Source organism: Oncorhynchus mykiss, chromosome 13, assembly GCF_057628025.1.
Source record: "Oncorhynchus mykiss isolate SJ-2025 chromosome 13, ASM5762802v1, whole genome shotgun sequence".
Lineage (NCBI taxonomy): Eukaryota > Metazoa > Chordata > Actinopteri > Salmoniformes > Salmonidae > Oncorhynchus > Oncorhynchus mykiss.
This window is the reverse complement of record NC_143034.1, coordinates 40893389-41037567: the sequence shown is the minus strand read 5'-3', so window position 1 is coordinate 41037567 and position 144179 is coordinate 40893389. Positions and strand designations below refer to the sequence as shown.

At 42.3% G+C, this 144179-nt stretch overlaps 4 protein-coding genes across 7 annotated transcripts in view; 3 read left to right on the top strand and 1 right to left on the bottom strand.

Annotated features, from left to right (window-relative positions):
* The first annotated feature begins 26815 nt into the window (after window positions 1-26815).
* LOC110485143 (integrin alpha-8-like) lies at window positions 26816-29453 on the top strand. The gene is made up of 6 exons (XM_090196202.1): window positions 26816-27310; window positions 27498-27596; window positions 27859-27975; window positions 28192-28272; window positions 28461-28583; window positions 28860-29453. Exons 1-6 carry the CDS (start codon window positions 27179-27181, stop codon window positions 28980-28982), a joined length of 675 nt encoding a protein of 224 aa, XP_090052328.1. The 5' UTR covers window positions 26816-27178; the 3' UTR covers window positions 28983-29453.
* Window positions 29454-30201: 748 nt separating this feature from the next.
* Window positions 30202-108149, top strand: LOC110486133 (protein FAM171A2). Its single transcript, XM_021557505.3, has 8 exons — window positions 30202-30505; window positions 48342-48569; window positions 63241-63333; window positions 89324-89482; window positions 90020-90199; window positions 96013-96126; window positions 103030-103156; window positions 103518-108149. The coding sequence occupies exons 1-8, from the start codon at window positions 30340-30342 to the stop codon at window positions 105175-105177; spliced, it is 2727 nt and encodes a 908-aa protein (XP_021413180.3). The 5' UTR covers window positions 30202-30339; the 3' UTR covers window positions 105178-108149.
* A 377-nt stretch (window positions 108150-108526) lies between these two features.
* LOC110486132 (synaptogyrin-1) lies at window positions 108527-126612 on the top strand. Of its 3 annotated transcripts, none has more exons than XM_021557503.3 (4): window positions 108527-109275; window positions 122559-122796; window positions 123860-124005; window positions 126070-126612. In XM_021557503.3, exons 1-4 carry the CDS (start codon window positions 109162-109164, stop codon window positions 126277-126279), a joined length of 708 nt encoding a protein of 235 aa, XP_021413178.1. In that variant the 5' UTR covers window positions 108527-109161; the 3' UTR covers window positions 126280-126612. The 3 variants fall into 3 exon arrangements, with proteins under 3 accessions (XP_021413178.1, XP_021413179.1, XP_090052327.1); XM_021557504.3 differs by having other exon boundaries at window positions 124614-126612; XM_090196201.1 differs by lacking the exon at window positions 108527-109275 and adding an exon at window positions 121413-121542.
* Window positions 126613-140185: 13573 nt separating this feature from the next.
* il2rb2 (interleukin-2 receptor beta chain-2) overlaps window positions 140186-144179 on the bottom strand; it is an 8098-nt gene continuing 4104 nt past the window's right edge. The window contains 4 exon segments of one of the 2 annotated variants that reach the window (NM_001278936.1): window positions 140186-141370; window positions 141996-142068; window positions 142290-142392; window positions 142635-142812. In NM_001278936.1, coding sequence (NP_001265865.1) covers window positions 140654-141370; window positions 141996-142068; window positions 142290-142392; window positions 142635-142812 — 1071 coding nt within the window. In that variant the 3' untranslated portion in view covers window positions 140186-140653. 2 annotated transcript variants of the gene reach the window in all.

Sequence of the window (144179 nt, the reverse complement as noted above, 5' to 3'; positions counted from 1 at the left end):
AGGAGATGATCGTGACCTTCAGGAAACAGCAGAGGGAGCAGCCCCCTATCCACATCGACGGGACAGTAGTGGAGAAGGTGGAAAGTTTTAAGTTCCTCGGCGTCAGCAAACTTAATAAAGTCTATCACAGTGCCATCCGTTTTGTTATCAAAGCCCCTTATACCACCCACCACTGTGACCTGTATGCTCTAGTCGGCTGCCAGACCCACTGGCTCCAGGTCATAAGTCTATGCTAGGTAAAGCCCCGCCTTATCTCATCTCACTGGTCACGATAACAACACCCACCCATAGCACGCCCCCAGCAGGTACCTGTATATCTCACTGGTCAACCCTAAAGCCAACACCTCCTTTGGTCGCCTTCCCTAACAGTTCTCTGCTGCCAGTGACTGGAACTAATTGCAAAAATCGCTGAAGCTGGAGACTTATATTTCCCTCACTAACTTTAAACATCATCTATCTGAGCAGCTAACCGATCACTGCAGCTGTACAAGGTCCATCTGTAAATAGCCCACCCAATCTACCTACCTCTTCCTAATATTGTTTTTATTTACTTTTCTGCTCTTTTGCACACCAGTATCACTACTTGCACATCATCATCTGCTCCTCTATCACTCCAGTGTTAATCTGCTAAATTATAATTACTTCACTCTATGGCCTATTAATTGCCTTACCTCCTCACGCCATTTGCACATAATGTATATAGACTTTTTTTTCTATTGTGTTGTTGATTGTACGCCTGTTTATTCCATGTGTTACTCTGTGTTGTTGTTTGTATCGCACTACTTAGCTTTATCTTGGCCAGTTGTAAATGAGTTGTCACAGTTGTAAATGAGAACTTGTTCTCAACTAGCTTACCTGGTTAAATAAAGGTTAAATAAAAATAAATATTTTTAAAAATGTACACATCACGGACAAACTGAAATGGTCCACCCACACAGACAGCATGGTGAAGAAGGTGCAGCAGCGCCTCTTCAACCTCAGGAGGCTGAAGAAATTTCGCTCGTCACCAAAAACACTCAACATTTTACAGATGCACAATCGAGAGCATCCTGTCGGGCTGTATCACCACCTGGTACGGCAACTGCTCCGTCCACAACCGTAAGTCTCTCCAGAGGGTAGTGAGGTCTGCACAACTCATCACCGGGTGCAAACTACCTGCCCTCCAGGACACCTACACCTCCCGATATCACAGGAAGGGCTAAAAGATCATCAAGGACAACAACCACCCGAGCCACTGCCTGTTCACCCCGCTATCATCCAGAAGGCGAGGTCAGTACAGGTGCATCAAAGCTGGGACCGAGAGACTGAGAAACAACTTCTATCTCAATGCCATCAGACTGTTAAACAGCCTTCACTAACATTGAGTGGCTGCTGCCAACATACTGACTCATCTCTAGCCAAATTAATAAATAACAATTGAATGTAATAAATGTATCACTAGCCACTGCATTACTCATCTCATATGTATATACTGTACTCTATACCATCTACTGCATCTTGCCTATGCCATTCAGCCATTGCTCATCCATATATTTTTATGTACATATTCTTTCTTATTCATTCCTTTACACTTGTGTGTATAAGGTAGTTGTGAAATTGTTAGATTACTTGTTATATATTACTGCATGGTCAGAACTAGAAGCACAAGCATTTCGCTACACTCGCATTAACATCTGCTAACCATGTGTATGTGACAAATAACATTTGATTTGGATTTACAGACAATTCCTTCAACCTCATGCCTTGGTTTGGCTCTGACATGCCTTACATAGACACGTTTGTGCCTTTCCAAATCTTGTCCAATCAATTGAATTTACCACAGCTGAACTCCAATCAAGTTGCAGAAATATCTTAAGGATGATCAATGGAAACAGGATGCACCTGAGCTCAATTTCGAGTCTCATAGCAAAGGGTCTGAATACTAATTTGCTTTGTTATTTGGAGGGTTATACAAAAACACAAAGCCACAGGGCCTATGTGTCACGCCCTGACAATAGTAAGCTGTTTATTCTCTGTGTTGGTTGGGGCGTGATAGTGACTTGGGTGGGTCATCTAGGTGATATTGTATTTCTATGGTGGCCTGATATGGTTCCCAATCAGAGGCAGCTGTTTATTGTTGTCTCTGATTGGGGATCATATTTAGGTAGCCATTTCCTGATTTGTGTTTGTGGGATCTTGTCTACGGATAGTTGCCTGTGTGCACAAGTAGCGTCATGTTTTGTTTCTGCTTGTTTGTTTGTTTTGTTTTGCTGAGTTTCGGTTTATTAAAAATGTGGAACTCTACGCACGCTGCGCCTTGGTCTACTCATTACGAGGATCGTGACACTATGACTACGTAATCCGGCCCTGATTCCGAGTAATAATTTAGGACTACAAAAATCTATTGGACAAGATGTGTAAATCTAATACAGTCAAGGCAGGACCCACTAATTCCATTCATATTGACAAATAAGAAATGTCTCATTATCTCTGTCAATAGTTGGAGTAGGATGATTGCAGAGCAGCCTACCTCAGACTGTCAGGATGTTCATTTAGCTTAACTGCATTCCTTTGTTGTGATGATTTATTTGATTTATTCTTGTCTCACATGATTCCAGAGATCAACCAAGAGCTATTCACCAAGCAAGGGCTGATTCATTCATATGTGAGGAGAACCATCCTACTGCAGTTTGAACTAGCCCTGCTGTCACTATTTAAACATTGGGACCACATATGCATTTGCCTGTTTTAATTTCCGGATTTTGTCTTACAGTCTAGTGCATCTTAGAGTTGAACACCCACTACAGACGCACATACTTGTTTGAGCATCATTATTCATGATTGTCTCACTTTTCTCTCCCATGATCTATTCACCAAGTCCTTCAGTTTGAACTAGCCCTGTCGTCACTATTAAGACATTGAGACCACATTTGGCAGTTAGTAGCGTTGGGCCTAGTAACTGAATGGTTGCTGGTTTGAATCCCTGAGCCGACTTGGTGAAAGAAATCTGTTGATATGCCCTTGTGGAAAACACTTAGTTCCAGCTGCAAGTCGCTCTGGATAAGAGTGTCTGCTAAATGACAAATGTCATGTAAATGTCTCTACGTCAATCAGCTACATTGGTGACAAGGGTGGGATCCTTTCGATATGCCAATGGAGCTGGGCACACAAATGTCCCCAGAGAGAAGCATGTGTTGACGACAGTCCTACAGTCTCCATCAGCGGCTTAGGCTTTTGGCATAGATGGTAAAGCTGTCATTTCTGGACTGCAACATTATAGGATTGTGCTTTCCACAGCACTTGATATACATTGATTGGTAGGTTACACTACTGAAAAAAAATATAAACGTGACATGCAAAGTGTTGTTCCCATGTTTCATGAGCTGAAATAAATTACATTTTTCCATATGCACAAAAAGCTTATTCGTCTCCAATTTTGTGCACAAATTTATTGACGTCCTTGTTTGTGAGCATTTCTCCTTTGCCAAGATAATCCATCCACCTGACAGGTGTGGCATATCTAGAACCTTGTGCTGCGGACAATAAAGGGCCACTCTAAAATGTGCAGTTTTGTTACAAAACGCAATGACATAGATATCTTAAGATGAGGGAGTGTGCAAATTGCATGTTGACTGCAAGAATGTCAACCAGAGATTTTGCTAGAGAATTGAATGTAAATTGTTCTACCATAAGCTGCCTCCAACATAATTTTATACAATTTGGCAGTACGTGCAAAAAGGCCTCACAACCGCAAACCACGTGCAACCATGCCAGCTCAGGACCTCCACATCCTGCTTTTTCACCTGCGGGATCGTCTGAGATCAGCCACCCGGGCAGCTGATGAAACTGAGGAGTATTTCCGTCTGTAATAAAGCCCTTTGTGAGGAAGAACTCCTTCTGACTGGCTGGACCTGGCCCCCCAGTGGGTGGGTCTATGCCATCCCAGGCCCACCCCTGGTGGTGCCCCTGCCCAGTCATATGAAGTCCATATAATAGGGCCTAATGATTTTCAATTGACTGATTTCTTTATGTGAACTGTAACTCCATTAAAATTGTTAAAATTGTTACATGTTGCATTTATATATTTTTTCAGTATAGATACTTCAAATACTGCCTGAGACACCTTAGCTATTTACTTCGGTACTCAATACATAAAACACTATTTGTGATGGTGTTCTTTGTATATGCATGAAATGTACATTATGGAAAACATCTGTCACAGTAGAATAATGAGTGGATTGGCAAGATTTTGGCAGTGTTCACTTTTAGTTAGAAAGTTATTAATTTAAACCACCTAAATATACTCACATTCACTGAACATGTAGTATTTGAAACTCAAACATTCATTTCCCAACTGCGTTTTACATCATCTTAAAGGCTCTTGATCATTCTCCATACGTTATATTCCAATGCATCCAACATTATGCATGCCCACCATGGTATTAGGAACTGTTATGGTTTATTATCTGGATTAGAAATCTAACTCTGGTTATCTTATTGTATAACTGTATAACTGTTATAAGAGAAGATTGTATTGCAAGGTATGCTATGTATTACAGGTTTCAGTTTTTCCATGTATGTTTTGAGGTTGGACTTTTAGCAGGTACAGCACGTAAACAGCACCGGTGTCACCTCGTTAGTGAGGTGTTTGAGCAAAATTTTGGGTTTTATTGCTGGGGAACTTCACATGTATGGGCTAATATGCATGTGCAGCTGTCATTTTTAAACCATTCAAGCAAACACACACATGCATGTTTATCTACATGCTTTTAATTGGGTTCCTATGCAAAGTATACACTGAGTGTTTCAAAACACTAGGAACACCTGTTCTTTCTATGACAGACTGATCAGGTGAAAGCCATGGCACCTTATTGATGTCACATGTTAAATGGACTTCATTCCGTGTCGGTGAAGGGGAGGAGGCATGTTAAAGACAATTTTTTAAGCCTCGAGACAATTGAGTGTGTTTGCCATTCAGAGGGTGAATGGGCAAGACAACATATTTAAATGCCTTTGAACGGGGTATGGTAGTAGCTGCCAGGCGCATCGGTTTGTGTGTGTCAAGGACTGCGACACTGCTGAATTTTTCATGCTCAACAGTTTCCTGTGTGTATTAAGAACGATCCACCACCCAAAGGACATCCAGACAACTTGACACAACAGTGGGAAGCATTGGATTCAACCTCTGACAGCATTCCTGTGGAATGCTTTTGACACCTTGTGGAGTCCATGCCCATGAATTGAGGCTGTTCTGAGGGTAAAAGGGTGTGCAACTCAATATTAGGAAAATGCTCCTAATGTTTTGTACACTCAGTGTATGATTGAATGTTTCTTGAAGCCTGCAGTGAGTTACTTGAAATGAGACTCACTGTATAATCTTGACAAAACATGAGTCAACTGTTGAATTCACTGACAGAGATAGCTAATGAAACACAAGTATACATTTACAGTGGCTGGCTAGGCTAGTCTGTAACATTGGCTAGCTTTCAATAAATTGGACAAATGGTCAACGGAGTTCCCTCTTTATATGATTAAGACCATTTGTATTGAAATCTGCATATTTCAAGTGCACTCAAACAGATTTATCTTATTTCAGTCTGGAAGCTAGCTAGTTATATCTGTTCATCTTCATCAGACAGCAGCTTGCATTTTCACAAGAGGCTATGTTTACATTGTATTGGCTGCCTTCATCGCGAGGGGTCTGTATGGGAGTTCTGATTGGTTCCCAGTTTAGTTGTTCAGCAGGGCCGAGTGCTGAAATATACTTTGAGTAAATGTGCAAGAATTGAAGGTGCCAACAAATGTTATAGTTATAATGTTTTACTGTCATATTCAAAATAAATCTCCTCCTCACTCGAAGGGATCGATCAACTTCATGTTTAAAGGCCTCGAACCATCACCTATCTAGGCTAGTTATTTTCATAAACTGAAGTTTAATTTCATTAAGAGAACAACAAGTGACTGCCTAGCTAATACTCAGTCGCATGGATTCCTAAATCATTGCTAAGAGTATTGAAAACGATTGCAGTTTTCAGGTTGGTTACATTGGTGCTAGCGCTAGGTACCAAGCTAAAGCTAGTTTGCTACAATGCCTTCATTCATTCATTCACTGCCACCCATTTGTTTTGTCACTTGCCTACATACAATACCCCATAATGTCAGTGGAATTGTTTTTACAAATGAAATAAGTATTCAACCCCTTTGTTATGGCAAGCCTAAATAAGTTCAGGATTAAACATTTGCTTAACAAGTCACATAAGTTGCATGGACTCACTGTGTGTAATAGTATTCAAAAGGATTTTTGAATGACTAACTCATCTCTGTACCGCACACTTACCTGTAAGGTTCCTTCCCAACTCAGTTGCCGGAGAGGAAGGAAACAGCTCAGGGATTTTATCACAAGGCCAATGGTGAGAGACTTTTTAAAACAAACAGTTGGTGTTCTCCTATCACAGTCATTTAAATCTAAGGACAGATCAACAACATGGTAGTTACTCCACAATACTAACCTAATTCACATAGTGAAAAGAAAGCCAGAACAGAATTTAAAAAAAATCAAAAACTTGCCCTCTGTTTGCAAAAAGGTAATAAAGTAATACTGCAAAAGAATTGGCATAACCAATCATTTTTTTGTCCTGAATACAAAGTGTCATGTTTGGGGAAAATCCAATATCACCATGCTCCATATATTTGAGCATAGCGGTGGCTGTGTCATGTTATGGTAAGCCTGTAATCATTAACAACTGAGAAGTTTTTCAGGATAAAACATTTAAAGTAATGGTAAAATCCTAGTGGAAAACCTGTTTTATTCTGTTTTCCACCAGACAGATGAATTCACCTTTCAGCAGGACAATAACCTAAAACAAGGCCAAATCTACACTGGAGTGACCAGATTACCAGATCAAATCCATTTTTATTGGTCACATACACGTGATAAGCAGATGTTATTGTGAGTGTAGCGAAATGCTTGTACTTCTAGCATTTTGTAATATCCAATAAATTACACAACTTATACCAAATACACAAACATCTAAGTAGGAATGAATTGAGACTATGTACATATGGACGAGCGATGTCAGAGCGAAACGGACTAAGATACAGTAGAATAGTGTAGAACAGTACATAAACTCAGCAACAACAAAAAAACATCCCTTTTTCAGGACCCTGTCTTTCAAAGATAATTTGCAAAAATCCAAATAACTTCACAGATCTTCATTGTAAAGGGTTTAATAAACACTGTTTCCACTGGCCAGTGAAGAGCCCGGATTTCATTGCTCCAGAAATGTCTGGGAACTTGCAGGTGCCTTGGTGGAAGAGCAAGAACTGGCAAGTCTTGTGCAGTCCATGAGGAGGAGATGCACTGCAGTACTTAATGCAGCTGGTGGCCACACCAGATACTGACTGTTACTTTTGACCCCCCATTATGTTCAGGGACACATTATTCCATCGCTCTTAGTCACATGTCTGTGGAACTTGTTCAGTTTGTCTCAGTTGTTGAATCTTATGTCCATACAAATATATATATGTTAAGTTTGCTGAAAATAAACGCAGTTGACAGTGAGAACATTTTTTCCCCTGAGTTTACATATGAGATGAGTAAGATATGCAAAGATTATTGAGTGACTAAGATACTGTAGAATATTATAGAATTCAGTATATATACATAGTCACATTAAAGTGACATTCTTCACTACACTGTCTGTGTGGGTGGTCCATTTCAGTGGAGAAGCGTTCCACCTTCTCCACTGTGGTCCCTTCGGTGTAGATAAGGGGGGTCCACCCTCTGCTGTTCATCTCCTTTGTTTTGTTGACATTGAGTGAGGGTGTTTTCCAGGCACCACATTCCCAGTGCCTCGTCATCATTGTTAATATAGCCTACTGTTGTGTCATCTGAAAACTTGATGATTGAGTTGGAAGTGTGCTTGGCCACGCAGTCATGGGTGAACAGGGAGTACAGAAGGAGGCTGAGCACACACCCTTGTGGGGCCCCAGTGTTGAGGATCAGCAAAGTGGAGGTGGGGGCGGCCCATCAGGAAGTCCAGGAGACAGTTGCACAGGGTGGGGTTCAGACCTAGGGCCTTTAGCGTAATGATGCTTGGAGGGTACTATGGTGCTGAATGCTGAGCTGTAGTCAATAAACATCATTCTTACATAGGTATTTCTGTTGTCCAGACGGGATAGGGCAGTATGTAGAGTGACGGCGATTGCATCGTCTGTGGATCTACTTGGGTGGTAAGCAAATTGAAGTGGGTCTAAGGTGGCAGGTAAGGTAGAGGTGATATGATCCTTGACCAGTCACTTAAAGAACTTCATGATGACAGAGGTGAGTGTTACAGTGCGATAGTCATTAAGTTCAGTTACCTTTGCCTTCTTGAGTACAGGAACAATGGTGGCCATCTAGGCGCATGTGGGGACAGCAGACTGAGATAGGGAGAGATTGAATATTTCCGTAAACACACCAGCCAGCTGGTCTGTGCAGGCTCTGAGGATGCGGCTAGGGATGCTGTCTGGGCCGGCAGCCTTGCGACGTTTAAACATTTTACTCACATCGGCCACGAAGAAGGAGAGCACACAGTCCTTGTTAGCGGGCTGTGTCGTTGGCACTGGGTTATCCTCAAAGCGTGCGAAGAACGTGTTTAGCCTGTCCGGAAACAATACGTCGGTCTTGCCAACGTTGCTGGTTTTCCTTTTGATGTCCATAGTCCCTGCCACAAACGTCTTGTGTCTGAGCCAGTCGGCAGTTTTGTGCCAGTCGCCAGTTACCAGTCGCTTGCCATGGTTAAATGCGTCAATTCGCAATATACACTTCCTTATGAACTCAGTCACCATATCCGTGTATGCGTCTAGATGATTTTCATAAGCTACCCGGAACATATCCCAGTCCACATGATTAAAACAATCCTGAAGCGTGGATTCCGATTGGTCAGACCAGCGTTGAACAGTACGACGCACAGGCACTTCCTGTTTGAGTTTCTGCCTATAGGACGGGAGGAGCAAGATGGAGTCGTGGTCAGATTTTCCAAAAGGAGGGCGGGGGAGGGCCTTGTAAGCATTCAGGAAGTTTGAATGGTCGAGAGACTTGGTAGCACGAGTAGGACAGTCAATATGTTGATAGAACGTCGGCAGCCTAATCCTCAGATTGCTTTGTTAAAATCCCCAGCTACAATAAATAAAGCGTCAGGATATGTGGTTTCCATTTTGCACAAAGTCCAGTGAATTCTTAGAGGGCTGTCAAGGTTTCGGCTTGAGGTGGGATGTAAACGACCGCGGCGATGACGGAGGAGAATTCTCTTGGGAGATAATATGGTCAGCATTTAATTGTCAGCTATTCTAGGTTGGGTGAACAAAATCATTTGAGTTCCTGGATGTTCCTAGAATTACACAATGAGCCATTAATCATTTAACACCCCCTTCCGCCCTTCTGCTTCCGGAGAGATATTTATTCCTGCCTGCGCGATGTAGTGAGAATCCTGGTGGCTTTATCGACTCCCATAGAGTATCCCGAGAGAGCCATGTTTCCATGAAACAAAGTATGTTACAGGCCCGATGTCTATCTAGAAAGAAATCCTTGCTCTAAGCACATCAACTTTGTTTTTCCAAGGACTGAATATTAGGGAGTAATATACTCGGAAGCGGTAGGTGGTGTGTGAGCCTCCTAAGTCGAACCAGCAGGCTGCCTCGAGTGCCTCTCCTCCGCCGGCGATGTTTTGGGTCGGCCTGTGGAATAAGTTAAATTGATCTGAAGAGAGTGAACAAAGGATCTAATCCAGAGAAGTCGTATTCCTGGTCGTAATTGCTGGTAGTTCTGGTGAGTTACCGTCGCTCTAATATCCAAACATTGCCTGAGATGATAATGTAAAAAATAGTACATAAAAAACGAAATACTGCAAAGTTTCCTAAGAGCTAGTTGCGATGCTGCCATCTTCATCAGCGCCATCCTGTGTGTATGTTCCCGAGTGGCCGAGTTACAGTCTACTTGAAAAATAAATCTACTTGAAAATCTATGGCAAGACCTGAAAATGGTTGTGTAGCAATAATCAACAACCAATTTGACAGAGCTTGAAGAATTGTGAAAAGAATAATTGGCAAATGTTACACAATCCAAGTGTGGAAAGCTCTTAGAGACTTACCCAGAAAGACACACAGCTGGAATCGTATCCATTGTGTGGATACGTATGTTGAACAAAAATATAAACGCAACATCCAACAATTTTGAACATTTTACTGAGTTACAGTTCATATAAGGAAAATCAGTCAATTGAAATAAATTCATTTGGCCCTAATCTATGGATTTCACGACTGGGAATACAGATATGCATCTGTTGGTCACAAATACCGTTAAAAAATGGTAGGGGAGTGGATCAGAAAACCATTCAGTATCTGGTGTGACCACCATTGGCCTCACGCAGTGAGACATCTCATTTGCAGAGTTGATCAGGCTGTTGATTGTGGCCTGTGGAATGTTGTCCCACTCTTCAATTGCTGTGCGAAGTTGCTGGATATTGCCGGTAACTGGAAAATGCTGTCATACACATCAATCCATACCATCCCAAACATGCTCAATGGGTGACATGTCTGGTGAGTATGCAGATCAAGGAAGAACTGGGACATTTTTAGCTTCCAGGAATTGTGTACAGATCCTTGCGACATGGGGCAGTTCATTACCATTATGAAACATGAGGTAATGTCGGCGGAAGAATGGCATGACAATGGGCCTCAGGATCTCGTCACGGTATCTCTGTGCATTCAAATTGCAATCAATAAAATGAAATTGTGTTCGTTGTCCACCCATACCTTATGCCTGCCCATACCATAACCCCACCGCCACCATGGGGCACTCTTTTCACAACATTGACATCAGCAAGCCTCTCGCCAATACAAAGCCATATATGCCATCTGCCCAGTATCATTGAAACCGAGATTCATCCTTACATCACACTTTTCCAGCATGCTGATGGCCATCGAAAGTGTGCCTTTGCCCACTGAAGTCTGTGAGGAAGATGAGCACGCAGATGATCTTTCCTGAGATGGGACAGTTGGTGTAGAAATTCTTGTGCAAACCCTCAGTTTCATCAGCTGGTCTCAGACTATCCCGCAGTTGATGAAGCGTGTGGAGGTCCTGGGTTGGTGTGGTTACACGTGGTCTGCAGTTGAGAGGCTAGTTGGACGTACTGCCAAATTGTCTAAAACTACTGAGGTGGCTTATGGTAGAGAAACTAACATTAACATTTCTGGTGGACATTTCTGCAATCAGCATACACACTCACTCAAAACTTGAGACATCTGTGGAGTTGTGTTGTGTGACAAAACTGTGCATTTTAGAGTGGCATTTTATTGTCCAAGGTGCATCTGTGTGATGATCATGCTGTTTAATCAGCTTCTTGATATGCCACACCTGTCTGGTGGATGGCAAAGGCGAAATGCTCACTAACATTGATGTAAACAAATTGCAGAAAATTTGAGAGAAACTTTTTGTGTGTAGATGGGTGAGAAAAGAAATCATCTGAATCCATTTTGAAATCAGGCTGTACAACAAAATGTAGAATAAGCCAATGGGTATGAACACTTTTTGAAGGCACTGTAGCTACCCCAGAAGCTGCTAATAACATCTGCATAAGCAATATTTGTGAGTGACTTTGTCATACTGCAAACCGAAGTCAAAGAACTGGGGACAATGTTGGCAAAATTATTGATTGATTCATTTTCTGTACTTTGACTAGCTGGAATGATTCAGGTGCAACTGTTTGGGATGTGGCTGGCTGGCAGGCCGAAGCAGCCCGATCACCTTCTTTTCTACCCTGCCCCTGGGATGGTTGGATGTCGGGCAGAATGTTGAACTACCTAACTACATTTTTTTTTATCCTGATCTAATTTCAAATGCTCACACAGATGTTTTCCTATTCGGTCGAACAGAAAATTACTATTTACCAACATGCTATTGTTACCACATTGGTCATACGCAGGATCATATCTGCATTGTGAATTAAAATGTCATTTCATGATAAATAAACTTAATACACTTTTAAGTATGTGGCTTGGATGCATTTGTGATCTTCAGGTCAAAAAGGTCAAACTCAGTGATTAAAGAAATCTCCCATTCCCATGAGCACCCCTGTGCATAGGAAGTAAATGTACTGCTATGACCAGTCCAGTCCTGAAAGCATTTGGTCAAAAAAGGAAATGGTTCCAGGATCAAAGGGTCCCACCTCCCTGTTTTTCCACATAAACTTGGTCGGCTGAAATCTCCAGCCCTCACTTTTTGAGGTAGCCTCTCGAGAGGACATTTTGGAAATAAGCCCTGAATATCCCTTCTGATTTAATGTCATTCTGGTCATGAAGAGCCAGATGATGAAGAATGCTCTAGAAGACTGGTCTGGACTGGAGTATCCTCTGTGTCCGGTATCCAACACTAACCTATTATCCTTTACAGACAGGGTGAAGATAAGTCTCTCTCCAGTATAAACAATCTGGAGACCAGCTGAGCGGTTTATTGAGTCATGGACTCAATTTATTGAGTCAGGGACTCCATTTATTGGTTCCCCATCAGAGAAAGGTCCTCAATCTTGAAATAATAATGAAATCACATTTTAATGTGAGTGGAGTGTCATTGCATAGTATGCATGCAGGTACAGCATACTACAGGGAGAGAATCTAGCTAAATATTCCATCTTTTTAGAATGTCCGTCCAACACGATGAGACAAGGAGTATGTGTCATATACTGTATCAACAACTCTTCAGGGTGATATGAAGCTTCAGGGAGGATTCCAAGTATCACCGTAAAGTATCTCAGCGAGCACATTGTGGTTGGTTAATGGGTAATGGGATGTGTTAGGGTTAGTATTTTTGACCATAGAGAATAACGTAAAACATGTTTATTATCACTTTGTCATGTTACATGTTGTCAATTTTGACAAAGGCTACCAGAATACTTGTGCAAATGTATCTACTTTTGTCTTAATGATGAACATGACATTTTACAAATACGGACATAACGGTTCTTCTAGTGCTGAAAATGTCCATTTAAGTTGGAAATTTCAGACCGTATTTAGCTCATGCAAATTGAATGTAAGTGTTTTGAACAGTTTGAAAAAACGGTACCCTGGTTCCTCTCTAGGTTTCTTCCTAGGTTTTGGCCTTTCTAGGGAGTTTTTCCTAGCCACCGTGCTTCTGCACCTGCATTGCTTGCTGTTTGGGGTTTTAGGCTGGGTTTCTTTACAGCACTTTGACATATCAGCAGATGTAAGAAGGGCGATATAAATACATTTGATTTTATTTTATTTTGATTTGCTGTATTATTCGAGAACTATTGAGCACTCTGTTCCAAATCAGGGATTTTATAGATGGCAAAGACAAGCACAGCCCCTGTAACTAAAGCAACTGAATGGAGAGGAGTGACTGATAGAAGCCCTAATAGTCTGCCACAGTTCACTGTAAAACCTCTCTAGGGCTCCTGCTGATGATCACCGTCTACCATTTAGCCATGGGAATCACTCTTCATCAAGCAATTGACCAGCTGAACAACACCCCTTAGCGACACTACTATTTATTCAGCAATTAGGTTCCAGTGAGCACTCCTGGCTATCACTAATCATCCCAGAGCCGGACAAACGGGAGACCTTGGAGCCTGGCGCCTCGAGCCTTGATCACATGCCACTTGCCTGCCAACATAAGCTTCTCTCCCCATCAGCTCTTCTTTCAATGTCATGTCAGAATACAATAGTATGTGAGGCGCCATGAGATTGTTGGTGTTCTGCTGGACCACTGCCTTTTCTCTATTCAACAGCCTGCCTCTCTTGGATTCTTCCTGTCTCAATCTCTATTTCACGCTCTTGTATAGTAAGTAATGTGAACTAACACATTGTACAATTAATTGGCTTTTCATGTCATCTTTATAAATTGACATGTATACTTAAACAAGATCATGGATATCCTGAGTTGTTTGATTAGGCTCACTGCTTCGTGTTGGTGGGGGCGATGAAGCTGTTTTAAACGAGTGCAGACGTACAGTAGGAGAGGGATTTGTTGTCATGTTTTTAGCACTGCTTATTTGCAAAGCAAACCTGGAGCACTATATCAAAGCACTGAACAGATTAATGACCTACGTTGTATTTTGAGGGAGGACCTGATGAGTGGATGAGCATAAGCCTGCTTACTGTAGTTCCACCGGGACAAGTTTTGGTGAATACCACTACAGTACATCTGACTGAGCTGGTCTGTTTCAAAGAAACAACGTTGCCCTCTAGTGAAAATAGTCTTTAAAAGCATGCTGTTCAACGTGTCCTTTTAAGCTGGTTTACTGGCTGTCCGAAAGACATCTGGTGACATTAGACAACTAAGGGATAAGAACACATACATGTATGCACAAGTGCGTGCACACAAACACACACTTTAAGCAGTCATCCATTTCCATTCCTCGTTTCCATATTAATAATATCAAGGGTACATGACTGACGCATAGCTAATGATTTCAATGATTGTTCAGTGTACCAAACATTGCATGAAAACAAGTCAATGAAACCACATTGACATTTTACAACATTTATGATGGGCTTACTACAGCACAGAAGCCCTTTCAAAAAAAGCTTTCCAGTCGTGCAATAAAGTGTTTATGATTCCTTCATTAGATTATTTAAACTGCAATAAAAAAGCCAGAGAAGGTCAATAATAAAAGCTCCGCTTAGGTCTGACCATTTCCATCTTCAAATGGTTCTGGCAGTGTGCATCACGACTTCTGACTCTGCTGCCAAGGTCATAAAGCCATCACCAAAATACAACTTAGCTGCTACGTGATGTTGGCTGCGTCGCAAATGGCACCCTTAGCCCTTGGTCAAAAGTAGGAGTGACCAATGGGCTCTGGTCAAATGGAGTACACTATATAGGGTGTCATTTGAGACGCAAACCTGTGACTCAGTAGTCAGAGACGATCAGACCAAAAAGCGCACATTGGAACAGGGGTCATTGGGACGGATCACAATTTACAAGCCGTTTGCATTTGGCATAACCCAACCCGGGACAGACCAGGGGCCCCGAACCAGGCCTGTATCAATGAAATGATTGTGTTTTGTTTGAAGGGCCCCAAGGTGGACTCCTACACCGCTACAGTGCCTTCGGAAAGTATTCCGACCCCTTGACTTTTTCCACATTGTTAGTTTACAACCTTGTTGTAAAATGTATTAAATAGCTTTTTTTCCTCATCAATCTACACACATTCTTCTTGGGTATGACACTATACAGTGGGGCAAAAAAGTATTTAGTCAGCCACCAATTGTGCAAGTTCTCCCACTTAAAAAGATGAGAGAGGCCTGTAATTTTCATCATAGGTACACTTCAACTATGACGGACAAAATGAGAGAGAAAAAATCCAGAAAATCACATTGTAGGATTTTTTATGAATTTGTTTGCAAATTAAAGTGCAATTTCTTAAAATTAATTTATGTACTATGAGAGACATTGTTTGTAAGTTAATATAACACTATACATGTATGTGCTAATGTGTGTGAGAGCTGAGTTCTGTTCTGACAGACTCCCATATCTTCACTTCATTGTGCAAAATATTATCTGCAAAGTCCTATCTACAGGAAGCAGTTAGTTACACTCCACTCACTACAATGCAATGAGAGCCGCAAATACATTTTGCTTAGCAAGAAAAAAATCCTTCAACTCACATCAATAACTCACTACCTATGACAGCCCTTTCGACATTACTGTGTAAGTTCCCTGCCTTGCGGAAACAAACGAAGATGATAAGAATTACTCACATAGGAAGAACACATTTGGCAAGAAATTTGGATTACAGTTTCACTTGAGGGTACTTTCCTTTAGGGAAGGGAGTTGACAGAGATAGAGAAGCGTTATAGCTGATAAAGATGGAGGAACACCGCATTCATACATCAATACAAATGATGGGTCTCCTGCTATTTGCTCTCCCACATTACTCTGACACCTTAAATCTAAACCTGGTTAACTTCACTGAGTTCTCTGGTCCTGAGGGAAGCTTCTCTGCAGATTTCTATCAGTTTAGCAACAAAACGTAAGTAATGCAGTGTACTATTTGTTAAGTTTTGACTTTGCATCATTCAGTAGGCGTTGCATCGTTTTTATCTGTTAAACTTCACTGTATACATGAAAGTAAGTAAAAACATGTGGATTCGGCTATTTCAGCTACACCCGTTGCTGACAGGTGTATAAAATTGAGCACACCGCCATGCAATCTCCATAGACAAACATTAATGGTAAAATGGCCTTACTGAAGCTCTCAGTGACTTTCAATGTGGCACTGTCATAGGAGGCCACCTTTCCAACGAGTCAGTTTGTCAAACTTCCGCCCTCCTAGAGCTGCCCCGGTCAACTGTGAGTGCTGTTATTGTGAAGTGGAAAAGTCTACGAGCAACAAGTGCTAGTGCTAGGCCACACAAGCTGACAGAATGGGACTGTTGAGTGCTGAAGTGCGTAGTACGTAAAAATCATCTGTCCGCGGTTGCAACACTCACTACCGAGTTCCAAACTGCCTCTGGAAGCAACATCAGCACAATAACTGTTTGTCGGGAGCTTCATGAAATGGGTTTCCATGGCTGAGCAGCCGCACACAAGCCTAAGCTCACCATGAGGAATGCCAAGCGTCGGCTGAAGTGGTGTAAAGCTCGCCGCCGTTGGACTCTGGAGCAGTGGAAATGCGTTTTTTTTGGAGTGATGAATGACTTTTCACCATCTGGCAGTCCATCAGACGAATCTGTGTTTGGCGGATGCCAGGAGAACGCTTCCTTCCCAAATGCATTGTGCCAATTGTAAAGTTTGGTGGAGGAGGAATAATGGTCTGGGGCTGTTTTTCATGGTTCGGGTTAGGCCCCTTAGTTCCAGTGAAGGGAAATCTCAACCTCTTTGGGATTTCAGACAAGCATCTGATGAAAAGCCATTCCAGCTCCACATACCTTGCCCAATTTAATATAAGAGTAATACCAGCATATACACTACATGACCAAAAGTATGTGGACACCTGCTCGTCAAACATCTCATTCCAAAATCATGGGCATTATTATGGATTTGTTCTCCCCTGTGCTGCTATATATTTATTTTCATTTATTTTTTCTACTGTGTTATTGACTTGTTAATTGTTTACTCCATGTGTAACTCTGTGTTGTCTGTTCACACTGCTATGCTTTATCTTGGCCAGGTCGCAGTCGTAAATGAGAACTTGTTCTCAACTAGCCTACCTGGTTAAATTAAGGTGAAATATATATATATTTTTTAAATAACAGACTCCACTCTTCTGGGAAGGCTTTCCACTAGATGCTGTAACATTGTTGCAGGGACTTTCTTCCATTAATCCACAAGAACATTAGTGAGATTGGGCACTGATGTTTGGCGATTAGGCTTGGCTCGCAGTCGGCGTTCCAATTCATACCAAATGTGTTTGATGGGGTTGAGGTCAGGGCTCTGTGCAGGAGAGTTCTTCAACACCGATCTCGATAAACCATTTCTGTATGGACCTCGCTTTGTCAATGGGACATTGTCATGCTGAAACAGGAAAGGGCCTTCCACAAACTGTTGCCACAAAGTTGGAAGCACAGAATCGTCTAGAATGTTCTGTAGCGTTAATGTATTTTCTTTCCTCTTGCACTGTCATTCTCCTTCTAACATTTTGTTTCTCCCGACCACCGACCCCCCTCTCTTTTTCTACCAATGTTTGTATGCCTCTGGTCCTTCTTAATTTACTTTCTTTCTCTTGCTGTCATTCTCTACATCACTTTGATTTACCCTTCTCTTTTTCTCTATATCACTTTCCTTCTCCCCCTCTTTCTCTTTCTCTCTCTCCTCCCTTCTCTCTCTCCCTCCTTCCCCCTGCGCCAGGCCTGTGCCCCCCTGTTCCACTGGAACGTGATAGACGTGGGTGAACGTGATGAGTCCCAGAACACTCCAGTGGGGAACTGCCTAGTGTTGAACACACGGGAAACGGTCAACTTCTCCCCCTGCAGAGACATCATGACTGAGAAGGTTTTCAAAGTCCTGAAGTACAGTAAGAGATCTTAGTCATCCCATTAGTACCTGTACAGTACAGTAACAGGTTCCTCTGTTGTCCACTCAAAAGGAGGATTATTGTCCCTGCTATGCCACAGAACTACTAGGGTATTCCTTCTTAAAACAGCAGTTGACTTCATGTTCACAAGTTTGCCTGCTGTTTTTTCCCCACTCTGTGTGCTTTCATCTTTGATCCTAATATTGATTCTCAGATAACGACAGACGATACTGTGAAGTGGGATTTATCTCCGACATAGCAAAGGTGCCCGCACTCCAAACATTTCTCATCAAACTTGATCCTTTTGATTCATATAAGGTTGTATATTACACAGTAATGTAGCAGATTAGATCAGTAATGGTTAGATCCACATGGTTTATGCTACTGTCAGGTAGTAATTACGCCAACAGTGTTATGATACCATCTATAACAATGATTTGATTTGTTTCTTGCTGTACTATTCTAGGAGGGAAGGCTCCTTATTGGTGCCCCCAGAGGCTACTACTTTCAAGGTAACATGTCCCATCTGGTGTTTCAGAGTGTGTAAACAAAATGATTAGCCTGGTTAAACTAGATTGCCTACCACACAGATGTAAAACTGCTAGGGCATAAAATTGCTGGGGCATAACATTTGCTGCTGGGTCATTGGAGCTGGATGCCACACTTGCTGAGGCTGCTGGGAAATGGGGGTCGGTTGCTTCTGCTGCTGGAGCATTGACCAAAAATGGGGTGGACAAACACTAAAATACAAGAAATATAAAATGTCACCATAAATGGTTCTTAGGCTGGTGGCTTCCATAATTATGGTGGCTTCCATTACTGCTTTCATCAACACTCCTAGGATAAATGTGTACATTAACAGCCCTGTTGTTAGGATGTCTCTGGGAAGGTTGATGATGACTGAGCATGATGAATTATCAAATTACTAGTCCTGGTAAACAATGTCAAACATTGTTCATGTGGGAGGCAACCTGTCTGCTTTAGTTTACTAGTATTACCGTGGAATATTATGGAATACATATGTATAAATATGTATAAACATTACTAAAGTGTCTTCTCAAAATGCTGTTTGTGGTGCTTAAACTTTCTGTTGCAGGTCAGATCATCAGTGCAGGACTGCCTGACATTGTCAACAGTGCCAAGAGCCCGAATGCCAAACCTTATGTGGCTGGACAAACCCATTCCCCTGAGACTGGTGGATGCGATCGTTACCATGGTAAGAGAGTCCACGCAAGACTTGTGGTCTAAAGCAATGGTTTTCATGCCTCTTCTCAGAGACGCCCAGATGTTTCACAATTTTGTTGTAGCCCTGAGCTAGCAAACCAAATTCACCTAATCAAGGGTTTGATGATTGAGCTAGTAAACCAAATTCACCTAATCAAGGGTTTGATGATTGAGCTAGTAAACCAAATTCACCTAATCAAGGGTTTGATGATTAGTTGACAAGTTGAATCAGGTGTGCTACCCCGAGAAGAGGTTTGAGAACCACTGGCCTAAAATATTCGGTCCAATGATATTCAGAGACATTATCATTAGTTCAATCAACCAGAAAGGTTGATGCATTACACTGGTTCACCAACAGGTTATTCTGTGGCCGCTGGTGAGTTTACTGGAGACTCCATACCAGGTGAGAAAGAAAGTTTCCGTCAAAAGTGTTCACACAACCAGATAATTACTAACCTGGTCCCAGTTTGTACTATCATTCCAACTCATTGTCATGCCAAACATTGGTTCATTTTTGCCATGACAAGGATTGGAATGGTAGCACATTGGGCTACAGAGTGGTGCCCAGGCTATAAAATTACACTTCCTACACTTTATGTGACTGGGTGAGATAGTGACAGCTGTACAAGATAGAAAAGGTTGAAACGTTTCTCAATAATGAATGAATTAAGTCTGTTTTGTGTTTAAAATCCAGTACAAGTATGTATTTTCTGTTTCAGATTATGTGGTTGGAGTGCCTAATGACTGCAACACAGCAGGCTCAGTAGGGGCTCCCGATGGTGTTTTAATGTTAATTTATTAGAGAGTGATGTAAGCTAATGTTTTGGTTTTGTATCCAGTTCAAAATCTATAATGGAAATACAATTGACTTTTTGGGAGTGAAATACACATTCTTAGGCTCTCAGGTGAGACTATTCATATTTTATTTTTATTTACTTGTTTACAGGAGAGTGATGAAGAAGTGATCACTCTGTGACATGTCTATACAGATAGGGCTTTGTGTTGATATCTGAGTGATGAGCAATGTAAGTCCACTCAAAACCACATGCAACTTTCATCTTGCAGGTGGCCTCTTACTTTGGCCACAGCGTTGCAGTAACTGATATTTAACAATGATGTGTATGTCAGAACTCTCTTACTTTTTTTCTTTTTTTTTTGTCCATAATCATTGAAGCATTAAACATGAATCAACCATCTGATAACATCTAAGCCACTGGTCGCCGGCTTGCTGTCTCGAGGAACCATGAAAAAAAAGATTGAATGTCCAGCCATTCTTGCTCTGTCCTCTGTTTACCACAGACGAGATGACATCCTAATCGGGGCGCCCCTCTTCATGGAGCGTGTGTCGGACCAGTAGTTGCAGGAGGTGTGCCAGGTGAGTGAAAACCTGATGAGCCCTGGGTGGTCAAAATGTTGTCAAATAAATCTATAACATGTGATGACAATAACAATGTTTTTTTAAATACCCAGCACTTGCTCCGAGATAATGGATGTGTGTAACCCTTTCCCAGGTGAGTGTGTACCTGCAGAGAGGGCGCTCCACCGTCCACTCCAAGCCAGACCAGAAGCTGACAGGTTCCCAGGTGTATGGACGCATTGGCAACACCATCGCCCACCCTCAGTGACCTGGACAATGACGGTTTTAATGGTGAAGCTCTGATATACAGTCATTTGACTTATAATATATGTATCTTCCCTTCTCATATAGTAACTGCCTCGGGGGCAGCAGAATCAGTCGTATCTGCTTTTCTCTGTAACTTAAAACAAGGAATGATATTAAATGTTAAAATATCCTCTGCAAAACACTTGAATCTCCTTTCTGAAACAATCTTTGATTTCATGATTGAAATGCTCCATTTTCTAATGGTGGGGAATGCTTTTGTTATAGCAGTGCTTCAATGCACTCTGTCCATGGATTACTCATCACTATAAAGCGTTTCTGTCTCTCTCGCTCTCCCCTTCTCTCTCAGATGTTGCTGTGGGAGCCCCATCCTCAGGCATTGAAGGAAGGGTTTTAATTTCCATGGGGTCTAGCGATGGACTGTCTCCCCAGTATACCCAGGTCATTGAGAGTCCCTTCCGGTCCCCAGGCTCTCCAGCACAGTTTGGCTTCACCCTAAGAGGAGCCACTGACATTGATTTAAATGGTTACCCAGGTTAGTCTGAAAACAAACTCTTCGGAAACTGTGGGCTTGCTTACCTTGATTTAAAATAGATGTGGATTTGATTATATTTGGGTTATACATGTGTTTTGACTCGAAGTAATTCATTCTAGCCCACAATCGTGAAATAATAATCTCATCAGGATCTGAGAAGTTATGGAACAACAAACCTTACTCCGCCAACAATTCCCAACAATGTCCCTGCCTCTCTTGTCAAGCCACAGTGTCAATCCTGCCAAGACCACTTGGAGATGTCAAACTGTAAGATCACTTGGAGGTCACTCTGTTCCCTTACGACTCCAACCATCAGCCTCTGGCGCAGTTCAACGACAGCAACAGCATAGATTTCTGTTGTCCTTTTCTTTGTAGCTGACTACTACCCAAGGACATATTTCCACGACTTAACAAAGTCCTCGTTCCTTTCAGCCCCAGGAAAAACGTCCCCTGGAGGCAAAGGCAAAGTTTCTTGGACACACGAGAGAGAAACAGAAAGGTCACTCATCCAGTGGAGGGGCCGACATTTGTCCGGGGGAGAGAACCTAATGGAGATACATTTGGTGTCCCTCTGAGACTAGTTCAGCTACTCTCAACACAGCAATGCTTTTTTTGATGTGCAACACCTCTGGCTTTTAAAGACACCCCAGTGAGGCTGTTACAGTTCAACTCTTTGAGACAAACTGGTCACTGTGAAAACTATTTTTTTTTTTTTTCAGCTGACCTCTTTCCTTGAAAATAGTTTTGTTTCCTACATTGAGTTTCTTAGGAGTCACTGGGATATGAAAGCAGAGGTCCTGGCTGTTACCAAAGGGCGATCAATCCCATTGACTATTTTTTTGGTACCCTTTCATGAGAAAGTGCTATCGATAATGTACATTCCAAAGCTGTTTCATGACCCTATATTTCTTGTTTCAAGACTAGAAAAATAAGATCTTGCAACTTGTTACTATCAATCTTTGTGGCCTCACAGATCTAATTGTTGGAGCATGGGGAGTCAATAAGATTGCTGTGTACCGGTACAGTAGTGTGAGGTAAACAAACACTTTATTTGTTACTTTAAATTAACTTGAGAAATGTTATCTGTAGAAGTTTAACATTTGCATTCACAATGTACCCAGAACGTCTGTTCTCTGTCTGTGTGGGGTGGTATCAAGCCGTGGTGATGGCAAAGACCCAACTCTCCCTCTACCCTGACTTCCTGAACCCAGATGTGAAGGAGTGTGAGCGCACCACCACCAACGAGCCTGTGGCCTGGTAAAGATTATTCTCATACCAGAGTATCATACCGCTAGTGTCGGCATTAACCATAGCCTCGAGAAGTTGTTGTTGTTGTTTTTTTATTTGAGGGGTGGGGTGGTGCACTTCACGACAGACTCTATATAGGTCTGCTAATACAGCCATTTATTTTGTTTTTTCAATCAATTTTATTTTTTATTCTGATTTTTCAGGGGGTGCTGCAGCACCATCAGCACCCCTACCTCCCGTGACTATGTCATTAACCAAACTCACTGCTGCAGGAATGTTATTGTATTTTTGGCCAACTGGGAAGAACATTTCTGATGGACAAATGTTGGTGGGCACGGCAAGAATGCACATATTGGCCTAACATATTACTGAGATGTGTGACATGCCTGGACAGTTCCTGGCTGTGTGAGACTGGTCTTTCCCGTGGTGTTGTGTGAATTTGTTATTGTAAAATCAGAATAACATTATGACTGATGTGGTCTGTCTCTCTCCTTACAGCTTCACATTCATGATGTGCATTAGTGTGTCTGGCCACAGCATTCCAGAGGAGATAGGTAGGAGACGCATACTGAAGTCATTTGTTCCTGAGGAAACATACATATTCTCCTTGAGTTTGAATTTTCTGTTTGTTCAAGAACAAATCCACTCTTGTAGTTCTAGATGCGATTATACAGCCAATGGCCAGGAGGGCCCTGTTTCTGCACACAAATCTGCCCCGAGAGTATTTCCAGCTAACCATTCAGAGAGATGTGGGAGTGGTCTGCAGGAACCAAACCGCTTACCTAACGGTGGGTTGCTTGTGCCAATTTAGCCAATTTATAGGCCTGCATTTTGTATTACAATGGTCAGAGCTCAAAACCTGAAATAAAACCATCATGTTGCAGCAGTGTTCTTATCAGGCTGATGCTCCCAAGTGGCCATTCACTGACGTGACACTAGAACAGGCTCCAATCACAATATAATTAGTAATCTCACAAAAATGTTGCCATTGTCAGTGACAACAGAAAAACCTGAAAGGGGAGTAGATTGATATTGTCTTAACACTACATCATCCACTAAACTGCAGTAGATCTTTACTGAATTTAAATTGAATCAAGGGTAAATTGCATCAATGTCAGTACTGCATCCTGTCTCTCTTTCCAGCATGAGTCAGAGTTCAAGGACAAGCTGAGCCCCATCTTCATCTCCCTGAACTACAGCCTGTCCAACTCCCAGGAGACCATACTGCATAGCCAGAGAGCTGTGGTCGCACAGGTGACATCACATTCTTAATGTATTAATACATTTTAGTTTGCAAAGGAATAACATTTTATAAGTGGTAATTACATAGTTGCCACCTATGAATTAGCAAATGTGTTTGTTTCTTTGGGTATAAAAATGTGTGTATGTATCTGTGTGTTGTGCAGACCAGGATCATTCTGGACTGCGGAGAGGACAATGTCTGTGTCCCTGACCTGAGGCTGACTTCTGAAGCGTGAGTGTCAAACTCCCCTGAGTTCCACATCACTCAGTAGTGTCATCTGTTTTCTTGGTCACTCTACATTTTCAAGACATTGGCCAAGGGAGATCTCATGAGATCAGTGTGAGGGAAAATAGGGTTACATTTGACTTTTTATTTGTACTACGAACCATGCAGGTAACTGAATATCAGGGAAATGATTGTCTAGTTAGAGCATTTTATTCCTGTCTACTATACAACCCTTCACGCCTCTACCTTTGACCCATTCTCAGAGGTACCGACCGTCTTCTGATAGGGGATGATAGGGGATGGGGGATGACCACCCTCCCTGCTGGTCATCACAGCGGAGAACAGAGGAGAGGGGGCCTACGAGACCGAGCTGGAGATACGCTCACACTACCAGAGTATGGTGACTGACAGAGAGGTGACTGTGACTCTCCTGTTCATAATAAAAGGGAATTGTTAACAGAGTGACATCAACTGTTATATCCTTCAAGTTTGGCCCTGTCGGGGGTGTCCTCGGATGGGGCCACAGTGTCTCCTGACCCCTCCTGTCTCAGCCTCCAGTATTTATGCTGCAGTAGTTTATGTGTCGGGGGGCTAGGGTCAGTTTGTTATATCTGGAGTACTTCTCCTGTCCTATTCGGTGTCCTGTGTGAATCTAAGTGTGCGTTCTCTAATTCTCTCCTTCTCTCTTTCTTTCTTTCTCTCGGAGGACCTGAGCCCTAGGACCATGCCCCAGGACTACCTGACATGATGACTCCTTGCTGTCCCCAGTCCACCTCCTCTCTAGGTTTCTTCCTAGGTTTTGGCCTTTCTAGGGAGTTTTTCCTAGCCACCGTGCTTCTACACCTGCATTGCTTGCTGTTTGGGGTTTTAGGCTGGGTTTCTGTACAGCACTTTGAGATATCAGCTGATGTACGAAGGGCTATATAAATACATTTGATTTGATTTGATTTGAACTGGCCCACGCATGTGACCTGCAAGAAAAACTATGAGCCCAGAGTTTTGCTGGTCAGGTTACATGGTCAGCATTACCTACTGGCCCTATGTAAAACACACTGTCTGAATCTGAAATGGCACCCTATTCCCTATATACAGTAGTGCACTACTTTTGACAAGAGCCTCATGGGCCCTGGTCAAAAATAGTGTACTATATAATGAGTTTTCCAACTCTCCCAGGGCTTCAGCAGGTTGATCTGTGCTCAGAAGAAGGAGAATCAGACAGTGGTGGAGGTCTGTGAGCTGGGGAACCCTATGAAGCAGGGCCAGAAGGTAACCACCATGTAATTAAATGTAGTGAAAGTAAAAACCCTTGCACGTGCCTTGCATGAGCCAGAACAGCTCATTGGAGCAGGATCCTATCTCCTGTTTCTGTAGTGTGAGGCAGCTTGAAAGACAGGACACTAATCTAATCTCCTTAAAGCTATCTGAGTGCCAAGCACAGACCGATGGAGACCCATTGGCATAGAATTACACATAGAATAATAGTAATTCAATAGGATTTCTGTGGTAACCACTAACCATAGCTAGTGCAAGGGGAGAGGTGTGAATGTGTTACCCAGACATGTCACTGTGTGCTCTGGGTTCTTGTGAATGTGTGAAAGCATCAAGGAGGCTTCCGGCCGTTCTGGGTCTTTACTGTCAACGGAGGTGGATGACATGTGACTATGTGTTTGCAATAGCTCTGTTGTCAGTCTGAATGATACTGTACAGTATGTTTTTCTCTCTGTCTGTCGTAGCTCCAGGCTGGTCTGTTATTCAGCGTGGGGAACCTGGAGAAGGTGGAGAGCCACGTGTCATTCACATTACAGATCAAAAGGTTGAGAACAACACTTTCGTCCCGTCTTGTGACTTTAATGCCCTCGATGCTACCAAGGCATTGTTTTTGTGTTTGTAATACAACATTTTAATGGGGAAATCAACACAATATAAGGCATATTTAGAGTCTCTGAGATACATATAGTTGACATGCTTGTTAATCCAGTTGTCTGTATTTTAGACATTCAAGGTGTCACCTGAAGATTTGTGGCTTTTCTAATAACACAAGGGAAATGTTCAACATTCGTTCAGCTTCTTCCTTCCTTTATAATCTCTAGCAAGAACAGCCAGAATCCTGACAGTATAATGTGGCCCATCTGAGGATCGATGTCAGCACTGAGGCAGCTCTGGAGATGCGGGGGTGGGTGGGCCTTCCTTATTGTCCTCCAATTATCCTCAGAGCCATAAACTGTGCTGTTTTGTTCTACCATGGAAATGAGCACTCCTCCTGACTCCTGAGACACACTTTCTGTGTGACAATTCAGAGCTGCCTTGCCAGACAAGTAGCAGACTGAATATCTAACATCCAAAAGGGATTAGTGATGTTTGCCATTGGAAGATGTTGTCCTAATGTGAGCGTATTACGGTACAGTAACAGCATGGTTTCCTCTTGTCCTTGTAGTTATTGGCTTTCCCAGGACATGTAGTTACTAATTATCACCAGGGCTATTTAAGTATATGACTAAGAGGTGCAAATGAAGCATCCTGAAGCAGTCTGATCCCTATATCCCACTAAGATCAGTGAGAAATGAGGCAATCTATTGGATGCCGGATCTACTGTCTGCACTGCCATGCATGACAACAACCATATAAGTGTTGGCAAGACAGTACAAACCTATCTAGGACCAGGCTAATGTTCTCAGTGTTGTCCTCAGCGTTTGGTCCATCTTTGTAGCCTGTTGTTTTTTGGACAGGGGATCCTCTCCACCTGAGTGTGTCCTGCCCATTGCCAAGTGGGAACAGAAGGAGCAGCCTGCTGACCTGGAGGAGGTTGGCCCGCTAGTGGAACACGTCTATGAGGTAACCTTATATGGTTCACTCAGTGGTTCACTCAGAAAAGAAACAAAGCGTTTAAGACATTGGTCTCTCTGAGGTTGGTGCAGTTTTTGGCCAAAATGCACAACATCTATTTGAAGAGTTCAAAAGGCCGTTATAGAGTACGCTTGTGTACGTTATTTCATATTTATACAAAGACAATGAGATACAACTTAGTGAGAGAAATCTGAAAGCATGTGTTTTTGTGTTGAAACACTCCGTTGAGAAACCTGGGTCCGAGCATGGTCAACGCCAGGGTGGTAGTAGAGATCCCCACCCATCACCATGGAGACTTACTGCTCGATGTGTTCGCTAACGCCTCCGAGGATTTCCTCATCTGCCACACTGACTCCCCTGACATCGACCCATATCAGGTGAGAGAGGTAGCCATGTTGTGGCCCTGCAGTGTGCCAGACAGCAAATATTTCTGTAACGGAAAAACCAAGTAGTTTTTTCCGTTCATTATGTTTTATTTAAAGGGAAAGCAAACCATATTTTCTATTGTTCTTTTGATGATGTTTTGGTTATATGAAATTGGGGAACACTCTTTTGTTTTGGCAGTTGGTTAAGACCGGGAATGCTACTGTTGGTAGAGTGTACAAGGTTAAACAGAATGAGGTGGAACGGCCGGAGCCTCAGCGCAAAGAGACCGTTCACGTGGTAAACAAGTGTCGCTTCATGCGATTAACATAATGACATGCATCCGTGTACAATCAAACTGTTTTGTCTTTAGTTGATGCTGTACAGTAGGCTAGTTCCACTTTACTGCAATTTCAGAGACAACTTGCAATATTCTATATATGCCACAAGAGGGGGTTGTACAACAAAATATTGCATCTCTCGTGGATGGGGACATTCCATTGATGTGTCATGGAGGAAAACGTTGACACTTCGGTGTGGTCCTCTATCGATTTCTCCACAGAACTGCACCAGTGGAGATACCTGTCTGAGGTTTGTGTGTGAGGCCAAAGGTCTGGAAAGAGACTGGAGTGCTGTGGTGAAGGTGATGTCCCGACTCTGGGTACAAACCTTCCTGGAGGTGAGAAAAAGAGAGAGAGAGAGACTAATATGGGAGCTTATAGCATATCACAGTGACATATTTTCCACACAATATTTCACCATAGCTACAATCATAGGCAGAAAGGAAAAGTGCTCCAAGACAGCTCTGCATCAAATTGAGATAGCATTTTGTAGGATCTTACTTCTTTGACATTATTCCATAAGGATTATGAAACCCTCATTCTGTTTCCCCTAGAGGCCTCATGAGAATTATGTCCTCCACTCTACAGCACGCTATGCGGTTATAGATATGCCCTCTAAGATCCAGCCTGAAGAGGTAAAAAATGAACCAAAGTTCCCCATTTCCACTTCTGCTTTTGTGTAGACAACATTTACTCACTAATGACGTAAATGACTTACTTGAGGCATATACACGCAACCATATCTCACAAAGCAACCATTTCTTCAGTAGTCATTGGACAAATTGAATTGGAGCCAGTTGACCATGTGTGTATATGTGTGAAGACCCAGACCAGTGTGGTGTGGAGGGCTCCTGATGGAGAGAAGGAGGTGCCGGTGTGGTGGATCATTGTGGCTGGGGTCTCTGGCCTTTTCCTCCTCGCTCTTCTAGCTCTGATCTTCTGGAAGGTAATGTACTGACATAGTTAAAACAGCAGGTGGCGCAAGATTGGGCCCCATAACTGGGTAGCATTTAGATGGTGCTACTCAGCTATCATCTATCATCAAGTATTGATCACTCCGTCTTTTTGAATTCTATGTTTTTTCTCAAACCTGTAACTATTGGTTGGTATGGAGACAAAAAAAGGAAGGGACATAAAGGAGAATGACCTCAATGACACTCATAGGAAACCTGAATGCGAAAATAATATGTGGAAATGTAAATGTTTTGTGTTTGTGCTTCAGGTGGGGTTCTTTAATCGCAACCGTCCCCCGTGTGATGATGACGACGATGCAGAACAGCTAGCTGGGGCTGGACAGTCTGAATACGCTGAGATGCCCCCAAACACGGTGGACAAGCAAGCATAAACAACTACTGTATCACCCTGGAAACCCTGGTGTTTTATGTATTTATTTGTTTTGACACAGACGCCCACCCTTGTTATGAGTTTTAAACTGTTTCACACGGTTTGTAAATGTTGCAATGGGCTTCTTGTTCAAATCAAATCAAATCAACGTTTATTTGTCACGTGCGACGAATTCAACAGGTGTAGGTAGACCTTACAGTGAAATGCTTACTTACAGGCTCTAGCCAATAGTGCAAATAAGGTATTAGGTGAACAATAGGTAGGTAAAGAAATAAAACAACAGTAAAAAAGACTAGGCTATATACAGTAGCGAGGCTATAAAAGTAGCGAGACACTGGTTAGTCAGGATGATTGAGGTAGTACTATTCTACTCCCTATAACTGCACACTTTCTAAAGATGCATCATTTAAAAAAAGGGTATCTTGTAGCTATTCTATTTTGTATTGAAATAAACATATCATCTTTACCAACTTGATTTAGCATGTTGTGCCCTTTTGAAGCCAAACTGGCCTTCCAGTGTTCACAGAGGGGATATCCTTGTTAGTGTGATGGCAACGGCCTGCTCTTATCAGCAACCATTGTGTTAGGGAGACCATCATGACTCACTGAAGGCTAGGCCAGCTTCCTGTTATTGTAGAGGGGAGAGGGGAGACCCTAGAGTGACAATAACACTCAAATCAAATCAAATGTTATTTTTCAATTGCGCCGAATACAACCTTACCATGGAATGTCTACTTACAAGCCCTTAACCAGCAGTGCAGTTCAAGAAGAGTTAAGAAAATATTCACCAAATAAAGTAAAGTGAAAATTATAAAAAGTAACACAATAAAATAACAATAAGGAAGCTATATACAGGGGGTATCTGTATAATTTTTACATGTAGGTAGGGGTGAAGTGACTATGCATAGACCAGGCAATCCTGTGTTTATGCAGCTCATGGAAAAATAATAAATACCCAGATATGGCAAGAAGGGTACAGTACTTATACCTATTGGTGATTTTCTGTTACACCGACATGTTATAATCATTTCAAAACACATTTGAATGAATAGTGGCTATTTTGCAGACAAACCGATAGGTAGCCTACTTTTAAGTGAAATGGAACACTGTGTACTTACATTGTAATTACACTGTCCTCCTAATGGGAGTTCGAGATGGACTTATAAGGGCCCATCGACCTTCATAGGGGCCCATCTGTGCACACACTCTACTTTGGTACCGTTAGGGGGCGATCACGACCACCAACAAGGCAGAGCAAGCGTCCCCTCCCACGTAGGACAATGGAATTGTGAAGCCACTCCAGAGCGTAAGCCGAGCAAGGAGTGGACATCCGAGGCAGCGCGAAAAGGGAGCAGTCAATGCCAACCTCAAAAGCAGTATGGATGAATGGCCACCTAAGTGGAATTGATGATGTCGCAGTAAGAATGCCACCGCCGCACACATCTCGTCTTCTTTTTCTCTTTATTTTTCTCGGCAATCTTTGGGACGGACTTGCTAAATCCATTTCGGACCAGGGAGCACTTGGTGAGTTATTCGTAGAGATTCGGCAAGATCCGAGTTTTGAGGGAAAAGTCTGTGGTGGTGAATTGGCTGCTACAGCTAACGCATTGGCTGTTGTTATTATTTGTGTCCCTTGTCAGTGATGAGGATGAGTTATTATGTAACCGTCGCATTTATTCAGCTATAATAGGCTACGCACGAATGGATACAATTTAGTCGCCGCATGCTCTAGTCTTGTGGCTACTTCTTTGCATTCGAGAATGGAATAGGGCTTCAGTTTTGAAACAAAGGATCCTGAACTGTAGCCCCCTTCCCTGATGGGCCATCTCTAGGTTCAATCTGTAGGGAAATCTAACCTAACGCAAGGCTATATAGCCTATCAATAGCAGTTGCATTATTCCGTTACCATGTGCGAGCTGAGTTGTGCGATAGCAATTAAGCTATGATGAGGCGTCAGTTTTAAGTTCCAACTTCTATCCATGCCCAGCCCGTTAACTTTATGTAACTCTGGAAGATGCCAACTAGATATTTTCAATTAGCAAATGGTTAATTGTCAGACACCAATGGTTAGTATAACTATTTTTAAAAAAAAATCAAAATCAATCAAATCATTCCAATGCTAGAAAAATAGGCCAGTAAGAGTATATATAGCACGAGCTAGTGTGCATTTGTGATTGCCAGATGGACGACAAGCTTGTTTTGGCTACTGTCATCTGCACGCACCCGTTGTTGACATTGTTGTTGTTGTTGTTATGTCCCAAGAGGCCTCATGAATGGCCAAAGGACATTATAGTTTGAACAATGTTTGTTTTGGGTTCCCAGGACTTTTGATACATTTTATATATCCTATTTCAATTCAGTTTCTCTGCAGGAGTATTTTCACAATTTTATACCCATATTATTATTATTATTATTATTATTATTATTATTAAATAGGCTGCCCTGAGACAGTAGACTATGGTGCTTGACGTGGATGCTAGTGTCAATGCTTGGTGGTGCTTTAACCTGTCCCCATTACAGTTCCCTATCCTTCAACTGGGCCAAGCACGGTTTAGTTCAGATGCTTTCAATATGTTGCAATTCCTTGTAGATGCCTCTTTTTTTATAGCTAAGCAGGCTTTTAAGAAGTCGTGTCCATTATCTATATTTCATTAGCTACGTTTTTTTGCGACCAAAGAAGCCTCTCTGGAAGATGTGCTTATTTCTTAGTGCTTTGGACAAGCTTGTCAAGATGGGTAGAGCTTCTTAACCCACACATGTCAAATTCGGTGTACTTTAATCTTTTAGCTTCTCTAATATTATCTATGAATAATCATAGATTATCCATGTGAATACCACTAGTTTCACCGACTGAGCAAACTGGTTGTGGTTGGTCTAATAGTTTGTCCTTGCAGCAGTGGTGACTCGTCAATCAGGGCAGGTGGGGTTTTGAGAACCACACTTTTAGGTAAAAGACATTTAAAAAATATATAGAATTTTATTTTTTTGGGGGGGGGGGGGCTTGCCTGTTTTGCTTGTCACATCAGTTTGCAAACAATGTAAAAAAAAAAAATTGTCATTGAGTTAATAAAGCCGCATACAAACATGGTCTCTTTTTTGAGTAAGGCAGCTCAAAAATGCTGGTGTTTCAGCCTAGCTCAGTGTTTTCTGTGGTGTTGGGGCTAGCCAGCAGAAAATACAGAGCCTGATTGGCTCAGTTTTCTGTCATGATTGGCTCCGTTTTCTGTCACTCATGGTACAGTACGTCATCCCCAATTCTAAGGTTAGAGCTCAAAAGTTTTAGGTGCTTGGGTTCTGTCATAGAGTTATAATAGAAGTGCCCATCCAAGAAGGCTCAAGGTAATAGGCCACAGATAGAATGACATCAAATCCATGTTATATCTACAGTAGTTTTGATTGGACAACATGTCAACATCTTACTTTCAAAGTCTTGGGTAGCAGTCATCATCAGTTGTCATCAAGTCGACAATCTACTGGCAAATCCTTTTTAATCCTTGAAGATAAATAATATATATATTTTTTAAATTGCAAATTCAACAATGAGTCGATTGGAAGAAATCAGTGGCTAACTGCAAGTGTTGCAAAGAAACCATTAACGTTAGCCTGCTATTCAATGGAGTGGCTGTGTTTTTTTCCCCCAAGTTCCCACCATAAATCCAGGGAATGGCAGACTTTGATGACAAAGTTTGATGACAAAATTTGCCACAGAGGACGGCTGCTCCACCTTCACAAGGTGAATCCAAAAATGTCTTGTATGCTGCTGCATAAACGATGTAATATGCAAGGGAGAAATGTATACTGTAGCTAAGAAAGTAATACTAAGTGTATATTGTGTAGTAAGCTGTTGCTAGCCCATGTGCCTCACCCTAATAGTTTGGTCTATTTTCACCAACGCGGTATTGTAAACACATCGTTCGTGGCCCACTATGTGATTGTTTGGCTACTTTTTTATGCAGCTTTGACAGTGCTACTGATGGTAGTTGTGGTGCTTGGCTTGCGCGTGCAAATTCATTACACACAACATTCTGTAATATAATTATGCTTTTTGACATGTCAAATTAAAAGCTTATTTAACGCGTCAAATAATGTTATATGACGTGCATCTTTTTTGACACGAAAAGACCCAAATATGGGTCATCCTAATAATTTGGTCTATTTTCACCTCTTAATTTCGCCTACTGTTCTAACTTTGTGGTGCACAAATAGCCTATAACCTGTTTTAGAGAAATGTAATCATAGAATATTGTAAGAGCTTTCATAGTCTGTTTATATTCCCCCTTTATTTATCCTACGGTTCTGACTTGTACAAGGAGAACACTGTAAGAACGGCCCATGTTCTGAATTCTGTCGCTGTACATTTCAACAGTGCTGAACAAATAGTTATATTGACTACGTCCGTCGTCTCTTGCTCATTAATGTCTTAATCGAAGTGACGGATTGCCTCTTATCCACTTGTCGTCCCCTTATGCCATAGTTTGTACATCTCAATTGTCAGTAGAATCCACATTTTTTTAAGCAAGTCTGCATATCAACTATGTTTTTATGTGTAATGGCTTTGCTGGCATACCTCCCACTTTTTTTTTGCCCCACCAAGATTTACATGCTAAAATGGCCTCTGCCTTGCAGTTTAGCTGTATAGATGAAACTTTATTGAAACACTTTCAAATGGGAAATCACATCAAAGTCTCTAACACCTTACACCATGTGTTGATAAAAAGTATCCCAACTGGAGAGACAGGAAATGTTGATTCATTCATTTGAAGGTGCTGTCGTCAACCACAACCCCACCTTCACCTCATATTGATTTGTCAGACTGTGTTCTTCCATTACTTTATCATAGAGCTCATGACCTCAATCTCTCCTCAGAAGTAAAGGTCCCTTTGAAGTCAGAGAGCTTGGATGGTAAACTAAGTCGAGTCGCTGAAAGAATTTGCCGCTTGTGGATTGAGTTGAGGCCGAGAAGCTTGGGCTGCCTGTTAAAAAGCTTGAGTGTCTTTCTTTTTTATTGTAGTTGAAATTCCTGTCTTTTAACAGCACAGTGACTTGCAATGTTCTTTCGGCTCAGTAGCTCAGCAAGAATGGGATGAATCACCACAACCTATCAAAAGAAGTATGCTATTACCAATTAAATGCTTGGTCTAGGAAGAAAAATGAAATTATTTCAGAGATCAGTGGAGGGTGATGCTGTGGACATATTCAAATAGTGCCAGACTCTCTTCTTGTATCAGCTCAGCTCCTTTTGAAGATGCATATTTAGTTACAGGTAGATGTTGGGCAAATGGCCCAACTAATGGCACCCTATTTCCGATATGGCCTGGTTAAAAGTAGTGCACTTCATAGGGAATAGGGTGCCATTTGGGATGCAGTTTTTCGGTACACACTCTCTGCAGCATCAGTAAGCAAGGCATACATATTAATGATATGCTGTTGAAATGAATTCAGAATGGATTGAAACCAACCATGGGGATGTTATTTATTCAATGAATAACATCATTTAGTCTAATAGTGCAATATTCAATGTAAGCCTGACATCCCCAGAGAGAAGGTTTGTATGTTAGAGGAGTTAAGGGTACTTTGAAATACTATATATGAATACTATATAAGAAAACATCAGAAATCCTCATATCTGAATTATTGTCCTGAAAAGGAACTTTTGATACAAGGCCATCTTCAGTTTGATGTAAACTGATCTTGGTTATCTTAACATTATTTCATGCTGAATTCTGCAGATCGGAGTGGCTGAGTGGAAGGTGTCTTCTCTTTGTCCTCTCTCTGTCACATTATGCTATTGCCATGGTAATCTGTCCATGGTGAATCCTGCCCCTTCCCCTCTCAGTGACCTCTATGTTGCCTCCTACCCAATTGAGGCGGTTTGTCACATGTCCATTTGTGGCATTCTTTTGAAGGTCATGTTTATCTGTCTTACAAGAGCCAGGTGCTGTCTGTCATTCAAGGCTGAAAGAAACCCTAATAATGACATGTGCCATCACAACTGAGATACTCATGCGATCGTAGATCCTTCTATGGTACGTCTCCTTGAATTATCAAACATCTATGGTGTATTGCTGGCCACTTAGAGCCTGAGGTTGATTTAAAAAACTATTTTGTGAAGATGGAGGCAGTGTTGCTGTTGTTGAGATCAGAAGTTTATGTAAAAGCATCAGATGTGTATACTTGCTGACTGACTGTGCCCACTGCCCAAAGCAACAACCAAAGCATGAGAAATGTGTTATTCTTGGGCTGTTTCTGCATGAGCAACACCTGATTGTCCTAATCGTCTGATAACCTGTGCAGCCTGCCCTGGTGTGCGGACAATAGCCGGCTGAGGCCTGGCCAGGCAGGAGTCTAATGTGAGCTGACTGCCATTGCTTTGTGTTATCTGTACCCTCCCATCTTTCTCTCCACTGCCGCTGGTCAGGTGAACCATACAGTACAATCTCAAATTCATAATTGTTCAGATTCGTAATTGTTTGGCAGTACAGTCCCTTCTGTACCTTCTGTACCCTGAGATCTAGGTATTATTGTATTTTAAAATTATAAATTTTCTTGTTCGTTTTCTATTGATGTCATGGGGTAGTTGTAGTGGTCTGGGTGTAGCTGGTGCAGAGGAGTCAGGCGCAGGACAGCAGAGATGAGTAACACAAGTAACTTTACTCAAATATTCCAATAACATGTCGTAATACCCAGCCCACAATAATGGACCGAACATACATTAAACAATTACGCATAAAAACCATGGTGAAACAGGGTTAAATAATGAACATGTAATTGGGGAATTGAAACCAAAAAAAGCTTTACAGTCACCAGTAATTTAACTAAAGTTTGTTTAATTTAGGAAAACCGTTCCCATGAATAAAAAATAAAAAGACACGTGATCAAGGGATGAATTGATAGTTATTTTCAAATACAATCTACTTTTGGCCTTAGTCATATTATTTGATATTTAGCCACTACAAATATGGATTGTGGATCTTTTCAGAATCTCAAAAATGGCTGGCTATATTGTGATGTGAAAATGCTGTCTAGGGCCTCCCGGGTAGCGCAGTGGTTAAGGGCGTTGTACTGCAGCGCCAGCTGTGCCATCAGAGACTCTGGGTTCGCGCCCAGGCTCTGTCGTAACCGACCGCGACTGGGAGGTCCGTGGCCTAGCGTCGTCCGGGTTAGGGAGGGCTTGGCCGGTAGGGATGTCCTTGTCTCACCGCGCACCAGCGACTCCTGTGGCGGGCTGGGCACAGTACGCGCTAACCAAGGTTGCCAGGTGCATGGTGTTTCCTCCAACACATCACGCGCCTGGCTTCTGGGTTGGATGCGCGCTGTGTTAAGAAGCAGTGTGGCTAGGTTGGGTTGTGTATCGGAGGACGCATGACTTTCAACCTTTGTCTCTCCTGAGCCCATACGGGAGTTGTAGCGATGAGACAAGATAGCTACTAAAAAACAAAATTGGGGAGAAAAAGGGGTAAAATTTTAAAATATATATATAAAAAAATGCTGTCTCACCAAACCATCCAGGGGAAGTAGCAGGCACAGTAGATATATGGTTATGTTAAATATGGAAGCAATGTCAAGAAGAGGTCAGTCCTAATTAGCATTTCTTTTTAATTATGCATTCTACTGCTGGGAGTGGAGCTGAGGCCTGTGCAAATTAGTTGGTTTCTACTGAAGAGTGGTAGCCTGGATCCAGATCTGTTTGTGCTGTCTTGCCAAATCATAGGGTCACAATGACAAGACAGCACAAACAGATCTAGTACCAGGCTAGAAGAGCGGGTCTGTCTGACTCACAGAATTTTGCTCTGACTGGCATCCTGTATTAGGATTCAGAGCAACGTGGACCAGGACCAACCAGGGTTATTTTGCTGTAGTGGTAGCCTATTGAAGGTGGGCTGGCTGTCTGCCGAGGTATTTTTGCTCAGGCAGCTGTACAGTGGGAGGAATCCAACTGTTGACACATAATACCCTCTCTCCTCTCAGAGGATACTAGTAGAGCTGTCTAGACACAGCATAGAGGCACAGCAGAGCACCCCTTTGGAAATAAAGACAGCCTAACACACCCGCCGCAGTCCTGCTAAGACAGGGACCCGCCCTACTCATTGAGTACTCAATCTTTTATTTATTCAATAGAATGTCTTTATTGGTTGTTCTTAAGCACAACAAAAGTCATGTCCATACATGGATTACTTCACAGCAAAAGTGTTCAATGGCTTTTGTGTGCAGGGCACAGATTAATGGTGCTCCTTATTTATTAGACCATACAATACTGTATATATACAGTAGGTGGACTGTCATTCAGGTTATACACACACACATATTCCTCCTAGGCTGATGATAGCGTATTTGAACACATATAATTCGTACTGGACATTTTGTTGGCACTGGTTGCATTTCTTTTTTTAATCTTTTAAAACCATCACCTGTTTCTTGTTTCCGCACAATGGGTGGATTCCTGAACCATGGCTCTTTCCTCTAATTCTTACCGTGTGAATTTATTTTCCTCCTAATGACAAGTTATTCTGGAATGAGATTCATTCACATCAAAAGTGAGCTTGAAAAAAATCTCAACAGCCTGCCGTGTCTCTAAACAAGGACTGCCAGCAAACAATACTTAAATATATCGATTGACTTGCTATATAGTATTCAGTTCGGCTAGGATACTCACAGTTCATATACAACTTTCCTGCCCTTAGTAATGGATGAAATTCTGCTTCTTGGGAAATTGGATGTTTTGAAAGGCTTTCAGTAAGAAACTATATCAAATCCTTTGTCGACTGGCATTTAACACTCAGTCCCCTCAGTATTTTCTGTTTGTGCTGTATTATCTCACATCTGGATTATGTTTGAGAACAGTTTACTAATTTGGCATGTAAGCCTATTTGCCACACATACCCATTTTAGAAAATGTCCGAAGATACTTTTCTTGCATATTCTCAAAATACAGTTGGAGCACAACATATTTTGTAAAGAAAGAATGACACAAAAAGACTGGTACGCGAATAACCCATTTTAGTCAACGCTCTTATCCAGAGCGATTTACAGGAGCAATGAGGGAGGGTTAAGTGCCTTGTTCAAGGCTACATCTAAAGTTTTTTCACCAAGTTGACTCAGGGATTCAAAACGGCGACCTTTCTGTTACTGGGCCCAAGACTCTTACGACATTATGACATTGCAGTGAAAATACAAAACAGTGGCAGGAAATTATGGACACAATAATGTTGTATGTTTCTCAACTACCCTTTCTCGGTGTGAGGGTGGGTGAGCTACATTGTCGTATAACCATCATGATATCTTAACCTTGATTTATTATGTTGTTAGGTTAACGCATGATCAGCCATAATTAAATCCTGAGATACTGACACTGTACAATGTTGTTGTATTTACAGTTGAAGTCGGAAGTTTACATACACCTTAGCCAAATCCAGGGAAACAGCAAAGGACATTGTGAAGATGCTGGAGGCAACAGGTACAAAAGTATCTATATCCACAGTAAAACGAGTCCTATATCGACATAACCTGAAAGGTCGCTCAGCAAGGAAGAAGCCACTGCTCCAAACCGCCATAAATTAAAAAAAAGCCAGACTACGGTTTACAACTGCACATGAGGACAAAGATCGTACTTTTTGGAGAAATGTCCTCTGGTCTGATGAATCAAAAATAGAACTGTTTGGCCATAATGACCATAGTTATGTTTGGACGGAAAAGGGGGAGGCTTGCAAGCCAAAGAACACCATCCCAACCGTGAAGCACGGTGGTGCCAGCATCATGTTGTGGGGGTGCTTTGCTGCAGGAGGGACTGGTGCACTTCACAAAATAGATGGCATCATGAGGCAGGAAAATGATGTGGATATATTGAAGCAACATCTCAAGACATCAGTCAGGAAGTTGTAGCTTGGTCGCAAATGGGTGGTTGAAAAATGAGTTTTAATGACTCCAACCTAAGTGTATGTAAACTTCCGACTCCAGCTGTATGTCAGTGCCATATACTGTATGGAGACACTGTATGAAAGGCTCTGTGTATGTAATTCACCTCCACATGATAGTTTCTCTAGCTACTCCTCTTAATCCTCTCACTGACCACATACAGTACAAGCCAATGTGATGTCCCAGGCCAGCTTTAAACATCTTGGCTTGGATGCAGAGATCTAAAACATCTGGACATGATGACCAAGTTGTATTACTGCATCCCAGCAACCTGCCTGTGGCCTCACTCTGATCATAGATTAGTGTAACCAGATTAGAGGTCGACCGATTAATCGCAATGGCCGGTTAATTAGGGCCGATTTCAAGTTTTCATAACAATCGGAAATCGGTAATTTTGGATGCCGATTTTTTTTTAACACTTTTATTTAATCTTTATTTAACTAGGCAAGTCAGTTAATAAGAACACATTCTTATTTTCAATGACGGCCTAGGAACGGTGGGTTAACTGCCCTGTTAACTGCCCTGTTCAGGGGCAGAATTTTTACCTTGTCAGCTCAGGGATTCAATCTTGCAACCTTACGGTTAACTAGTCCAACGCTCTAACCACCTGCCTCATGAGGAGACTTTCTGTTACACGAATGCAGTAAGAAGCCAAGGTAAGTTGCTAGCTAGCGTTAAACTTAATCAATCATAATCACTAGTTATAACTACACATGGTTGATGATATTACTAGTTTATCTAGCATGTCCTGTGTTGCATATAATCGATGCAGTGCACATTCTCGAAAAAGGACTGTCGTTGCTCCAACGTGTACCTAACCATAAACATCAATGCCTTTCTTAAAATCAATACACAGAAGTATATATTTTTAAACCTGCATATTTAGCTAAAATAAATCCAGGTTAGCAGGCAATATTAACCAGGTGAAATTGTGTCACTTCTCTTGCGTTCATTGCACGCAGAGTCAGGGTATATGCAACAGTTTGGGCCGCCTGGCTCATTGCGAACTAATTTGCCAGAATTTTACGTAATTATGACATAACATTGAAGGTTGTGCAATGTAACAGGAATATTTAGACTGATGGATGCCACCCGTTGGATAAAATATAAAACAGTTCCGTATTTCACTGAAAGAATAAATGTTTTGTTTTCGAGATGATAGTTTCCGGATTCGACCATATTAATGACCTAAGGCTCGTATTTCTGCGTGTTATTATGTTATAATTAAGTCTATGATTTGATAGAGCAGTCTGACTGAGCGATGGTGTGCACCGGCAGGCTCATAAGCATTCATTCAAACAGCACTTTTGTGCGTTTTGCCAGCAGCTCTGCTGTTTAGGAATTCAAGCCTATCAACTCCCGAGATTAGGCTGGTGTAACGATGTGATGTGAAATGGCTAGCTAGTTAGCGGGGTGCGTGCTAATAGTGTTTCAAACATCACTCGCTCTGAGATTTGGAGTAGTTGTTCCCCTTGCTCTGCATGGGTAACGCTGCTTCGAGGGTGGCTGTTGTCGATGTGTTCCTGGTTCGAGCCCAGGTAGGAGCGAGGAGAGGGACGGAAGCTATACTGTTACACTGGCAATACTAAAGTGCCTATAAGAACATCCAATAGTCAAAGGTATATGAAATACAAATGGTATAGAGAGAAATAGTCCTATAATTCCTACAACCTAAAACTTCTTACCTGGGAATGTTGAAGACTCATGTTAAAAGGAACCACCAGCTTTCATATGTTCTCATGTTCTGAGCAAGGAACTGAAACGTTAGCTTTCTTACATGGCACATATTGCACTTTTACTTTCTTCAACACTTTGTTTTTGCATTATTTAAACCAAATTGAACATGTTTCATTTTTTATTTGAGACTAAATTGATTTATTATATTAAGTTAAAATAAGTGTTCATTCAGTATTGTTGTAATTGTCATTATTACAAATACATTTTAAAAATTGGCCGATTAATCGGTATTGGCTTTTTTTGTCCTCCAATAATCGGTATCGGTGTTGAAAAATCATAATTGGTCGACCTCTAAACCAGATCGTGCATTTGTGGTTTTTCCCTTCCAGCAGCTGTTTGATTCAGATACCACTCTTTTGCTCAGAGTGCTATGAGTGCCTGAACACCACATAGATTCAACAATCTTCTGTGACTAATGTATGTAACACAAAAACGTTTGATACCATTAATATGTACTAGCCAGTGTTTGTGTGGGTGCGGGTGCGGGTGCGGGTGAACGTGTTCTTGGATGATTGCCATGGTAACACATTTCCGCATTCAGCCTTTTGTGTTGACGTTAGGTTCTGTGGAATCGTGACTGTAAACTATGGAAATATCGGTCGTTTACACGCCACTCAGTTGTGGTGAAATCTTGTGATTTTATTCGATTGTTCACCACTTCCTTGTGCAAATGAGTAGAAACAATTGCTGTTACCCAGGAATGAAAAGTAATGACACCTTATTGATATGAATCACTGTTGATAATTACAGATCAGAATTTACTATTGGTTTCAAATGGAAAAGGATGACACCGGTAAAAAAAGAAGCAGGGACTTTGTGTTAACTCTGAGTTGATTGTAACAGTTATTTTTCTACTTTATCAATCAGAAATTGTGCCGTCTGTTTGTTGGTGTGTCTTATCCTGTTTACTCATGTCAAGTGTATGTAGTGTCCTCTCCTTTCTCCTCTGTGATAATCAAGGGGACTAGCCTCTTGTCCACTGGGATCCTGCCTCTCAAGGAGATCACAGTAGGGGGAACTGTTTGTGGACTTTGGCTTGAAACTTGGAACTGCGTTTTCCTGTTAGAACAGCCTTGATGTGTCCTGTGAGGCTGTGATTCCACGTGGAACAATGCCCTGCACCAGGGCCAACACACTCTAAATGGTGGATGGGTTTCCTCTCTGGGGACACTCAGCAGTAGTTTATAACACTTGGAAATCATCCATATTAACATATCAACCTGGGTGTACTGTACTGTCAACCTGCTGCTGAGGAAGCTGAAATCTTTTTGATTTAATCGAAACCTTTACACGTGTAATGACAAGCTAAGTAACAACAAGCTATCATCGCTTGCTAAGTTAGTCAGAAACTTCCATGCATGTTACGACAAAAGCACCAAACCATTCACTTTCTAAGCTAACAATTCATGCTGGCTATTAGTGGATAGTGGATCTGTCGTTATTCTGAAATGTCTTGGTAAAGATCCCAATGTTACACATGAAGTGCTTTCGGGGCCCTTCTTGTGTGTAACCAAAGGTAGCTTTTTTTCCCGCCTTGTAGGTGGTAGGGTTCAAGCTGAAACTCATCCAAAGCTGTAACCCAACTTTAAGGACCCCTAAAAACCTTCACACGCCATATAACTCTCCCTCTGGGCCCGAGTAGACAACAGAGGCCTGAGAGAGACCCTCTCTACTGACGTGCTCCAGCTGTGGATCCCCCTCTCTTTCCCTCTCTGCACTCTCTCTCTTTCTCTCTGTCTCTCCTCTCCCCTCTATGTGCAGCCTGAGGAAGTCCCTCATGATGACTTCCAGCTGGTCTATACGAATAGGAAGGAGGTGGAGGTGATTTGGTTAGATTTATCTCCTCTTACCTCAATCCTCGCCCTTGACGCCTCTACCTCAAACCCTTTGTGTTTCATTTGGGTTACGAGTGAGTCTCCTTAGATCAAAAATGTTTCCAAGGATGTTTGACCTTGCTCATAGGAGAAGGATAGACTGGGATTGTAACACGTCAATCTTCCATCCTATCTGCCCTCTCAGGAAACTCCCCCAAACAGCTTTACAAGGCTGTCCAGATTGAGAAAGCCCTTATGGAAAAAAACATGATTTCACATGTGGAAAATCACCAGATTTCACTTGTGAAATTTCCACATGTTTTGCACATGCAACAATTTATTGTATAATGTTATTATTATTGTCAATAATTCTAAAACCGTGTGGCTTTGGAAAACTTCACTTGTGTTGCTATTTCACATGAAGTTTCACATGTGGATTTTCACGTGATCATCACATTTTGGATTCATGGATAAAAATGTTAACATGATGCCCTACAAACAAAAACTTGTTAGGAAGTCCCAGGGAATGTCATAAAATAGCTGTAGTGTTTCGCACTTACATATGACACATTTGAACAATGTGTATGTTTATTTACACAGTAATTATTATTCAACGTCCTCACTTGGGGTTTACACTCACAACCTCTTAGCTCACAGCATTCTGAACTTCCTGCTACACCACCATGTCTGTGTCAATGACTGATTTCACCTATATTCCTACACTTTGGACTTCAAAGGAAATCTCAGCTTTGTGTAATACACTCAAAAAAGTAATTATATTTATCGTAGTGATTCAGTAGTACTGTAACATTAAAACAGAATAATATGCCCCACCAACATTGCCTAGTTAAATAAAGGTGAATATAATCAGTTAATCTGACTATTCTCTCATCAGTTGATTTTATTTACAAACATTGCTTGTATTATGATATGAAGGTTTGGCTTGGAAAGTTTTTTTTGCCTGATTTGAGACAGCGGATGTGTTGTGCACTGAAGTCCACAAGTGAAGGGCAAAGGTGAGAGAAGGAGAGTGCGTAGATGCGAGAAGCAGTTATACAGCGAACAAAAATGATCATGCTGTTTGTATGTGGCTGCTATGAAAGTGAACTGTGTTTGCGTGTGATCAAATGTGTATTCATTCCGCCGATTCTATTGAAAAACGTTTCTTAGATGGAAGCAAATGGAAGGAAACTGGGATATACATACTGGAATTTGTCCAGTAGAAATTGTCGTTTGCAACTGTTGGACTAATGATTACACCCTAGATCAGCTAGATGCAGGCAAGAGTGTGCAAGGCAGTATTGAATGTGTCACTGTCTGTCACCTTGATAACTCAAATGATTTATCTCGACAATATGTTGTACACTTTCATTCATAGGCTAAGTTAGGTTGTAGCAACCTCATGATGGTTTTAGGGAAATTTGAGTATCATGTAGTAGCCTAAACCTATCGAAGTCACATTGAGCTGGGGGAATGGAATATGAATGACAGTCATATTCTGTAATAGAAATAAGGCCATGCTCATTTTAAACGTCACCTACCGCCACTATCACTCATTCACACCCCCTAAACCTCATCATTAGTAACCCAAACGTATGCTTGAATATGTTTGTGCATCATGTCTGGGGAGGCTAAAGAAAGAATGTGTGTGAACATTGAATAACAGCTGATTTCTATTCTAATAGCCTACAGTACCTCAATTGGCAAAATCACCCATTTAAATTGAGCTATGTAGTGTGAGAGAGGTGTGAAGTGACTGGATGAGATTTGGCCCGTAGCCAGAATGAGATGGCTCAGATCAGATCGTGGTGGGTGATGTGTGTGTTAAGCAATGGAATGGAAATGAGCCTACTGTACATACAGGAAGAGCTGGCTGTGAGCAAACATGGAAATGGGACGTTATTGGAATGGAGGAATACTTATCTTCCTATTCCAAGGCCACCCTGCTGCTCAGCTTCCCTCAGCCTTTCCTGAATGCCCATCTGCAGAGGGAGGAAAGGAAGGAGGGAGAGAGAGAGGGAGCTGGGAAAAATAGAGAGTTACCAGAGAGGGAGGGATGGATGAAGGGAGAGAGAGAGAGAGGTACCAGAGAGGAAGGGCAGGGGGGAGAGAGGGGGGGCTATTCTCATTGACGGAAGTTGAAGGAGAGGCACCGCAACGAGATTTAAATTGGCATAATAGGTACATACACTTTTCAATTTATACATCACGTCTTTGCCTTACCTTTCGTTGTAGCTGGCAACATGACATTCTTGCTTCTGCTGATCCAATTTACTGTAAACATCACAGTAGCCACTAGCCAGTAACCAAGTATAATAGAGTTAAGAATGTGCCATAAACTCACTCCAGAGCTAGCTGGAAATGTCGCGGGTGGAGCCATCAAACTGTTGGTACGTTGTCAAGGGGGGCGGTGGTGTTGTGGTGTTGCGAAGCATAGGATCACTGTTTCGAGCCAAGTATGGGGCAATTGGACAGTGGAGGAAGCTAAGCAAATTGATGCCCGCAAGCAACTTTTCATCTAAAACATAACGCTATTAAACTCTTGAATAATGCAACCAAACCATATTACACTCTTGAATGTTGCAACAATTAAAGGTTTTAATTCTTGTTCGTACACACGTTAAATTAGCTTGCACAGCTGGCTTGCTAGTGCTAGCTAGTAACGTTTGCGTATCAAACATGAATGTCGACGCCTCTCGTACGAATGTAAAGGTACAGTAACTTTATCATATAGTGTCGTTCATAGTATAATAGCTACAGAGCTTGCTAGGTAGAAAACTAAACCAAATTATTTCTGCATTCTCCTCCACTACATAATAATAGCTGCATTACCTAGTTTGCTGAATGTTGACATTATCTAACATTAGCTGAATGTTGACATGATCTTTTATTAGCTGAACCATAGCTAGATAGCTCTTAGGCCTACTACTTCAGCGTGTTACATGAAAGGTTCACCCATTTTGACTGTTATATTGTTTTTGTGCATCTCTGAGTGATGTTCTATTGATTCCCTAGGTCATTTCCTGTTTTCATATGTATCTGAATTTTTTGGCGTTCAAAGCTGGCAGAAATCACACCGGTATATAATGTAGCACTGTGATGAAGTCACTGTCACTACACTGGAAGTTAGTGTTGGGTTTGAGCTAGCGCCCAATAGACTCCCATTCCCTACTCGAAGGAGAGCGCTCCTTGTCCCAGAATAGTCCAGAATGCAACTCGCAGCCCTTTGGCGTAGCGTGGGCATCGTTTCCGATCTCCTCAATAGTTTATCTGCCGTAGCGAATGTTGGACTCCACTCTGTGAAGCACATTGACCTGCAGGTTGAACATGTTGAGATTGTTGACTCTTAATTTGATAGCTGTAACAATCGCCTAAACAAATTGCACAAACTAGCTACTTTACATGCTAATATTGCTTTTGGTATTGTGTGTAGCTAATTTTACCAGCTAGCTAGACAACCTTATTATAACGCCAAAATTATATATTTTTTTGTCACCAAAAAGTTTTTTTCTCACATTAGTGTTATTTTACACTGTAAATTAAAGGAATTGGCTGGTTTTGGGTGGATTTTTCCTTTAAGTTACCTTACAAACCAGGCTGAATTTTTTTATAAATATCAAGGAAGTCATTATACGATGCAAAAAGCTAATTGCGACTGAAAACATTGATCATTCCCAGGGGAGTTGATGAGCTTCATGCTTGCATAGCTAGCTAGATAATATATTGCCTGGATGGTGGCTCAGTGCAGCCGAAGGGACGAAAACACATTGAGATTCTTATACAGTGAGAATTTCAGAATGTAACAGCCAGCTACTGCAATCTCGTGTGAAATTGCAATAAAACAAGTCTCAAATATAATGTACATCTCTAAACATTTCAGTTGTTTCATAAACATTGTTGTGCTATTGCTATTTTTACTGCACCAGTGTTGGGTTCAACGAGACAATTCTGTTTACATTGCCCTGCTTGGAGAGGGGCGAGTGTTGTGCACAACTTCAGGAGGTAGCGGTCGAGACGTGACAAGTTTGCAAGTTTACATTACAGTAATAAGTCCATTCTCAGGATTTTGTTTGATACCTCTCGAGAATCTCCTTCAACTTTCATCAATGTAAAAAGGACCAAAGTGATAGGTACCTGTAAGCCAGTTCAGTGTCAGGTTTCATATTTCATTTCATTTGCATCTCATTGTATTTCCTGCCATGATTTCAGCCTTTTAGTTCTTGACTTTGTATCCCCAAATATCAATGAGGAACTCTCAAGAACCCCAGCTTGCTGCATTGGCACAATAAGTAATATTCTGCCTCACACTATATGGTGGACCACCAACAACCTACTGAAGTCACAGAGGAAACGTTTTTGTAATGTGGGCACGTAGAATAGGATTTGAGTACCCCTATTGAGTACCAGTTCATGCAGTGTGATTTCCCTTATAGCTTCATGTGGGTTGTTGTGTTTGTTGATTCATGTTAAATGTTAATTATGGAGATGATATCATCTTCTCGGTATGGCACCATGGAATCACTGGGCCTTGTCCTTCATGCTAGATGGAGCTGCCAAGTGACCCATTTTCCCAACATTCTTTTCCGGGGACACCTCATAGTATCCATGGAAACATGCATCAATTGAGCCATTGACCCATTTAGAATCAAAGTAGTTTTCTGAAGGACTCTCTGGAGCATGTGAAAATGTGAACTGGGTTTTCTGAAGGACTCTCTCTGGAGCATGTGAAAATGTGAACTGGGTTTCTTGAAGGACTCTCTGGAGCATGTGAAAATTTGAACTGGGTTTTCTGAAGGACTCTCTGGAGCATGTGAAAATGTGAACTGGGTTTTCTGAAGGACTCTCTGGAGCATGTGAAAATTTGAACTGGGTTTTCTGAAGGACTCTCTCTGGAGCATGTGAAAATGTGAACTGGGTTTTCTGAAGGACTCTCTGGAGCATGTGAAAATTTGAAATGGGTTTTCTGAAGGACTCTCTGGAGCATGTGAAAATTTGAACTGGGTTTTCTGAAGGACTCTCTGCAGCATGTGAAAATGTGAACTGGGCCATTCAATGGTCTTTTGAATGGGCTAGCGTACGCACGCACATACACACACGATTCTGAGAAGCACATAGTGTTAGTGTTACCCCCTACATAGTCTGTATCACGGTATGTTGAGAGTCTATCACAGCCAATAAAAGCAACTGTTAATTGCAACATTTCTGTCAATAGACCTTGGACTGTGTGTGTGTGATCTTATGATCATGAGAGAGGATGTTTTCCATGGAATATATTCTTGAACTCAATAACTGGAATTGTTCTGAACAGTTTTGAGGAGTATGCCTGTATGATCCAGGTCATCACCATGGGTACTAGAAAGCACATGGTCATTGCAGTGGAATCAGCCAGCCATTCTGCCCCTCCAGACAATTTGGCTGGGGTTTGGAGGATCAATCGATTCTGATGGCAGAAGTCCCAGCATGTCCTAATAGGGTCGGGCACTAGACCACTAAACTCTATTAAATGCTTTTTGATCTCATGGTTAACAACGATGAGTCATCATGACTTGTCAGCTGAGAACTAGAACACCTGAACAGAGACGAGCTTGCCTTGTCATTTGCTTTATTTAGGGCAAGATGACACTTGAATTTGTTATTTAAGAACAACACATTTCCTATCGTTAGCTACAAGGGAACTTAGAAACTACAACCCAACTATATGTGAAAAAGCAGAACAATCTGTGTGCTCTCAGATTGAAATAAGAGTTCATTGTGGAACTTGTATGATGGCCTACAAGTTTAGCCTCCAACTTTTAATCAAAACCAAACAATACTTTTGTGCATTCATTGCAAATTATCCTGTAGGTTTCTGATTTAGTTTGAATAATTTAATAATTCTCGCTCCTGTCTCTCCACAGAGGTGCTCATCAGAGTCCAGGTGTTCGACAACAGTGACCTTTCACCTCTGGCAGAGGCTGCAGTGGATGTTTATGGGAACCAGTCTACCTTGGCATCCAGCAAGGCTGGCAAAGATGGCGTCGTCATGGTCACCTTCCTGTACCGCCCTGGCTCCTGGGTCATTGTCACGGCAACAAAACAGGGCTTTGTCACTAACTCCGCCCCCTGGCATGCCAGCCGCATCCCCTGTGAGTATTGTGTTTCATCCCTAACTATCACCTTTTCACCTCAGGAATGGAAAGAATGTAGTGTTGTTGTGGTTTACCACCATTCCATCAGTCTTATTCATACTACTTTGTGAGGTCACGTTATGAGAACTTAATCCTCACAAAGTTATATTTTAAATACTGATGGCTAAGCTATGCAAGTAATGGATGAATTACAATACTAATTACCAGAATCCTTTGGGACATTTGATGGAATCAGAGGCCAGGATGTCATCATAAAGGAATGTCCAACAAGCCGTCTCTGCCGATCTGTCCTCTGTGGGGTGTGGACAGTCCTATCCAGTTGTCAAATTCCTCACCCCATTCCCCCTCCATTGCCTCCTCCTCTCTGGGGCCACTGCCAGGGTGTTACTCCTGCGTTGGCACACCCCAGATGACTCCCACCGTCTGCAGTATATCTGTCTCCACCAGCCCACCCCATCTAACCCAGTTGTTGCTGTAGTTATATCCCACCCTCTGAGCTGCAAATTCATCCGTAAGGGAAAGAGCTGTCCTGTCGGCACTAGCGGCTGGAAGCCACTTAGCTGTTACTGCTGGTCTACTTTTAGCATTAGGGCCAAAAAGGAGTCTGGGCCTGTATGAATTGTATGTTGTCCTCCACCATCCACCTTTAAGACTTAAGTAACCCCACTGCTGCATCATGGGTCCTGGTCAAAAGTAGTACACTATGTAAGGAATAGGGTGCCATTTGGGATGCAGACCATGTCTGTGGTGTTTTTGTTTTTTTGCGTCTAATCTCTGACATGACACTGGTTCGTGAGGGTAGAATTGCATGGATGCCAATGCCATCATGCCATGGATAGGGCTGTGACAATTGTTTAATAACCGTGTAATCGACGATGCATAGCTGGAGCCCTGAAGACCGTCATGAAAAGAAAATAACCGTCATAACTGTTTTAATATAATAAAACTTTACCCAAAGGCAGCAAAGTAAAAGTAATGCTGATTTACATCTAACAGCCTATCTAAGGACAAACGAGAGGAAGACAAAGCCAGTTTTATAATTTTGTGTGGTGGAACAAACAGCGAACTAAAGACGGAATGTCCGGGCAATCAAAAAGATGACACGTTGGGCGCTATCCAGATTATCATACCGTCATACGTTTCTGTACCATACCGCTTAAACCATACTGTTTTTCTAAATATCCCGGTATACGGTATAAACTGTATATCGCTCAAGCCTACTGGGCAGTATCCAGATTTTCATACTCTTATACCGTTTCTGTACCATAACAGGGTATATGGTATTACTGAATGTGCAAACAAGGAGTGCTATAAAAACATATACTGTATATATATATATATACTATTACAAAAGAAGTTAGGCAACAGGAATCTTTACTCAGGAGAGGTTTGAATATCTCTGCTGTAACAAAGAAGCTTGATCTTGGCATCTAGCCACTTAGCTAGCAAGTTAGCAAACCAAATGCATAGCTGGTGCCCTGAGCTGGAAATTATTTATTTGACACATCTTAGATTTCTTATACTTATACCAAATTTACAGTGCCTTGCGAAAGTATTCGGCCCCCTTGAACTTTGCGACCTTTTGCCACATTTCAGGCTTCAAACATAAAGATATAAAACTGTATTTTTTTGTGAAGAATCAACAACAAGTGGGACACAATCATGAAGTGGAACGACATTTATTGGATGTTTCAAACTTTTTTAACAAATCAAAAACTGAAAAATTGGGCGTGCAAAATTATTCAGCCCCTTTACTTTCAGTGCAGCAAACTCTCTCCAGAAGTTCAGTGAGGATCTCTGAACGATCCAATGTTGACCTAAATGACTAATGATGATAAATACAATCCACCTGTGTGTAATCAAGTCTCCGTATAAATGCACCTGCACTGTGATAGTCTCAGAGGTCCGTTAAAAGCGCAGAGAGCATCATGAAGAACAAGGAACACACCAGGCAGGTCCGAGATACTGTTGTGAAGAAGTTTAAAGCCGGATTTGGATACAAAAAGATTTCCCAAGCTTTAAACATCCCAAGGAGCACTGTGCAAGCGATAATATTGAAATGGAAGGAGTATCAGACCACTGCAAATCTACCAAGACCTGGCCGTCCCTCTAAACTTTCAGCTCATACAAGGAGAAGACTGATCAGAGATGCAGCCAAGAGGCCCATGATCACTCTGGATGAACTGCAGAGATCTACAGCTGAGGTGGGAGACTCTGTCCATAGGACAACAATCAGTCGTATATTGCACAAATCTGGCCTTTATGGAAGAGTTGCAAGAAGAAAGCCATTTCTTAAAGATATCCATAAAACGTGTCGTTTAAAGTTTGCCACAAGCCACCTGGGAGACACACCAAACATGTGGAAGAAGGTGCTCTGGTCAGATGAAACCAAAATTGAACTTTTTGGCAACAATGCAAAACGTTATGTTTGGCGTAAAAGCAACACAGCTCATCACCCTGAACACACCATCCCCACTGTCAAACATGGTTGTGGCAGCATCATGGTTTAGGCCTGCTTTTCTTCAGCAGGGACAGGGAAGATGGTTAAAATTGATGGGAAGATGGATGGAGCCAAATACAGGACCATTCTGGAAGAAAACCTGATGGAGTCTGCAAAAGACCTGAGACTGGGACGGAGATTTGTCTTCCAACAAGACAATGATCCAAAACATAAAGCAAAATCTACAATGGAATGGTTCAAAAATAAACATATCCAGGTGTTAGAATGGCCAAGTCAAAGTCCAAACCTGAATCCAATCGAGAATCTGTGGAAAGAACTGAAAACTCCTGTTCACAAATGCTCTCCATCCAACCTCACTGATCTCGAGCTGTTTTGCAAGGAGGAATGGGAAAAAATGTCAGTCTCTCGATGTGCAAAACTGATAGAGACATATCCCAAGCGACTTACAGCTGTAATCGCAGCAAAGGGTGGCGCTACAAAGTATTAACTTAAGGGGGCTGAATAATTTTGCACGCCCAATTTTCAGTTTTTGATTTGTTAAAAAAGTTTGAAATATCCAATAAATGTCGTTCCACTTCATGATTGTGTCCCACTTGTTGATGATTCTTCACAAAAAAATACAGTTTTATATCTTTTTGTTTGAAGCCTGAAATGTGGCAAAAGGTCGCAAAGTTCAAGGGGGCCGAATACTTTCGCAAGGCACTGTATAGAGTGCTTAATTTGACCCGGATCCTGACGGAACAGATTTTACTTAGTTTGTTCCGGCACCTATTTGCCGAGACCTCTCGCGGCACGATTTATAACTTTTTTCACAGTTCGCACTATAAAACATTCTAATAAATGTGATCAGATTTTAGTCAAGTTGTCTCCTCGTTATTTCTTCCGACCCCAGAAAAACCATAATGTCAAAGCGCAGGGATCCTTCTGTGTAATCATCCTATCCTGCCACACTGATTACAGACCTGCTCTCATATTTCCACATGGAGGTTATGGGGAGGGCCGGTGAGGTAAGTAACTGATCTTGACACAGGTCTTGGTAGTGATGATCAGCTAGTGAAGAGGTCCCTATGTAATCTTGTCACTTAGCCTAGGCTAGTCATCTTCCTACTGAATATGAAACAAAAAAAAATATTAAAAAAAGACATCAAGTTTGATGAAATTTTAAAGTAAAAAATTCAAGAGAAAGATGGTGAATCGAACCCGAAACCACCTCGAGAACTGTCAGTGTCAGAGGAGAGAAGTGAGGGGCAAACTGCTCCTGATTGCGATGCCTTAGCTAGCAGCGCTGCTAATCCTGCCAGTTCAGCACCACCACTGGCACCTCCACTAGCTAGTAGGCCTACTAGCGAGTCAGACTCGGTGGGAGAGGGGGACGGGGAGCTGGACAGTGAATCTACTGATGAAGTGCTCAGAGGTGCAGTTTGCAGTTTGGATAGAAGCTCAGTTCAAGAGCATAACCCCTGGCTTTTCATGCAAAATTCAAAGCTGGGCTGTACAACATGCAAAAAGGTACAGTAGGGAACTTGGGTCTAGAAAAGACTGCAGGGATTAAATTAGCAAAAGATTAGGTGGAATGTACAGTAACATCCTCTGCCGCCGACGTAAAAAAAATATATGTTTTTGAACATAGCTGAACCAAGGTGCATTTGGTGGTAGCAAAAGCATTGTAGACAAGGCTAAAGAGGGTACCCAGCTTATAGTTAACATTCAAAATAGAAAAACAGACGCTACAGACAGAATCTTTCGAACAGCCTTTACAAGGAGTCTGAACATCATGGCTTTGAGCAAGAAACTAACTGTTAGGAGTTGAATGGATATGACATGGGTAGAGTCATTGTGGGAGATTTTGAAAACTAAGGTAGAAACACATTTTTCCTTCACAAACTTATTCTGTACTGTGAAGTTAATCTGAATATGCACTTCATACTTCGTGGTGATTTCATTGAGTCCTCTGACTCTTGGATGTAATCCTCCATGGCCTGGGCCTCAGCCACCGACAGAGGATAGATGTGTCTGCGTGGAGACGCTGAACCCGCAAACAGGTCAATGGCACAGTCCCAGGGGCGATGAGGAGGAAGATAGGTGTCGCGGGTCTTGAAGAATACCTCGCGCAGGTCCTGGTATACCTCCGGGATGTTGGGCTGAAGTGCAACCGCAGGACTCTCAACTGACGTGAAACCACAGGGAATGGGATTTGGGTGGCCAGTCTGTGATTCTCATCCTCGACCATGAGATTTTGGGGTTATGGTGTTGAAGCCAAGGGAGGCCGAGGATGATGAAGATGGAGTACTCACTCTTTCCCCAGGAGGTGGAAGATCACGTGACCATCCCTCTGCTCTTGTGGATCCCGGATTAGGAAGTGCCGGACATCGCTGGAGCTGGTGCCCTCCTTGACCACAACACAGACAGAGCCCCAGCTGTCTCCGTCTTCGCCGCTCCGCTGCGGGGATGCTTGTGACCCCTTCCTCCATGGGTTCAGGCTCTGATCGAGTGTTCACTAAGGGAGAGAGAGAAGCGACGAGAGTACCGACGCTCCCGAAGAAGGTTATCCAGACGGATGGCCATCGCAATGAGTGCGTCCAAGGAGAGCTAGTCATCTCAACAGGTAATTTCCGTCTGGACCTCTTCGTGCAGACCTCTTCTGAATAGCGTACGAAGCGCTGGCTCATTCCATCCGCTGGATGCTGCTACTGTCCGGAAGGTGAGCGTGTACTCGGCAGCCGTCTGGTCCCCCTGTTTTAATTGGAGTAGGGGCTCACCCCCCTCTCTGCCCTCCAGGGGATGATGGAAGGCACATTTAAACAAAGCCATGAACCCCTCATAAGAATCTAGCCCCTCCTCTCCTCTCTGCCAGACGGCCGTGGCCCATTCCAACGCCCACCCAGTCAGCGTGATGTCAGGTGACTTCGAATGCTGGAGGGGAAGAGCGGGAGGAGACGTGACACCGGTACCTCAGAGCCCCCCGGATAACGCCCTCTCTTGCACTCACTATGTGTTCCGGGACCTCCCGATCTACAAATTAAGCAGAGTACATTGTTAGTGCACCCCAACCTCTGATTCCAGGGTTGGGTACAATTACATTATAAATTGGAATATTGGAATAAAAAGTTGGCGTTGGAATATAAGTTCCCTTCCTGAATTAACTGAATTGAAAAAGAATACTCCCAAACCATGTTTGATCCCTTCACTGTTCTGGCTCCTTACCTTAGACGGTGGTGGGAATATTTCCTCTTGTTTCGTCTTAATTCATACCCCAATGCTATTTGAGTTCTGAAAGCATCTGTTGTCACTCGAACAGCCAGGCGGATTAATCCAGCACACATTTCTTGTTGATAGTCTCTCTGCGACCTCCAAGCTTTTAGAAGGCCAATAAGCTTTTAACTGCCATTCATTTGCGGGCGGAGAGCTGCTTCAGAAGGGATGGAGCGTTACTGTAGCTCTTTCCTCCATTATACCAACTGCAGCACAGCACCTTTTTGTTCCAACGCTTTTTTTTTACCAGCTCCCTCTGATACGGTAGCCTACATTCAATGACATATGGTCATAATGATTGAATGAGAAACAATGTTCATCCAAGTGGTAAACCTCTTTCTTGTATTTTTGTTTTTATTTTTTTGTTTTCTGTTTTTGTGTTTCTCCTTTTCACAAACCTTTTTAATTGCTCTTCCATTTCATGCCTGCGTTTGTCCCCAGCCGTTGTTGTCTCTGTCAACAAGTTCTCTCCACAGAGCACACACACTGTCAGTAGACTTAACATTGTAATTATGGGTATACAGAAATAGACAAACTTCAATGTTCCAAAGTTATCCCCCTGAGCCCTGCCTATTACCCCCTAATTAAGTTTCCACGGATTCTGGAATCATTCTGAAGTGAACTGGATTGATTAAATGATCTTAATTTGGAATATATTTCATAATATATTTATTCTCTATAGGTCAGAACTATAATCCCATTCTATTTAATTACAGTATATCCATATAAATTCCTGAGCCATTTTAATAAGGCACTGTATGGAAATTGGAGAGGCCTGCAGAGTGCTGACAACAGAACAGAATAATGTCTTTGATGTTTGTGATAATGAGGGTCTGTTTGCATTTCACAAACTTTATAGACACTTTTTAAGCCATTATGATATTGCAGAAATCTGAAAGGAGATGCTAGCCTGGTCCCAGATCTGTTTATATAGTCAACTCATATGATCGTTATCATAGGGTAGGATTTGGCAAGACAGATACAAATTTATCTGGGACCAAGCTGGAGATATACAGACGTTTTGTCCCTATCACAATAACTACCATATATGTGTGTAAAACACAAGTTAAACAATAACTATGTGTAAACTGTTAATGTACTATAACCATGACTCAACAATCTGAGAGAGGATGTGGGTCGGCCCTGCATCCTTTGTCCCTCATGCTTTCAAACCCAAAACGCCTTCCCCCTTTGAGAGATGTCTCCGTCAGTAGTGTTCTGTTCATCACTGACTATTCTCCTTGCATATTTTATTACCATCGGTCTAAGAGAAACAGCCCGGCTAGGTCATCCCCTCCAGCCCTTCCATAATCTGTGGTTGTCATGCAAGTCCCAGGGATGGATAACTCACCGCAATCACTGATACAGTGTCTTGCAAAAGTATTCACCTCTTTTGTGTTTTTCCTATTTTGTTGCATTACAACCTGGAATTTAAATATATTTTTATTTGGTTTTCATGTAGTGGACATACACAAAATAGTACAAATTGGTGAAGTGAAAGGAAAAAAATGACTTATTTTTTTAAATAAAAAAACGGAAAAGTGGTGCGTGCATATGTATTTACCCCCTTTGCTATGAAACCCCTAAATAAGATCCGGTGCAACCAGTTACCTTCAGAAGTCACATAATTAATTAAATAAAGTCCACCTGTGTGTAATCTAAGTGTCACATGATCTGACACGTGATCTCAGTATATATACACCTGTTCTGAAATGCCCCAGAGTCTGCAACACCACTAAGCAAGGGGCACCACCAAGCAAGCTGCACCATGAAGACCAAGGAGCTCTCCAAACAGGTCAGTTTGGAGGTACAGATCAGGGTTGGGTTATAAAAAAATATCATAAACTTTGATCATCCCACGGAGCACCATTAAATCCATTATTAAGAAATGGAAAGAATATGGCACCACAATGAGCCTGCCAAGAGAGGGCCGCTCACTAAAAATCACAGACCAAGCAAGGATGGCATTAATCAGAGAGTCAACAAAGAGACCAAAGATAACCCTGAAGGAGCTGCAAAGCTCCACAGCGGAGATTGGAGTATCTGTCCATAGGACCACTTTAAGCCATACACTCCACAGAGCTGGGTTTTACGGAAGAGTGGCCAGAAAAAAAGCCATTGCTTAAAAAAAAAATAAGCAAACATGTTTGGTGTTCGCCAAAAGGCATGTGGGAGACTCCCCAAACATATGGAAGAAGGTACTCTGACTAAAATTGAGCTTTTTGGCCATCAAGTAAAACGCGATGTCTGGCACAAACTCAACACCTCTCATCACCCGAGAACACCATCCCCACAGTGAAGCATGGTGATGGCAGCATCATGCTGTGGGGATGTTTTTCATCGGTAGGGACTGGGAAACTTTATTAAATTAAATTCTTTAAGAATTTAAGGAATTATGGATGATGCTAAATACAGAGAAATTCTTGAGGGAATCCTGTTTCAGTCTTCCAGAGATTTGAGACTGGGACGGAGGTTCACCTTCCAGCAGGACAATGGTCCTAAGCATACTGCTAAAGCAACACGCAAGTGGTTTAAGGGGAAACATTTAAATGTCTTGGAATGGCCTAGTCAAAGCCCAGACCTCAATCCAATTGAGAATGTGTGGTATGACTTAAAGATGGCAGTACACCAGCAGGAACCCATCCAATTTGAAGGAGCTGGAGAATGTTTTGCCTTGAAGAATGAGCAAAAATCCCAGTGGCTAGATGTGCCAAGCTTATAGAGGCATATCCCAAGAGACTTGCAGCTGTAATTGCTGCAAAAGGTGGCTCTACAAAGTATTGACTTTGGGGGGGTGAATAGTTGTGCACGCTCAAGTTTTCTGTTTTTGTGTCTTATTTCTTGTTTGTCTCACATTAAAACATATTTTGCATCTTCAAAGTGGTAGGCAAGTTGTGTAAATCAAGTGATACAAACCCCCAAAAAATCTATTTTAATTTCAGGTTGTAAGGCAACAAAATAGGAAAAATGCCAAGGGGGGTGAATACTTTCGCAAGGCACTGTATGTTTTATTGTGCAACGAGACGAGGTGCCTCTTGCTTGCAGCTCTGATTGACTCAGCTGAAGTCAGGGGGCCAAACCTGAACTGAACACATCCTGGAAGGATGGATGATACAACTGATGTCTCGGAGGCATTTTAGCATTGTTTTATTGTAATGTTCACTCTCTGTCCCCTAATGTGGATTCTTGCTCTCTCTCACTTTTCCATCTCCACTGTCTTTCCTCGCCATCCCCCTTTCCTCCTCCCCTGTGTCAAATGCACCCATTTTTTTTATCCCTCTGTCACAGTCTTTTCTGGCTCTGGCTCTTGTCTCTCCCCCCATCTGTGCCTCAGGCCTAATGCTGTATATGCTCTGCTCTGACAAGCAGTCACCTTTCCTTTTTTTCTGCTTCCCATGGTGGAGAATATTAAGCACTTTGGGATCTGTGTGTGTGCGTGTGTGATCTCTGAGTGTGTGTGGTGTGCGTGTGTCCATTTGCAATCTGTGTGCGTGCGTGTCTGTGTGTGCGTGAGAGAAAGAATTTCTCTCAGTTAAAGCAGCAACTGTGAACCTGGGGTGGCGTAACCTGCCAGGCTCACTCTAACAGTAGCTCCTAGCTGTTGAAAAGCATCCACCCACTCAAAGGGCATACTCATACAGCCTAATAATTCAAGCTGCAGGGAACGGTGTAAACTGCATGCTGCATCGACTTTCTTTCTAAACCACAGTGACTGCAATACAGACATCTGCACACAAAGCGTTCCCTTTATCGAATGATCAGCATTGTTATCAGCATTGAACGTACAGGACACAGTCTATATCTTTCCAAGCTGTAGACATATTGTGCATCCAATAAAATAAAATAAACAATGATCATTTGAATTATTGTATTTTTAGCTCTTGCAGAATGCATCAATCAAATGACAACTGTATACCAATTGACCAATGCAGATGAGTGTGCACTTAGTTTTACTGTGAGGATCTGTGCAATAACAAAATTCACAAAAAGCGTGAAAAATGTTTTGAGTCCTTGAGTACATGATGTCTCTGCTGCTGCCTTATGCACACAGACTTACACAGCGGGGAGAACAAGTATTTGATACACTGCCGATTTTGCAGGTTTTCCTACTTACAAAGCATGTAGAGGCCTGTAATTGTTATCATAGGTACACTTCAACTGTGAGAGACGGAATCTAAAACAAAAATCCAGAAAATCACATTGTATGATTTTTAAGTAAACAATTTGCATTTTATTGTATGACATAAGTATTTGATCACCTACCAACCAGTAAGAATTACGGCTCTCACAGACCTGTTAGTTTTTCTTTAAGAATCCCTCCTCTTCTCCACTCTGCACCTGTTTGAACTCGTTACCTGTATAAAAGACACCTGTCCACACACTCAATCAAACAGACTCCAACCTCTCCACAATAGCCAAGACCATAAAGCTGTGTAAGGACATCAGTGATAGAATTGTAGACCTGCACAAGGCTGGAATGGGCTACAGGACAATAGGCAAGCAGCTTGGTGAGAAGGCAACAACTGTTGGCGCAATTATTAGAAAATGGAAGAAGTTCAAGACGACGGTCAATCACCCTCGGTCTGGGGCTCCATGCAAGATCTCACCTCGTGGGGCATCAATGATCATGAGGAAGGTGAAGGATCAGGCCAGAACTACACGGCAGGACCTGGTCAATGACCTGAAGAGAGCTGGGACCACAGTCTCAAAGAAAACCATTAGTAACACACTACGCCGTCATGGATTAAAATCCTGCAGCGCACGCAAGGTCCCCCTGCTCAAGCCAGCGCCATGTCCAGGCCCGTCTGAAGTTTGCCAATAACCATCTGAATGATCCAGAGGAGGAATGGGAGAAGGCCATGTGGTCTGATGAGACAAAAATTTAGCTTTTTGGTCTAAAATCCACTCGCCGTGTTTGGAGGAAGAAGAAGGATGAGTACAACCCCAAGAACACCATCCCAACTGTGAAGCATGGAGGTGGAAACATCATTATTTGGGGATGCTTTTCTGCAAAGGGGACAGGACGACTGCACCGTATTGAGGGGAGGATGGATGGGGCCATGTATCGCGAGATCTTGGCCAACAACCTCCTTCCCTCAGTAAGAGCATTGAAGATGAATCGTGGCTGGGTCTTCCAGCATGACAACGACCTGAAACCCACAGCCAGGGCAACTGAGGAGTGGCTCCTTAAGAAGCATCTCAAGGTCCTGGAGTGGCCTAACCAGTCTCCAGACCTGAACTCAATAGAAAATCTTTGGAGGGAGCTGAAAGTCCGTATTGCCCAGCGACAGCCCCGAAACCTGAAGGATCTGGAGAAGGTCTGTATGGAGGAGTGGGCCAAAATCCCTGCCGCAGTGTGTGCAAACCTGGTCAAGAACTACAGGAAACGTATGATCTCTGTAATTGCAAACAAAGGTTTCTGTACCAAATATTAAGTTCTGCTTTTCTGATGTATCAAATACTTATGTCATGCAATAAAATGCAAATTAATTACTTAAAAATCATACAATGTGATTTTCTGGATTTTTGTTTTACATTCCGTCTCTCACCGTTGAAATTTACCTATGATAAAAATTACAGACCTCTACATGCTTTGTAAGTAGGAAAACCTGCAAAATGGGCAGTGTATCAAATACTTGTTCTCCCCACTGTAGCTCAGGGGGTACATCAGTAGCAGCAACACCCTGTTTCTTCTCAATAACAGATGGGCATTAACCTGATTAACCCAGACTGAACACTGTTCTTAATGGTGCATTCAGGGTTCAGTCTGGTTAAACCAGGCTAGATAGGCACTGGGCGCTGCAGCTTACTCATGAGTCCTGGAGAGTAGCAAGCACTTGCTACAGCTTCAGAGGGTCCAGACAGCCCAAGGCTATACTGGTCAGTGGGTATAGTCAGATCCCACATTCTGGAGAAAACGATGTCCAAATGCCACACAGTTGAGTTGTCATTCTTGCTGATGCTGAGCCAAGTAATGAATGCCATTCAATAACCTTACTCTACTTCAGTATTTCCCAAACTATGGGGCTCGTCGGGCACCCCAAAACTCAGTCCTGCTTTCAACTTCCTATTACAAGTTGTGATAGTACGGCTATTCCCAAACCCCCCAGAGTTACGTGCAATGCTGTCTGGGGTGCGCCAAATAGTCAATTTAGATTTTCCAACGGGGCTATACATTTGGGAGATGTTTTTTTCTCTCGCCTGAGTAGCCTCGTTTCACTGCCATGAATCAAATTAAACCATCTAGTGTTCAGTGAAATAACAACACAATGTCAAATACAGGTAACACAATCAAATAATTAACATCCAATCACATTAACCGTTACTCTCTTGCGTGAATTCCACTATCTGTCCGTATGTAGCCAAACGTAGCTGCTGCTCATTTCGTTTGTTTGAAAATTGATAAATTGGTAAAAAAAAGTAAGGCCCGCGTCCATGGAGATACATACCAGCTCTACTGGTAGTACTGATACTAGTACTGCTACTACCTGCAGTACTACACCTGCACCTGTCAATGACACAAGTTGTTCTGCTTCCACGAGCTCATCCAATGCTATCATCAGTAATTCTACTTCTGTTGCTAGCCCAGCTAGCATGGACACTGACAGTTGTGAATCTGATGCAGCCGATGAGCTGCTGCCGCCCTTAACCGGGAAAGCATCAAACAACAGACAGGGTCATTGGACCATTGAAAAGGCGCAAATATGATGAGAACTGGATTGATTTGGGGTTCACTTATATTCGGAGTAGTGCCTTTCCTCAGCCACAGTGTGTTATATGTGCAAAAGTACTATCTCACAACTCGGTGAAACCTTCACTCTTGCGCAGACATTTAGAAACGAAACATGCCAATTTCAAAAATAAGCCACGGAAGTTTTTTGAGCGAGAATTAAGATGACTTTCGAGTAGTAAGTCATGTATAAAAGCAACAGATACCATTAACAAGAAGGGGCTAGAAGCTTCTTATATGGTGAACTACTGAGTGGTTAGGACCGGCAAGCCCCATACTATTGTAGAGGACTTGATTCCTACTGCTGCCGTGGATATGGCTGGGAAAATGCTGGGGGAAAAGGACAAAAAAACTATACGGACAATTTCTTCATCAAACAACACTGTTTCACGACGCATCAGTGACATGGCAGCAGATGTTTTGAAACAAGTACTGCTTCGCATACAAGCCAGTGAATTATATGCGTTACAGCTGGACGAGTCAACAGACGTGGCGAGCCTGGCACAGCTCCGGGTATATGTCTGTTACAGCTGGACGAGTCAACAGACGTGGCGAGCCTGGCACAGCTCCGGGTATATGTCCGTTATGTTTATGGGGGGTCAATTAAGGAAGACATACTCTTCTGCAAACCACTGGAAACCAGGACAACAGGACTGGACAACTTTGTGACATGAAGTGGACTTTGGTGGTCAAAATGTGTTGGTATCTGTACTGATGGCACACAAGCCATGACAGGAAGACATAGTGGAGTGGTAACGCGCGTGCAAGCAGTTGCTCCCGACGGCACTTGGGTACACTGCAGCATCCACCGAGAGGCTCTTGCTGCCAAGGGAATGCCGGACAGCTTGAAAGATGTTTTGGACACAGTGAAAATGGTTAACTTTGTTAAAGCAAGGCCCCTGAACTCTATTGTATTTTCTGCATTATGCAATGATATGGGCAGCGACCTTGTAACGCTTTTACCACATACAGAAGTGTGCTGGTTATCAAGGGGCAAAGTAGTGACACTTTTTTAAATTGAGAGACAAGCTTAAAGTTTTCTTTACTGACCATAATTTTCACTTGTCTGACCGCTTGCATGATGACGAGTTTCTCACACGACTGGCCTATCTGTGTGATGATCTAAATCTAGGATTACAGGGACTCTCCACAACTATATTCAATGTGTGGGACAAAATTGAGGCTATGATTAAGAAGTTGGAGAGTCCCTGTAATCTTTTCTGTCTGCATTAACAAGGACAACACACAGGTCTTTCCATCAATGAATGATTTTTCTGTGTGCAAATAAACTCAAGCTTATGGACAAGGTCAAATGTGATTACAAGGATGGCAACAAACAAAAAACATTTGAGAGTGTGCTGACCCTGGTGCTAGAGGGGGTATGCAGCTGGAGGTTGAATGTTTGAAGGGGTATAAAAAGTTTGGGAACCACTGGTCTACACCCTTTCGAGATATAATCCAATACAACTCTCTTGACCAGCAAAGCATACACATGTCAGGAGTGTAAAGACGGCACACATCCTTCCACACCTCCTGAACACAGGCAAAAGGATAGAGAGGCTTGTCAATGTCAAGAGTGTTTTGAATCCATCCTGAGCGCTTTCCCTCTGGGTGGATTTCAATGCCTTGTCACAATCCTCTTTTCAAAAAGAAGCTCAGATGGTAACGAACGGAGACTGTTATTGCTCATTAACTCTAGTGGACTCGGGTTGCAAACACACACACACACAAGCACACACTCCTTACAATCTGACTGTCAGAGAGGGAACTCTCAGGTGGGATGCACCAGGATTTCCTCACCTCACTATACATAAAGAGTATACTCTGTGGACAGCTGAGGAATGAGGTGGCCTGGTTTCTTTATCTAACCCCACGCCAGGTGCATTGTTGTCTTGCTGCATAGCTGGAAACACTTTGTGAAGGGAGAAATGTAGGTCATGACTGTCGCTCTGGGTTTGATAAATTGATAAATACATTGTTTTGTTATGACTGGGGGGGGGGGTGAGGACCATAGAACAGCAGTCAACAGAGACAGGTGTCTGTCTGATTGATGACTGATCTGTCATAACTAACTCATGTTGGTTTTGTTTCTCTCTTTCTCCTCTCTCTTTCCCTTTTCCTCCTCACTTTTCCTTCCTCTCTCCTTTTTCCTCTCTCTCTCTCTTTCTTTTTCTCTCTTCTCTCTCTCTTCTCTCTCTCTCTTCTCTCTTCTCTCTCTCTCTCAGTGTATGCTTCAGTCAGCCTCTACTTGCTCCCCCAGCGGCCTGCGACCCTGATCCTGTATGATGATGTAGTCCAGATCCTGCTGGGATCCCCAGGTGAGTCTCTACATACTATACCACCCTTTACCTGCCTGGTCCTGTATGTGGTTCTGTATGGCTCAGTTGGTAGAGCATGGCACTTGCAGCACTGGGATTGTGGGTTTGTTTCACGCACCACCCCCCCCCCCCCCCCCCCCCTTTGTGAAATGTATGCACGCATGACTGTAAATCACTTTGAGTAAAAGCGTCCTCTCAATGGCATATACAAAAATTAAATAAATACCTGTCTCCACGCTATACTTACTGTCTACTTTTACATTAGCCAAGATGGCATAGCAGTTCAGACGTCTTTTGTCCTCGTCTTGTCATGTCCTGTATATATATATATTTACAACTTTTTTCACATACATTTTATTTTTTATTTTCCATCAACTCATCTTCAAAACACTCTCCTGCAACCCGCCTCACCAATTTACATTTATAAAAAAGTATTATTTACCTCAAATCTGTAATCCTCCAAGAAGCTAGCCAGAAACTCCATGAAGCTAGCCAGAAACTAGCCAGAAGCTAGCCAGGAGCTAGACAGAAGCTAATCCAGAAGCTAGTTCAGAAGCTAGTTAGCTTCTTTACTGGCAAATCGTTAGTATTCAGCTAACCACGGTTTGTGGTCATCAGCTATCCTTTAGCTCGAAAATCTATCGGCAGTTTTGTAAGGCGCAGCGCGGCTCGGAACGGAACATACCGGACCAATTTTTCTCTCCATGTCCCTGGATTTCAACTGCTCTCTGGACATTCATACCCGGATCTCACAGCTAGCTAGCTGCTATCCGTGTGACTATCGGCTTTCGTCGATTCCGGAGCAAACATCAATTATTCCGGAGCTAGCCAGCTCCGTCAATCACTCCTGAGTTCCATCAATCACTCCTGGGCTGCAGTCACCTATCCGGACCCATTTTACTGCCTACGCGGAGCCCCACCGGGCCTTCACAACTGGGCTGCCGACGTTATCTACCCGAAGGAGATCCGGCTGGCTCCTCCATCGCGACGTTACCTGAATGCCCATCTGCGGCCTGCTAACCGTTAGCTGTCTCACCGGCTGCTATCTGAATAGACAATCGGACAATTTATTTATTTTTATTATTATTATGTTTTCTTCTTGGGCCTCTATAACTATATCTATTGTTCTTATTTTTGTTGTTGTTGTGTGATTTGGATTAATCCCCTCTACCACACGGAACCCCACTAATCTACTGACGGAACGCAAGAGGTGGCTAACAACAGACCTCCATCCTATGCTAGCTTGCTACCGATGGCCTGGCTAGCTGTCTAAATCGCCGTGACGCCGTGACCCCCTCCACTCACTGGACCCTTTTGATCACTCGACTAAGCATGCCTCTCCTTAATGTCAATATGCCTTGTCCATTGCTGTTCTGGTTAGTGTTTATTGGCTTATTTCACTGTAGAGCCTCTAGTCCTGCTCACTATACCTTATCCAACCTATTAGTTCCACCACCCACACATGCAATGACATCTCCTGGTTTCAATGATGTTTCTAGAGACATTATCTCTCTCTTCATCACTCAATACCTAGGTTTACCTCCACTGTATTCACATCCTACCATACCTTTGTCTATACATTATACTTTGATGCTATTTTATCGCCCCCAGAAACCTCCTTTTACTCTCTGTTCCAGACGTTCTAGACGACCAATTCTTATTGCTTTTAGCCGCACCCTTATTCTACTCCTCCTATGTTCCTCTGGCGATGTAGAGGTGAATCCAGGCCCTGCAGTGCCTAGCTCCACTCCTATTCCCCAGGCGCTCTCTTTTGACGACTTCTGTAACCGTAATAGCCTTGGTTTCATGCATGTTAACATTAGAAGCCTCCTCCCTAAGTTTGTTCTATTCACTGCTTTAGCACACTCTGCCAACCCGGATGTTCTAGCTGTGTCTGAATCCTGGCTTAGGAAGACCACCAAAAATTCTGAAATTTTAATTCCAAACTACAACATTTTCAGACACGATAGAACTGCCAAAGGGGGCGGTGTTGCAATCTACTGCAAAGATAGCCTGCAGAGTTCTGTCCTACTATCCAGGTCTGTACCCAAACAATTTGAACTTCTACTTTTAAAAATCCACCTCTCTAAAAACAAGTCTCTCACCATTGCCGCCTGCTATAGACCACCCTCTGCCCCCAGCTGTGCTCTGGACACCATATGTGAACTGATTGCCCCCCATCTATCTTCAGAGCTCGTGCTGCTAGGCGACCTAAACTGGAACATGCTTAACACCCCAGCCATCCTACAATCTAAACTTGATGCCCTCAATCTCACACAAATTATCAATGAACCTACCAGGTACCTCCCGAAAGCCTTAAACACGGGCACCCTCATAGATATCATCCTAACCAACTTCCCCTCTAAATACACCTCTGCTGTCTTCAACCAAGATCTCAGCGATCACTGCCTCATTGCCTGCATCCGTAATGGGTCAGCGGTCAAACGACCTCCACTCATCACTGTAAAACGCTCCCTGAAACACTTCAGCGAGCAGGCCTTTCTAATCGACCTGGCCGGGGTATCCTGGAAGGATATTGATCTCATCCCGTCAGTAGAGGATGCCTGGATATATTTTTTTTAAATGCCTTCCTAACCATCTTAAATAAACATGCCCCATTCAAGAAATTTAGAACCAGGAACAGATATAGCCCTTGGTTCTCCCCAGACCTGACTGCCCTTAACCAACACAAAAACATCCTATGGCGTTCTGCATTAGCATCGAACAGCCCCCGTGATATGCAGCTGTTCAAGGAAGCTAGAAACCATTATACACAGGCAGTTAGAAAAGCCAAGGCTAGCTTTTTCAAGCAGAAATTTGCTTCCTGCAACACAAACTCAAAAAAGTTCTGGGACACTGTAAAGTCCATGGAGAATAAGAACACCTCCTCCCAGCTGCCCACTGCACTGAAGATAGGAAACACTGTCACCACTGATAAATCCACCATAATTGAGACTTTCAATAAGCATTTTTCTACGGCTGGCCATGCTTTCCACCTGGCTACTCCTACCCCGGTCAACAGCACTGCACCCCCAACAGCAACTCGCCCAAGCCTTCCCCATTTCTCCTTCTCCCAAATCCATTCAGCTGATGTTCTGAAAGAGCTGCAAAATCTGGACCCCTACAAATCAGCCGGGCTAGACAATCTGGACCCTTTCTTTCTAAAATTATCTGCCGAAATTGTTGCCACCCCTATTACTAGCCTGTTCAACCTCTCTTTCGTGTCATCTGAGATTCCCAAAGATTGGAAAGCAGCTGCGGTCATCCCCCTCTTCAAAGGGGGGGACACTCTTGACCCAAACTGCTACAGACCTATATCTATCCTACCATGCCTCTCTAAGGTCTTCGAAAGCCAAGTCAACAAACAGATTACCGACCATTTCGAATCTCACCATACCTTCTCTGCTATGCAATCTGGTTTCAGAGCTGGTCATGGGTGCACCTCAGCCACGCTCAAGGTCCTAAACGATATCTTAACCGCCATCGATAAGAAACATTACTGTGCAGCAGTATTCATTGATCTGACCAAGGCTTTCGACTCTGTCAATCACCACATCCTCATCGGCAGACTCGACAGCCTTGGTTTCTCAAATGATTGCCTCGCCTGGTTCACTAACTACTTCTCTGATAGAGTTCAGTGTGTCAAATCGGAGGGTCTGCTGTCCGGACCTCTGGCAGTCTCTATGGGGGTGCCACAGGGTTCAATTCTTGGACCGACTCTCTTCTCTGTATACATCAACGAGGTCGCTCTTGCTGCTGGTGAGTCTCTGATCCACCTCTACGCAGACGACACCATTCTGTATACTTCCGGCCCTTCTTTGGACACTGTGTTAACAACCCTCCAGGCAAGCTTCAATGCCATACAACTCTCCTTCCGTGGCCTCCAATTGCTCTTAAATACAAGTAAAACTAAATGCATGCTCTTCAACCAATCGCTACCTGCACCTACCCGCCTGTCCAACATCACTACTCTGGACGGCTCTGACTTAGAATACGTGGACAACTACAAATACTTAGATGTCTGGTTAGACTGTAAACTCTCCTTCCAGACCCATATCATAACATAACATATCAAATCTCCAATCCAAAGTTAAATCTAGAATTGGCTTCCTATTTCGCAACAAAGCATCCTTCATTCATGCTGCCAAACATACCCTTGTAAAACTGATCATCCTACCAATCCTCGACTTTGGCGATGTCATTTACAAAATAGCCTCCAATACCCTACTCAACAAATTGGATGCAGTCTATCACAGTGCAATCCGTTTTGTCACCAAAGCCCCATATACTACCCACCATTGCGACCTGTATGCTCTCGTTGGCTGGCCCTCGCTTCATACTCGTCGCCAAACCCACTGGCTCCATGTCATCTACAAGACCCTGCTAGGTAAAGTCCTCCCTTATCTCAGCTCGCTGGTCACCATAGCATCTCCCACCTGTAGCACGTGCTCCAGCAGGTATATCTCTCTAGTCACCCCCAAAACCAATTATTTCTTTGGCCGCCTCTCCTTACAGTTCTCTGCTGCCAATGACTGGAACGAACTACAAAAATCTCTGAAACTGGAAACACTTATCTCCCTCACTAGCTTTAAGCACCAACTATCAGAGCAGCTCACAGATTACTGCACCTGTACATAGCCCACCTATAATTTAGCCCAAACAACTACCTCTTTCCCAACTGTATTTTATTTATTTATTTATTTTGCTCCTTTGCACCCCATTATTTTTATTTCTACTTTGCACATTCTTCCATTGCAAAACTACCATTCCAGTGTTTTACTTGCTATATTGTATTTACTTTGCCACCATGGCCTTTTTTGCCTTTACCTCCCTTCTCACCTCATTTGCTCACATTGTATATAGACTTGTTTATACTGTATTATTGACTGTATGTTTATTTTACTCCATATGTAACTCTGTGTCGTTGTATCTGTCGAACTGCTTTGCTTTATCTTGGCCAGGTCGCAATTGTAAATGAGAACTTGTTCTCAACTTGCCTACCTGGTTAAATAAAGGTAAAATAAAAAAAATTAAAAAAAACATATCTCTCCTCTTCTTCCAAAAGAAAAAATATCCATTACAAAATAACTGGCTTGTAACTTTTCAACTCTTCTCCATATGGCCTTAGATCAGTAATCACACATTTTGAGGGCCCAAATACATTTTCACAGTGGACTGTTAGCGTAGTAGCAGTGCTTGATATAACACATAAAGCATAGCATTAAGTTCAGTGCACAGACAGGACAGATACTGTATTATGGCCCTACTATGGCCACTGGGTGTCCGGCATTGCAATCAGCCATCAACCGTTGAGGAAATGCTTCCTTTGAAATCATTGAAAGCTGCTTCACTGCCCGTGTTTCTTTCACGTTGCGTCACGTCCAATGACAGTGTTCAAGTTCAAAGATCGGCAAGGTAAAATGTTCGATGTCTGGCCTCCCGAGTGGCACAGTGGTTTAAGGCACTGCGTAGCAGTGTTGCGGCGTTGCTACAGCCCGGGGTCATTTTTTTAAATAAAAAATCTTCGTTCATTTTATCATGTGAATTGAAATAATGATGTCAGAAGATGCTACTTCTACTAGCTAGCTAGCTACATTGACTAGGTAGGTTCAGGACAACCACTAGTTTAGGACAACCACCTAGCAACAATATAAAAGTGCATTATGCAGAAATCGCTCCGCCATTTCCTGGTTGCTAAAATTCAGTTTATGTGACAAAACAGGCCCAGAGAATCATTGTACCATCTAAACTGTTGTGAAATATATTTTCAATAACTCAAAATATTGCATTTTCAGCTTTTTGAAGCTTGGCGTACAAAACCGAAAGTAAAATAGGCAAAAACAAAACTTAAGAATGGGAAGCACCGAAATAGAGCACATACTGTAGAGCAGATCTACCACTTCTTAGACTTGTTTTCAAAGAGAATGACCGATCTATAACTCTTCAGAATTTGGTCAGGTCGCCCAAAAAGTTACATATTGTAGATTTAATGAGTATCTGTGAAAAACTGGACCAAAGCTATTGTACTTATGCACAATCAACAGTAGGCAAAATAGATGTTCTCCCCCTCTGCTCCTCTCCGCTCTCGAAACAAAGCTCTGTGTAGCAGGTAAAATGCAACAGCAACACGCGTATAGTGGAGCTGAAGAGTAAGTGGCAGAACAAATGGAGCTCGCTGTCCTCTAACAACGCAAGCCTCTCTGTGTTCAAAGCCAGTTTCATCACTAGTACATCACCCGGCCGCTAAACTACAGCAAAAGAGAAACATGCTTTTATTGCCAAATCAGGTAATCGCAGCTCTTAGTCGTGTGTGTGTGTGTGTGTGTGTGTGTGTGCGTGCGTGCGTGTGTGTGTGTGTGTGTGTGTGCCTGTGTGTGTGTGTGTGTGCCTGTGTGTGTGTGTGTGCCTGTGTGGATGGTGTGTATGTGTACATGCATTCATGCTTTTGTGTGGATGGTGTGTGTGTGTTTATTACTCAAATCCAATAAAATACACTTGTAGCTTTCCACATTATTGATAGGGCCAATAAACCAGCAATACAGAAGATGAAGCACCCAAATTAAATCGACCTAGATACAACACTGTATCTGCCTCAAGGCATTTCTAGGCAAACCAAACAGGCTATAAATGTCTTCCAGAATTTACACCTGTTTAGCAATGGGCTGGGTGTAAAGTGCCTGCTTTGTTCATCTCTATGACATCAATTAAAGAAAGACCTGTAGATTCACCAGTCATATTTCCGTATGATTTTAATAATTGCTTTCACAGTGGCAGCAGTGCGTACTATTGTTGTGTTGTTATAGCCCACGTCATGGGATGTGATAGATAAGTCTCTGTTTAATGATTGCCTCTGGGGGTGAAAATCTAATTCAATCATATGTATTTTTAAAGCCCTTTTTACATCAGCAGTTGTCATCTAGTGCTTTACAGATGCCCAGCCTCAACCCAAAAAGAGCAAGCAATGCAGAGGCAGATGCACAGTGGCTAGGAAAACAATCATGGGGATGTGGGGGATGTGTTTCGGGCAATGCTGGGGAGGAACAATACCTGATAATTTAAGAAAATAATGTTCTGTCTTTACCTCTATATTCCTCTTAAATATTCAGTATGAGGTGTTAGTAATAATCACAGTGTACACCTCCCTGTCTTCTCGCCCTTCTTCCTCATTCTCTTCATCTCTGTCAGTTTCTCTGCTTACGCCGACAGTACAGTGCTGTACGTGGTGCCACAGCCAAGTTAATTAAATATACAATCATGGCGTCATCCCTCAACATCCTGTCACCTTTCCAGTCCAATGAGGGAGCCAGAATGATGTAATCCGCTCCAACCAAGGCCCATCAGGAAAGCTGTACACGTGACACGCTCACACTTTCTCTGTAGTTCATGCTCTCTCTCTATTTCTCTCTCTTCCTTTCTCTCTCGCTCTCTGCCTCAGACCCACACAACACACATTCTCTCTACTGTCTATCAACTGAATCTCCATACCTCCCCAACCTCCTCTCTCTTGCGCTCTCTCTCTCTCTTTTCCCCCCCTCTTCTCTGAACTGTCATGCCCAGGGCCCCTGACCCAGCAGTTTTCCCTTATCTCCTTAATGATCCCAGAATCTGGGACTGACTCGACTGTACAGTATGTGTGCGTGACAGGATGAGAGGCATTTATTGTGACTGCAACACATTGATTTCTGTACCAACAGCCTCAATGAGAGCCTTGTCTGTCCCCTTTAATTATGCCCCAGACAGCTTTCTCTCTTCCACTGCTCTTCCCTCTATCAAGAGGGCCTTTCATGACATAATTGACTACATATTACTCCCCCCCCCCCCCCTGTGGGGTTTTAGTAGTGTGTTGGAGATTTATGTGGCAAGGAGAGGCATCCTTTACTTGTTCAATTGATTTGGGTCTACCTGAGGTAGTTGTATCTACAACTGTTGTACAAACTTACCCCACCAGACATGCCACTGCCAAATCCAGATAAAACTCCCTTCTCATCTCATATTACTGAAATGAACAGCCAAGCTGGTTTCAAAAACCAGATAAAGAAACACCTCACGGCACAACGCCTCTCCCCTATTTCACCTAGACATTTTTGTGTACTGTATGTATTGATATGTAGGCTATGTATGCCATTTTTTATTTATTTATGTAGTTCTTGTCCTTGAGCTGTTTTTCTCTATTAATGTTCTGTATTATGTTTCATGTTTTGTGTTTTGTGTGGACCCTAGGAAGAGTAGCTGCTGCTTTCGCGAAAGCTAATGGGGATACTAATAAAATGCAAAAAAAATACCAAACCGGCTCCAATGACCAGCTACCCCTGTGTTCTTAGTTAGTTAGTCAGGTTGGAATACTACTTAATTATATCAGGGTGAGATACAGTTACACAACTCTCTTGTTAGTTACCTGTTGGAGCATCTGGCAACTTTTATAGAGGGACATGAATGGAGGATGTGGTCGTTTTGCTGACACGCTTACACGTACACACTTACACATACACTCTCTCTCACACAGGCTCTCACACTCTCCCACTCTCTCCCGCTCTCTCTCAATGCCTCCAGAGTATTCTTGCTCAGTCAGTTAAGCAGCAGTTCAGCACGTTTTCTCTGCTGTCTCTTTAAGCGGTAGAGCCGAGTAGCTCAGAAGGACGAAGCACGGTAGTGTACCACAGCGAGGGCCCTAGTAACAGGGAGAAGAAAGACAGTAGATCCCTGTGCTGATGGATTGGAAATGATGAGAGGCCATCTGAAAGTGCAGCTCTCAGTGCTAAGGCTGGTCACCATGGAGACAACCGGTGGCAAGAAACAAAAGAGTTTTGAAGAGGTGGAGGAGTGTCAATGAGGGGGGAGAGGAGCTTTTCAAGCTTCGTCAAAACCCAAAATGCTGTCTTTGGTAGAATGGGATTGTTAGTATGCAGCACGTGATTGGTGTAATTAAGCTCTGTAATCACAAGGTATGTTAGGTATTTGGTCAACATTGTAGCCTGTTTAATTGTAGCCTGTTTAATTGTTATTCCACTCTGTGTTATTGACATTATGGTTGAAACGTCATTGCACAAGTAGTAGCAGCTACTGGATATCATTCAAGGACAGCCTGCAATAAAGGCATCATTGTACAACCTTGATATGTTTACCTCTTTTCTTACATTGTTTTTAAAGATGATTCAATATACGTTAACCACATAACACATCCACCTCTACGCAGACGACACCATTCTGTATACATCTGGCCATTCTTTGGACACTGTAACAAACCTCTAAATAATGCCATACAACACTCCTTCCGTGGCCTCCAACTGCTCTTAAACGCTAGTAAAACTAAATGCATGCTCTTCAACCGATCGCTGCCCGCACCTGCCCGCCCGACTAGCATCACTACTCTGGACGGTTCTGACTTAGAATATGTGGACTACAAATACAAATACCTAGGTGTCTGGCTAGACTGTAAACTCTCCTTCCAGACTCATATTAAGATACCCTCGTAAAACTGACTATCCTACCGATCCTCGACTTCGGCGATGGCATTTACAAAATAGCCTCCAACACTCTACTCAGCAAACTGGATGCAGTCTATCACAGAGCCATCCGTTTTGTCACCAAAGCCCCATATACTACCACTGCGACCTGTATGCTCTCATCGGCTGGCCCTCGCTACATATTCGTCTTCAGACCCACTGGCTCCAGGTCAACTATAAGTCTTTGCTAGGTAATGCTCTGCCTTATCTCAGCTCACTGGTCACCATAACAACACCCACAGCAGGTATATCTCACTGGACATCCCCAAAGCCAATTCCTACTTTGGCTGCCTTTCCTTCCAGTTCTCTGCTGCTAATGACTGGAACGAATTGCAAAAATCGCTGAAGTTGGAGACCTACATCTCCCTCACTAACTTTAAGCATCAGCTATCTGCGCAGCTTACCGATCGCTGCAGTTGTACATAGCCCATCTGTAAATAGCCCATCCAACTACCTACTTCATCCCCATATTGTTTTTATTTACTTTACTTTTTTGCTCTTTTGCACACCATTATTTCTACTTGCACATCATCATCTGCACATCTATCACTCCAGTGTTAATTTGCTAAATTCTAATTACTTCACTACTATGACAAATTTACTGCCTTACCTCCTTACTCCATTTGCACACACTGTATGTAGATTTTTCGATTGTGTTATTGACTGTACCTTTGTTCATCCCATGTGTAACTCTGTGTCGTTGCTTTTTGTTGCACTGCTTTGCTTTATCTTGGCCAGGTCGCAGTTGTAAATGAGAACTTGTTCTCAACTGGCCTACCTGGTTAAATAAAGGTGAAATAAATAAAAAATAACACTCACTCTATGCGTGCCCATAAAGCTTATATTTCTCTTTCCCTCAGAATCCCCCCCATTGTCATGTGGGTTCAGAACAGAGCTACTGAAACAGGCCATGTTTAGTTGACTCTCCTATATTTTGTGTTGCATAGCGTGTGTTAAGTCTCTTGGCTCAGATGTCATACTAATACGTAACTGGGGATGAATCAGTGTTACACACAATTAATTGGAGCAACACGGGAGGCTTAGTTATCCCCCCTAGTTATCCTTTGGGGAAGGCATTTTCAGGCTCTGAAGGTACTTAGCTATGAGTGGTTGTTAGCCAGTCATAGGCCCTAGAAGTGTGTCAAAACCTTTACTCATCTGGTTGTGTGTCTTATCTGTGTGCTTCATGATAGAGACCATAGCAGGGATATCGACAAGGTTGTTTCTCAGCTATGGCATTGAGCCTGATGTGTCCACAGCTACAGAAAAACCTCCAGGGAAGTAAATTGGTTGTCTCAAAAAATGGGGAAACACATACAGTGTCAGCAGTAAGTGTCTGCAACCTAGCTAACATGAATCATGCTGTGATTCAATCACCGCATCCCAGCTGCACTTCTAACTCAAATGTCAAGCCTTTACAACACACACACACACACACGACTAAGAGCTGCGATTACCTGATTTGGCAATAAAAGCATGTTTCTCTTTTGCTGTAGTTTAGCGGCCGGGTGATGTACTAGTGATGAAACTGGCTTTGAACACAGAGAGGCTTGCGTTGTTAGAGGACAGCGAGCTCCATTTGTTCTGCCACTTACTCTTCAGCTCCACTATACGCGTGTTGCTGTTGCATTTTACACCCATAACATTATTTACAGCAGCCTCCGCCTCTGGCATATGCTGCTCTTTAGTGGGTACACTCGATGGTCACGCTCTCCCATCATGCCTCCCTCCATATGCTCTGCCCCCTCCATTGTTTCTGTTGTTGCTCTGTGATGTCGGACTGAACACCTGGGCCTTGTCCGTTGGTATGGAAATGAGGGAACAAAGGGTACAGAGCGTTCACAAAAAGCACACTTGTCCTATCTCATTCCGCTGTCTCTAAGCCAAGCCATGTCCCAGCCATCAAGCCATTTTATATGTTGATTAGTGCTGTGGCGTATAGCACAATTATTCAGCAGCACCAATTTAGTACGAAGTCCTGTCTTTGTTTCTGGATGAGGTAAGGGGCATGCATTGTTATGCGTATGGGACATTTCTGGGATCTTTTATTTCAGCTCACGAATCATCGGACCAGCACTTTACATGTTGCGTTTATATTTTTATTAGAGTCTAAAAGATTTGAGAATGACACAAATATTAATTTCCACAAAGTTTTCTGCTTCAGTGTCTTTAGATATTTTTGTCAGATGTTACTATGGAATACTGAAGTATAATTACAAGCATTTCATAAGTGTCAAGGCTTTTATTGATAATTACATGAAGTTGATGCAACGAGTCAATTTTTGCAGTGTTGACCGTTCTTTTTCAAGACCTCTGCAATCCGCCCTGGCATGCTGTCAATTAACTTCTGGGCCACATGATGGCAGCCCATTCTTGCATAATCAATGTTTGGAGTTTGTCAGAATTTGTGGGTATTTGTTTGTCCACCCGCCTCTTGAGGATTGACCACAAGTTCTCAATAGGATTAAGGTCTGGGGAGTTCTCTGCCTATGGACCCAAAATATCAATGTTTTGTTCCACGAGTCACTTAGTTATCACTTTTGCCTTATGGCAAGGTGCTCCATCATGCTGGAAAAGGCATTGTTCGTCACCAAACTGTTCCTGGATGGCTGGGAGAAGTTGCTCTCGGAGGATGTGTTGGTACCATTCTTGTTTTTCCTGGAGAAGTCGTTTCTTTGCTGCCCTTCTTGACACCAGGCCATCCTCCAAAAGTCTTTGCCTCACTGTGTGTGCAGATGTCACACCTGCCTGCTGCCATCCCGCAGCCGAATCAACTTTAGGAGATGGTCCTGGCACTTGCTGGACTTTCTTGGGCACCCTGAAGCCTTCTTCACAACATTTGAACCGCTCTCTTTTAAGTTCTTGATGATCCGATAAATGGTTGATTTAGATGCAATCTTACTGGCAGCAATATCCTTGTCTGTGAAGCCCTTTTGGTGCAAAGCAATGATGACGGCACGTGTTTTCTTGCAGGTAACCATGGTTGACAGTGGAAAAACAATGATTCCAAGCACCACCTTCCTTTTGAAGCTTCCAGTCTGTTATTCGAACTCCATCAGCATGACAGAGTGATCTCCAGCCAACACTCACACCTGTGTTAACATGAGAATCAATGACATGATGACGGCTGGTCCTTTTGTGGCAGGGCTGAAATGCAGTGAACATGTTTTGGGGGTATTCAGTTAATTTGCATGGCAAAGAGGGACTTGCAATTAATTGCAATTCATCTGATCACTCTTCATAACGTTCTGGGGTGTATGTAAATTGCCATCATACGAACTGAGGCAGCTGACTTTGTGAACATTAATATTTGTGTCTTTCTCAAAACTTTTGGCCACGACTGTACAGTTGAAGTCGGAAGTTTACATACACTTAGGTTGGAGTCATTAAAACTCGTTTTCAACCACTCCACACATTTCTTGTTAACAAACTATAGTTTTGGCAAGTCGGTTAGGACATCTACTTTGTGCATGACACAAGTAATTTTTCCAACAATTGTTTACAGACAGATTATTTCACTTATAATTCACTGCATCACTTTTCCAGTGGGTCAAAAGTTTACATACACTAAGTTGACTGTGCCTTTAAACAGCTTGACAAATTCCACAAAATTATGTCATGGCTTTAGAAGCTTCTGATAGGCTAATTGACATCATTTGAGTCAATTGGAGATGTACCTGTGAATGTATTTCAAGGCCTACCTTCAAACTCAGTGCCTCTTTGATTGACATCATGGGAAAATCAAAAGAAATCAGCCAAGACCTCAGAAAAATGGTAGACCTCCACAAGTCTGGTTCATCCTTGGGAGCAATTTCTAAACGCCTGAAGGTACCGCGTTCATCTGTACCAACAGTAGTACGCAAGTATAAACACCATGGGACCACACAGCCGTCATACCGCTCAGCAAGGAGACGCGTTCTGTCTCCTAGAGATGAACGTACCTTGGTGTGAGAAGTGCAAATCAATCCCATAACAACAGCAAAGGACCTTGTGAAGATGCTGGAGGAAACAGGTACATAAGTATCTATATCCACAGTAAAACGAGTCCTATATCGACATAACCTGAAAGGCCACTCAGCAAGGAAGAAGCCACTGTTCCAAAACTGCCATTGAAAAAGCCAGACTACGGTTTGCAACTGCACATGGGGACAAAGATTGTACTTTTTGGGAAATGTCTCTGGTCTGATGAAACAAAAATAGAACTGTTTGACCATACTGACCATCATTATGTTTGCAGGAAAAAGGGGGAAGCTTGCAAGCTGAAGAACACCATCCCAACCGTGAAGCACAGGGGTGCCAGCATAATGTTGTGGGGTTCTTTGCTGCAGGAGGGACTGGTGCACTTCACAAAATAGATGGCTTCATGAGGAAGGAACATTTTGTGGATATATTGAAGCAACATCTCAAGACATCAGCCAGGAAATTAAAGCTTGGTCACAAATTGGTCTTCCAAATGGACAATGACACCAAGCATACTTCCAAAGTTGTGGAAAAATGGCTTATTGGAGTGGCCATCACAAAACCCTGACCTCAATCCTATGAATAATTTGTGGGCAGAACTGAAAAAGGGTGTGCGAGCAAGAAGGCCTACAAATCTTGTTCAGTTACACCAGCTCTTTCAGAATGAATTGGCCAAAATTCACCCAATTTATTTTGGGAAGCTTGTGGAAGGCTATCTGAAATGTTTGATGCAAGTTAAACAATTTCAAGGCAATGCTACCAAATACTAATTGAGTGCATGTAAACTTCTGAACCACTGGGAATGTGATGAAAGAAATAATAGCTGAAATAAATAATTATTTCTACTATTATTTTGACATTTCACATTCTTAAAATAAAGTGGTGACCCTAACCTATAACAGGGAATTTTTGCAAGGATTAAATGTCAGGCATTGTGTAAAACTTAGTTTAAATGTATTTGGCTAAGGTGTATGTAAACTTCTGATTTCCTCTGTATATTCACTACTGTTGAAAAGTTAGAAATTATTAAGATGGGCAAAAGAACACAGACACTGGACAGAGGAACTCTGCATAGAAGACCAGCATCCCGGAGTCGCCTCTTCACTGTTGATGTTGAGACTGGTGTTTTGCGGGTACTATTTAATGAAGCTGACAGTTTTGGACTTGTGAGGTGTCTGTTTCTCAAACTAGACACTCTTGTTCAGTTGTGCACCGGGTCCTCCCACTCCTCTTTCTATTCTGGTTAGAGCCAGTTTGCGCTGTTCTGTGAAGGGAGTAGTACACCGCTTGTACGAGATCTTCAGTTTCTTGGCAATTTCTCGCATTGAATAGCCTTCATTTCTCAGAACAAGAATATTCTGACGATTTTCAGAAGAAAGTTCTTTGTTTCTGGCCATTTTGAGCCTGTAATCGAACCCACAAATGCTGATGCTCCAGATACTTAACCGGTCTAATGAAGGCCAGTTTTATTGCTTCTTTAATCAGAACAACAGTTTTCAGCTGTACTAACATAATTGCAAAAGGGTTTTCTAATGATCATTGATCCTTTTGAAATGATAAACTTGGATTAGCTAATAATGGTGATAATGGGCCTCTGTACGCCTATGTAGATATTCCATAAAAAATCAGCCGTTTACTGCTCAATCATCATTTACAACATTAACAATGTCGGCACTGCATTTCTGATCAATTTGATGTTAATATAATGGCCATAAAAAATCTATGTGTATGTAAACTTCCAACTTCAACTGTATACAGTACCAGTCAAAAGTTTGGACACATCTACTCATTCATTTATTTTGGCAGCAATTTCTGAAGCTGATAACCACCCCTACTTGTCACAACACAACTGATTGGCTCAAATGCATGAACCTTTGTGTAGTCTTAACATTCTATATACTCCCCTTGTCCTAAGGGTAAAAAAGGACCCACGTTCACTAAACCTCTCAAATAAAGCAGCTTAATTTAATTACAAACCCCCAATCTATTTTGCATGAAGAAAACCTGTCATTCATCACAAACTTTGTTAATATCTGGGCTTTCCCTCTTCACAATGCAGAAAGACTGCATTTAACCACTCGTTTTTATTACAACACACCTGTCATAATTGTTTTGTTTATTAAAGTAGAGGTTTATTATTATTATTATTATTATTGCTAAAGGTACTGCATAGGTGTAAACATATATTTTTTAGCTAGAGATAGCACTTGTATAGCCTAAGGAAGTAGCAGAAGTGCGCAGAAAGTTGTTTTGAATGCATTTTATTGAAGGGAAACAATAAATCTTGAACTTTTTTGGCAACATAGTGATATATACTGATATACTGTAGAATGAGGAATTCAACTACAAAATACTAGTCTTCTACCATTTTTTTTAACCATTTCCCCCACCCACAAGGTGTATAAACAACAACAATAAATAAGAATAAAATAAGATAACAGATACAAAACAAAAATGTGAAGAACATAAATCAATCAACTCTAATTAGCACATTTATGCAAGTATGTGTGGATGGACTTTTCAGGAGTATTTCTCACATGTGCAACACATAATATTTGTTTTACAGTCCTTCCTTGGGGGCAGAATTGGCATATCCTCCTCTTGCCTAACCCAGCTGCAGCCTCAGGTGGATCAGGACAACATTCAGCCCCCTGAACAGCTTTCACAAGCGATGCAGAGGCTGCTGTGCGGGGGAGGCGCGCCCTTCTTTGATGTGTGGGGTTACAAGTGCATTTTCTCTTGTTCCATATCACGAAGGCATTGTATGAGGACACATCAATGATGTTATGGAAAATGACCAGGGGCCAGCATTCCGTCATCCTCCTGCAGCTGTAAGTTCCAATCGCATTGTCCAGGTTGTCCACGCCTCCTTTGTTGTGGTTGTAGTCCAGGATGATGGCTGGCTTCCTGTCCTTTGCCGTTTGTGCAGTTTGCTCAGGAGGACCACATTCTTGTTCCTCTTTGGGAGGTAAGAAACTAGAGTGGTGGTGGGGGTGAAGGCAAACTTTAATGAGAAGGCCTCTCTCCCCCATGTTGCGAGGAGCGCAGGGGGGAGCTCAGGCTTGTTCTTTCTAACTGTGCCAACCATGGTGATCTTCCTCTTCAGGAGCTGCTGGCTGAGTTCAATCAGTTGCACACCTAATCTCAATTTATCATTGTGAATGTGTGTGTGTGTGTCTTTGTGGTTTGTGTGGTGTGTAAATTATTTTATAACTGCCGGGTCAAAAATGACCCTAAGACAATCTTTATACCCTGGTGGTGTACAGCTTTCTTGGAAATATGAACAAATACGATGTTTCACTTTTGCCAATGTTGGGGTCACTCTAGGAAAAGTCATCAAATTTCAAGTTGAAAAAATATAATTTAGGGGGTTTTCTCTGCTGTAAAAACATAGTGGCGGGTCATTTTCTACTATAAAGAGAACACAAGAGTTAAGAAGGAAATAAATTCCACAAATTAACTTTTAACCAGGCACACCTGTTAATTGAAATGCATTCCAGGTGACTACCTCATGAAGCTGGTTGAGAGAATGCCAAGAGTGTGCAAAGCTGTCATCATCAAGTCAAAGGGTGGCTTCTTTGAAGAATCTCAAATATTAAATATATTTTGATTTGTTTAACACTTTTTTGGTTACTACGTGATTCCATATGTGTTATTTTTTAGTTTTGATGTCTTCAATTCTACAATGTGGAAAATAGTAAACATAAAGAAAAACCCTTTAATGAGTAGGTGTCCCCAAACATTTGACTGGTACTTGTATATGTATATATTTATTATTTTTATTGTATTTGTTTTGTTAGGGGGTGAAAGTCTATGGGCATCACCGTAATAGTCCTGGTATTTGTCAGAATTGCTAGACTGTTAATCGTCCCATGCCATTGGAGCTTGGACACGGTGTGTCCAGCATGATAAAATACCTAGAGAGAGTGCCTCCAGACAGACACTGGGAAGCTGCCAAACCATCCCAGATCATAGGCACTTCAGCCAGCCACCGAACTCTAATCTCAATGGGGTTAGCGTCAGCATTGGCTTTACAGCATAGAACACATAGCCCAGTCCTCACTCCCGTGTGTTTTCCAGCCTAGTTGACAGATGGCACGCTTCGGCTGAACTTTCACCCACAGCCAACAACTGGCTCTGGGCAGCATTAATAAGATAAGATCACACAATGCAGGGCACCTCCATTAATTTGTCACCTCTGATGGCGGTACCCCCTCAAGGTCAAAGGCACTCGGTTGTATGCCTGCACCTTTAAGGCAGTCTTCTATCTTATTTGCATGTCCTCACTTTTGGTGAATAAATGGCCCAATGAAACTCCAACACGCTTTGTGAAATGGAGTGCAGTACTTTTAACTGATGAATGGCTGGGTGGGATGAATCAGTGTCCTATTCCCTCTGGGGGTCTCTTCTTAATCTCACTCAACCAGGCTTTCAGCACGGGGACATTTTGGTGATGGATGGCCCATGTTCTCTCTTGGGACCCCCACTGCCCCTTAGGCCCCTGCAACCACCCCACCACTCCCTCCTTGGCCCTTCCCCTTCTCTCAGAGCAGAACCCAAGGAGTGACCCAGTCTGCCTGCCTTTCAGGGCCATTGCAGTCCTTTGAGGTTTGTTTGTGCGAGTCTTCTTACTCCCCTCTCCTCAGTCATCTTCTCTCTCCATCTTTGCTTTATGCCATAGCTTCCTCCTTAGTCTGGCTGGGATCCTGCTCTGCTTAACAGACAGGCACTGTTCAGGGCTCAGAAAGTACCCAGAGAGCACCCCCTGTACCAACCAATCAGCTCTGTGTTTTCTAGAGCCATGCCCCAGATCACGTCCCTGTCCTGGGCTGGCTTCGGTGAAGGAAGGGCAGCAGCTTGGCCTCTCAGATGGAGGGGGGCTACGGAAAGGAGGGAGCAGAGAGGCAGGAAATAAATGGTGGAGAATAACAAGTTAAAGCACAGCTCTGAGGCGATATAGTCTGATACGGAGTGGTCTGGCCTCTGTGAGGAAGTCCACTAGTCACAGGACCATATAATTATACGGAACAAAAAATATAAAGAAGAAGCATGATCATTACACAGGTGCACCTTGTGCTGGGGACAATAAAAGACCACTCTAAAATGTGCAGTTTTGTCACACAACACAATGCCACAGATGTCTCAAGTTTTGAAGGAGCGTGCAATTGGCATGCTGACAGCAGGAATGTCCACCAGAGCTGTTACCAGAGAATTTAATGTTAATTTCTTTACCATAAGCGTTTTAGAACCGCAGACCACGTGTAACCACACGTACCCCCTCTACATCCGACTGATCTTCTGAGACCAGCCACCTGGACAGCTGATGAAACTGAGTATTTCTGTTTGTAATAAAGCCCTTTTATGAGGAAAAACTCATTCTGATTGGCTGGGCCTGGTTCCCACGTGCCCCTGCCCAGTCATGTGATCTCCATATTTTAGGGCGTAAAGACATTATTTCCATTAACTGATTTCCTTACATGAACAGTAACTCAGTACAATTGTTCCATGTTGCAATTATATTTTTGTTCAGTATACATATAGAATCAATTTCTGTCAAACAATCCTACTAAATCCTACTAAATTACAGAATTTAGTAGAATAAATGTTTCAAAGGACTGAATGACATTACATTTGTATTGAGTAGGGTGCTGAGTACACCTCCCACACCCTATTTAAGAAAATGCTCAAGACTTTGTTGGAGTGCCAACGTAAATGAGAGCCAATTTGGATCAGGAAAAGTGAACTAAAGAGACTTGAGCGTGTCAGGAATCTCAGAGCTGTGGAATCTTACCCCTGGTTGCCCATGACAACCTAATTGAGTCATTTGGTGTGAATTGGCAGTACCTGCATTGTCCAGTAGTATCGCTGGTTTGTTTGTCTGTTCTTCACTTGATCTGAGCTGAGTAACAGTTTGTTTGGGTGGATAGGGGTATCTATTCTGGTTACTTATTTCATTGGCATTCACACTGATACTATATAGAGCGAAAATGATTGTGCTTGGTTGCAAACATGATGAGTTTTGCTACGCAAACTAGGGGCAACCGTGGCATGGCATCCGTGACAGGGAGACGTGTCCATCATGCATGATGATTTTGACAGAAAGTGGTTTCATTTCAAGCTAAAGTGTACTGTTAGCTAGCTAGCTAACATTAGCTGATTGACTCCCTAGCCAACGTTAAGTGTATGACATTATTATTTGTATCCCAGAACCGTTTGCTTTGCTAGTTAGAGCCTAATGTTAGCTAGCTAACATTGAACCTGGTTAGTTAGCTCCCCGCAGATTCATTCAGGATTAGTAGCGACATGATTTGGCACTATGTTCATTGTTGTTAACTAGATAACATTAGCTGGCTGGCTCGTTAGCTAACGTTACGTGACGTGTGTGATCTTACATGTTATTTACCTAAGGAACTTTGGTCCCAAATGAGGACCCAGCCGAGAAGAGATCAACATCCGACGAGCTTCTCCTTCACGTCTCTATGGATTAAACAACACCTGTTGAATATGGCCGGTGTCAGTAAACGTCCGCAAAAAAGCATAATGAAAGTGTTGCCAGCAGAGCTGGTTAGGCTGTTTTAATGTTATCCAGAGGTAAACCAATCATTGGCCAAATCGTCAAGTGTGCACTCTGGAACGCTCCGAGAGCAAAACGAGATGTGTGGGGCTAAAGCTTAAGAGGGTGTGAACGATGTTGAATGGGTGTAGACAAAGAGCTCTTCACTAGATTCCAAAACATTCAAAGGCCATTTTCTCAAAAGTGAGTTTACAAGTTTATGAACTTTCAAAGCAGAATTACTTTCCCATTGTTCCTAAAAAATGCAATGTATTATATTTCATTTTGTAGCTCTGAGTCTCTACTTTTATCCAATGTTAAAAACACAATTTAAAATGTTTCTACATAAGACCGAATCCAGGTGGTGAGTCACATATACCAATTCTGGGTCAATTTGCCTAATGGTTTATGTTTACATTTTGGCAGTGAGGAGCCCTTTATCTACTTCCACAGAGTCAGATGAATTTGTAGATACCATTTGTATTTTATTTATTTATCTGTAATTTTACCAGATAAATCGACTGAGAACGCATTCTCATTTGCAGCAACGACCTGGGTAATAGTTACGGGGGTGGAATGAGCCAATTGTAAACTGGGGATTATTAGGTGACCGTGATGGTTTGAGGGCCAGATTGGGAATTTAGCCAGGACACCGGGGTTAACACTCCTACTCTTACAATAAGTGCCATGGGATCTTTAATGACATCAGAGAGTCAGGACACCCGTTTAACGTCCCATCCGAAAGACTGCACCCTACACAGGGCAGTGTCCAAAATCACTGCCCTAGGGCATTGGGATATTTTTTTAGACCAGAGGAAAGAGTGCCTCCTACTGGCCCTCCAACAACACTTCCAGCAGCATATGGTCTCCCATCCAGGAACTGACCAGGACCAACCCTGCTTAGCTTCAGAAGCAAGCCAGCAGTGGTATTCAAGGGTGATATGCTGCTGGCTTCAATGATTTTAAGTTAAATGTAGTTGTGCTAATGGCTGGAATTCTATGGGTACCTGCTAGCATGTACCCATAGACCTAGGGTATCTTATAGCATAGAAGATACCCATAGACTTTCAGCCATTGCGCTAACACTATTTAGCATTGGCTCACGAAACTACCTCTAACTTCCTTCATACTGGACACAAAGGCATACAAAATTTACCCATGAGTTCATCTGACTCTGGGGAAGTAAATAAAGGGCATCATGGCCAACATACCAAAGCATCCCTTTAAGATGAGTGAAACATTTTCAGTGTACGTGTATTGGTATATTAAGGAATATTATAATAAATAAAGTGTTTCATACATCTATCTGTCATCACATTTGCAAATTTATGTAAAATAGCCTATTATTCTTAATGTAGATTGGATAGTCATAATTTAAGCTCATAGTATATCTCGATCATTGTTCACAAAAAAAGACTGCAATGTTCAATGCGTGACTGAGTGTACTTTCTTTTTGTGTATATAAACACATTTAATGCAATTCTACTACAATTTATATGACTGGGGACATTAGCAGAATCTTTTTTAATACAACAATAGTTGTATTGTATATAGTATAGGCCTATGGGCTACTGCTGACTCTGATAAACAGATAAATAAAAAACGACCTTGTCTGCAACCATCTAATCTAGGCCTAAGAAAAGGGGAGACACAAATTGTACAATGTGACATCCATCTAACCTGGAGGAACAAATTATTGTCCAAAAACAAAGTTTCAAGTGGCACTGACCCAATGATAACGAGTTCATATGTGCACAGCTCACTTAACGGGGATATTGTTTCGATCGATTAGATTTTTTGGGCCGCAAGCGAGTAGCAGCCTTGAGCATATACCATGGTATTTTCAAAAAGCCACAGGATGGTTTTTCAATACTGTCAATACCATCTAAACTATTTCTTATAAGTTTTTCTTTACATTTGAATATTTGTAGCTACTTTTTAATAAATACCTGCAGTCAACTTGTGCCATGTGTTAGGAGAGGAAGCAGATTCCGTTCTTCATTTCACCTGTCACATTATTTTACACTATGAAGTTTACCATAGTTCCCCAGAACAGTTGAGCCAGACACGTTTGTTTGTAAATAGCACAATGGGAGAGAGCGGGATCTGGTCCATAGCGTTGTATATCTATCGGCGAGTCTGTTGTGCGGCGCACATGAGGTGTTGAAGTTGCACTTGTATCTGTACTAAAGGTTTGACATCAGATATCTTACAGTGGTTTTCTGCCAGAAGTCAAAGAGCGCTAGATTAGTTATATGTACAGTTGCCATTTTTTCCCTGTGCTTTGTTTCTCTCCTCCAATCATCTCCCCTCTGCTTTGTGTACACGTTCTTCTCTTCCATCATCGCTACTAGCTATGCTTGTATAACTTCATGAGCTGGATGTGCCTGTCTTTGCAATTTGTTTATGTTAGCATTTAGCTAACAGCATCTATGTGATTTCTCTATAAGTTTTGTTAGCATTCTGGTAATAGAGGCCCAATGGGCGTTTCTTACGTTTTTGTATGCAATAATGGTAGTAATGTAAATCCCGGGATGAGAGAAGGACGTTATGACAATATGAACATTTGGATACCGCCCAAGCCTACAAGGGAGTCGTGTTCAGAGAAGAAACACAACTCGTAATGGTGTGCTTTACAAGTTGATCATAGAACACACATACAATCTACCCAAGGAACGGGAATGAGTTATGAGAAAAGACAACTGGATGTTGGATACCATTCAGAATAAGATCATTCAACAACTGTCTCACGCCATGCAGAGGGAGATTGTGCCGTGCGTACCTTCTATGAACTGAATGGCACCACTGAACAATTTTCATGCAATCTCCAGTACGTCGACCAGAACCTGGAGTCACACCAGGTTTTGGGGGATCTATAATGCCCCCGACTCTATGGCCAAAACTCAGTTCTTTAGTGTGATCAGGAGTGCAGGCTCGACCCTATGTGAACTGCGTTCCCTGGATCTGGTTTAGCAAGAAGTTGCGTGCGAGTTGAGTCTACACGCGAGGTGAGCCTTGTGGCTGACACAGTGAACGTTGTGCAGGGTGTGTCAGTTGTCATACGGGAGTCACACAAGCACCAACAGTTGTACGACTCACTATTTGGTGTGGAAGAAGTATTGACCAACATCCGTGGCCTGTGTCCAACCAGGTGGTGCAAGCGCACGAAAGCCAATCTTGAATGTCTTCTCCGCATACAGCACTTTCCTCTTCACACTTGACATTCTGAAGGATGACAAGAGTGACAAGAGTGTCAAGGGGGAAACGAGTGCAAAAATTGGGGGACTGCACAAACAGGCGATCAAGGAAAGAATGTACTTTTGCATACTGTGTTGGGAAGCACTGTTCGGGCCACGTGAGGCAGTAGCCAGGACCATACAGAGCACCAAGGCAAGTGAACTTGGCACCCTCAAATTTGCCAATGTGCTGAGGGAATGGGTCAGGACACGGAGAGATGACAGCGTCATGGAGGAGATGGCAACCAAGTTTTGTATTAAAATGCAATTTAATTAAATAAATGACACACATAGACAACACAAAGTTAAAACACATGCAAAACATAATGTATCGTGTGCTGCAATGTATTATTTCTAATGCTTGTGTGCTTGTGTGGGAGGTGAGTCCACTGTGCTGGATATAGTTGGGTGGCACAGGCCGTATTCTGCATGGAGAGCTCTGCGCTCTGTTTTGTAAGCGGTGCGCTCATGATTAATGCTCTTATCTATTCAGTTGTGGGGGTTGGAGTCGGACACACACATTCTGCTGTACAATAGACAGTTTAGTTTGAGTTGAGTCAAGTCTCTCTGTCTCCCTCTCTGTTCCTCTCCCCTCTCTCCCTTCTCTTCCCCTTGTGGTGGAAAGTACATCATCTTTGTTTTCTTTTTGACTTGTGTAAATATTTCTGAGTCTGTTGTTTTTTTTGCTGACAGAATAAATGCGTTATCAAATTAGGGACATGGCATTCTCATGCCCTTGGCTTGTAGGCCTGCGCCACTCATCTCAAACATGTAGGCTGATTAGCCTACTAAGCTGCACCGTGCTGGGTGCGGCCCAGTGATTGGTGCTTTCCACCCATGGTGCTGGATCGAGGTGAGCACCTTTCTCTGCGATGGATCATGTATCTGTCCATGGTCCTGAAACAATTTTTTCTCAAGAACATTAAAGACTGATGTAATGAGTCTATATACAAAATCCGTAGTGAATCTGACATATGGTTCATGAGAAGATGATTGCAGATGATTTGGAGCATTAGCGTTACACATGCAAAGAATGAGTTGTTTAATAGTTTCCTTGTGTTTTGAGATATCAATACCGAATTCGGTGTAGTTCATTGTAGGGATGTCCATGATAGCGATGACACATTTTAAGTTCATAGACCACTATGGGGTGGATTTACAGTGGTTTAAATGGACACGTAAAATTCAATTTTTTATTTGTCAAGAACTCTAGCTTTGTTAATCCCTTAGCTTTTTTTCTCAAATTATGTTAAGAAATGTACCATTTAGTATCATTTGGTTATATGGTTCATGAGAGGAAGATTTATATATTTTTTTACATATTACCGTATGCGTATGTTAGCGTATGTACTGACCTCAATCCCATAGAAAATTTGTGGGCAGAACTGAAAACGTGTGTGCGAGCAAGGTGGCCTACAAACTTGACTCAGTTACACCAGCTCTGTCAGGAGGAATGGGCCAAAATTCACCCAACTTATTGTGGGAAGCTTGTGGAAGGATATTCGAGAGTTTGACCCAAGTTAAACAATTTAAAGGCAATGCTACAAAATACTAATTGTGTGTATGGGAATGTGTGTATGGGAATGTGATGAAAGAAATCAAATCTGAAATACATCATTCTCTCTACAATTATTCTGACATTTCACATTCTTCAAATAAAGTGGTGATCCTACCTGACCTAATACAGGGAACTTTTACTAGGATTAAATGTCAGGAATTGTGAAAAACAGAGTTTAAATGTATTTGGCTAAGGTGTATGTAAACTTCCGACTTCAACTGTATATCGGGAAGTTAATCAGGGAAGTGATGGAGTCCAGGTGAGTCTGATGATGTGCAGGTGCGCGTAACTATGGTGGCAGGGGTGCACCATAACGAGCAGCCTGGTGACCTAGAGACCGGAGAGGGAGCACATGTGTCACTGAGATTGACAAAGAGAACCCGAGAAAAGAAGTGGCAACAAGCTACTCTAGCGATGAGGTGGAATGGAGCGATGAGGTGGAATGGAACGATGAGCACAGGAATGGAATGGATACACACAGTTCAGTAGAGAAAGAGAGATGAGATAGAGATGGATGCTACAATACAGCCAGCCTGGGGTGTTCAGTATAGTATATAGACCCGCTGCATGGACACGCTTGCCTGACTGTCTGCACAGATCAGGCCCCATTGCTCACCAAATACTAATCATGTCAGACATGTGGCACCGTTACGAGGTGCCAGTGTATTTTTAGGCTCCTTTTTTCCTTTGTGGCAAGCCAAATCAAACAGGGAGAATGGGATTATAGTTTGACAGGCAGGGAGACTAGGGGACTGTTGTCCAACCTGCAGGGTTAGTCTCTATTGTCTTACTATAGACCAGCAAATCCTGCAAGTTGCCACTATTCCTGGATGCTCCTACTGTACTGTATGTGAGATTGGTTGTCATTTCAATTTGAGGGTTGGGTTGATCCCGTGATTGTTTCTGTATAATCTGAATAAATTATAGATAAATGATTTGGTGTCTGTCTAAAACTGATTTGTGGGGAGGAAATATTTGTATTCTATTATTACTAGGATTATGAACAGTACTGTCTTCAACTCTTCACTTTGGGTGATCAACTTTCATAGGCCATATGATTGCCACGGCAATGCTGTAACCTTTATGCTTCATCTTCAGTTGCACCCCCAATCTCACAGACTCCTTCTTTCTTTCCCCTCCTTCCCCCACTTTTCCCCTCTCTCACCCCTTCCCCCTCCAGATGTCAAAAACCAGCCATGGATACAGCTCCAGAGGAAAGCAGTGGCTCTGGCCCTCAACTCTACCAACCCAGAGCTCTCTGCTGTGCTGACCTCTGCACAGAGTCAGTATGAGATAGGAGGTTTCCCCTACCCACTGGGCCTGGAGAGCAATGCCACAGGTGAGACATGGAGGGAGGGAGGGAGAGGAGGGAGAAGATAGGGCGGACAGAGGGAGGGGGGGAGAGAGAAGGAGGGAGGCGAACAGCGAGGGTTGAAAAGGAGAGGGTAGGAGGGAAACAGGAGATAAGATAGGAAGAGAAGAAAGGATGAAGGGAAAGTACATGGGTAAAAGACTGGCTGAAAAAAAGTAGAATTGCTCAAGTGGAAAACCAGAGATTTTGACCGAAATAGATTTCTGTCAAAAAGTCCCAAATGATGAGAAGTGATGGCAGGAAACCAGGGGGAAAGTTTGATTACATAGTCTTATGTCTGAATGTGTCATGAATGATGAGAAGCCAATGGATAGTGTCTGTTGGAAAGACTCCTCTGACCTAGTGGGAACCAGGTCAACCATGACGATGATAATGAATATTCTGATGTTTGCACGATGATGGTAGCATTAGCATGGTAGCAAGCCTTGTTTGGGGATTTTCTACTGTTGGGTTGTACACCACACTGGTCGGTGGTCTAAAGACCTTTGTGCCGTCTCTCCCCAGGGGCTAACAGTAGCTGGGTGGAGCTGACGCCGGTGGCGGCAGTCAATGCCCAGCTCTTCAGTCGTAACGGGACCGGTGTTCAGGTGTGGGACCCCGTCCATATCTGCATCCCCCTGCCCTTAGACACACCCCTGCAGACAGCCACCAGTGTCCCCGTGTGGAGGTTCGACGACAAGACAGGTAAGGGGGAAACGCCCACCATCATAGCTGACCAAATACTGAGAGCCCTCCATGTACAAGTGTCATCAATCTGTTTGATGGAGTGCCGACTCTTGAGTGCTGTCAGTTGAAAATGGTTTCCTTAAAAGAAATATCCTTGTATAACAGCCACATCCAGAAACATCCTCGTATATACTTTAGCCAGTTTCATTTGTTCATCAACAGTGGGCTTTCATTTGTTCATCAACAGTGGGCTTTCATTTGTTCATCAACAGTGGGCTTTCTGCTATACTGAAATACATACGTAAAAATGCCTGTCAATTAAAAACTGCCGTTGATAGCAAGGCACTGCCCCGTCGAACCACAAATCGTTTATCCCAGCTAAATCCACTCAAATGGCAGTAGTCTGAGCTTCCACTGCTTGGAAGGGGCGAATAAGAGGAACCTCCAGTCCATCTACTCTAACTATGGCTGCCTGGACTCCCAGCTGGTCACAGATAGCCTGGTTCAACCAGCTCAGCAGTGTTTTCCTCAGTTCAGTGTGGTATACCCAGGCTAGCTGATCCGGACTCACATGGGGTTAATCTTCCTCCTCGCTGCTCCTCGGTGTCTGGAATATTGCAGCTCACTTGGCTGACAGAACTGTTATACAACTGCTGTGCATGCTTTCACAGGGAGGGAGCCACACAACTCTCTCCATCTCTCTCTTTCTCTCTCTCTCTCTCTCTCTTTCTTTCTCTCTCTCTCTCTCAAACATTTCTTTCTGTCTCTCTCTCTCTCTCTCTCTCTCTCTCTCTCACACACACACACAAACACACTCTCTCCCTCTTTCTCTCTTGTTCTCTGTCATTCTGTCTCCCTCTCTCACTCTCTCTCTCTCGCTCTTTCTTTCTCTCACATACACACTCTCTTTGCCTCTCTTGCTCTGCCTCCCTCTCTCTCTCTCTTTCTTTCTCTCTCTCTCTGCCTCTATCTCTTTCCTTCTCTCGCTCTCTCTCATACATTCACTTTCCCCCCTTGCTTTATGGAACCGATGCCTAAAAACACCATGCCAGGGTTGTTTCTTTTCTTGACAAACGTTCCGGACCTCCCATGGTAGCTATCATCCCAGTGTGTCTGAACTGGGACATGCAGATCACTACAGATCTCATTGACATGCCTGGCATTTCCCTACCGAGATTCACATTACCATAACTATGCTGAAGAAGCCCTGGTAAAACGCTTCCTATGAATACCCTCTTCATAACGCATTATGTATTTAGTCATAGAAGTTTATGAGCAGTTATTAGTGCCCGTGTCGTTCATCAGTATGCATGATTCATAGCTCAGGCGTTCTAAATGTGTTTATAATGCATTATGAAGGGGGTATTCATAGGCAGTGTTAACGCAGCCCCAAGCCTATTTCTACAGATCTCCACGATAACCTCAACTTCTTGAAGTGGGATTTCAAGGATGGTACAGTGCACAAGGAACTGAGAAGAGCAAGCCTAATGAATAAAAAGTAATAGCCAACCAGTCTGGATATGTCTTCCCAATGGTCTATTTGGATTCCCAGCATCCTTCCGTGGTGGTATCTCAAATACGGAGAGCAATATGCGTGCGCAACTCGGAAACTATCGCATTTAGAACTCATGGACATGCATTGATCGGTGGATCCCAATGCACAAAAGATGGGTGTGTCCATTCGGATACCGTAGTTGTGGGTTCAATGTGCAGAAAACATGAAAAACAGACTTTGTGTCAACACCCTTTTTTAACACCTTGTGTAAAACTGCAGCTGTAGAGTGTTGTTGTCCTGAAGCCTGATGATGTGATTAGTCCTGTTATGTAGCTCTAGGAACCCTGGGACAGAGGAGGCAATGTTCCCCGCCTCTCTGGCCTCATGTTGCCACGGTAACATGTTATGAGATGCAAACAGAGACACAGATGGATGGATGGGAGGAGGCGAGGAGGAGAGGATTTGGAGGGTCAGTGTTTTTGAGTTACAGGAGAAGGGGGACAACAAAGCTGTCGTGGACGGCTAGATTTTGAATAGTGTGATGAGCTTGTCTGTTGGAGTTAGCTGTACACTATTGCTCACCTCATGTTAGGATGGCTTAGATGATGTGAGGATTAATGGTTGTGACTCTCTGTACTAAGTGCTGACCCTAACATTCAGTATTGAGCCAAAATAGGTTACTGCCAATTGACTAGGCACCCCCCACGTAAAAAAAAAAACATTTCTCACTCTCTCGCTCCACTACATGGCTTATATTGTGGGTTTTCGTGGGTGTTGAATTTAGCAGTTTGCTAAAAATTCAATGTATGAAAATGTTTTACTCTGTACAGTGGCTGAGAGTAAAATCAAATCTTTACAATACAGCACAGGATTTAAGCAAACGGATTTGTCAAACAGAGCGTTGCAGCGTTAGGTTCATGCATTATTTAACTCTGTGGGTTTTTATTCAACCATCCACTAAGTGGGAGGCTCAGCCAGCGCAGAGCTCACATCTCATTATCTGCGGTAAAGAATGAACAGTCAGCCAGGTGGTGAGAAGCTTACTGATTATAATGTGGACACCAGGGTGGATGTGTTGTTAACTGTGTCATCTCTAAATGTTTCGCCTCTAAATCCCAGCACGCACACACACACACACACACACACACCCGCATGCACACACACACACACACACACACACACACACACACACACACACACACACACACACACACACACACACACACACAGTGAGAGAGCTCTGGGGGTGTGGGCTTTTATTTTCTTAAGAATGCCCCACACTAACCCTCATGTAGTACTGCAGCAAGTACAGTGTACATGTATATTGTACTTTTTTCAGTATATATTGTATACATAAAAGCTGGTTAACGTCTGGGTGACAGCATTTAGGCATAAATCATTTTTTGTATGCATCGTGGTTTAACTTACGTCCAACAAAGTAACCTTCTTCTTTTCCCCGACCTATGCAGAAGCAGTAAACCTGGAAGTTTCTACTCAAAACAAATCAAGTAACATCGCAGGTTCACCCAATGTCAGCAAGTACTAGACTTGTAGAATCCCACACGGAGCAATGAAATATACTCCTGTGCAGCTTAAGATCAGTGTTGAGTAGAAAAATGGGCCTCGAGTCTAGTATCCCCAGGGGCTCCTCTAGATTTACGAGTTACTGTAAGTCTGGATGCACGGGCCTCTCTTCCAGAGTCAGCTTTGACACCAGATTCTTCTCTCTCTCTCTCTCTCTCTCTCTCTCTCTCTCTCTCTCTCTCTCTCTCTCTCTCTCTCTCTCTCTCTCTCTCTCTCTCACACACACACACTCCACTCCTCCAGCGTGCCAGGTTACACTTGCAAGACTTTAAATCCACCATGAGTTTTGTAGATGTTTGGGGAGGTTGGGGACACCTGCCAGGAGCACTTGGAACACTCTAGCAAATAGAATCAGGTGCTGCAGCGGAAGCCTTTAATTGGTGGGTGCTGTGGAACGCTGTGGCACTATGACAGGACTATCAAGGGAGAGCTAAGTGGGCTGTAATACAAGGCTGCTGACTGTCAGTCAGGATTGCGACTGAGAGGAAATATGGAGCGTGTGTGGATATTGCCACTGAAGAGAGAAATTGATTTGTTTTGGACTGAATCACAAGTTTGTGCATATGTGGGTGTGCGTATAGTCTGTGCATAACCATTTGCATGACAAATGAGTACAAGAGAACAGTGTGATGATGAGCCCAAAAAGTTGAATCAAAGTTGAACATGACCCCTTTCGTCAGTCAAGAGGAACACTCTCTCTTTCTCTCTCTCTCTGTCCTTGATGACCCCTCCTATGTGATCTCCTCCCATCCTCCTCCTTCAAGGCGTCTTTAAAAGAGAAAGGAGGAGTGTTTCTTGTTCCGTATAGCCCAGGAGACTCTAGATCAGAGGCTCCATTATCTCTCCTGACTCAGCTGTGACAGAGGAAAGGATATGAGTCTGTGTTTGTTTTGGAGACGGATGACACACACACACACACATGGACTCGGCAGAAAGACAAGCAGAGGCTGTATAATGCGCATACTCTGTCAGGGGATAGTGTGGGGGTGGTTTGGAAATCCCCCTGCCTTATGATGAGGAGATTAACAAAAGCCCCTGCTACTGTTCGTCTGTGTGCATGCTGACCCCTAGTGGTCAACATGTAACACTACATCCATGGTCGGGCACTTCCTAGATCAGTTTATTTTTTTATTTAACCTTTATTTAACCAGGCAAGTCAGTTAAGAACAAATTCTTATTTTCAATGACGGCCTAGGAACAGTGGGTTAACTGCCTGTTCAGGGGCAGAACGACATATTTGTACCTTGTCAGCTCGGGGGTTTGAACTTGCAATCTTCCAGTTACCTGGCATGACACACATCACACATCAATTCACTCTCACCTCCCTTCTACCCCTAGTTTAGAGGATTTTTGACTATACCATTTTAGCCAAGTGTGTATATATTCACACCACTTAGGATGTGTTAATTAGAGCTTGGCTCAAAGTGTAGCCTAGACGTCCTAGGTTGACTTCTCAGGTGGTTCAATGTTTGAGGTTGTGGATGCCAGATCGTCTAATAATAGCTGTAGCCAATGGGCAGTAGAGATGTCAGACATGACTAATAAATAGAGCCCTAATGGATTTTCATGCCTGGGCCTGTATTCACAAAGCGTCAGTGGAAGTGCCGAGATCTAGGATCAGTTTGGACTTTTAGATCATAAAGAATAAGATGACCTGATCCTAGATAAGCACGTTTGGTTAATGCAGGCCCTGGTTGTATTGCTGCTATGATGACAAAGCCAGTATATTCACAGACTTCCCTTGCCCCGGGGTATTAGCACTAAAAGAGGAGTCCAACAAATGTTTGTAGTCTAAGGGAAACAGATGATATTGATCTAATAGTTATTTAAAGTAACAGTTATATTGCTTATTCGAATTGAAAGGCATTGTTATGTTTATTTTTTTAAATATGTTATTAATCATAAGCTATATCGTACGGTAAGCTTGACATTTTTTATTTTAGGCCACTGTTTCCATTCTCCCCTACAATGTGTTAAAATCATTCAGGACACATGTAGGCCTAATCAGAACCTGCCTCTGTGTTTATGTTTTCTGCAACCTGAAAATGCTAACGAGAATGACAGAAATTAAAACTATTTTAGGAGAGGGAGGATGATGTAGAAGGGTGTACTGTGGGCCAAGGTCACCCTGTCAAAACACATTACGCTACCGAATCCTGTCCCTCTCCTCAGGGCACCTGGCATCATGGGATTTTTTTTTTTTCTTTTTTTTTGTGGCCAAGTTTTTATTTATTTTGTCATTTTTCGTTCTCTTCTTTTTTTCCTTCTTTTTTATTGCTCCTCTTTCATTATTGTGGTTCGGGTCGGAAAAGCATCTGCCTGGACTCAAAGCTGTCTCCCTTCCCCGAATCACGTTATTCGCTCATCATGTGTGTGTTCTATCCCGACAAGCTAGACATCACTGGATATGAAGGCATAACACCGCCTGGCCTTATCACGTAGAGCAATAGATTCACAGCACACGTTCAGTACAGTAACTATGGAGCTCTTCCATCTGCTCACTCCGGGATTAAAAATAATATACTGATTATCCATGAAATGACTGTGTACAGGGATTATGAGCAAGCATTGGCAAAAAAATAGGTTGGAAATCACTGTACAGTTTTTTTAAAATATATTTTGGATTGATAAAGATCTTACATATACACACACACATCTCTGAAATTGTTAAGGAAGTTGACATACAGTGTTTACTGTAATTATAACTCTCCTCTAACTAATTCTGTACTCATGTTGACTTGTACTTCAACAGGACTCTGGGTTAGGAAAGGAACCGGATACATCAAGAAAGGAGAAGCACAGCTGACATGGAGTTTTGTGGCCAACCAGCTAGGATACTGGCTGGCTGCCTTTCCCTCAACCACAGGTACAGTAACTATGTCCAGAGATGGGCAGTATTTCCATTACATGTATTTGAAATACGTATTTAAATTACTTCTGAGTATTTTGACATTTGTATTACACTGGGATGAATTACACTCCCAATATGTTTTGTAACAAGATACTTTCGAGAGCTGTAATTTCTATTTTCAAAAATACTTTTCTATACCATTTTGTAATAGCTGTTCACAATTCTGTGGCTCCCTTTCGCCCTACATTGGTATCGGAAGTCTGATGGCACTGTAGTGTGATAAGAGCATCTGCAGAAATGAACAAAATATAAATGTATATGTAAAAATGACATGCGAAGCATGCTGAGCGTTATTCTAATAAACTCCGTCCCGAAACAAGGCCAATAATAATACCCAAATTCCATTTCTTAATTTAAAATACATAATATTATATGCACAATATTTTAATGAAATAGATGACAAAATACAAGTATTTCATCATTTATTTTGATACGTTGATGTTTATGGTGTTTTGTAATTGTATTTTGTCATTTTTGCCCATCCCAGACTCGGGACTGCATCAGTCTGACATTTGTTCTATAGCCCCACTGTCATCTTGGTTCCCTTAACCCCTGGTGTGGTGTTCGAAAACAAGTAAAAATTCAACATAAGTTTTGCTGTGTGCCTTCACTCTTGTCTTCCTCCTCCCTGGGCCTGCTGTTTCAACATAGCACCAAGAACCGTGTCTGCCTGCGTCCCACTTTTCTTGCACTCCATACTCTTTGTAGTGTGTGAAATATTCTGGGAACCTGCACAATGTTATTACAATACATTATTTCGATACATTGTAAAGAAATCTGTATTTTCCCACACTCTACCACAGCCAGGTGCAAATTGGGGGAGGGACACAACAAATAAATAGTTTTGCATGTGCGGCTCCTTACCACAATCAATCAGTATGGCAAAAATAATCTCTGCTCAGAAGGCCTTAGAAATCATTTTTGCAGAGAGAGAAGCTAATGGAAGGAGTGTCTTCCACTTTGGAAGATGAAGAATGTTCAGAATATGAGGATCATGTCTCTGTCAATTCGGATTCTGACAGTTAGTCAGAATGCGATTGACCCCGCGCCAGCCCCAGGACCAGCCCTTCACCTACCGGCTCATCAGCAGCTTGCATAGGGAAAATATAGATGCCAAAAAATGGTGAAATTGAATGGTCTTCTTGCCCAAGGAATGAGCCACCCCGCATGGCTGCCAATGTGATAAGGATGCAACCAGGGCCGACGCGGATGGCGGTTACTCATGTGCAAGACATAGAGTCTGCTTTTGAACTGTTCATCCCAGACACCATCCAGAAAATCATACTGGACTGCACTGATTTGAAGGGAGCTCCTCAAGAGGAAGCTGACGATGGTAGGAACAGTAACGAAAAAACAATCCAGAGCTCCCACCTCGGCTGTTGAATACACGGAACAGGCCTATCAATTCCTCTAAGTTTGTGTTCACGGGCTGACACGTCCCTTGTGTCTTACGTGCCAAAGAAAGGCAAAAATGTGGTACTCATGAGTACACTGCATAGGGATGGGAGAATCTATGGCCACGAACATCTAAAAGCAGAAATCATAATGGATTACAATGCCACAAAAGGAGTGGTGGACAATTTAGACAAGCTGGTGACTGGCTACAGCTGCAAAAGAAGAACCCTACACTGGCCACTTGTGATATTCTTCAACATATTTGACATCTCGGCATACCTGGATGGCATTGACCCCAGATTGGGACAGAGGGAAGCTCCGGAGGAGACGGCTCTTTCTCAGGGAGCTGGACAAGGCATTGGTAAGACCTCAAGTCCAGAGGAGCCAACATATCCAAGGGACCCCATCTTCTGCAGCCATCGTGGGGAGGATTCAGGAGGAAGATGCTGGTGCCCCATCCGACCGACCAACAGAACCAACAACTCCAATACCAGAAGTAAGTGTGAGTGATGTTGTTGCACGTGTGTGTGCCTGACTCTCCTACCTTGGCCTGCTGTAACTATATACATGTATGTGAGTGAGTGAGACGTTAGTAAAATTCCTGAACTAAGTGTTTTCATCATTCTAGATTGCAGCCGGTAGCAACACAAGAAGAAGCGCTGCGATGTGTGTGGACCCAAGAAGGTCAAGAAGACACAGTACAAATGCATGAAGTCCAAGAAATACATTTGCAACACACACACACACACAGTAAAACTCTGTCCCTCATGTGGTGTGCCTTAATTTGTGTTTAATGGGGATCATTTATCATTTCCGTAAAATGTGTGCTTTCAATTTGTTCATTTCAAAGCAATAAACATCAATAGTGATGAAAACCTTGTTTTATCATTTGTTCAAGATTAACATGATGTATTACACCCATTTCTTGATTATAATATGTTTTTTTTTAAACGAGCAGAGCTTTTATTGATAAATGTGATCTAGCAGAGGTAAATGGCAAATATTAACCATGTATGCTGTCTATAGTGCTTGCAATTGATATAAGTCAACATGTAAGTATGAAATATTTTGATGTAGATTGGCTTTATTGTTTTAAAAATGTTGTTTTAAAAACCCAATAATGGTCTGGGTCCAACAGACCCTCGAACACTGGGTGAAGAACAATAACATGAACACCACACAAGGGTTAAGACAGGGTTCCCAAACTAGCGGCCCGCAGGTGATTTTACTTGGACTCCCATGTTTTCTGAGCAAAAAACATACTTTTTCATTTTGAAAATCTGTTCCAAAGTATTCCCACAGATAGTAGAGCAATTATGTGATTGTATACAAATGTCAGCAAGGTTTGAAATGATTATGCTTTAGTCAAATATTATATCTGTTTGAGCTTTTTGAGGTCAATTTGCATGTTACAGCCCCCTGACCATCCTGCTCAATAAATAAAAAACAGCCCGCAGCTGAATCTAGTTGACGATCCCTGTCTTTTATGACTGGGGGGCAGTATTGAGTAGCTTGGATGAATAAGGTGCCCAGTGGTGCCCAGACTAAACTGCCTGCTCCTCAGTCCCAGTTTTTAATATATGCATATTATTAGTATATTTGGATGGAAAACACTCTGAAGTTTCTAAAACTGTTTGAATGATGTCTGTGAGTATAACAGAACTCATATGGCAGGCAAAAACCTGAGAACAAATCCAACCAGGAAGTGGGAAATCTGAGGTTTGTAGTTTTTGATCTCAGCCCCTATCGAATACACAGTGGGATATTGGTCATGTTGTACTTCCTAAGGCTTCCACTTGATGTCAACCGTCTTTAGAAACTTGTTTGAGGCTTCTACTATGAAGGGGGGCTGAATGAGAGAGGAATGAGTCTGCCAGCAGTCACTTGCTGGTAACGCGCATTTCACATGAGAGGTATCTCCCGTTAGAATTCTCCGGTTGGAATATTATTGAAGATTTATGTTAAAAACATCCTAAAGATTGATTCCATACATTGTTTGACAAGTTTCTACGGACTGTCACGGAACTAACATTTATTGTGGAACTGGGATTCCTGGGAGTGCATTTTGATGAAGATCATCAAAGGTAAGTGAATATTTATTATGTTATTTCTGACTTCTGTTGACTCCAACATGGCGGATATATGTATTTGTTCTCTGAGCGCCGTACTCAGATTATTGCATTGTTTGCTTTTTCCATAAAGCTTTTTTGAAATCTGACACAGCGGTTGCATTAAGAAGAAGTGTATCTAAAGTTCCATGTATAACACTTGTATTTTCATCAACATTTATAATGAGTATTTCTGTAAATTGATGTGGCTCTCTGTAAAATCACTGGATGTTTTTGGAACTACTGAACATAACGTGCCCAATGTCTCCTGAGATTTTTGATATAAATATGAACTTTATCAAACAAAACATACATGTATTATGTATCATGAAGTCCTATGAGTGTCATCTGATGAAGATCATCAAAGGTTAGTGATTAATTTAATCTCTTCCTGCTTTTTGTGACTCCTCTCTTTGGCTGGAAAATGGCTCTGTTTTTCTGTGGCTTGGCTCTGACCTAACATAATCGTTTGTGGTGCTTTCGCTGTAAAGCCTATTTGAAATCGGACATTGTGGTGGGATTAACAACAATATTACCTTTAAAATGGCTTAAGATACTTGCATCCACCTGTAGCACGCGCTCCAGCAGGTATATCTCTCTGGTCACCCCCAAAACCAATTCTTCCTTTGGCCGCCTCTCCTTCAAGTTCTCTGCTGCCAATGACTGGAACGAACTACAAAAATCTCTGAAACTGGAAACACTTATCTCCCTCACTAGCTTTAAGCACCAGCTGTCAGAGCAACTCACAGATTACTGCACCTGTACATAGACCATCTATAATTTAGCCCAAACAACTACCTCTCCCCCTACTGTATTTATTTATTGATTTTGCTCCTTTGCACCCCATTATTTCTATCTCTACTTTGCACTTTCTTCCAATGCAAATCTACCATTCCAGTGTTTTACTTGCTATATTGTATTTACTTTGCCACCATGGCCTTTTTTTGCCTTTACCTCCCTTATCTCACCTCATTTGCTCACATTGTATATAGACTTATTTTTCTACTGTATTATTGACTGTATGTTTGTTTTACTCCATGTGTAACTCTGTGTTGTTGTATGTGTCGAACTGCTTTGCTTTATCTTGGCCAGGTCGCAATTGTAAATGAGAACTTGTTCTCAACTTGCCTACCTGGTTAAATAAAGGTGAAATAAATAAAAATGTTTGAGGAATTTTAATTATGAGATTTCTGTTGTTTTGAATTTGGCACCCTGCACTTTCACTGGCTGTTGTCATATCAATCCCGTTAACGGGATTTCAGCCCTAAGAAGTTTTAAGACCATATCAATATGAGATACAAATTGAGTCACGAACACTTGTTTATGCACTTTTGCGATGAAACTGTATAGCTAGGGGCTGTGCTCGGTCAATCTTACAAAGCTTTTTGTAGGAAGTCCTGTTGCAGATGTGGCCCGTCTTAGTATCTTATTTATCACTGTAACAAATTGCTGTAAATTTACTGCAAAAAAAAAAATAGTTACAGTACCATACTGTATTTTTGTAGCGCCAATCACCTTTTGAACTCTAGTGTTATTGTTGTTTCTGGGTCATAAACATGTTTTGAGGTGTGCATTGTAAGAGGCTATTTGTTCCAAATGTCAGTGAGAGTGCTGTGCCAATTTAACTGATATGTGGTAGCATGGGGTGGTTAGCGCATTGGGACAGTTGCCGGATCAAATCCCCGAGCTGACAAAGTAAAAATCTGCCCCTGAACAAGGCAGTTAACCTACTGTTCCCCGGTAGGCCGTCATTGTAAATAAGAAGTTGTTCTTAACTGACTAGTTAAATAATAATAAATATATAATTTAGTTCCCTAACAATTTAATGTTTGTAAGGGACAAATCAGTGGCAGCAAGTCTCAAACCTTTAATGGTTGATTGTTTAGCTATGTCCTTTTGATCGTTTTTGCTCTGTAGTCACTGCTAGTTTAGAAGTCTTTGTTAAGGCCTTTGCAAGTGATATGAAACACCAAATATTCATTGGTATGCTGTAATATATAATTACATATTCACTGTTTCTGTAACTTTATTACAATACAATTTAACAAGAAAGTATTGTATTGCTATTTTAATATGTATTTACTGCAACATTCTGTAAATTATGGTGCACTGTGGAAAAATGCTGTGGGAGGGGAAGAATATTTGGCTCATTAACATATTTCGAGGCATGCCTTGTAAGTAGCTATATTTTTGCACCTGTTTGTAAGACTGCTGTACCAATTGAACATGGTAGTAGTGCCCTAACAAATGAATGTGTATAGGGACAGGTCAGAGCGGCAGTGAGTCTTAAACCTTTACTGTTGAGTGTTTTGCCCTGTAATCTAGCGATGTTATGCTTGATACCGACGCTCCAATACGTGCGTCGAAATCACTAAGCAGTTCACTTCTAAGCGGTGTGCCTGTATCTCTTTATCAGAAGCACGTGATCAATGACGTCCGAAGCTTCATTTTGTCGAACAACCACCTGTTTTGGTAGAAGACGTCGTCTATATAATTTGGCTGTTCTGAATTATTTGGACCAGCAGGTGCCACTAGTAAGCTGTGTTGATCAAAGCCTTGAACAATGAACCTGTTTTGACAGAATTGTCTGGAAAGCCTCAATACTTCAAGAAGCTTAGTATCCCCATCAATACTTTAATCACAGCCCGTTTGGAAGCCTTTCTTTACGCCTCAAGAAGTGCAAGTGATATAAAACACAAAATACTCATAAATATGCTGTAATATACACACACCTAGCAGCCAGCCTGCTTGCACCAATCCCATGTAATTACAGTAAAATACAAATTTTACGATTATAGTAGCATTTACTTTCTTACACTATTGTACTGTTGCACTGATATTACAGTAACTCACAGGAATCTGGTAGCAAATTACTGTGAATATTACAGTAACGTAATATTGGCAGTAACCAGAGGTGGGCAAAGATACATCAAAAGGTATATTGTTACAAATAGAAGACCAATGTATCCTTAACTACAACAACATTCTCAGTAACAGTTACAGAAACGTTTTACTTGCTATGACTGTGAAATGTGTTTTTTTAATCAAACTTAGATAATGCACTCACTTGTTGGCGCTAGCCTGCGCTGTAAATGTGCAACAGTTTACTAACTACTATGCTTCCAGTAATGCACTGTAAATTCGGGAAATACAGCATGTAGCTGTAGTCAGGTGTTACAGTAATATTTTGTACATTTGTGTTTCAGTAAAGGTCCTGGAAATCTACAGTAATTTACTGGCTTGTGTGCGGCCTGTATTTTACTGTAGATTTACAGTAACCTACAGGCTACTGTTCTACCAGTAATTTACTATAAAAATGACAGGAAATGTTTTACAGTGTACCCCTATGTTGCAGGCTCAGCTTTAAACCCCACGGGCCTGCGAGACATCACCACCTACCACACCGTCTTCCTCCTGACCATCCTGGGCTCCATGGCTCTGCTGGTGCTGGTGCTGCTCTGTTTGCTGCTCTACTACTGCAGGTTGGTATCAGGCTCAGCGTGTCTCAACTCAGGTCCTAGAGTAGTCAATCCCAGTGTAGCACATTTTTGTTTCCAACCCAGCGTTAGTTTTGAACTAGCTACTCAACGAATCGTCATTCCAATGCCAATTCTCTTCAATGCTTTTCAACAAGGACATTTTGGAACTACTTTCTGGATTGACTGGTATTTAAATGGAATTGACCCCAACCCTGTGGTGTTATTACTGGACTGGGTAAAAAAATGTAAAAATAAAAAAGGAAACTGGAGTCTATTTGTTGTTTCATTTCCTGTCTTACAGGGTGTTAAAATGTGTGTTTGGTTGCATTCTCCCTTTACCCTTCTCTGTTATGTTTTGTTTAAGGCGGAGATGTCTGAAACCGCGGCAACAGTACCGTCACGGCAAGATGCATGTCTCCTCCGGCCTGGATGGTTCCAAGAGAGATCAATGCACCTCCATGTCCCACCTCAACCTCATCAGCTCAGACCACATCGATACAGCTTCCTCCACCAGGGGTGACCCAGACACCCTCAAATCAGACCTGTCCTCCACCCGGGATCTCCACAGCTCCAGGGAGGATTTCTTCCGGCACACGCCCCCAGGAAAGGCCAGGCGACACTCCAAGGTGAACACGGACAACATCACCAGGCGTGGCGGTGGTGAGAGTTTTCCCATGAAGGTGACAACACGCTCTACTAACACTAACAACTTGGATCCTCAGCAGCTGCTCCACAACGACACCCGCAGCTTCAGCTCAGCGGAGGATAATACCCATGATCCTCGACATCGCCACAACCACCACAATCACAATGCCAACGACAACCAGGGTTACTCCTCGGATCCACCATCTCCACCATCTTTACTGCCTCCCTTCGCTGGGCACTACCAGGAGTACTCTGGCCTGCCCCCAGAGTACTCAGCGTCCCAGACCGGGGACCTCCTAGCCAGGCCCAACTCTCTAAACACCCAGCCCGGCCAGCTCATCTTCTGCCACTCCATGGATCAGATGAAGGAGAGCATGTACCGGAGTGTTGTGCCCACGCTGGTCATCCCGGCCCACTACATGCGCCTGTCGTCGGACCTGTCGGCTGTGGAGCAGGCCCTGGAGAGGCAGCAACAGATGCAGCATGACATGGAGGGAATACAGGTTAGCATGACCCTTCCCAGGCAGCAGGGACAGGTACACCAGAACCAGCAGCAGAAACAACAGAACCAGCAACAACAGAATCATCAACAGGAGGATGAGGATGGGGAAGAACCAGGCCAGCAGAGGAAGGACTCAGAGGGACACTCTAACTGGGCCTCGGACCCTAACGCGGCTCCAGTCCGCATCCCGGTCCTGTTCAATGACAACACCATATCTCAGATGAACGGAGAGCTGCAAGCGCTGACGGAGAAGAAGCTTCTTGAGCTGGGGGTGAAGCCGCATCCCCGGGCCTGGTTCGTCTCCCTGGATGGTCGCTCCAATTCCCTGGTTCGTCACTCCTACATCGAGCTGGGGGGAGAATCTCTCAGCATCCCTGGAGGAGGGGGAGGTGGAGGAGCCACGGGGAGTCATCATGACAACAGGGTAGACGTCGCTCGTGAAGCCAACATAAAGCAGCGGAAGGGAAAGGAGGAGAGGAAGGCCAAGGAAGCAAAAGAGGCTGCAGCGGCGGCTGAGAGGAAGGGTCACGCAGGGAAGACCTATACTAAACTCCCTTGCATCGACACCACAGACCCCCCCAGCAGCAGCAGTGAGAGCCACACTGCCATGTACTCTCCAGAGGACAATTCTCTGGCACCTCTGCTGGACGAAGCCCCAGAGACGACCCCCCGCGGTGGCACGTTCCCCCGGAAGGGCCGCAGCCGGGATAACAGTGCCCGGAGCAGTACCACCACTACCTCCACCAGCGAGGTGACACGCAGGGACTCAGCAACCAGCCCCGAGGATGGGGAGGATGCCGATGATAAAGACGAGGAGGGGAACAAGAAGAGTCCCTGGCAGAAGCGCGAGGAGAGACCCCTCATGGTATGGAAGTAAGGTAGACCTAGGGCTCTCAGGGAACATTGAGCTACAAGAGAACAGGGGGAGAAGAACCACTGTGTCAACGAACGTCAGGAAGAAGAAAGATGAGCAGATAATGTGAGAGGTCTGTCTTGGAGTACAAAGAGAAAGACATGTGCGAAAAAGATTATGAAGTGAGAAAGGAAATCAAACAAACACAATTGTCACATGAATTGTGAAAGGACCAGGTGTTTTGTAGTTCCACTTTTGCTTGTAGTCATCACTGAGCTCAGTAGCTATATCTGCATCTCTAAAAATGTCACTGAGACCAGTAGCTATATCCGTATCTCTAGAAGTTTCACATGGCTTTGGATTTATTTATTTCCAAAATCATGATCCCTAAGCATGTGGATGGTGTTTGTTTGCCCACAGGATCGTGTGGGAGAGTTCCTCTGACTGGTTGGTAATCTGAGATTCTTGAGAAATGCTCAACAATGTTTTTCTCCACTGTGCTGTTAGTAGAATTCCTTGGAAACGTTACCTATCAGATTTTCCTGTTACCTTAGCATTAACCTCAAGTAATTTTTACAGACCTTTTGGGAGACGTCAGCTGGCCAAACAGAAACATTTGATTCCTGTGGAAAATCAAGACCGTCTGGCCAGAACTGATGGACATAGTGGAATTAATTAGTATTTTTGTTTCACTCTTTACTCTTGTTTTTTTTTTTAACAGATCAGATGGCCTTCTTTTTATGACTGAGTGGTACTTAATGTCATTGAGGAGACAGATCGATGTATTAAACATTGGGGAAAAGGTTGCTGTTTTGATTGTGAAATCCTAATAAGTAAGTCCTAAAAACCCAGGGTTTACAATGATGTTGTTGTTTCATTTTGTACTGTAAAACTTCCTTGGAGATAATGGCAGAAAACCACCTCCACGTTACTATCACTGAAGCCTGGAGAATAATGCTAACCGTTTTGGTTGTCATTTTCCTTACTGACAGAATATGTTACAGTCATATTTTTTTCTTGCTTTGCTAACCTGCTGACTTGTAACATTAACACCAATGGAAGCATGTACCTGACAAAATTATTTGAAATGTTCATTATGCAGCGTAGCTGGAAACAAGAGTATCACAGAAACGTTTGCCAGAACATTGTTGTTAGCTTAGCATTACAAGTCTGTACCTTTTGTTGCAATATCAATTTATAGTCAGACATGGATTGGATGATACAGACATGTAAAAAGCTTAAAAAAACAGAATAATTGGGTATTATTGCAAACTTAAAAGATGTTGTGAAAGGAAAAGACACTGAGTTGACTGAGTGGAAATCACAATGACCTAATGTTCCCAGAAACTGTGCCATTTTGGATTGCTGGTAATCTCCACTGGCGCATCTTCTCAAAACATCTAATTATTAGCCTTCAGATCAATAAGACAGGAATCCATCCAGGTTTTCTCAGACCTAAAAATGTTCATGTGCAACAAATCACAGCAAGAAATTAGTATTTTAAGTGCCTTCATTTAGCATAAAAAATAATGGCATGGATTCAAGGCATCGGTATGTAAACCCAGCAGTAACAACCATTGTACTGGCTTAACAGGGGGTTTAACACATACTCTGTAACATGTTTTGCTCATTATTTTCAGGTTATGATATTGAGTCATACACAATGTCAAGCTATCGTTAGCAAATCGACTATGATTTAAACAAACAGCACTCAGCCTTCATGATCAGGGGTCATTTGAAGGCAATCAAGCCAAGCACTCGCTAATCAGGTTCATAAAGTCCAGTTGAAGTTCTATCACGTTGCCTTGTGGACTAATATACAGCACGGCATAAAGCAAATCAGGTTCAAGACCTTGCCTAAGATGCACAGCAATGGTCCTCTTGATTTCAAACCTGTATTGTCACAATCCATGTTGTAAACTCACATATGTTTTAATTGATAACAACACTGTCACTACTCTCTCTCTCTCTCTCTCTCTCTCTCTCTCCCCTTTCTCCATTCAAATGTATGTGAATGACCCTTGAAAGGCTCTTTTTAAGGCTTGATTACTTGCCATGTTTTGATTTACCGAGTTGATACTATTATGTGAAGTGGTTTCCCTGTGGTGTGAGACTCAGGATCACAACAAACATGCATGTTCCTCCTCTCATAAGCATTTGTGCTGTTTTGTTTTGTTTCGCTTCTCTCACCTTCAAAATGGTTTGATGCTTAAGTTTGCAGAATTGAGCCACCTGTCTCTGTGAATAAACCAGCTCAGCTCTGATATGGAATCCCCTTAGACTATTTCAGAGATTTTATGTTTGTTTTTGGGGGGATGAAGTTAACGTCCTGTCATTTAAGGGATGAGGTTGGCACAAGAACACTAATAGTTCTATTGGCCCTATGAGGCACTACTGAATTGTGTGGTCTATGTGGTGTGTTCAATTCAATTAGCATTTTTTTTTACATTTGTCATCAGAAATTGTTCTGAGGTCAAGGATAATACTGGTGTTTGATGTCTATAAACAAGACAGAGCTTTGAAGGTGTGTCAAGTCTCTCCACCTCTGTCAGTGCAGGGCAAGCCACTGATGTAACTCCCCATATTAGCAAGTGCGGCATCTGTGAATTCTGACAAATCACAGCCTACCACACAATGGTGTCAGTGCTGGAAACACAAGTCAGTGGAAGTTAAACGGTGTAAACGGGGCATGTTGTGTTCTGAATAAATATGACTTGAGCAAGGTTCTTTTGTTTACTTTTTTTACACCTTTCTTTTTATATATGTGAATGCCTGGCTAATCATAATTCCTATAAGCCTACTGTTTGAGTGCTTATACAAGGGCAGTTGTTGTCTCCAAGGCAACAGACAGAGGGATGATGTGCTGTTATGGTAAACTGGCGCCACCTACTTTCCCCCTCAGATCTATATTTCTGAGGCAAATCTTTGCTAACTTTTATTGCTTGTTATTAATGATGTTAATATACAATCCAATAATTAAAGAATTTAACAAGTAATCTGCATGCTTGGAATTTGTACTGTGTGGTTGGCATCAGCAGCTCACTTACAATAGTTGTTCTATTTATTTATTGTCCTAATGTCATTGTTGGCTCTGAAGAAGAAAAAGCAATAGGCTTATATGTCTATCTTTTCGTGGTAATGTCATAATTTCTCATGGAATATAATTATACCTCGGGATTTGCAGGCTTTACTCATTTTCATGGGATATGTCTCTGGGTGGCTCTTTATGCCCTGGACTAAAAAACACGAGTCAGTAAATTACTTGAACGATACATTCTAGATTTAAACACAACACATTACATAGTCATGAACAATGTTTTTCCTCGTGAGAGCCACGGCCAATAGTTATCCGCCAGGTGGCATGGGCCTCTCCGACACGGTAGACTGGGGAGACGAACAGATTGAGCAAAGCAGTTGATCCAATTTGTAAATCAGGAAGAGATCGCTGATCACCCATGCATATAATAAATATCTGAGCCTGAAGTGAGTGGGCTTGTTTCTCCCCACTTCATGTCCTAGCGTGTAGGCTCATTTTTTAAATAGTTTATTTCCCCGTTATTGAACAAGATAATGTTTTTTGTTAGGAGCGCGACTCAGTAAAAATAAAAGGGCAAGGAGCTTGCTGTGATTGTCGAGAGTGAGTGCGCGTCAAAAACTTGACTGTGCCGTATGCGCGCACTCGCTACTCACAAGAATGCGTGTCTGCTCGGCTTCTTTCTCTCAACCCTTTAGATGAGAAAGGGAACCTAGAAGGGGGAGAGGCTGTTGAGGGAAATAAATTAGCTTCAAAACCACAGAAAGCAGCCACGTTCGGAAGGTTTTGGATTGGCAAAAGGGCAGAGCAGAGACTAGGATCAATTAAAACCGAGTCAATCCCGTTACAACGGGCAGCGTTATAATAATACCAAGGTCAGTACACTGAACGAGCGCACAAACCCACGTAATTTAACGTCTTAGACTGTGTACTGAATTCGGAGACGGGGAAATCACCACCAGCCGCAGCTGAAGATGGAGGGGGTGATGCAAGGGATGCAAGCATACGGTGCGGGGAAGGCTGGAGGAGCCTTCGACCCATTGACGTTCTTTCAACAGCCTCAAACGATTCTTCGGCTTGTGTGCTGGGTGAGTGAGTGGTCATGTTTTGTGTCGTTTATTTGAGCACGTCGTTTTAACAATTCAAGAGTGGATGACACGGGTGGTTTGTGTGTGTACAGCAAAATATCTACAAACAGTCGAGCAATGTGTAGGATTTAAAAGCAAACCGATTGATTAGTAGGCAATCTGTTAACCCCATAGGCTAGGCTATATACCCTGCTTACGCACACATTTGAGTGGAAGGACGTTAATGGGACGCACAGAATAAATATTATTGTTTTCAGACTATCATAATATTTCACTACTGACTATAGCTACCTTGGCTTGAAAACCATATGTGTTCAATTAAATTGTTATGGCTACCACTGAAATAAAGACCCCTATTTTATAGACTACTAAATGTCAGTTAAAGTAGCAATCAGTAGTTGAAACAATAACAAAGCCACACACCCAGCCACTGTATCGCTAAAAAGCTGAGGAATGTGTCTGGAGTAATGTAACCAATCATGTTCATAGACCGAGCTATGGATGCAAGGACTGACCATCCAAGATATCACAATTATAGTTTGAACAATTTTTTTGAGGCTGTATAGTGTTTGTTTACATTTATTTTGTTTACAAACATTGGAGTAAGAAAAGCTTATATTTTGACAGTTGAGTTACGCTCATGAGGCATTTATAAATTATATTCTTCAAGAACAATAGGTACATATCAATCATTTGTTTGTCCAGAAATGGATGTAGTAACTGCAGATTGCCCCTTTTAACAGGCTGTGTTTACACAGGCCAACGTGGAATCAGGGGTAGACGTAACATATTTAACCAAAATGGTATAGTATTTATTCATTTGTGGATGTCCATCTATTTCGTATGATATGTTATGAATTACAATTCATGATATTTTACGAATTGTAATTAATACAATGTGTTATGAATTTGCAATATGTATGATATGTTACGAATTCCAATAACATTAGCTTGGTAGATAGGTGGCTAACGTTAAGGATGGGAATAGCTAACCCTTCCCCTAACCTTATAACCTAACACGCTAAGTAGTTGCAAAGTAGCAAAAAAAGTGTCTGTCGGATAATTTATATTAACGTCTAAAGTCTAGGCCAAATATAATGTAGGTCGGATAATTTATACTAACATCTAAAGTCTAGACCAAATATAATGTAGGTCGGATAATTTATATTTACGTGTAAATGCTTTATTTTTGTCATACTAGATGCACTGTAAGTTTAGATAGAAGAGGGAGGCCAGTGCCTGTTGCGCATCACCCACCTTGCAATCTGAATGGAGGCAGTCAACATTTTGAAACTATTTCATCATAAACGTAACTGTTTAAAACCTGGATGTTTTTATTTTATGTGGAATATCTTACCCTCTTCCAACTAGTGATGCACCGATATGACATTTTTGGCCGATACTGATATCCAATATTTTTCTTGACCAAAAAAAAAACGATACTGATACCCGATATGAAAGTTTTTTTGAGGCCTTTTAAGCATTGTAGTACAGTTAAATAGTTAACACACAGACATGGACGCAGCGGTATAAGGGAATGCATCTCTGTACAAGAGGCGTCACTACAGTCCCTGGTTTGAATCCAGGCTCTATCACATCCGGCTGTGATTGGGAGTCCCATAGGGCGGCGCACAATTGGCCCTGCGTCGTCCGAGTTTGGCCAGGGTAGGCCGTCATTGTAAATAAGAATTTGTTCTTAAATGTTAAAATAAAGTTAAATAGTTAAATAAAGGTTACACACTCACACCACACTGACCAAAAAGTTATTTTGTTTGCATTTACGTATGTCCCCATTACCAGTAACGCATAATCAAAACCTATTTCTTTCACTTACTTGCTGTGCTGTTTCGTTGTTCATTTGTTCAGTCGTTTCATTTTCAACCAGGATTTCATCATACAGGTCAAGCAGTGAAGTTTCAGCTCTGTCTGTCCATGGCTTCTCTTCCTCAGTATGCACTGTCACTGTGTCCATTTCCATCTTGTCCAGCTGTGTTATTAACATTTCACTTAAACCCTGTTTCTTGTCTGCATCGAAGTAGCGGTCCTTGTACATAGCATCGAGCATGGTGGCGACACAGTAAAGAGAGAATGCCTGTTAAGCAGGCGTTTCAATGCCATGACAGAGGGTATCACGTCTGCTGCAGACTCAGTTGATGAGCTTATTTCTCGAGTCAGTTGTTTGAATGGAGCTAGCTAGTGTGTTCATGGTTCCAAGTTTCAAACATGTTCTCAAATGCAGCAGCGGTATGAGAATCACAACATTCATTAGCATGAAATACGACTACAACAGAGAACGGTTGATTGTCAATGGCAATGAATTCCATTATCTTGGCATTAATGGATTTCGCCTTTTGAGTTGTCTCGCTGAAATGTTCTGACTCTTTCAAATGACTGCTCGACTTGTTGACTCCTCGATCCACATAGCTGACATTGTTGTTTAGGTTAGGAATGCTGTGTAGCGCAACATTTTATGTGGCGTCATTACGTCATGTACCTAAGTTATATAGGTATGCACGTCAGCTTTGACATCGGTTTTGCTCATCCGCGTTGAACTAGACATCGGGCCGATGTAGATGTTGGCATTTTTAGTTAACGTCGGCCAATTATCTTCACCGATATATCGCGCATCCCCACTTCCAACCATAGGAACGTTAAGGGGATTATTTTATAAACACTTCCTCATATCCCATTGATACCAGTATTTCTTTCATGTTTTCAACTTTCTGTTGTCCAGCAGCCAAAGACACAATTCTACAGTAGTCATTGGGGGGGGTTATTGGCAGCCAGGAGAAAGGAATTATTATTAATATGTTCAGTCACACAAGGGGGGATTGACGGGCCATCAATACCACCAGGCATTCTGAGTACTGGTAACCATACCAAACGTAACATAACATATACTAATTTGAGCGGGACATATTTTTGTTTACCATGTTACGTCTAGTCTGAGACCAGCCTGTACAGGCAGGTCAATTCTGATAAAAATCTGATCTGATTGGTCAAAGACCATTACTTGGCAAAAGATTTTGTCTGTGTAAATGCAGACAGGCTATTTTGGAACCATCTCAGAACTCAATAGTCAAGCATGGAATGATTTTCAGTCCGTCACAAATCAATGTGAAAACCAGAGCTTGATTTCCTCTTGTTAAAGGGATATTTGGGGATTTTAGCAATGAGCATGCTAGTAGATAGCGCAATGACTGGAAGTCTATGGGTAACTCGAGTTAGCATTGGCTCGCAAAACTACCTCTAACTTCTTTCATACTGGACACAGAGACATAAAAATGGTATCCACAAGTTCATCTGACTAGATAAAGGGCCTCATTGCCAAAATCCGGAAGTATCCGGGATACTTAATAATAAGTATACAGTATTAACGTTATTGTTATTATTGAACTCTTTGTGCACAATTAGTAGTGACAAGGCCTTTGTAGGCTAGTATTTACACAGACAATGATCAGCAAGCTTAGGATTTGAGGTGTTAGTAAGGACAAGGCTTTGGAGGCTGTATATTACAACCTCGGATACAGTGGCGGCACGAGCCTGGCGCCTCGTCAGTGCCTGCGGACCGCAAGGTTCAATTACTGGAGCCAAAGATTCCTGTCTGCTGTAGGCTACACGTGTGCAGGTTCTCAGGCCATTATTGTTGCGAACAGATGTAATTGGACATGAAGGCTATTGTTTTGTATCTAAAATAAACAGAAAGACAAAAATAATTGATTTGCTCTTATCCTGGTGTTTCATTTAGATCTGAGACCTGAGAGATCTGAGAAAGATCAATGTATCAAAATAAACTACAAAATGCTTGTGGTTTGGAATGTATTTAATAAAAATGCATGTATTTGGTATATTTTTAAATACAGAAATACATTTGCAAGTAGGCAGCCCCAGCAGCAACTACATTCCCAGTAATGTTTATAGAAACATTTACTTGCTATGACTGTGATATGTTGTTAATCTAGATTAGTTGAGTGCAGCGACTAAGTCACTCTGGATAAGAATGTCTGCAAAATTACCTAAGTGTAGTTGTGAAAATGAACCTACCTAAATGAACTGCAGAGCACACTGGGTATTATTATTATTATTATTAATAGCCTTTTTGGGGGGGGGGGGGCTCATTAGAATAATACTCAACATGCTTTGCAATTGTTAATTTTTACGTGTACATTTTATATTTAGTTAATTTAGCATACACTCTTATCACACCATAGTTCTATCAGACTTCTGATACGAATGCAGGGTGAAAGGGGGCCACAAAATGTTGAACCACTATTTAAGAAATAAAAATAAAAAAATGGTATAGGAAAGTATTTTGACATGTTTTAACTCTCGAAACTATCTTGTTACAAAATACATTGGAGTGTAGTCTAGCCCAGTGCAATACAAATTACAAAATACTCAAGTCATTTAAAACATATTTAAAATACATGTAACAAATACTTCCCACATCTGTCCTGTCTGTCTGTCCTGTCCTGTCCGTCCGTCCGTCTGTCCGTCTGTCTAGCATAGTGATTAGAGAAAAGGTGTACAACACTAAAAAGGAATGCAGCAGATTTGGGAGGGAACTCCAATGATCATGGAGAGGTTTTATTCCTCATTCAGCTAAGATCCAGAAATGTGTTATCAGACAACCTGCTTTCATGAGTACTAAGGCTAAACAAAACAACGATGGACACCATCACCAACACATTTGTCGTGGTGGAGAGAAATCTGCCATTTAATATCGAGAAGGGGAATGTAAGCTCAGCCCCTCCCATTTTAAAATCTGCCATTGTAGCCCTCCGTGTGATGATGATGATGATGATAGGTTAGTATTAACTTGCTGGACCACAGCTTTCTCTTCAGGATGAGAGGGCGGTGGACCCCCCCCCTTCCCCAACCGAGATCCTGATTGGCTGATTGAGGTCTGCTGTGTTGGCATGACGACTGTCAGAGACCACCGGAAAGATGTCACCGGCAGGCCCACTCATGAGAAAGGGACGGAGGGAGGGAGGAATGGGGACACATGAGAGGAGGCTTGCTCACGACACAAGTACGTTATTCACCAGAGGAAGTGGACAGGGACGGCCTTTAGAATGGCTGGGTCTTTGTATCATGGCGACCTTGTAACTAGGGGTGTTATAGGTCATGTGACATGACAGTTTAGTACATCCTATCAGCCCCCTTTTAGTTCAGCGTTCTTTTCCTTGTCCGATCATCTGCTGCCTTTTCAGTGTGACGCCTTTGTCTGAGCAAATAGAATAGTCATGTGCTTGCGAGTCATGAGGGAATGTGGAATGAGTTGTTTTTCTTCATTCCATGGAGCATTCTCTGAATAACACGGTTATTTTTCTCTAGTACTCCTGTTAATGATGTCACTGGGATCTGTCGAGTGATGTTGGATGATGATACATGATGGTGTCCCATTGAGAAACTACTCAGTCACCAGATCAATACAAGCTTTATTGAGCTAATACAGTAGATGGACACCTGGAAATGGAGAAGTATTTCCTTTTGGTGGGTCTCTGGTTCTGGAGGGCTGCAATGTCTGCTACTTTGTCAATGTTGTTACTGATTTTAATTGACCAATTAGGCACAGAGACACAATAAAAATTTTAAAAAATAGACACTTATACCCTACTCACAAGAATGACCAGAGCCGAGCCAAACTCTACTGCACAGGCCTGATGACGCTCCACCATAGTTGATGGTACTGCATTAGGTGTGTGTGTGTGTGTGTGTGTGTGTGTGTGTGTATGCGTGGCATGTTCATTCAGATGTTGGAGCCACTATAACCGGAGCACTATTAGTACATTTCCACGGTCAAACTTTGCACCGGTGTTTGGCAGTGACGCTGGGGACATAAGAACATTATTTGAAATGTTCTCCAGCCAAGGCGTAATGTCTGTTTGGTATGTAAAAGGTGACAGGGTTTGGATGTTGAGCTTTTTGACCTCCTCTCCTCTGCTTGCTTTCCAAACCATGTTCAGTAAGGAGAGATGCTTTTTTTTAATGTGGAGTTACCACCTGGAACTTGTTTTTGTTTTTTGTTGCAAAACGTTTTGCTACAGTGTGTCCGGCTGCAAACCACAGACTGTTCTCTCTTATGCCGCACAGCAAGCAGTACCAGTGCACCAAGTCTGGACCCAACAGGACCCTGAACAGCTTCTACCCCCAAGCCATAAGACTGCTAAACAAGACTGCTAAATAGCTAATCAAATGGCGTTGACTGCGTTGGCCTTTTTGTTGTTGCACTAACTATTTTACACACACACACACACACACACTACACACAAACTTTCACCACATAGGTTTCTGCTACTGTTTATCATCCATCCTGTTGCCTAGTAACTTTACCCCTACCTACATGTACATACTTATTTTCCACCATAATTTGCAAATAAATTCATAAAAAATCCTACAATGTGATTTTCTGGATTTTTTTTCTCATTTTGTCTGTCATTGTTGAAGTGTACCTATGATGAAAATTACAGGCCTCATCTTTTTAAGTGGGAGAACTTGCACAATTGGTGGCTGACTAAATACTTTTTTGCCCCACTGTAGCTACCTCAGTTACCTCGTACCCCTGCACATAGACTCTGTACTGGTACTATATGTTATTTTTGTATCTTTATTGTTATTCACTGTGTATTCATTACTGTCACTATTTAATTTTGATGACATTTTATCTATAACTCTGCATTGTTGGAAAATGACCCGTAAGTAAGCATTTCATTGTGACTGTACACCTGTTCTTAACAAAACGTGACAAGTAAAATTTGATTGGATTTTTGTATTTGAACATGACCCTGATTGACCATGGTCTCATTAGACCGAAATGTTGATTGACACCCCTTAAACCTTGTTGGAGTTACCAAGAGCCCCAGTGTGCAGCGGTTTCTTTTTCACATATTAACTAGAGGCCAGGAGGGATACCACGAAATGTGTCGATCGAATGGAAGTCTGTCGAGTATTAGTAGTAGTCGTATGTTGGTAGGATATCTAACAATTCCCAGCATCTGTTGAGCTAATGAGCCAGAAGACTCTGCTGGGACTTTGCCCTGGTGAAATGTGAACTAGTGTTCATGTTTTGGATGACCCTCTGTTATTTTTCAGCTAGCAAATTGATAACCTTTGTTCTCTTTTTCTTTTGACAGTTTAAATGGAATGTGTGTGTGCCACGAATGTATATACACACTACGGTACAGCAGCTAAATGTCATTCTAAAGCTGCACTTCACCTCCCCAATAGCAACAATATCTTTCTCTTCTCTGTTATGAGCACTACATTCCCGACTAGCCGTCTCCTTTCCTTCCCTCTCTCCTTCTTGTTATTTGTGTGACGATGATTCGCTGTGATGTGGAGAGGACCTCTGATTCTGTGTGTATGCGGCTCATTGGAGCGTAGCTCAAATACAGTTACCCAAAACCAGGATGACATTGGTGTCATTGAGTTGTTCCTCCTGCCAAGACCAGCATCTGGATCTAGACGCTCTACTGGGCACAGAGTTTTCACCACAGCCTTTAGGTAGAGATGGGCGGGGGAATTTTGTAAGGGCTTATGATGTAAGTAGTTGAGGCCAATCTACTCTGAGAAGACCGGTGGAGAATATGGACCTCTCTTAGCTTTCCAGGAACAGGGTTGTAGTAGGTAGTGGTGTGTTGAAAAACACTGTTTAGTGTTTTGTTTTGAAGTTGCTATTGCCGACCTTGCTCTTGCAATCGGTTTTCATTTTGTAACCGTTTTTCATTCTGTTTTTGCACTGTTTCGTTGAAATTACTGTAACCAGTTGAAAACATTGTTCCGTTGATATTTCCACAGCAGCAAAAATGGGGTTTGATGGTTGGTTTGTCTCGGATGGATGTGCCTTTTCCTCCTGTGTTTTTGTTGAGCTGTCTGCTTCTTATGCATTAACATGCACACCTGCAACTTCGTGTTAGGCCTATATTCAGCTAGCCATCTGTAAATAGGGAGTTGGCATTTCTGGTTTCCTGGTAGTACTTATGTGTGCATTAGTATGGAGAAAGACTTCTGGTCTTGTGACTCAAAGAATCTGTCAGTCTTGGTTGTTCCACCTTTCACTCTCTCTCTCTCTCTCTGTCTCTCTGTGTGTGTGAACACAAGGTCACAGAGATTAAAATGGAATTATTGTGGGGGAGGGCAGAAATGTGGTGCTTGGCCAGCAAGCAGTGTGTGTGTGTGTGTGTCCATGTTTCTTCGTCAAGGACTCCTTTATGTACATCTCAATCAACATCTGTATCAGTGGTACTCCATGATGGAGGAGAATACACTGACTGAGGGAGACTAGCACAAGGAGATTCAGAGAGCGAGAGGGCATCCAGTGCACTCTGCTCACAGTATTGCTATGACCACAAGAGCAAAGTGCCTCTGTAGGCCTCGGTTGTAGCTTGCAGCAAAGCTGAGTGGCTCTAGCTGTAATGGTGTGCAAAGCCTGATTGATTTATTGACTGGTATGCCTGCCTGAAAGACATCCTGCACACTAATAGGCACACACTGGGACTCTGACAGTAATCCAACATGTATCTTTTGGATGCATTTAATTGTTAGGTTGTGGTAGTGGTGCAGCAGTGAAACTGTAACAGAAACCCAGTGCTGCTCATCTTGAGAAAGTCGTGCATAAGTTTATTATTTTTTGATCACATGATAAACATACACACACAAACACTAAATTCCCTCAGGCTTAATATGGAGCATGAAAGGCTGCTGATGATCACAAGATCAGGACCCCACGTGGTGCCAGCCACAATGCCTGCTTTCATACGTCTATGAGGTGCTGGGGCCTTGTGATCCAGACAGGACTGAGAGCTGTGCTGCTAGCCTGGTAATTATATATCTGAGTAGGTGAATGGACCAGGAGGGAGACCACACCAGCAGACAACTAGAGAGTAGGGAATTCACAGATTTACAACCAGATCATGTCCACAAACAAATCTCTATCCTCTTTGCATTTTCAAATCAAAGTTTGTCATCCGCACAGGATACAGTGTAAACTGTGCAATGAAATGCTTACAATATGAGCTATAAAGCATGGTTAAGAGAAGTTTGGGATGAAAAATGACAGCAAAGGAAGATGATCAAATAATGGGGTGGAAGCAAGCAGGAAATTATGGAGCAGATAGCAGCACACACTTTTTTTTTTCAGAACATGGAAGAAAGGAGGCAAGGATGCAACCTTCATATACAGTTGAAGTGGGAATTTTACATACACTAAGGTTGGAGTCATTAAAACTCGTTTTTCAAACACTCCACAAATTTCTTGTTAACAAACTATAGTTTTGGCAAGTCGGTTAGGACAACTACTTTGTGCATTTCACAAGTAATTTTTCCAACAATTGTTTACAGATTATTTCACTTATCATTCACTGATTCACAATTCCAGTGGGTTAGAAGTTTGACCCAAGTTAAACAATTTAACGGCAATGCTACTGAATGCTAATTGAGTGTGTAAACTTCTGACCCACTGGGAATGTGATGAAATAAATTAAAGCTGAAATAAATCATTCTCTACTCTTATTCTGACATTTCCCATTCTTCAAATCAAAGTCAAATTTTATTTGTCACATACACATGGTTAGCAGATGTTAATGCGAGTGTAGCGAAATTCTTGTAATCAAGTATCAGCCAACCAGACCAAATATGAATAATGATGTTAATCAAGTGTTAATCAAATGTTATGCTGCTGAGGCAGCACTGTTGATATTTAAACTAGTTGACTTGCTACACACACTCGACCGGTGTCATGTTTGGATACCGGGCGTGTGCAATCTCAGTACAGGGCAGACCATTGGGTGCAACCAACAGACGGGTTTGGCGAACTTGACAACGTCACAACGACTTGCGGGCAATGGGTTCAGAACAATAACGACAAAACCTTATACATAAAATAATAGTTATAGCACCACGCAAACGGGCACTTGTCGAATGGGAGTTCAAAGGGGCATATGCTGGGCACGTGCTGGGCACAGGTTGACTCCTAACTGTGCACGTGCCTGAGCGCAATAGATGCAGTAGTATACACAAGCTCCCTATAATCCCATTTCATCATCAACAAAACAAACATCAACCCTGGCCTGAACCTGGATCAAAACAATTGGGATGTACTCCAGTATATGAGTCATTTTTCTAATGTATGTGAATTCAATGAGTAGATGTTTTTAATGCTGCTATAATGCTAGATGGTTTCATGATGTAGTTACTGGCATTGGTGCAAGATGGGCCAGTTTTGACTTAGCTTACTGTTTCACATGATGTGTCATTCAGATCTTCCTTCATCTACACTCGTGTCAGATCAGGTACTGCCATACATGTATCTGAATGTAGGCAACTGGGTGAAAATGGGACTGTGGATTTGTAGGTTCTGGATTAATTTTACCCCAAAGTGTGATGACATGATCATGTTGTGACTTCTCTGCATGATGTCATACATTACTACAGTGTATTCACTTTTTTTTTTGGTCAATCTACACACAATTGCCTATAATGACAAAGCGAAAACAGAAATACCTTATTTAGGTAAGTATTCAGACCCTTTGCTATGAGACTTGAAATTGAGCATCTTGTTTCCATTGATCATCCTTGATGTTTCTACAACTTGATTGGAGCCTACCTGTGGTAAATTCAATTGATTGGACATTATTTGGAAAGGCACACACCTCTCTATATAAGGTTCCACAGTTGACAGTGCATGTCAGAGCAAAAACCAAGACATGAGGTCAAAGGAATTGTCCGGATTGTGTCGAGGCACAGATCTGGGGAAGGGTACTAAAAAATGTCTGCAGCATTGACGGTCCCCAAGAACACAGTGGCCTCCATTCTTAAATGGAAGAAGTTTGGAACCACCTCAACTCTTCCTAGAGCTGACCGCCTGGACAAACTGAGTAATCGGGAGAGAAGGGCCTTGGTCAGGGAGGTGACCTCTGAGGATATGGGAGAACCATCCAGAAGGACAACCATCTCTGTAGCACTCTACCGATCAGGCCTTTATGGTAGAGTGGCCAACGGAAGCCACTCCTCAGTAAAAGGCACGTGACTGCCTGCTGGGAGTTTGCCGAAAGGCATCTAAAAGGACTGTCAGATCATAAAAACAAGATTCTCTGGTCTGAAACCAATATTGAATTAATTTAGTCTGAATGCCTAGTGTCACATCTGGAGGTAACCTGGCATCATCCCTACGGTGAAGCATGGTGGTGGCAGCATCCTGCTGTGGGGATGTTTTTCAGCGGCAGGGACTGGGAGACTAGTCAGGATCGAGGGAGAGCTGAACGGAGTAAAGTACAGAGATCCTTAATGAAAACCTGCTCCAGAGCGCTCAGGACCTCCGACTTGGGCGAAGGTTCACCTTCCAACAAGGTAACGACCCGAAGCACACAGCCAAGACAATGCATGAGTGGTGTCGGGACAAGTTTCGGAATGTTCTTGAGTTAGGGTATTGGGGTATTGTGTGTAGATAGATGAGGATTTTTTTTGTACATTTTAGTACAAGGCTGTAACGTAACAAAACATGGAAAAAGTCAAGGGGTCTGAATAATGTCATGACTTTCCCTCCTGGGTGAGGATCAAAGAGAGCTCCCCCTCTCTCTCTCCCACCAGATATGAAGTGGGGCTGGTTCTAGGACTTTGCCGACTGGTCGTAAACTTCCTGTCTCGTGCACTGCAGAATGGAGAAGTCAAAAATTCTTTGTGTGTAGAAAGAGACTCTGCCCCCAAAACTTTAACATCAAAAGGTTGGACATTTAAAACAATATTTCTAACGCAAATAATGTGGGAAATGATTGTTGGGGCTCCAAACAATAATCATGTCAAATCAGTTGTTGTTTTGTGATTTGATTAAGAACGGTGTAACTAAATAACAGTTACTCTACAAATGTATACGTCCCAGTTGTCAGGTTGTAAAATGTTGTTAAACTTATGATTAAATATGAAACTGTTTGTGGGAAGATGAAATGTGATTTTAGCCTTCTAAATGAGAAGTGTTTCTACCTAAACTGTTGCCAGTCAGTAACCATGCCTACATGGGCACAGACATTATGCCAAAAGGATGGAATGGCCCTTTTTCCAGAGTACTTCTAAAGGACTCCTAATTAAATTTACATTAGACCAGACAGCGTGGAGCCGTGGCTACATAGTTACGTTGCCTGGTTGCTACTGACGTGTAAAATGGTTTAAAACTACTAGACCAGTATACGTGCAGCGCGAGCTGAATATGTGACAAATGGTCTAAAACTACAAGACCCTCCTGAGACTCGACGAGTGAAGAAGACTAAGACGGTAGGCACCACCTGCCGCTCTGCATGTAAGGTAGTCTAGAACTTTGACCAAAGACACAAGGAAGATCTTATCAAATGATCATTGGAATGTCTGATGTATCCAGTGTAACAAACACTTCCAGAACAAAGAAAGATACTACAACTACTAAGGACATGGTGATCTCTGGTGGACAACCAGAGACTTACACAACCAGAGACTTTCTGTCGAACTATTCGTCACAGACGGATCGGCGATTTCATATTTGCGTTGCATTTTTACATCTGAATGAGCATTTGTTAGTGTGCTAAATATCCATATTTACGATGAGCGTGTTATTCAACTATGTACGATAGTTGAATTCCTTTGTCTCTTCTTCTCCCGTTCTTTCTTTCCCCACCCCTTTCATTGTGTAACCAGCCGTCATATCGGGTTAGTGCACTGGGGACTTTTCAATGCATTATTCAACCTATACTGTGTGCATTTCTGCGTAAATATTTAGTTAGTTAGTTTACACATTGGCTTAATTATTTATTTACTTAGTCATCATGTAGACTAGGGTTCGTGCAGATTTATAGAATATTATGACGTTCAGAATGAGACTGATGAGGTAAAAATACATGTATAAGTGACTTATCTATAGATATGAATATATCTTATAAGAGTTTAATTTGGGAGATAATAACTTGTTAAATATGTTTCCCGTGGTGCCCCAAGTTGTTACATTATTAATTTAATCATGTAATTAATTAAACATAGTTAATTGCTAAGATAAGTCATTGAATTAATGATTGCCACGTCATGACAATACTTTCCATATGCCTGTATAACAGATTTACATAGGATACAAAAAGGATCAGCTTGTGCAACTGATTTACCATCCACATTGATTTTACTACCGTGCTGTAGATCAGCAGTTGCCAACTGTCCTCCTGGAGCTACTGATTTTGATTTTCCTATGCATTTCTCCTTTTCTCCCTACTCTACCCTCTCTCCTCAATCAACTTCTTTCTCACACCCTCCCTCTCTTCTTCCCCCAGCTCTTCTCCATCGTGATCTTTGGCTGTATAGCCAACGAGGGCTATGTGAACCGGCCTGACGAGATTGAGGAGTTCTGCATCTTCAACAGGAACCAGAATGCCTGTAACTACGCAGTGGGGATGGGAACCCTGGCTTTCCTAAGCTGTGCTGCCTTCCTGGTCCTGGACGTCTACTTCCCCCAGATCAGCAGCGTCAAGGACCGCAAGAAGGCTGTGCTTGCTGACATTGGAGTGTCTGGTAAGCTCTGGGGTGTAGTTTCTCCTAGGCACCAGTCTAGGAACAGCTTTTCCTCCCCCAATTCGAACCTTAACCATTTACGGGGAAATTCAAAACTGACCACTGATCAGTGTCTACGGACAACTTCACCCCACACAGGAAGGATGTTGTTTTGGCTTGTTGGTGTGAGTTTAACTGGGGGATGCGGGAGGTGATTGTGTGTTCGTTAACAGCAAAGGAAGGGATTGTTTTTGTTGAGAAGATGGTCATGATACGAGTTTGGAGTGTGTTTGGAGGCACACAGTTTATCTGGGTGCTCTGTGAAGGTTCGGTTCAGGGGAGGTGGATGTGGCCTTTGTCTTTAGCCTTTCTAAACTCTTAGGAAACACGGATCAATACATGGACATTGATAAAAGTCTTGTTTATTCAATAGCCATTAGGCGTACTGGGCCCTGTCTGTATACTCTTAAAATGTATAATCCCTCCTTCCTCCTTTCCTTGACGTAATCACTCCAATGTGACTGGATTGGCATAGAAGCAAGCTTTTCACTGCATTGCTCTCACCAATTATATATCAGATGGGTGATTACTTCAAGGAAAGGATTAAAGAAGGATGCGTATTAATAGTATTGGAACAGAGCCCTGGAATTTGAATCCCAGCTCTAGGACATTGCGGACTTGAGTACAATAGGAGCCATTTTGTATGTGCACAGGTGACCCCCTCTGGTTAGCTGTGGTGTGGCTGATAAACCCTAACATACTTGTTATGACCTTTGAGGCTCAGCTTTGATTACTGTGAGGCTATTGAGGCTTGTAAAAATGGTTGCAAAATATGTTGTGTATCAGTAGTTGATATGTTTTTTTATATTGTTGCATGACCTTTGTGGTGTTGCTCATAATGCACAAACATACTCATGTCAGTCTGTTATTGGCATGACATTTGTAATGTGGTATTACTGAGTATGATATTACATTTCAAGAACAGATTTTTTTCTTTAGTTTTACCACCCATAGTATTAATGGTTTCCGTTTGGAATTCTCCCTCTCCCTTTTTTTTCTCTCTCTCTCCCCATCCTTCCTGTAGCATTCTGGTCGTTTGTCTGGTTTGTGGGGTTCTGTTTCCTGGCCAACCAGTGGCAGGTTGCCAAGGAGGAGGACAACCCTCTAAGGGAGGGCGCGGACGCAGCCCGAGCCGCCATTACCTTCGCCTTTTTCTCCATCTTCACCTGGGTACGTACAGTACAACAGCCCTCCATTTCATCAACCTTTCTGTCTGGCGTAATGGCCATTTGTGCATCTACAAAATAGAAAATATGTATTTTACGCAAAATGTATTCATATCACATTTTTCCATCAGTGCCCCTTCAATTAAATTGATTTACATATCACCTCTGCCTTCTTCATCAGGCTCTAATTCTGCTCCGTCTGAAGCTGGGTCATAACATTCTGCTCCTCTTTGTCAGTCTTTAACTTAGCTCTGTTTAACACTGCTTTTTCTTCATATTTAGAAGTGTCTTCTGTTTTTCTGCTGTTTTGTAACCTGGATCTGAGCTTTCTCTCCTAATTCTATTTTCTCTGGGTCTGTTTAGATTCCACATTTTCTCAATATTAATCTTTGTCTATGCTGTATTTTTGTATACAATGATGCTTAATCTCTGTTTTAGTTAGTTCAGATCTAAGTTTCTACCTCTTCGCCAATTTAATCTTTGCTTCCGTCTCAACCTTTTTTAAGCTTTTTCTAGACTGATACGTAACTTTATGGAAGGATTGTATCTGGTGACCACCCTCACCACCCTTTCTATCCCATAACTGTCCCTGACCTGTTTGTCTCTCTCTAGGGTGCTCTGACACTGCTGTCCCTGGAGAGGATAAAGAGAGTGTCGTTCGAAGAAGAGTACAACAAACTGTTCATTCCGTAGCCCACACCACCACTAGCCTAATGATAGATATCCTGACCCTCACATTATTTCGCTCACACCAATTTCCCGTCCAGGCTGTCCTCCTTAGATGGCCAAACATATTGAAGGAGTACCTTGTATTTGTTTACTATGATTGGCTAGTGTTTACAGCTAGGATCTGCTTTCTAGATTCAGATTGCCCTTCCAAAGTGCCTTGATATCAAACCATTGCCAAAAAATGAGTGTCTTTGTGGGGTTAAAACGGTGGTACGCTACTGTTGACATATCAGGTTCTCCATTGCCTGGCATAGTAATCCACCATTTTAGCTATGTTCACCTGTGCTGATTGTCTCAATTAATTTTTATGTAAAGTATTAATTTGAAAAAATAATTTGATTCCATGGTACCATTCAAATTAGATTGATCACAACCATGCAAAGTGGCTCTACAGAAAATGTTCAATCAGGAAATTATTAGAAAGTGATAAAAATGTACAGAGTTCATACCAATTTGATCCCAAACCTTGTTAGATTGTATCTTAGATATGTAGTAATTGTTCACATTTTATTTCAATGCCAAAACTACAAATCTGTGAAGGAAAAGCTATGAGCTCTAGCCTTATGCTTCCCCATACACACGTGCCACAGCTGTAGCTAACTACTACAGCTTAATGACATGCATTTAGTGTTACCAGGTCCAGCTGGCTGCAACCACTATGTGAATCTGTCTGTTATTTTGTATTATGAGTTTTCTTTTCGTTTGGATATTTTTGCTTTGTATATGACACTGGGATGATTTGTGAATGTTTATTATTCATGATAAATTGTTACTGTTGTATTTAAAAAGAAATAAGTCAAAGACGGGTCCTGATCAGGTGAAAGATTCCTCACGTCATTCCAGGACCACTGACTGTATCGGTTTTGACACTCCCCGCTTAAAACTGACTAACCGGCTTAATCCTCCTCCCCTCTTCCTCCTTTCTCCCTCTCGCTTTTTCTCTCGTTGTCCCACCCTTGTTTAACTACCATTCATCCTCCTAACCTTACTTCATACCTTTTTTTAATCACTGGCATGTTACCTGATATACCCTCCTCCCCCACTATCATTGGTTGCGTCTATCCGTGTCATCTCATTCTGCCCATCTGTCATATTCAAATCCCACCCACACAACCCCATGTCTCCACTTTTCTTGTTTGTCCCCCTCGCCCACAACCTATTTTTTTGCTATTGCTTTCATGTTGTTGCCCATCCCCTTTCCAATCGCTCGCTGCCCCCTATGGTCTGGGGCTCCCTCTTCCCTTCTCCACGCATACATTGTTTTGCTATCGCCTCTATATTATTGCCCATTCCCTTTTCAATTGTTCGCCTGCCGCATAACACCCTCTCTACTCCGAAGGCGGTGCAGGCCTTCCTGGGCTTTCAGAAGTACAAGCTGGGGGCTGACTCGGCCCTCTTCTCCCAGGAGTACGTTGACCCCACCGCCGACCCCAACGCTGCGTCCCCCATGGGCACTGACTACACGAGCTATGCCGCCGACATTGACACCGCGGCCAGCACAGAGCCAGCCTTTGATGGCTCCGCTGGCTACCAGGGCCAGGAGTACTGAGCCAGAGGGCCAATGGAGGAAGAGAAGGACCAGGAATGGGCTTACTCAGCATCAGGGGTGGTTTAAGGGGACATTTTTGTGGTTTATGGGGACATGGGTTGTCTTAAAGGTAGCCAAGTCCCAGATCTGTTTGTGTTAGCTGTGATGATGAAATACAGGGCCTTCAGAAAGTATTCAAACCCTTTGACTTGTTCCACATTTTGTGTTACAGCCTGAATTTCAAATGGATTAAATTTAGATGTGTCACTGGCCTACACACAATAGCCCAGAATGTCAAAGTGGAATTATGTTTTTAGAAATGTTTACATATTTATTAAAAATGAAAAGCTGAAATTAGTATTCAACCCTATTTTTCTTTTTTATGGCAAGCCTAACTAAGTTCAGGAGTAAAAATGTGCTTAGTTTGAGCATGGTGAAGTTAATTGGGTGTATTGATACAACCTGCAAAGCCCTGTCACTACAAAGGTACAGGCATTCTAACTAACTCAAGGAAACCGCTCAGAGATTTCACCACGAGGCCAAAGGTGACTAAAACGTTTACAGATTTTAATGGCTGTGAGAGTTTAAAACTGAGAATGGATGAACAACATTATAGGCACTCCACAATACTAACCTAAATGATAGAGTGAATAAAATAATTCCTGTTTGCAATAAGGCATTAAAGTAAAACTGCAAAAAATGTGGCAAAGAAATTAACTTTATGTCCTGTATACAAAGTGTTATGTTTGGGGCAAATCCAACACAAAACCTCACTGACCACCACATTTTTCATATTTCCAAGCATGGTGGTGTCTGCATCATGTTATGGGTATGCTTGTCTTCGGCAAGACTAGGGACTTTTTTAGGATAAAAAGAAATGGAATAGAGCTAAACACATGCAAAATATTAGAGAAGAACCTGGTTCAGACACTGGGAGACAAATTCACCTTTCAGCAGGACAATAACATAAATCACAAGGGCAAATATACACTGGATTTGCTTACCAAGACACCATTGAATGTTCCTGAATGGCCTAGTTACAATTTTTACTTAAATAATCTTGAAAATCTATGGCAAGACTTGAAAAGGCTGTCTAGCAATGATCAACAACCAACTGGACAGAGCTTGAAGAATTTAAAAAAGAATCATGTGCAAATATTGTCCAATTCAGGCATGCAAAGCTCTTAAAGACTTCCCCAGAAAGACTCATAGCTGTAATCGCTGCCAAAGGAGATTCTAACATTTATTGACTCAGGGGTGTGAATACTTATGTAATTAAATATTTCTGGATTTTATGTTCAATACATTTGCAAAAAAAAAATTAAACATGTTTTCACTTTGTCCTTAATAGATACAGTGCCTTGCGAAAGTATTCGGCCCCCTTGAACTTTGCGACCTTTTGCCACATTTCAGGCTTCAAACATAAAGATATAAAACTGTTTTTTTTGTGAAGAATCAACAACAAGTGGGACACAATCATGAAGTGGAACGACATTTATTGGATATTTCAAACTTTTTTAACAAATCAAAAACTGAAAAATTGGGCGTGCAAAATTATTCAGCCCCTTTACTTTCAGTGCAGCAAACTCTCTCCAGAAGTTCAGTGAGGATCTCTGAATGATCCAATGTTGACCTAAATGACTAATGATGATAAATACAATCCACCTGTGTGTAATCAAGTCTCCGTATAAATGCACCTGCACTGTGATAGTCTCAGAAGTCCGTTAAAAGCGCAGAGAGCATCATGAAGAACAAGGAACACACCAGGCAGGTCCGAGATACTGATGTGACGAAGTTTAAAGCCGGATTTGGATACAAAAAAATTTCCCAAGCTTTAAACATCCCAAGGAGCACTGTGCAAGCGATAATATTGAAATGGAAGGAGTATCAGACCACTGCAAATCTACCAAGACCTGGCCGTCCCTCTAAACGTTCAGCTCATACAAGGAGAAGACTGATCAGAGATGCAGCCAAGAGGCCCATGATCACTCTGGATGAACTGCAGAGATCTACAGCTGAGGTGGGAGACTCTGTCCATAGGACAACAATCAGTCGTAGATTGCACAAATCTGGCCTTTATGGAAGAGTGGGAAGAAGAAAGCCATTTCTTAAAGATATCCATAAAAAGTGTCGTTTAAAGTTTGCCACAAGCCACCTGGGAGACACACCAAACATGTGGAAGAAGGTGCTCTGGTCAGATGAAACCAAAATTGAACTTTTTGGCAACAATGCAAAACGTTATGTTTGGCGTAAAAGCAACACAGCTGAACACACCATCCCCACTGTCAAACATGGTGGTGGCAGCATCAGGGTTTGGGCCTGCTTTTCTTCAGCAGGGATAGGGAAGATGGTTAAAATTGATGGGAAGATGGATGGAGCCAAATACAGGACCATTCTGGAAGAAAACCTGATGGAGTCTGCAAAAGACCTGAGACTGGGACGGAGATTTGTCTTCCAACAAGATAATGATCCAAAACATAAAGCAAAATCTACAATGGAATGGTTCAAAAATAAACATATCCAGGTGTTAGAATGGCCAAGTCAAAGTCCAGACCTGAATCCAATCGATAATCTGTGGAAAGAACTGAAAACTGCTGTTCACAAATGCTCTCCATCCAACCTCACTGAGCTCGAGCTGTTTTGCAAGGAGGAATGGGAAAAAATGTCAGTCTCTCGATGTGCAAAACTGATAGAGACATACCCCAAGCGACTTACAGCTGTAATCGCAGCAAAAGGTGGCGCTACAAAGTATTAACTTAAGGGGGCTGAATAATTTTGCACGCCCAATTTTTCAGTTTTTGATTTGTTAAAAAAGTTTGAAATATCCAATAAATGTCGTTCCACTTCATGATTGTGTCCCACTTGTTGTTGATTCTTCACAAAAAAATACAGTTTTATATCTTTGTTTGAAGCCTGACATGTGGCAAAAGGTCGCAAAGTTCAAGGGGCTGAATACTTTCGCAAGGCACTGTATTGTGTGTAGATAAAATACATTTAATCCATTTTGAATTCAGGCCTAACACAGCAATATGTGGAATAATTTGAGGGCTATGAATACTTTCTGAAGGCACTGTAGGAGTTGGCAAGATAGCACTAACAGATCTGAGACTTGACAGGGACTTTGGGTGGCTAACAGGGTGGGACTGGACCAAGGGTTGGCAATCACTTTGTGTGTGAGTCAGAGTGCTACAACATTGCTGGGAAGGTGGAGGCAGGGTATGGGGGAGAGCGAGAGTCTTCTCAGAGACCATGGTCGGTGTGTGTGTCGGTGTCCGGAAGCGGTTTGCCTTTAGTTGGTTGGCCACCTCCATGGGATCAGACAGAGTTCTATCCAGAAGAGGGTTATTTTCTGCAGCCTTAATTCACCTATGTGTCCCAGTTGTCCACCCTTATCCCAAAGTGTGCACTTGCATACTCCCCATCATGGATAAAATGGGATTGGTGTAAGCATTGGCTGGAAGGAGTTTCCACCAACCCTTGATGGAGAGTGTGCAAGTGCACACTTCGGGAGAAAGGTGGGTAGTCGGGATGCAGTCTTGGAACTCGTACACACCTATACTAGCACATATTTCAACACAAATTAAAGAAGGAACGTTAGGAATGCACTTAGTGTGCAAACCTACTTTCTGGCAAACATAAAGGGATGAGATAGTCACCTGATGATATAGGTGATGGGACCTGAACAACGCAAGTCCTACGAAACACCACTGTGTTTTGTGGGCCTCAACACTATAGCCTGGTCATTGCACAATGACCTAGGACCTGCTTGCCATCCCTTTTCAGCCAGTTTAGCGTTCTTTTGTTTGGCAAATGTAAAATGGCACTGTTTGGTGTCTACTCTTGGCCATATCTATGCCAAATTAACACCCAAGCCAAACCCACTGTTAACGGTGCTAAATCTGAAAGGTTATCCCATCATACAGGACAAAGGACAGGGTATGACATACAGGAACCGAACAACTAACAGTAAAGCACAACTATAGACGCGCCACATTAACACAAATTGAGCTGTTGCAGATGTGCTGCGTCATCACCAGCGCAAACTCAGATATTGTCCTCAACTGTTCACAGCAGAAAATTCTCGAACTAGATAAATCAGTAAACATTTAATCAAATTCTTAAGCATTCCATCAGCAGGCACCAAATTTTATAATGATGACGTGTAAGCACTAATTAAGAAGACCAATGTACATAACCAACTTAAAAGCCAAGTCCTTTTCCGCCAATAACCAACCCCCATGCACCAACGTTGACTGCCAACCAAAATGTGACCAACACTGGCTTGACACTAGTAACTGACATTGTGTATGTCCTTAAAATCAAAGTGAGAGTGTCAATTGCATACTCCTGTCCTCTCTCCTCACGTACATATCAAAAGAATTGGAGGAGAAAGTCAGAGGGGTGGGATCTCTGTTTTTTTCATCCAACGGTTTAAAGAGAAGGGGGTGAGAAGAGAGGACGCGAGGAGGATGCCATTGAGATTCTCCCAAAGTGTGCTCAGAAGCCTCTCATTTGACTTAACACTAGAATACCAGCAGTTGATTTCAGACTGACCGGTGCTTGTTATCTCTTCTTCATGCCAACAGCTGAAGACTTTAGTGATTTCTGTTTCCAAATGTCTGTATCTGTAACTGAGTGGGGTTTTTTCCAAGGCAAAACGTGCTAAAGAATTGTATATATATATTCTACTATTTTTTGTATATATACAGTACCAGTCCAATGTTTGGACACAGCTACTCATTCAAGAGTTGTTCTTTAATTTCACTATTTTCTACATTGTAGAATAGTAGCGAAGACATCAAAACTATGAAATAAGACATGGAATCACGTAGTAACCAAAAAAGTTTTAACAAATCCAAATATATTTTACATTGAGATTCTTCAAAGTAGCCACCCTTTGCCTTGATGACAGCTTTGCACACTCATGGTATTCGCTCAACCAGCTTCATGAGGTAGTCACCTGGAATGCTTTTCCAACAGTCTTGAAGGAGTTCCCACATATGCTGAGCACTTGTGGCTGCTTTTCCTTCACTCTGCGGTCCAACTCGTCCCAGACCATCTGACTTGGGTTGAGGTCGGGTGACTGTGGAGGCCAGGTCATCTGATGCAGCACTCCATCATCCTTCTTGGTCAAATAGCCCTTACACAGGCTGGAGGTTTGTTTGGTAATTTCTCTCTTGAAAAACAAATGATCGTCACACTAAGCGGGATGGGGTATTGCTGCAGAAAGCTGTGGTAGTCATGCTGGTTAAGTGTGCCTTGAATTCTAAATAACTCATCAACAGTGTCACCAGCAAAGCAACCCCTCACCAGCACACCTCCTCCTCAATGCTTCACGGTGGGAACCACACATGCAGAGATCATCCGTTCACCTACTATGCGTCTCACAAATACACGGCGGTTGGAACCAGAAATCTCAAATTTGAACTTATCAGGACTTATGGTCAGTCGATTTCCACCGGTCTAATGTTTATTGCTCGTGTTTCTTGGCCCAAGCAAGTCTCTTCTTTTTATTGGTGTCCTTTAGATGTGGTTTCTTTGCAGCAAATCGACCATGAACGCCTGATTCAAGCAGTCTCCTCTGAACAGTTGATGTTAAGATGTGTCTGTTACTTGAACCCTTTGAAGCATTTACTTGGGCTGCAAGTTCTGAGGCTGGTAACCATGGGTCTTCCTTTCCTGTGGCGGCTTTCATGAGAGCCAGTTCATCATATCGCTTGACGGTTTTTGCGACTGCACTTGAAGAAACTTTCAAAGTTCTTGAAATGTTCCTGAATTGACTGACCTTTATGTCTTAAAGTAATGATGGACTGTCGTTTCTCTTTGCTTATTTGAGCTGTACTTGCCATACTATGGACTATCTTCTGTATATCACCCCTACCTTGTCACAACACAACTGATTGGCTCAAAGAAATTCCCCAAATTAACTTTTAACAAGTGAAACCTGTTAATTGAAATGCATTCCAGCTGACTACCTCATGAAGCTGGTTGAGAGAATGCCAAGTGTGTGCAAAGCTGTCATCAAGACAAAGGTTGGCTACTTTGAAAAATCTAATTTGTTTAACACTTTTTTTGGTTACTACAGGACTGTGTTATTTTGTAGTTTTGATGTCTTCACTACTATTCTACAATGTAAACAATAATAAAAAGAAAGAAAAACCCTTGAATGAGTAGGTGTGTCCAAACTTTTGACTGGTGCTGTATATACTACAGATATTATTTTTTTTAAACAGGATGTTTTATTTTGTGGCATACATAACAAATGTGTAATTATGAACAACGTGTAATTATATATGTATGAAATAACATTTTTAACACATTATTATTAACCAGATATTACTATGTTATAAACAAAGATAATGTATTGTACCTATTATTAAAATAGCATATGTCTGTATGTATTAATGCATTTAAAGTGTGTGTGTTTCAAAAGAACTGACATCTTCGGCTTTCATTATGTGCGGTACAGCATTGTTTTCTGATCAGGAAACATTTCCTTTGTCATGTTTTACTGTTGCAAACCTTTCTGGGGCGAAACATTTAGGTAACACTTTATTTGGACAGTCCCAAGTAGATGGGTTGTAGATGGTCATTCGATGTTCAAAAACTAACAAAAACATTTCAATAACTATCCACTAACCTTAACCCTTATCCTAACACTAAACTTAAACCTTAACCTAGCTCTAACCCTTATTCTAAACCTAATCATAAACATAACCTTAGCAGACATTTGCTTATCAACAGCTACTTAGTTGATACTATCACCATCTGTAGTTCATCTATATGGGACTATACAAATAAAGTGTTCTATAAAGAAAAACTGGGATAATGGGACAAAACTACCAATTATATAGACATTGTGTAATAATTATTTGGTCTTTGTGTGCTACTACAGAGTTGAAAAAAAAATAGTTGTAATGCTTTTGATGTGATGATTTCTGATTAAATTAATCAGTTAGGTAATTAAGGATACATAATTATTACCTGTTTGTTGCTTGTTTGTGAAAGATCTGATGTAGATGTGGCGGACTTTGTCGGGAGATGGTCAATAAAGGAAAAGCTGTGGTATGGTTGAACTTGAGTGCAATTATGTTTGTTTATTTTTTTCACGTGGGTTTTACTATTTAACACAACATTTAGCACAACATTTCAATCTCAAAGAAAATTGCGTCCTTATGTCATGTTGATACCATCAATAATCTATACATTGACTTATCTTAAAGAAATGAAGAATCAACAACAAGTGGGACAAAATCATGAAGTGGAACGACATTTATTGGATATTTCAAACTTTTTTAACAAATCAAAAACTGAAAAATTGGGCGTGCAAAATTATTCAGCCCCTTTACTTTCAGTGCAGCAAACTCTCTCCAGAAGTTCAGTGAGGATATCTGAATGATCCAATGTTGACCTAAATGACTAATGATGATAAATACAATCCACCTGTGTGTAATCAAGTCTCCGTATAAATGCACCTGCACTGTGATAGTCTCAGAGGTCCGTTAAAAACGCAGAGAGCATCATGAAGAACAAGGAACACACCAGGCAGGTCCGAGATACTGTTGTGAAGAAGTTTAAAGCCGGATTTTGATACAAAAATATTTCCCAAGCTTTAAACATCCCAAGGAGTACTGTGCAAGCGATAATATTGAAATGGAAGGAGTATCAGACCACTGCAAATCTACCAAGACCTGGCCGTCCCTCTAAACTTTCAGCTCATACAAGGAGAAGACTGATCAGAGATGCAGCCAAGAGGCCCATGATCACTCTGGATGAACTGCAGAGATCTACAGCTGAGGTGGGAGACTCTGTCCATAGGACAACAATCAGTCGTATATTGCACAAATCTGGCCTTTATGGGAGAGTGGCAAGAAGAAAGCCATTTCTTAAAGATATCCATAAAAAGTGTCGTTTAAAGTTTGCCACAAGCCACCTGGGAGACACACCAAACATGTGGAAGAAGGTCAGATGAAACCAAAATTGAACTTTTTGGCAACAATGCAAAACGTTATGTTTGGCGTAAAAGCAACACAGCTGAACACACCATCCCCACTGTCAAACATGGTGGTGGCAGCATCATGGTTTGGGCCTGCTTTTCTTCAGCAGGGACAGGGAAGATGGTTAAAATTGATGGGAAGGTGGATGGAGCCAAATACAGGACCATTCTGGAAGAAAACCTGATGGAGTCTGCAAAAGACCTGAGACTGGGACGGAGATTTGTCTTCCAACAAGACAATGATCCAAAACATAAAGCAAAATCTACAATGGAATGGTTCAAAAATAAACATATCCAGGTGTTAGAATGGCCAAGTCAAAGTCCAGACCTGAATCCAATCGAGAATCTGTGGAAAGAACTGAAAACTGCTGTTCACAAATGCTCTCCATCCAACCTCACTGAGCTCGAGCTGTTTTGCAAGGAGGAATGGGAAAAAATGTCAGTCTCTCGATGTGCAAAACTGATAGAGACATACCCCAAGCGACTTACAGCTGTAATCGCAGCAAAAGGTGGCGCTACAAAGTATTAACTTAAGGGGGCTGAATAATTTTGCACGCCCAATTTTTCAGTTTTTGATTTGTTAAAAAAGTTTGAAATATCCAATAAATGTCGTTCCACTTCATGATTGTGTCCCACTTGTTGTTGATTCTTCACAAAAAAATACAGTTTTATATCTTTATGTTTGAAGCCTGAAATGTGGCAAAAGGTCGCAAAGTTCAAGGGGGCCAAATATTTTTGCAAGGCACTGTATGTTGATCAAACCAAATATGCTTGTACACATATCTTACCATTGATTGAAGTACGTTCAACATCATCATCATCACCTCTGGCAGCAGTCTGTTCAACCTCGCCCACACCACAACCCTCTTCGAGAAGTTCTCCAACTCTGTCAATGAACATGTCAGATAGAAGAGCATTGATGGTTTTCCTAGAGCTGGGCTTGACCATGCCCACTTCACTTGACTGTTGTGTGATTGTGGAGTCATTATCACTCAGGGTGGGAGAGGCCAGACATACACTACTGCCATGAGAGAGAGTGGGAGAGACCACCCAGTTCCTTTCTTCCATGCAGCTGTAATCCTCCATGAAGGATTCCACAGGAGGGTTGTGTGGAACACTCAAGAAGGTGTCCAGGTTTTTGACCACCCCCTCCACAAATCTGTAGAGGAGCTCAGTACAGCACTCTGTGGACAGGTCAAGGCCTCCACTTAGGTTGGCCACCGTTGTGTATGAGGAACACAGACGTGGTCTTCGCCATTTTGGACTCCAGGATCAGTCGCGCAACGTGCCAGATCAGTTGCTCAGAAAAGTGGCCGAGGTTTGGGCTGCGAAGGAACCCTCTAGGTCCTTGGAGTCCAGGAAGGCACGCCTGGGGCATGGATACTGAGAGCCCCCCCTGGAAGAGGTGGACTTTCTGTCCATTTTGGGATTCACCAGATTCACGATGGAGGAGAAGATAGAGGTGGTGGTGATGCTGGTCTCATAAGCCATGTCCTCCTCTTGGAGGGAGATGTGGTTCTTATCCACAGCTATGTCTGAGGAACACCCTGGAGGCTCCATGGTTCTGTCTGGGATCAGCTCTGAGGTCTCTGTTAGGAATTTTATGAATAATGACTAAACAATATCTACATTTTAAATAGAGCTATAACTAATTAAACGTATACTGTTTTATTATATCTGATTAATAATATTAATTCATAAGGAAGGGATTGTGGAGCATGAAACAGGGGGTAATTAAATAAAATAAATACCATTCCAGCCAGGTTAGAGGGGACTGGAATTGTGGGTTTTTAAGTAAGCAGAAAGGGTCATTAACCTATGGTTGAACCGACTCAATTTAGCTCTGGGATGTTTAGATAAGGCAGGGAGTGTTTTCCTGGGTTTTCCATTATCTGAAACTGTCTTCTAAATAGTGATGGATGAAGGTGAAGATTCCAGAAGTTAATAGATAATAGATAAATTATGGTGGAAAATAAGTAGCCTGAAAGCATTCTTCAAGAATCATTATATATCATTAATCTAAAAGTTAAAAAACGTATGTAACAACTGCAGATTGCCCTTTTAAGGTCTGTTTTAGGTCTGTTATTGTTTTCTTGGCTGTACATTACAAGGTAGAGGATTTATTCTGTGGTATTTATTCTATTGCCACCTAGTGGTAAAAAGCTGACCCCACACTAAACTGTTTAAAGGCCCAGTGCAGACAAAACAGCTGACAAAACGAACACTGTAAAAGTGAGGGAAAAAAATGTATTAGTGTCATTTCCTGATAGTTGTTGATTGAAAATACAATCCGCACAGGGCCTTCTAATCAGCAGGTTTGCATGGGTGGGAGTTTTGGCTTTTCATGGTGATATCACCATGCAGTAAATTGGTTTGTAGAACACTAACAAACAGAGTTCCAAACGTCTCTGCCAATAACAGCTAGTTTTAAGTTTTCCACCCCTTACTCAGACCACTATCAGACAATGCTAGCAAAATTCTTGTCAGGAAATGCAGCTCTGACTCGGGTTCTGCTGTGGGGAAGTGGTTCGACAGCCTTTCCTCTACACGGAGCCTGGTTTTCCTGTGTCTAGCCTTCTCAATGGCAAGGCTGTGCTCACTGAGCCTATACTTTGTTTTTGTAACCATGGTTAAATAAAATTTGATTTGAATAGATTTGATTTGAATAGTTTGCCATGGTGTACTGTCGATTTAGGGCCAGGTAGCATTACAGTTTACTTTGTGCATCTGTTTGTGTTTCCCCATAGGTAATGTAGTTTAGTTTTGTCTGTGTTGTAATTTGGTTTATTCTGACTAATTTGATGTTCAGGTCCTGAGGATTCAGTGTGTTAGTAGAACAGGTTTGTGAACTCAGCCCCATGAGGGGACTTTTCGCTGCCGTAAAGTGCAATTGGTTCAATGACAAATTCAATTAGCTTTAGCCACATTTTAATAGGTATTTAAAATGTGGTATTGTGTATTTCAATTTGAATTAGTTATTTAATGGCGTAGAATGCCCTGTGTGCTTTTCTCTCAGTTAATTCACTGACCCCCCCCCCCCCCACCCCAAGCTCAAATGCATTTTTCTTTTCATCATAGCAATGCCTTGTAACAAGTAAAACAACTTTTTCAAGAGAGCGAAAGTCAGTGGTGGGGACGTGGTGTCACAGTTAAATGTCAGACCACATACTAATACATAAACTCATTCACACACCTGACAGGACATGTTTACACACACAAACAGACCTAATTTCGCATCCTAGCTTTCAGAAGCCACAACCGCCCTTAGATCGGCTACACAATTACACTCTCAAATCAGAACCCCTCCCCCACACAACTCACAGGCCCACACACATGCACACACAAACACGCACACATACTGTACATACACACTGAGGAGGCTCCTCAGAGGAGGATAGGGGAAAGGGGGATACCTAGTCAGTTGAAGACAACTGAAAATTGTCTTCCAAATTTAACCCAACCCCTCTGAATCAGAGAGGACCCTCCTCAGGGAATTTCATTTATTTTAAATTGGTAAAACAATTCAAAAGCATTTTTTTAAATATAAAACTATAATAAATATATTTATGTCACCAAATAATTTATTAAAACACACTTTGTTGCAATGAAGGTCTACAATAGCCTCAACAGCACTCTGTAGGGTAGCACCATGGTGTAGCTGGAGGACAGCTAGCTTCCGTCCTCCTCTGGGTAACAGTAGCTAACTCTGTTCCGTACAGATTTTGCGTACCGCGGCATTCAAACAAGGCTGCGATGAAAACTAATAGGACTGTAGTGACTGTGTTGGCATCAAAATCCGGGGTGTAAACTACCCTTCTATTGATTGACATGATAATAGACCAATGTCTACAATATGTAGCGAGAAAAGTTGAAAAAGCGCTGTACAATCCATTGTGACATATCGTGAAGTATCGTACAGCACGCATTATGCAACACATTGTGTGCCGTACAGAGTCTTTCCAACAGGGGTAGCGAGAGGGACCTAGTCAATTGTACAACTGAATGCATTCATTTTTCGCGTCATCTCTGCACGCCATCATGATTCTTAAAAGCTGCGAGACAGACGCAGTTTACTTGTGGAGATAACTTTAGCTCCGTACTTAAAACCCTAAAAAACCTGCCGCCCTAAAAATAATGATACATTATATAAACTCTTTATAGTGTTTTATTAACATTTTTGAGAAATCGGTTGAAAAAAGCAGTTTCCCCACGCGACATCTCTCCCCCTTTCACTATTACTCAGTAGCCTTCTCTTCCCCAACCACAATTTTTTTTAAAGCCAGGTGGAGCTCCATTGCATTCTTCAATCATGCAGAGACGGACAGAAGGTCTGAAGGTTGATTTTGCTGGAAAGCAGAGAAATTGTGCTTTACAATGGTATTCATATTACAGTTGACCTGGAAGTATACATTTTTGGGGGCACTAAAACACTCTCAAGTGCGAACGTTTGTTAGTTATCGTTACATTGACTTACAATACAAAACCTAGGAGGCTCATGGTCCTCACCCCCTTCCATAGACTTACACAGTAATTTTGACAACTTCCGAAGGATGTCCTCAAACCTATCAGAGCTCTTGCAACATGAACTGACATGTTGTCCACCCAATCAAAGGATCAGAGAATGAATTTAGTACTGAAAGCATAAGCTACAGCTAGCTAGCACTGCAGTGGATAAAATGTGGTGAATAGTTGACTTGAAGAGAGAGAAAGACAATAGCTGAACAGTTTTGAACATATTAATTTATTCCAAAATGAAGGAGAAGCAAGAGAGAAATAGAGAGATAGTCATTGTTTTTTCACTTTCAGTTTCACTTACTTAGCTAGCAGATGTAGCTAGCTAGTTTAGCCTACTGAAACACCCTGCTCAAACAGAGGGATGCTAGCTATGACTATCCAACACAACATTTGAACACTTCCAATTCAAGGTAAGCTTTTGTTTTGCCACTGGGGCAAGTTCTAAACTGCTTACTAACTGTACACTGTAACACTACTGCATGATTGTAGGGTTACTAACGCGTTAGCTAGTTCTATTAGTTATTACGTTACTTTAGCTAATACGGTGACAATATGTAGGCTGTGTGTGTTAAGATATTGTTTGGCTTGGAAATGTTTTTTCACATGGTCACATACAGCTAATGTGTTGTGCAAAAAAAGTCCAAAAGTAAAGAGAAAAGGTGAGAGGAGGAGAGCGCATGGATGCAATAAGGAATACAACGTGGCTGCTATGAACTGTGAACTGTGTTTTCATGTGATCAAGGGTGCTATTCCTTCTACCGATTCTGTTCAAATGTTTCTTAAACGGAAGCGAACGGAACAAAACTGGGATAAAAAATACCCGAATTTGTACAATAGAAACTCTTATTTGCAACTGTTGTACTAATGACTACACCCTAGATCAGCTAGATGCAGACAAGAGTGTGCAAGGCGGGATTGAATGTGTCACTGTCTATCAATGTGTCACTGTCTGTCATCTTTCATTTTTCTCTCGACCTGTGTGCACCTACGTTGTAAACTTCTTAGACTAGGTTGTAACAACCTCATGATGGGAAATTTTAGTATCATGTAGTAGCCTAAAACCTATCGCTGTTACATTGAACTGGGTGAATGGAATATGAATGACAGTCATCCAACATGCTGTAATAGAAATAACGCAATGCTCATAATTTTCTTTTTTAAATGGTCCTCCCTCATCTTTAACAGAACCGACTGCCACTGATACACGCACGCAAACACACCAACACACATACACACACAGCAGGAACACTTGTCCACTCTTTGCCACTTTAACTGCCCTACCAAGCAAAAAAGCAGTAACTGCTCAGAGTGGAACTGAGAAAAATGGCTTTTATTTACCTTGGTTTCACAGTAACTTTATGTAGTTAATGCTAACATGACCCCCATTTTCTCAAAAACACAATACATTAGAGGAAGGATACTTGTCCACATGATTAAGCATGTATTTATTGTAGCAAAAACGACTAACTCATTTTCGACCAAATTAGCAGTTACTGCCTTTTTGCTTGGTACTGTAGGGCAGACTACCTAAGCCCACAAACATAGGAAGTTAAAGGCTGACCCACTTCTCTTCTGCCAGAGGTTTTATTCAGGTCTTCATACAAGCAAGATGTCAGTGAACACATTTAAAGACAAAAACAACTAGCAGCACTAACTATCTGAGATAAAGTAACAACGCATTGGCAAACCAGCTGCCTCAATAGTAATACAAGTAATATACAAAATGTATATAAAATACAAATAAACTAAATGGTATTTTATCATGTAAAATACCATGCAAAAAATGATTTTGTACCTGCATTATCTGAGCCTTGTGTCATAGTTTGCACGAAGAATAAGTTCAACAGCTCAACTAAAATGTAAATTGAGTGAAAAATTGATTGTTCAAATAGACTTGTTGCTGTAGGTATTCTGCAGCTCATTAATGGTCAAATAGCCGCTACAAATGGGTTCCACTGTCATCGAGGAGGATCTGCCTAGAGCAGCCTCTACTGGCCAGGCATTGTAACTGCTGCTAGGCGCCATGGCAGAGTTAGTCTCAGGATTATGAAGGGGGAGTTGAGGGAGACTCGGGGGATGGTGAGGGCCTGGAGGGATCCCAGCAGGCAGGGGGACTGGTAGGACAAGAGGAGGGGGTGAATGATGGTCAACTGGAGCCACATCCCTTTCCTTCTGACCCTTTCCTTCCTCCTCCACCTGGTCCTTCCCCTCTACGCTCTCCATGCCGAAACCAGAGTCTGGGCTCTGGGGCTCCCTCTGCAGCCCACCGAGAAGTTCCAAGAGCTCATAGGAGGAGGATGTGGAGGTGGCGTAGAGAGAGCTGTGGTCCCCCTGGTAGGTGAAGTAGACGGGACAAGACTCGATGCGGAAGCCGCTGGGGTAGAAGTAGCCGATGTTGGAGAAGCAGGAGGACTGGCCGCTGCTGTTCCAGCCATCAGAGGGGGTGTTGGGGTCAGAGTGTAGGAGGAAGGCTGTGGTGGTGCAGCTGGTGGAGTCGGTGACGTCCCAGACTTCTGTTCCAGACACCTCCACAGGGGAGATGTCCTCGCCGGGCTGGGCGGTGATGAAGCACTCTGGAGCAAACAAGGGGCTCAGCCATTTCTGCATGGGGAGGGCCAGAGACACACATCAGTATATGGAGCACTGTACAGTATCACGGTTATTGGTGAAATTTAAAGTTATGCTGATACTTAGGCAAAATGACAAAGGACAAATATTTTACTGCATCTACACTGACAAGTATCAAGTTTTGAAAGTTGCTGCAAGATCAGTGTGTGTCTGTATCCTTGTTTGTAATACAAGGTGCATACGTGAGTTTATTGGTGTGTTAGTGTGTGCGTGTGGTAGAGAGAGTGTGTCTATGTCTGCATCTAACTGTTAATGCGAGGAATTCAAACCAACAAAGAAACCATATCAAGGGGAATATGCTCATGACTAATGTTTTCTTTGGGTTTTTACTGTGGCTGGGAACTTTCCTTTTACTGGCAACGAAAGAGACTGGTCCCAACTGTAAGCATCCAATGTAAGTAAGTAGTAAGTAAAGTTAAATAGGGACACAAATGCAGACATTTCCACTCAACCAGGTTCAAGATTTATTATATTAGGCTGTCCACTAGGTTTTCGTATCAAGAAAACATTCACGCTAGCGAATAAAGCCACATACACAGAATTGTATTGGTTCAACAGGTTTCAAGTTCAGCAGGAAGTTGGAGAATTTTCCAGGTACCTGAAAGTTTCCACCGTGGACAGAGTTAAGTGGCTGGAAGTACTTGGCGGGGTCAGGCACATACTGGTGTTTCCTGTAGAGCACCAAAACAACATGGATTGTAATAAACCATCTTGGGTCTGTTCCAGAATTGATCTTGATACTACATACCCAAACATTATGCAACCAATGATAAAAATCAAGCCCCCGTCATCAACATGGCACAAGACCAAATTAACTCACTGAGCCAAAGGTTGTGGGTCTCACTCCTGAGCCAACAATACGCATATAATTCCATCTTTACGCATTACTCACCTATTGTTAATATGTGTTTTGTAGAAGACTAGCAACATGACAATGATGAGAGTGAAAAGCGCACCACTCAACACCAGCCACAAAGCCAGGTCCGGGGATTGCACTGAAACACAGAACGGACGCATGGTTGGAATATATGTCTCAGAAATGCATCTGGATGCAATTAACACGGGTCGTTAACACAATTTTGTAGACCAGCAAATTAGTTGTATTCCTGTATGGGCCGCATGAACTTCACTATGCACCGACTGTCAGTTTCTCTGGATAGGATAGAGTGTTCTGCATGACTGAACATATAGTAGATGTAATGTTTAAGTTTGTGGCATGGCATGGCTTCAAACGTACCAAAGGTTGGTGAGACCTTGTCCTCTGATGTCCAGGATGCAGTGGGGCTCCACTCACTCCAGTGGCTAGAGGCGGGCTGGGTCGGCTTGACTCTCACCCTGATGTGATGAATCCCACTCTCCTCCACACCCAGCTCCATCCACGGTTCCTGCTTTGGTCTGGTAAAATTCTTGGCCTCCTGACAGAGACAGACAGGTAGATAAAAATAAGCATAATCACTGCAAAGCTACAAGACTGTCTCAAACTATTCAGGCTGAAATCCTGATTTGAGATGAGTGTGTGTAACTCATAATCGTACTACACAGGCTCTGACGCTCGTCGGATGTGACAGGGCTTGCAACCCATTACAGACTACAAAGGGAAGCACGGTGGATAGCTGCCCAGTGACACGAGCCTACCAGACGATGCTCGCTATGCTCGCTTCGAGGCAAATAACACTGAAACATGCATGAGAGCACCAGCTGTTCTGGAAGAATGTGTGATCACGCTCTACGCAGCCGATGTGTGTAAGACCTTTAAACAGGTCAACATTCACAAGGCCGAAGGGCCAGACGGATTACCAGGATGTGTACTACAAGCATGCACTGACAAACTAGCAAGTGTCTTCACTGACATTTTCTACTTCTCCCTGTCTGAGTCTGTAATGCCAACATGTTTTAAGTAGACCACCAGTGCCTGACCCAAGAAACTGAGGTAACCTGTCTAAATGACTACCGACCCGTTGCACTCACGTCTGTAACCATGAAGTGCTTTGAAAGGCTGGTCATGGCTCACATCAACACCATCATCCCAGAAAACCTAGACCCACTCCAATTTGCATACTGCCCCAACAGATCCACAGATGACGCAATATCCATTGCACTCCACACTGCCCTTTCCCACCTGGACAAAAGGAACACCTATGTGAGAATGCTATTCATTGACTAAGACTCAGTGTTCAACACCATAGTGCCCTCAAAGCTCATCACTAAGCTAAGGACCCTGGGACTAAACACCTCTCTCTGCAACTGGATCCTGGACTTCCTGACGGGCCACTCCAAGGTGGTAAGGGTAGGTAACAACACATCCACCACGCTGATCCGCAACACAGAGGCCCCTCAGGGGTGTGTGCTCAGTCCCCTCCTGTACTCCCTGTTCACGCATGGCTGCCCGGCCAGGCACGACTCCAAAACCATCATTCAATTTGCAGATGAAACAACAGTGATCACCGACAACGACGAGACAGCCTATAGGGTAGGAGGTCAGAGACATGACCATGTGGTGCCAGGACAACAACCTCTCCCTCAACGTGATCAAGACAAAGGAAATTATTGTGGACTACAGGGAAAAGAGGACCGAGCACGCCCCCATTCTCATCGACAGGGCTGCAGTAGAGCAGGTTGAGAGCTTCAAGTTCCTTGGTGTCCACATCACCAACAAACTAACATGGTCTAAGCACACCAAGACAGTCGTGAAGAGGGCATGACAAAACCTATTCACCCTCAGGAGACTGAAAGGATTTGTCATGGGTCCTCAGATCAAAAGGTTCTACAGCTGCACCATCGA

Coding starts and splice junctions, on each gene's coding strand:
- LOC110485143 (XM_090196202.1), top strand. CDS start 27,179: ATGGTCAACGCCAGGGTGGTAGTAGAGATCCCCACCCATCACCATGGA. Junction 28,273..28,460: donor CTAAGATCCAGCCTGAAGAG/GTAAAAAATGAA, acceptor ATATGTGTGAAG/ACCCAGACCAGTGTGGTGTG. Junction 28,584..28,859: donor TAGCTCTGATCTTCTGGAAG/GTAATGTACTGA, acceptor TTTGTGCTTCAG/GTGGGGTTCTTTAATCGCAA.
- LOC110486133 (XM_021557505.3), top strand. CDS start 30,340: ATGCCAACCTCAAAAGCAGTATGGATGAATGGCCACCTAAGTGGAATT. Junction 96,127..103,029: donor TGCCTTTCCCTCAACCACAG/GTACAGTAACTA, acceptor CCTATGTTGCAG/GCTCAGCTTTAAACCCCACG. Junction 103,157..103,517: donor TTGCTGCTCTACTACTGCAG/GTTGGTATCAGG, acceptor GTTTTGTTTAAG/GCGGAGATGTCTGAAACCGC.
- LOC110486132 (XM_021557503.3), top strand. CDS start 109,162: ATGGAGGGGGTGATGCAAGGGATGCAAGCATACGGTGCGGGGAAGGCT. Junction 122,797..123,859: donor TGCTGACATTGGAGTGTCTG/GTAAGCTCTGGG, acceptor TCCTTCCTGTAG/CATTCTGGTCGTTTGTCTGG. Junction 124,006..126,069: donor TTTTCTCCATCTTCACCTGG/GTACGTACAGTA, acceptor TCTACTCCGAAG/GCGGTGCAGGCCTTCCTGGG.